The sequence below is a fragment of the Crocuta crocuta genome, unplaced genomic scaffold (assembly GCF_008692635.1).
Source record: "Crocuta crocuta isolate KB4526 unplaced genomic scaffold, BGI_CrCroc_1.0 scaffold382, whole genome shotgun sequence".
Classification (NCBI taxonomy): domain Eukaryota; kingdom Metazoa; phylum Chordata; class Mammalia; order Carnivora; family Hyaenidae; genus Crocuta; species Crocuta crocuta.
In genome coordinates, this window is record NW_027531873.1 from 1406043 (window position 1) to 1550221 (window position 144179).

Below are 144179 nucleotides of genomic sequence, written 5' to 3' on the forward strand. Positions count from 1 at the left end.
CTGGTGTTAAGCATACATGAGGGAAGTGGAAGTACTTAATGCCTTCTGGAATTCTGTAGTGATGCGCAGGAGCTGGCTTGCACCAGCTTATTAGAATCAACCGTTAGTGGCACCTGGGTGGCTCAGATGCTTAAGTGTTCAGCTTCAGCTCAAGTCATGATCTCAAGGTTTGTGAGTTCAAGCCCCACGTCGGACTCTGTGCTGACAGCTCAGAGCCTGGAGCCTGCTTCTGATTCTGTGTCTCCCTCTCTCTACCCCTCCCCTGCTCACTCTCGCTTTCTCTTTCTCTCTCTCTCCAAAATAAATAAACGTTAAAAAAATTTTTTTAAAGAACCAATTGTTAAATTTGCAAGAATTTTGTAAACCAGTTGTCTAAACACACTCATTATTAGGGGCGCCTGTGTGGCTCAGTTGGTTAAACGTCTTACTTCAGCTCAGGTCATGATCTCGCGGTTCACGAGTTCGAGCCCTGCATCAGGCTCTGTGCTGACAGCTCAGAGTCTGGAGCCTGCTTCGGATTCTGTGTCTCCCTCTCTCTGCCCTTCCCCCCCCCCACATTTCTCTGCCCCCTCACACACGTGTGTGTCTATCTCTCCCAAGAATAAGTAAGTTAAACACACTCATTATTAAAAATTGAATTGCACATAGCTACAGTTAAACTGTATTAAAAACAAAAGTAATAAATACAAGCAGCCCTTACTTTACATGATTCCAATATGCATGAATTTCAGTTACCACACTTTAGTTAAATAACACCAGTCTGCCACCAACATGGTTCAGATTTTACTAACCACAGTATATTTGCTATGAGTGATTATATAGAGTTTGCACTTTGCTGTTGGCTCTCCAGTCCATAAATCAGCATGTAAATAATGGATGTGCTTCATGATCAGTGACCGGTCACATCATGTCTTTCAAAGACTGTTGGTGATTGATCACTGCTCATCTGTTCATCAGTTCATGCAGCCAACAAAGCATGTAGTTGTGTGATCTACTTGTCTTCTAGTGACAAACCCATGAGGCCTTTTACAAACATGGATAGTGAAAAGCGGGAACTGCCCAACAAAGATGTTAGTGCAGCAAAGAAATAAAAACTGATAGTGCTGGAAGTCAAGTTTGAATCAAAGGTGAAGGGACTCTTAGAAGAAATGGCTGGTTGTGGGAATACAGACAGGCTGCTATTTGAAAGACTGTACAGATAAAGCCAGAGGAAATTAATGAAGGCAAACTCATCGACATAAATGAGCAAAGTGTTCATGACAAAAACAATGAAGAGGTCCACAGAAGAAGGGATATTGGCGGGGCGCCTGGGTGGCTCAGTCGGTTAAGCGTCCGACTTCAGCNAATTCACATTAGAAGAATTCTCAGGGATATTTCTTCATGACACTCGGAGCACAAAGGATGAAATGTCAGAAGCTGGTCCAAAGTTAGAAAGGAGCATGACAATTCATCACAGTGTAGAAAAGATGCATTGTGGGGCGCCTGGGTGGCTCAGTCGGTTAAGCGTCCGACTTCCGCTCAGGTCATGATCTCACTGCTCGTGGGCTCCAGCCCTGCGTCGGGCTCTGTGCTGACAGCTAGCTCAGAGCCTGGAGCCTGTTTCGGATTCTGTGTCTCCCTCTCTCTCTGACTCTCCCCTGTTCACGCTGTCTCTCTCTCTCTCAGAAATAAATAAAAAACATTAAAAAGATAAAGATATACAATGAGAAGAATACAAGCACCATTAAGCCTTAATTCTCAATGTTTCTAATGTCTTAAATTAATGTGCCATATAAATATTAATCTATTTTTTTCATTTCCCCATATACATTTATAACCAATAGTACAAAAGTTTACTTTTATACTATTGAAGTAATTATTGAAGAAAAGATTGAAGGTCATGGAACAATTGTAGTTTTTTCCTATTGATTATTAAGATCAATTAGCAAGGTTTCAGCTTTCACAGTAATCTTTATGGTCCCACACTACTGTGAGGACTGCTTGTTTGCAAAGCTTACCACTTCCTATTTTAATACATTTTATTATTATCTGTGCTCCTAAAGTTGTTTCTGTCTATTGCATCTATATAGTGGAAATACTGCATAATGGTACACAGCTCTTCCCAACTTTATATTCAGTGACATCATGTAAGTAGCTTCAAACTGTCTATGGTGGGAGCATTCACACCATGGGAATTGGAAATACTACAAACCAGAGTTTGGTTTATTGCTTTATTGATTTTCTAGACTTCAGTGATGGAGAAAATGTTAATGCAAGTTAAAAGTGTATCATGTCTGCAGCTGTCCACTGTAAAGAGCACAAAAAATTGAAAAGAGGCATGTTTTCCAATATTTGAAAACTATCATTAAATTGAGCAAAGAATTCACTCATGTCATCGGCAGCAAGTTCCAAGGTCTGTCTTTGCTCTTTCACTTTGGTCTTAAGTGTAACAGAAAATAACAATCAACATTCAGCTCAGAACTACCTTTGTTCACCAATAACATAAGCAACTTCTTTGCTAATTGACATAGTAATCAAGTATTTATTCATAGCCTGATTTTGTCAAGTTGTGATTTAACTAGAACCATAGGTTAGCTATAGATATAAGAACTTGGCAAGAGTCAACGAATGCATTCTGTGAGACTTAATTAGCTATCACTCATAAAATATATTTTATTATCACTTGTGTGCTACATTCTTTATATTAATGTATTATATAAGAAACAAAATTAATGTATTCTTTATAACAAACTTACAAACTTATGTGGGTACATATGCACGCAACACTCATCTCCTGCCTCCTACCTCAGCTAGTTGTTGAACATTTACCAGTGCTGGGTTTAGAGAATGTGGTCAGGTGGAATTTCCACAATCCTTGGAGTCAACTGGGACCTTGCCTTTCAGCAATGTTTCTTTCTGTGTTACCTGGAGTAAATTATTAAGGCTCACTAAGTCTTTTCTCTCTTCCACAAAAAAAAAAATAATAATAATAATTTTGGCACAGGAAGGGGTTATTGTGAGGAAGATGCCATTTCCCTCCCCTACCAATGGTCAAATTCTCTTAAATTTGATCTCCTTTGCTGGAAATGAAAAGAGCCACACATTTTTGGACTGCATGGCAGGTCCAAATGGCAGCAAAGGAATGGATGGATGAATGAATGATTCCTTTGATTCCATGATAAACCAACTAGTTTGAGGAATTTAAGGATTCACTAAGGCTTGGAATCCTCTCTCACTTTTTCAAAATCTATCTACAAAAGTTAGAAACTTCTCATATTGTATTATCAATGTTCACAGGACATAGCCAACCCTGCCCCTATTTCTGCTTTGTTATTTTCATTATAGTTATGGGACCAAACTGGAGAGGAAAATTAGAGAACATTTTCTCCCCCTGCTGGCCATACCACAATATAGCAACATTGTAATGAATAGAATTACTCCATGCTTAAACAGAAAGGAAACTCAAGGAATATTCCAGCAGACTAGTTACACACAAACCTACCTGGCCTACAGACCATTTGTATTTAAAATTTTTAAACTTTTAATTAGTTGCCAGTATTTCATCGACATTCATCCATTTTCTCAAAAAAACAAAGTTGGTACACGTTGGGTCTGCCATCTTGCATGTATTTCCCACTCCCTCTGGACAGAGCTTGACTCACCACTGTGCCACAGTCCCCTCTCTGTCTAATTCACATACTTGGGTCATCCGCCCAACTCTTGCTGTTTTAGTTTACACCCTTGCAACTGGCACAGGAACGGGTTACACTTCACACTCCTGCCCTTTCAGTTTAAACTCATGCAATTTACCAGTGAATAAACTGACGCCCAAACTTGTTCAAATTCATACCACCTAATTAGTACCAAGGCAGATGATAAAATTCGAGCCTCCTAAATTCTATTCAACAAATATTTGTTGATTTCATTCATTTATTTCGCAAATGCTTTAGTGCTTACTATGGCCAGGCACATCGTAAGTACCAAAGATACAGAGTATACAAGATAAAAATGGTCTTTGGCATTCAGAGTTTTGTTACAGGGAATAGCAGACAAGAAATTATAAGAAATATGATGACAAAAGCCAAGTATAAGGGACTGTGGTGATGAGGCAGCATAATTCCTGCTTTTGCTTCACCTCCTGGTTCAAGTCAGTCAGCATGGTGAGCACAAGGCAAATATTACTAAGATTTACTAATAATGCCCTCAAACCCTAGGGTCCACACTTATTCCACATTCATTGGTGCAGGTGCTAACTATTGGGGAAACCCCTATAAACATGGCATTTATTAGATGAATTCTTCTTTCATGCATGCCCTCTAAAATTGTCACTCATTCTTCTCATTCATCCTGGCTCTGAATTACCATCTGCAATCACGGCACAAGGCCAGAAGGAAGTTGCGATCAGGAATAGTCACAAGACAGCTAAAGGAGGTGGGCATCTCTCTGCAGAAAGAAGAGTGTGAAAGCTAAACTACGAATAGAAACTAATCTTGGTCAGCAATACCCATGGTACCATATATGGACAGCACTCCAAAACAGAAAGGAATTACCTATGTGTAGGACATAAACATTATTCAGACTGGGTCATTTGAAACCCAGGCTTTTTCGAGAAATGGCCAATTCCAGATTCAAGGTAAGAAAAATATAAAGTGACCCTAAGATACCTTATTGGGCCAGAGAACAAAGAAACGTGGAGACTGGTGCAGTGATGTCAAAGGGATTCAGTAAATTAAAGCTTAATTTACTGAATTAAGCAAAATCCATGAATCCATAATGATGGGAGGGGGGCAGGGAGAGTGCAAACAAGCTCATGGAGAAAGCCAGAAAGCCTTTCTTTACAGAATGATGAATAAGACCAGATAATGAATGTGGAAGGAATGACAGAATTAAAAATCACCATTTGCAACCCTCAATACAATAACTGATTCAGACAACAAACATCAATGGATGCTAAAGCCACTCAGGAAAATGTTGCTATACTGCCACAGTACCACCCCACAGATGACAGTGGAGAGATGTGATACCAACCTCTTGATCCCAGTGTCATTACTGATAGTGGACAAACTGAAATTATGTGCTTCCTGACAAGATGCAATAGGACATATCTCCTATAATTCTTGCAAATGAACAAACATTGAAACTAATCAAGCCATTAGACCTAACTTGTACCTTACAGAAAATATAGAGAGAGGAACCAGTCAGCATGAAGAAACAGTCAGACAAATTTAGAATGTGGGACATTCTAGCCTAAATTCTTCAAAGATGTCATTTAAAACGGGTAAGGGACTGTTCTGAATTAAAAGTAGTCAAAGATACATGTCATAACCAAATGCAACGGGTGAATCTTGATTGGTTCCTGGAGTTGAAGGGAGAGGGGAATAGCTATAAGAGACATTCTTGAAATAAATGGGCAAATCTGAATATGGAATAGAATTAGATGCTATAGAGGTGCCTGGGTGGCTCAGTTGGTTAAGCATCTGACTTCAGCTCAGGTCATGATCTCACAGTTCGCAGGTCTGAGCCCCGCATTGGGCTCTGTGCTGACATCTCAGAGCCTGGAGCCTACTTTGGATCTGTGTCTTCTTCTCTCTCTGCCCCTCTCCTGCTCATGATCTGTCTCTCAAAAATAAATATTCAAAAAAGAATTTTAAAGAAATTAGATGCTCTAAAGTTGTTAATTTTGCTGGATGTTATAAAGCTTTGTGATTAGTTGAAAACCTGTTTCTCTGCATTTACCAAGTATAATAATGTATTAATTATTCTTATGATGGAAAAATATGAAACATAACATCTTATTTTTTCTATCTGAAATGACTACTTCTAATTAGAGAAATACATAGGTTCTCAATAGGATAAAATAAGGCCAATGAAAATAAAAAATCACAAAAATTAACATGAAATGAATTACAGACCTAACAAAACAATAAAACTTTGGGCAGAACAAAGAAGAAGAAAGGTCTTTGCAACTTTAGGATAGGTAAAAGTTTCCTAAGACACAAAAGCACAAACCGTGAAAGAATATACTGGTTAAGTGTCACTTTACCAACAGTCGAAAGCTTTGCTCTTTCAAACACCCTGTGAAGAAAATGAAAGGACAAGTCACAACATGGGAGAAAACATTTGTAATACAAAGGTCTTGATAAAGGACTGGTATCTATCATCTTTCATCTGAACTATTTCAACAGCCTCCTGTCTGGTCTTCCAGCTTCTGCTCTGTCCCTGCAGGTCTGCCTGCTGAAAATCCCTCCAGGGCATCCCGTAATGTATGGCATTAAATCTAGACTCCTTTGTTTGGCAAAGGCCTTCATGCCCACTCCTCTAGTTAGATCTTTTAGCTTCTGTTCCCAACCACATACTTATTCTCTAGCCCTGCAGGTCACTGTTTGTTTTGCCCATAGTAAAAGCTCATTTCTGATTTAGGGCCTTTGCACTTGCCGCTCCCTCCACCAGGTACTTACCCTTCCCCTTCGCAGCTGACTAGCATCCTCCCTTTCACAACCCAAATGTCATCTTCTCACTGAGGCGTTCCGACATTCCCCCTCCAGTCACAGTACACCCTGTTTTCTTTATCCCTCTTACCCTATCTGACCTTACTTTAAATCTTTCCCTCGCACAAAAAGGAAAGATTGGGAAGAGCTTAAAAGAACCTTCTGTCCACGGATATATGCCTAGTACAGTGCTTGAAACATGGTAGATGCTTCATAAATATTATTGAAGGACTCTGATCTGCTACATGTGAAGCACTGACTGAATGTTTTATTCATGTCGCTCAAAGATCTTTTCTCATCTCTTCAGAAAACAATTTTTACATCACTTGATCCATTTTAAATGGCTGAGTACTCCTTACTTCAGGTATCCCCCATTTTTTAAACGTTTACATTATGCCACTGCACTTTTAAGGCTAACCAAATGTGAAGAGGATTTCAATTTTCGGAGGCAAAAAGCAAAAACAGCGTTCAGCAGGGTTTGTTTTGCCGCAAACCATTATAGAGGGCAGGCAGCACACGCCCAGCAAGGAGTGGCCCCACAAAGCTCCTTCCTGCGGAACTACACTCAGCATCTCAGCATCAAGCAGCCAAAGCCTTGGACTAGGTCTGGAATCATTTGTGCTTTAGCTCCATTCATTTTGTATGTGTGTGTCCTAAGGTATCAGAAAAAACCTGAGAGGTTATTTTTTGGATCTGGGTAAGCTCAAATTTTTGCATAAAAATGAATGGCAATTGCTTCTTCACACCATTTTGGCTTATGAAAGGTTTCATAGGAATGCTCTACTTTCAGACAGTGGGGAAACTTGTGTTCTCAAGAAGCCCATTTACTCTACTTTCACATTAATTGCAAAATCTGTATCTCATCTATACACAGATCAGTGCTTTGGGCTAAGTGAAAATCTTCACATTACTCTGAACAACTCATACTCACAAGCATGACTAAAATGAAAGAAAAAATGTATGAGGACATAATGTAACTGGACCTCTCATATTCCTGCTATTGAGTGTAAATTAAATTTAACCACTTTGGAATATTGTTTGCAGTATCTAATAATGTGGAACATACATACACCCCATGACTCAGCTCCATACCCACATATATACCAATGAAAATGCAATCATGTGTTTTCCAAAAGACATGAACAAAAACATCAAATTGCTGTATATGCATACAAAAGCATATTATACAGCAATGAGAATACAGGAGCCACTGCTGCCCATAATATGGATGTATCTTTACAAATAAAATGTTGCACAGGGGCGCCTGGGTGGCTCAATTGGTTAAGTATCTGACTCTTTGGTTCGGCTCAGGTCATGATCTCACAGTTTGTGAGTTTGCATTGGGCTCCACACCATCAGCTTGGGATGCTCTTCCTCCCTCCCCTGCTTGCTTTCTCTCTCAAAATAAATAAACTTAAAAACAATTTTTATTAATGTCAAGACAAAAACAAACAAAAAAACCCAGACACCAAATCCATACATGTTCTACTTCAATTAAAGGTTTGTTGAAAGATTGAGAATATATATTCTCAGAGTGTTCTGGTAGAATGCTCCCCACAAACCTCTCCTACTGATGTTCTTCTGAAGTTTAATCCTTACAGTATAAGACAGTATTTGAGGACATAATGTAAAGTGGCCTACTACAACTATGTTCTTCTGAAGTCTCATGTTCTCCATCTTAGAAATATATGTGAATTCCCTGTTCTTCACCCACACATATTAAACAGAAATATTTACCTCAGAAAATATTCAAAGAAACACTATTCAAGGGAAATGGGTCACGGTTATTACTTGTCGGTGCAGTAATTCTGGCACACTGCCTCTGACATCAGTTTAAAAAGAGCTGACAGAAAATAGATTAGTTACGGTTAGACAGCCTGGTTCATGTATCAGCTTCATCACTCAGCAGTGGGGCTCTGGACAACTTACCTAGATATTTTGAACCTATTTCTTCATTTATATAATAGCGAAGATAATAATACCTATCTCACGGTGGTTCTGAGAATTGAAATGAGATGATGTAGGTTAGGTACTAAGCGCTACTAACCTTATCCTTACCTCCCCCTGTAAAGCAGTACTGGGGTGGAAAAAAAAAAAGTCAACAAGCTGTTTGCTGCAATATATATATTTTAATTCAAAGTGAATCGACAGTAATACACCATAAATTCTTATTTTGACACTCACCAAAATAGTCACCTGGAAAACCCGCTTTTTGTGACAAAGTACAGAAGGCTTGGTCACATTTAAATCACTGAGAACTAGAGAGAAATACTAGCGCAAACCGTAATAGACATTACATCCATAAAAATTTTCCCAGTCCTTATTGTAATATTGCACAGTGCAATTGCTACATGGCAAACTAGTGTAGCATAGAAGTAAAAGCCAAAACAAAACCAAAGAAAGAAAGCCACAAGTCTAAAATTGTTAAACAGTTAACAGTTCAAACTTCGTAATTAAATCTGTATCATTGGATTCATTAAAACAAATCTTCCTACACCTTGCAGTGTATGATTTAACTTTTACTTAAGAAAAACCAAGATTAAAATTAGTAGTAGAGATTAAAGTGAAAAGGCTTTGCTACTACAGTAAAATATTTAAACACCCTGAAGGAAAAGAAAACTAAATTATCAGGGTATTTGGTAAAAAAATAATAATAATTAGCAAATTAAAATAGTATGCAAATATGCAACTTGGAAGTCATGCAGTGTTTTATTTAAGAAAGCAGTAAAACCAAAGAAAACTGGTAAAATGGTTTTAAAGAGGGCATAAATCCAAATTCTTTTGTCGGTTTGTTGAATTTAGACATTGGCAGGATTTTGAAATTTTTAATCTTAAACACTTTTAAAAACCCATGATTAGAATCAGTTAAGAACTGGGGGGTATGCCGTTACCAAACCTTACTATTACATTATGAAAATATTTACTGTTTATTTAACAAGACCATCGGAGTCTTGGAACTGAAAATACAGAAAATCCGACGCTTCAGAGTAGTAAACGTGGCCCTGAATGAAACTAAAACTGCGCCAGTTTTGTACCTATGGTACAAACATAAATTGATCCTTTGCACTCGGGGTTTCTGAAACATACGCTGCCAGCACGGATTCTTTTCCAAGAAGTGAGCAGATACCAGTGACCTGCCGGACCGTATAAATAAAATTAGTAAGCTGTGGAGGGCAGCAAGTTTACTTAAATAGTGACTCCATAAATTTGCCATCTGTAAATAATCTTTTAAATTAATCTTAGGCTACTCCTTTTTTTATGCGTAATATATGTANTATGAGTAATATATATATGTATATATATTTCTATTTATATAAAATGCATAGAATTGATTACTAAAAACACTGAAACTTGTGGGGAAAATTAAGTCCTTCATTTTCAGTGTGACTAAAAATGTACTGCTGGTTTTTATTTTATGATCTAATACTGTAATTACTAAAATCAATTTTAGGCACATTTACTTCATTGATGATTATTAAATAAAACACTGCTTGTGTTAATGGAGTAAAGAAAAGTTTATCCATTATTAGCTTATTGTCAATGCTGTATTAGAGCTGTACTAGTGGTATGCAATTCATTCATCAAAGAAATGCTGTAAATCCAAAACATTTGGAGAGTTTTACACTCAAATGCTTTGTACTGTTTATTCCAGTAAATGCTGTAAGATTATATTCCAGATTTTTAAGGAAAAAAAGTTAAGTCAAGCCTGCAAGATACAGCTTTCTCAAGTGTCTACAATGCCAGTATGAAAATAAAAAATTAAGTTACATTGATACATCCAAGTTTTTATATGCAGTGATGAGCACAAACATTAATAGAGATAAAATACTGATGCAAATAACACACCCCAAAATAACATATGCAATTATTTTCCATCATTTACAATACAGTAGTTACAATGACACTCCAAACAGAAAAGCAAAGTAAAAAATCAAAACCCCAACTTCTATTTCATGTAATTAGACTTATACAGAAATTAGAAGACTAAGTAACAACTAGTTAATCACCTAATTTCACAGCTATCTGAAGTGGCAATCGTTATATAGCAGCTTATCTATGATACATTCAAGATAAATGATACAATTTATTACTTGCCCATAAGCTAAAACACAGCCTGTTTAATACCTTTCCTTAAATTCCACCTCTATACTACAATATACTTGAGGTCTATGCAAAAAAGTAGCTACCTTTTATATAGAAAATGGATGATTAAGTCTTTGGTGCTGTAAAAGCAACTTCATTTTAACATAACCACCACCACCACCAAAAAAGAAGGAAAAAAAAAAAGAAAATAATAAGGGAAAAACCCAAGACACACTTCCTAGGGGGGGAAAAAAGCATGTAATTTCTGTCCCTGACGGAATGTATTAAATAAGCAAACACCACCAACAAGCAAAACAAGTACTACAATGTAAAAAAAAAAAAAAAAAAAAAAANAAAGATTGCACACAAAGAACTCACATCTTTTCAAGCTTCAATAGTAAATATTCTGCTACTATGTATTAAATACTGCATGGTTTGCCCAAGCTAAGATGAAACCACATCATGAATCAATAAGCATTTTGCATTTTCTTTCATTATCTACTCAAAGTCATGCCTACTGCACCTCTAAACATTTCATTAAATCCAATTATACAGCAAACACTTCCAAAATAAACTTAGATTGTATTGCAGTTTCACTTAACAGTATATAAAATGCTGTGTTGTGACAGATATCAACTATCCATTAGATACTGAATCAATTTTTCTTAAGCACTACTAACTGCTTGCTTTTCTTGAAGCTAGATCATTCTGAAAAATCAGACAGCAGAATTCAGCTATAGCAAACATGCTGCCCTCTTGGTAAGGAAAAAACAGCTACGACCTGAAATCATACCACACAAAACCAAAAATGAACATTACTCTATCAAAAGGAAACTAAAGAGTAGATCTGAATTTAAGTGCTGCAGTCCTCAACATTTATATATAGGTAATAACATCAACAACCTCAAATATTTAAGGCACTATGTGTGGGAACGGTTTACAATGCAGCTGAGATTATTAGAACAACATTTAAGAGCAAAGTCTAGGCAACATTTTGCCCATGCAAAGACACATGCAAATGTAAAGAACAATAGCTCAATTTCTTAGGTAAGTGACCCAACATTTATACACTAAGACACAGATAATACAATTCACTTGTATGCTGTAATTCTGACATATGTGCATCTGTTGCTCTAAGTCTGTACACAGAATGGCTTCCCAAATGTGGATGTGTCTTGCACTAGTTAGAAGGCAATTTTATAAAAAATAGCAGGAGCAAAACTGGACTTCTGCTCCCATAAGTCACCTGTCTAGAGTTACTACATAAGAAGATAACATGACCAAAGACAAGTTATACCAAATGTGCAAAACACATTAAAAGTGAGTTTTTTTTAAAGCTCAAAGTTGTTTAAATTGCACCCAAGTCTACATGATTCAAAAATAATTTTCTTGTGCCATGGCTAATATTTATTAAATACCATGTTTTTATTTTTAATCAAATGTTTATATCATTGAGCTTCCTCAATATACTCTTTTGGAGTTTTCACATATATGGATACTGGCTGAGTTTTGTTGGACTCAATGGAAATCCAGTATATGCAGGTGATGCTGCAATGTAAGAATGTGGTGGGAAGATTGGTTTGTACTGAGTCTGATGAATGGTTGGGGATGGTAACAGACGGGGATTTATGCCCACTGGGACTTGGTGAACTATGCCACTGGGATGAGAGATATTGTAAGTTGGATGCTGTAACATAGGTCTTGAGGTACATGGAGAGGCTAAAAGGTGGGCCACCGGTGCAGCACTACTGAGGGTTGCTGATGATGGGTATGGAAGTAGAGTAGGCTGTCCTCCAAGATGCGCACTTCCAGCCAGATGGGCATGCACGGCTGTGTGATTGGGACTTCCATGAGAAAGAGTGAATGGATTACTGGTAACGCTAGTAGGGATATAAGCTTGCTGCCTTCGATGTCCAAAGTTTCCATTCCACTCCTGATGCCCAGATCCAAAGTGCTGAACCTATTCAAAAACACAACAAAAAAATACTGAACATGTATTTTTTAAGTTAAAAAGGAAGGAATAAAGGGAAATTACAATATACTCTGTAGCTGATAATCCAGAGGATCCTGCAGATCTCCACTTCTACTAAGCATAGGGAAAAGTAAAATATCAATTTTATATATATTAATATTAAACGCTTTAATATTTGTTACTGCATATTATGATAACATTACAGTGCTATTATTACCAGTGCAAGCAGCGTCACTATCCCCCCGCATCGCTACTAAGAGCTACCATCTGTGGAGCACTTATTTTATGTAAAGCTAACATCTTGCATACATGACAGTATTTCATTCCAAAACAACCCTACAATATAGCTATTGTGCCCATTAACTCTGTGGTCCAGATTTGTTGAAGAGACCTGGCCAAGGTAATATATGTAGTATTTGGCAAAGCCAGGATTTGAATGCAGGTCTGACTCCAATACCTGTAATGTTATCTTTTCTTTCCCAAAGTGAAACATGACTGCCAAGCACAGTACTGAACAGATGGAAAGGCATCACTATTCCTCAACGACTAACACAACAAATGCAGCCATCAATCCATTAGTGTGCATTCTGAGTTAAAAGGTCTAAGACAACAAATACACTAAAAAATTATTTAAGAGAACCTAAAAGCCTAATCTTTCTGAAAATTCAGGTTCTATGGATAATCTGGTTCATTACCCTATTACTAGGCCTTAGTCACTTGGGATAATGAAAAGGGATACATTTTTCAAGACTGAGAAAGAAAGAATTTTTCTTCTCTCCAAATGAAAAACTGCTGAATTTGAATCCTAAAGACTCTTACAAATTCATAAACATACCTGACTGAAATTCAAATGTTGTTGCTGGAATGCGGATGTCAGTTTCTGCTGGCGATTACCCATTGTGGAAGGCTGGTTCAATCTTCCAGGAGCCGATCGTCCCTTTACTAATGGCTGGCATGTAGAATCTGGCAACGAGCAAAATATTAGACAGTTGATGCTTTTTTCTGCTCATATAAAAATGAGAAAGGTCTTTAGATATTTTACACAGTAGTGATTTTTAAGGTCTGACAACCTTAGAGAAGAGAGAAGTCATCTCAGGATTTCTAGTATTGAATGATATCAGGAAAGATTTCCTTCCTACAAGGATCAAGTTGGAAATTCAGAGATAATTTTTGGCAATGTCGTTCTCTGATGTTCCCAAATTAAGACTTTTTAAAGGGATAATCGGAGAAATAGGGAAGACTCAGTTTACCTGTGTTTGCCATATGCTCATCAGCATTTAATCCATTCTCTAGTCCCACTGGAGGCACCACAACAGTACAAACAGCTGGTTTGGTTTCTGTGCTGGCAGAGGTTACCAGTTCTGGGTTTTGATGAGCATCCTCCACAAAGCTCCTCTCTGCAAATGGACTGTCATGTCCCGAAGAGTCTGATGTTGGAGAGCCATCCACAGTATCACAACCACTTTCCTGTTCTTCATCTGACATACTACAAGAAAGTCTTTTTATGAATAATATGTTTTCAACATTAAATCTTAAGTTAAATACTATCCAGGCTCCAGGAAATTGATGGAATCTTATTATTTCATATCTAATTATACTTTCTTCCTTGTCCAATACCAATTTTTTAAGATTGTCTAGACCCTCATATTAATTCTCTCCTCAGACTGTTAACCCTAATTCTATCCATTTTAGGTACATCATTTTGGCACTTTCTCTCCTTTCCCTTCCCAATTGATTCTTAGTAGTAGTTCAAAAAATTCCACTTTATAAACTCCAGAAAATCTCATCAAAACACTACAAAAGAAGCAATATTCTGGATAATTTAAACGAAATGTAAAAAACATATAATAATATAATCATGTGACCTGGATAGTTCAGAGTAAATTCTGTTAGGATTCATACCTGTAGTGGTAATCTGGGTCCTTTTAACTAACCAGTATCTGAGAGATCTTCTCCACCTCTCCAAAAGCCTAGCCAGAATCCCATATTTCTCTTCCTGGCCCTGCTGGGCCATGACAATCTCTCTCCCTTTGGAATTACTACAGTATTTATGGTCTATTTTAATCATTCATTTCATATGTAGCAATTTGAAGCATCTTTTTTATACATGCATTTTTAGTTATATATCTTATTTGTACATTGACACATACAATTTTTATATGGATGTATTTACAGATATATATGTATGTATCAACTGCCAAATCATATTATAAGCAATCCATAAGAAGATGTGTTCAAATTACTTTACATCTTCTAAAGTATTCACTATCATACTTCCTGACCAAGGAAAAAAGAGAAAACAGGTGTAAAAAATTAAGACCTAAAGAGTTTTCAGAGTTTATTTCCACTAAAAAAAGAATTTCTGCAAGTTGAAATCAAATGTATTTCACTGAGATTTTTATGGTTTCTCTCTTAATGTGTTAGTGTACCATGCTGGCTAGGAGAAGCTCACCACTTTAGTGGCAATGCATGTCCCTGGCCAAAAAGAGTAGGAAAGCAAATATGGGTAAAGCCACACAGATCAATCACCAATGAGCACCCCCCCCCCAAAAAAAATCATAATGGATACTCTACTAACAGTGGGTTATTACTTTATTATGCAAAAAATTCCTTTTTCATTTTGCTAAAATGTTTATTCTGCTATATGTTCTTACTCTGAATTTAAGTAATAACTGTTACCTATGGAGCTGAAGTTGAGGACATGGCTTTTTGCTCTTTCAAAAACAAATGATTCTTTAAAAATCATTTATTAGAACTTCAATTTTTCATTTAGATGTGTTCTACAACAATAAAGAAAATTATCACTTAAAACCCAAGTGATCTGGTTAAAAAATTATGTCCAAGAGAGAAGCCACTGTGGTAAATCAATAGGCACGTTATTAACATAAACAACAAAAGAAATCACAGGCGTTTTGGTAGACCCAATATCTATGGTATATGCCCCCCCGGAATTCCTTTACCTGTTCGGTCTCTTGCACGGGGATGGGCTGGACTGCCCCGAGGAGCTGGTGCTCAGAGTACTATCAGGGCTACTTAGTGAACACATCCGATCGATATTCAAAGTGCTCTGGCAAGCTTCACAATCTACACTATCTTTACATCTAGTGAAGAGGGACAGAAAACACATGGGTCAAAAGTGAGAAGTAGCCAAAATTTACATGAATTAAGGATATAAATCAGTCAAGTGTGACCTACGTCAACAAAAATCTAAAGCCATAAATACGAGAGAAATGCTATAATAATCCTGTTAGTTACTATTAAGGGATGTACACTCCCAAGGACACTGACAGAGAGGGGTGAGGTCCCAGAATGTTTTTTTCTTCCATCACACCAGAGGGCGCCATCGCTATGTAAGGTTGCAGCATAANGAATCTAAAGCCATAAATACGAGAGAAATGCTGTAATAATCCTGTTAGTTACTATTAAGGATGTACACTCCCAAGGACACTGACAGAGAGGGGTGAGGTCCCAGAATGTTTTTTTCTTCCATCACACCAGAGGGCGCCATCGCAATGTAAGGTTGCAGCATAAACACAAGAAACTGATTTTGGCACTTACTCTCTGAGTGAGTGTCTCTGCGATGTCTCCTCCTCGTCAGTGTCACTGCTAATAGTAATCACACTCACTGCAGGGCTTGGAGAGTCAGCAATGATGATGGTCTGCCGCTGCCTGTCTGAAACCGATGAATCAGAGTCTTGCCTGACGGATGTATCACAACAATCTCTTGCCTCTCCTTCTGAGTTATGATTGTCCTGTGTTTCTATACAACGTACTTCCTCAACGTCTTTCCCACTTACTATCTTTGGAGAAATAAATGTTGAATGTGGGACATTCGTATTCTGCAGTGAATTACTCCTGCAATCAAAGGAATAATGTGTCATTTCTAGAATCAAAATACGTACATGCCATTTTTCTAGGATATCTTGTTAAAACAAACAACGTTCAAGATCATGTATATAACATACTAACATATAGACTGTTTTGTAAATATAAAGTATTATCTCTAGAAATATCAGCATAGATTGCATTTACATATGTTAAAATGGTCATTTTTTGGTAAATGTGATATCTGAGTGTCTAAAATTGTCTAAAATTATATGCAGGTAATAAATCAAAAGGGCAATAAAGACAATCTTACCAACTGAAAGCATTTATTTCCTCTCTTCCTGGCTCCCATTCCATTAGTTTTACCAAAATACCTCTGAGAAATTGAGAAGGGAGCTGGCTTAGTGTTTGTAACAAAGCTATCAAAGAGGTCATTTTGAATAAAACAGAGTGACCCTTTAGTGTACATGCAAAATTTATTTTAAAGCTTAATTTTCAAAATGCAGAGGAAAGTTAAATATCAGTACCAACCTGTTCTGGCACAGTTTATTTTTCTTTGCAGTGGCAGGCTGAGGCCAGACAACATGTGCAATGCCCACACTAATTGGCTGCGGGGCCGATAAAGTTATCTGATTGGTTAGAAGAGGCTGTGGCATCACTGAGTTATAATGATTACTGTGTGAAATCATTTTCCTAGGGAGAAAGTTTAGAAAACTTGAATCCCTTCTATACCATTATCTATTTTACAAACTTCACAAGAAAAGTATTTTTGTTTTTAACTTACCCCCAGTCTCCAAGCCGCTGTGAGCCAGCCACACCCTCAGAAGTTAATGCAGTAGTAGCCGCAGCCATGGGTGTTACCTGCTGCCAGGCAGGTACCAGCATCTGCTGTGTTCTGCCAGACCACGTCTGCTGTGTTGGAAAGCAAGTTACAAGTAATTCATCATTACTACATCTTAAAATCAAAAATATATTAAGGCAACAATTATTAATAATATGTAAAAGCCAGTAACTACAAAAGATCAAATTCCCGTCCGGATCATCTTTACTGTTTCTCAACAGCACAGGCTGACATACTGCAAGTGGATCACTGCCCTTATTTGTGCATAATGAGGACAGCACATATGCAAAAATAATAAATTATTACCGACCTGAGAAAGAACTCCTGGTCGGATCTGTAGTGGCTGTACAGCTGGGGCCTGAGTTACAAGTGGAACTGTATTATCTACTCTTATTGAGTAACTAGTGGGTTTACCATGTGTTGCAGGAATACCTGTGAAACGGAAGGAAAAAAAAAAAACATTTCTCAAATCAAAAACGGTATCCCTTTAGTTAACTTACAAAACTCTTTTAAATTCAAAGAACTGCTAAAATTCTGATTAGCGTTATAAAATCATCCCTTACATAAAATATTCATAACACTAACAAAACCATCTATTGGGAAAGTGATAACAAAACCATCTACATTGTGGTACATCATTCCAAAAATTGATATAAAGCTACTCCTTCTACTGCTTTAAAATGCATACAACCAAGTTGAATCATTTTTTTCTTGAAACTTCCTATTCCTTTTAAAGTTTGCTATTATAGCTTTATTTCCTTTTCAAATAGTTCTGCCGCTATGACAAAGGACATGAATCTAACTCAACATCTTGAACCTCTAGCAGGTAAACGTTCATCTTTTCATACAAACTTAGCTCTGCCGAGTATTCTCTTCTTTAAAACCTGTAAAGGATCTCTTTTAGCACCAAAGGGGGAATGTATCACAACCTCACACTGCAAAGGCCATGATGGTTTACACGATTCAAGAAAATTCAGGGATGACACACTCATTCCAACGTCCAAAGGAAAAGCAAAAATAGCCTTTCATGCCTAATATGATGATACAGCTAAGCTTTTACCAATACAGCTTCATCAACTAGTAGCTGCTGGAACTCCAGGACAAACATGTTCGTTCCACTTTGCTTACCCACTAGGAAAATTAGAAAGCAAGATCACCAGCCACGTTAATCCTGTTATGTTAATGTTTGTGTCATATATTGCAAAAGGACCATGCAGATAAATACTGTCTTATATTAAACTTTTAGACAGTGAAGTATTTTATCCCCAACTGAGAGCTTTGACTAAAAAGGTTTTAGGGACATCCCCCAAGCTCAAAAAGCGCAGTTATGATGACGAATTCAGTACTTCACAATTTCCAGCCTCTTGCAGCCATTACTTTCAGTACAGGCTGGCAGAAAAAGCAGCCGTCTTGAAGGTGTAAGAGAAAAATACTACAACTGTTTTCTTTTACTACTGAAAAATAACCTCATAATTTTATTGCACAAATGCACTGTATGTGTTAATCCTGTTAATTCTGTTGTGCTTAATTTTTCTTCAAAGGGGCTTTTACCCTCCTCCCACGGTGTTCTAGACCCTGAGCTCCACTGAAAAAACTAGGTAGGGATTAAGTTTAACAAAGATCTACAGGGTTTTGTTTTTTTTTTTTAAACTGACCTTCTTAGCCCTTCCAAAAAGCATGTCTTGATTGGCAAATGCTCCAAGAAATGGAATCTAAGTGCACCCAGGCAGTGTAGATGTGTGGCAGCGATAGACAGTCTCATCAGAGAAAAGAGCAGAATTCACTTTGACAAGGGGTAAAGGACAGAGCGAATTCTCATATCCCAACAAAAATCATGTTGCCCTTAAATTCTCCTCATAATTAATTAATGCCTTATGATGAAAGAATTCTATTATCTTCTCTCCTCACGAAGTCTGATTCATTTTTTATCAAATTCAACAGTGATTAAGATGCCAATTTTCTACACAGTTCTTAGGTTAGCTAAAACTTTATCTTTGAGTAGATTTCCTTTCATAGCTGCACAGCAAAGCACAAAAGCTTAAAAGATTGTGCTAATACAGCAAGAGAATTCTGCTGGAATGCATTTGATTCTAAAATAACAGTTCTAGCTTTTCAGATTGCCAAATAATGTTAAATGCTTGTTTAATATATACTAAAATTTGTTAAATAAAAGCTTGGCTAAGTCTTTGTTAACTTGAAAAATGTAATAATAATATTTTGGATATAGTACTTATATATCTCTAACCTACATATATATCTATAACATGGAGAATATATGACAAACCTAGACACTACAGTCCCAAGGTACACAATGTAAAATGAAGTGGAACAGACATAAAATGTATTTAAAAATACAAACTACAATGGTGCCAGAACTCCTACCCAACAGCTGCCCAAAAACCATTTAAAACGTTCTCCAAAATGGATTGGTGGCACATTATGAGGGAAAGTGGTAAGAAGACCAGTACTGGGATTTTCTACAGAGATACTCAAGTGGATTGGATGGGAAGCTTTCATTTCTAAGTAGACAATACTCTAAGACAAAAAACAATGAAACAACGTATTTATAGAGCCTGCTTGTCCTGCTACAAATGCACCCATTACATAAGCTAACAAGTATTTTGCTCTCTTACTGGTAATTCTAATTCAAAAATATTGTTCTTGACATTTAAAGGGTTTATGAGTCTGAGGGTATCTCCTTTTCTTTTTATCCTTATTATGAACCATTCATACAGCTGTTAGCATATGTACAGAAAGGTCACTAGTCTTTCATCAACCATAGGGCACATTCAAAATAAAAGATTTATCAGACCTCACTGATTGTTTTAAAAATGACACTCAACTGTGTTTAGAAATGTGTCTCAAAAGCCTCTCAAATGTTTGCTACAAACAGAAGGTAGGCTCTGAAAAAAAAAAGCTATTCTAAATCTTGATGAAGTATGACTTTGGTACATGGGGGACGATTGTTAGAACTTAAAAACTTATTTGTTAGTACAGAGTAAAAACTCATCCAGCTGAAAATGCATTTATGGAGATACCACTTACATGATAACTGATTAAAAAACAAAGCGTCAATCTTCCATGCTCGAGTACTTAGAAGGAAAATGTCTACCCACCACTTACTATCAAACGGTATGTGTATGCTGACATAGACTGACGGCAAATATGGCAAAACGTTAACACTTGTTGAATCTAGGGTAAAAGGCATTGTATTATTCTTGGAATTTTTCTATAGGTTTGAAACTTTAATTAACAATTGAGGAAAAACAAAAGAAATAAACACAACAGCATCTTTAAGAACACTGACATCACGACGATATGGGTATTTTACTATCCTTAGCCATGGGTTGGGTCACTGTCACAGATATTTACAGACCATGTTGGTCCACAATTTCACCTTAAAAAAATCAACCATCTAAGTAGTTGTTTTTTATCTTTAGTGCTACAAATCTTTCTCTCAATGAAACCTTATATGAAAACCCAATACACATAAAAGATGACAATAAAGTTCCCCTGGAAGAACAAAAATGGCTAATGAATTGAGATGTTTTCACATCTCTTATTACCAGTCAGTCAAGTCAACAAACATATCTCAGAGCTTTATTAGGCACTGTAGGAGATATTACAACTTCAGAAATATGTTCAAGTCTTTGAATCAAATAAAAAATTCAAATAACCTTCAGAATCCAGAAATATTAGAGCTAGAAGTGACCAAGATAGTATCTGCTCAGTCTGTTTCCTTTGACTAAGGCTGCAAACAGGTTAAACAGACTCATCTAGAATGACAGCAAACAGAACAGGCCTCTAGCCCAGGTGCCCTGACTGAGTACCAACTGCTTTCACAGACACTGTACAGTACTCCCACCATGATTCAGAAGAGTCATTTAGGCCCTCATTTGTAATTAACCTCTTCCTTTAAGACAGAACTAGATGTTAAAGCCTAGCAAGGACAACGTGCTAGCAAAGGACCTAGAAAGTCCTATTTTATTCTGGTTACTCCAGCTGTAACGTTTGCTGCTATTGCCCTCTAAGAACCGCAAATTCCCAGTGTGAGAATTTATGGCCTCTTCAAAGGTAATCTGCCACTCATCTCACCTGAGGTTTCATTCTGCTTTTTATCTGAATATGGGGCATAATGTAATTGAGTAAAACCAATCTCTCTTTAAAACAAACAAACAAACAAGCAGAAACCTATGGTATGGATAGCAAACAAGACTATAACATTTTGGGACAGAATTCTTTTGAACAAAACTTAAAGAACTGAGTTCTCAGTTACTTTAATGTCTAGTAATGACAGACAGATAAAAGGTACTTACCTAAATATCTGGAGCTGTGATAACCAGTAAAGGGCAACAGAGAGCTTTCCAAGCCCATTAATTTCTCCTAAGGTATTTTATCGTGCTAGACTCTACAGGAAATATAATTATCAGATGACCCATTCTTTCAGCGATGATTACAATGGAGCTCCAGTCAAGAGAGCAGTGGTGGAAAGGCTAAAGTGGTCTAAAGGCTACTGACCAGCTTAAATTAAATTCAAATGTAGCAACGTGGCAAAAACGATGCAATATATTTAATTAACAGATACCTAAATTCGTGAAAAATAACATATGCCTAAATTCAAAGTGTAATATAAATCAGAGTACCTTGAATAGCTGGAGGACAGATAATCAGCGTCTGCTGAAAAGCATCACCACAACCGAAATGAGCAGTTCCGGCCTGCAGAGCAACTCCATGGTGCACAACGGAGTGAGCGGACGTGGTTAACGCCTGAAAGGTCAGCACAGGTGGCGTTGTACTGAGTAGTCTGCATGCACGCTTTACCAATACAATTCAAATGCACTTCTTAAAGCCATAACTCTATGATAAAAATGAGCCCAGAAACTGATTTTATCCAACTCAACTTTTCATGGAGTTGCTGCACAGGAAGGCGGGTAGGGGGCATGAAGGGGGTGAAAGGTGAAAGGAAATAAAAGAGTTTAGGTAGACAGGTTCTAATTGTTGCCCCGAAATACTAGAGACCTTACAGAATAACCATAGCGAGAGCCTCCCCAGCACTGTGACTTCTAACTGCTGATGTGAGACTTCTATATATACTTCAAAAGCAAAATGAGCAATCATTTAAAAAGGAGTACAAATTATTAAATATTATAAGTTCTTACCTGATTTCTTAATGTGCCAATTTTAGTAAAATTTGCTGTCAGGTTAGCAGTACTGCCTGAAGCAACTGGTCTTAAAAGTGAAGTTTTATTGTGATTATTTGTGTCACATGAATTTGGGTGGGACTTACAAATATCCATAATATGAAAACAGGACTTTACACTNTTAACATTTATAAATTATTTCTAAAAGAAAAAATTTATATGGCTTGCGCTTAATCTGCTTATTTCCGTGGCTCAGTCGGTTACGTGTCCAACTTCGGCTCAGGTCATGATCAGTTTGTGGGTTCAAGCCCCGCGTCGGGCTCTGTGCTGACAAATAGCTCAGAGCCTGGAGACTGTTTCAGATTCTGTCTCCCTCTCTCTCTGACCCTCCCCTGCTCATGCTGTCTCTCTCTTTTTCTATCTCACAGAAATAAATAAAACATTAAAAAAAAATTTTAATCTGCTTATTTCCAATACTATTTCTACCAGAAAAACCTACAAAAGATTGAACTTTAAAGCAAGTGAAAATATATCTTATATCTGCAATGTTTTCTAAGACGTCAAAGCAACAGTAAGCATTTTTTGACTAGCACACTAATTTTACGACCCCTGCCCTAATTTTTCTAAAATTTCTAGATCTCTACATCCCTAAACTACTGATAAAAAGTACGTAGTTATGTTATTTTCAACATACTTATATGTGGAAATCATTAGATATTTTTAACTGTTGGAGAGAGTAGATGGGCTTTCTAAAAATACCAATTTTAAGGGGAAACCACAATAATGGTTACTGGTTCATCCCTATAACTTCTTCATTTTTTTTAATGCTTGTTTATTTTTCAGAGAGAGTGCATGTGCCTGTGAGCAGGGGAGGAGCAAAGGGGTGGGACAGAGGCTCCCAAGCCGGCTCCCCACTAACAGCAGAGAGCTTGGTGAGGGGCTCAAATTGCAAGCTGTGAGATCATGACCTGAGCCTAAGTTGGACACTTAACTAACCAAGCCACCCAGACTCTCCCATTCAGTCATTTTAAAAAACAAAAAGTTGTTTTCAGTAGTCATTTACTTTACTCCCTGCAGTCTTATAAAGAAGAGGTGTGGGGTTCAAAGAATTCATAAGCTTTACCTAAGGTAACTCTAATAAGACCTTCTCAATTTGAGGATACGTATATTCTTCTCCACTAACCCATAAAAACCTCCCTTTCCTTCCACAACACAGAAGAGAAGGAGTGCACGAGGAAAGCAAACAATGTGAAAGGAAACTAAGGATGGGGTCTGCAGGACTCAAAAGTGGGAGGAAAACTGTTAATACTTCCTTTTATTACATATACCTGGCTATCAAGTTAAGAATGTCATGTAAAAAAACCACTCAGTCATTTGCAGTATGGTGTTTTGGAAAAAGAACACTGGAATGCAACTCAGATTCATATTCCAGGACTGTGCTGCCACTTACTAGTCTATATGAATTTGGCCAAGTTAGCTTAACCTCTTTTGACTCAGATTATTTACAATTAATAAATCTATTGAATCATTTCTCTAAAACACTAATTTTCTAAGACTTAGTATTATTTCTCCATATCATTTTAACAGACTTTAAAGTGGGGTGCCGAGACGGCTCAGTCGGTTAGGCGTCTGACTCTTGATTTTGGCTCAGGTCATGATCTCATAGTTTGTGGGATCAAGCTCCACCATGGACTCCATGCTAACAGCACAGAGCCTACTTGAGAGTCTCTCTTTCCCTCTCTCTTTGTCCACCCCCCCCCCCCCGCCTACACCNAATAAATCAAAGAATAAGGGGGAAAAAAGATAAGTGTACTCTTAAAAAATAAAAAATAATGAAAGATTTTAAAGTAACATACTGGTTGCTATGAGGGAAATCTAGAAGATGTTTCATATTAACAAAAGAATGGTTCAAAGTCTCAACTGGAGTAATTCTTAAATCTGCATCAATCAGCAACATTTTCTTCAACAGACTAACAAATTCTCTTCTATCAGCTTTCTCAGCCAAAAGATCACTTCCTTCCAAATCCATCACTGTGTTCACCTACAATATCAAAATTTCAAGTCATCAAATACAAATAAGCCATGGAAGGTAATATATGTTAAATTTGCACAGTTGTAAAAAAATACCACAACAAAAGAAGGAACAGAGAACTACAACTGTTTTTCAAACAAGAATAATTGAGCTTAATAAATTCATAAAATGTTTCAAAGCACCAAATAGTATTCAAAGGAAAAAAATGTTTTTAAGAAATACCCATTTCTAAAAAATACAAAGACAAAAAATTTGTAGAGCTAGGACTTTCCCTTTTAAAGAAATTAATAAAGAACAGGATGGTATTAATAATATTTGATAAAGACAAATGTAATTTAAGTTCCTATAAGGCTGAAACCTTAGAATCAGTTTTGTTGAAAAGTTTAAAATTAGCAGCACTCTATAATTATTGGAAGATGATTAACATGTGGTGGTATATCCTTGGCATTCAGGTCCTTCATCGTAAGCACAGAAGACTAACAAATGTGACTGTGGTACTCACATGCACTATATCATCCAGACTGTTGAATATGTACTTTCTGGCTTCTTTAGACTTCATTCCTGTCTCTGCCTCATGCTCTTCTAGTGTCTTATTGGATATATAAAAAAGTGAAATAATATATTATTATCCACCATTTGGAAATTATTTCTTTATTTCTGGCACATTTAGTCTAAAACACCGAATATTCTAAGGCAAGGAGTTTTAAAGAGTAACTATCAAAAATGTACTTTTTAAAAGTACCAAAAAAAAAAAAAAATGAGAAGAGCTTGGTTCAGGTCAAAATATATATATATATATATACACACACATACATACACACACATATATACACATACACACACACACATACACACACATATATAAAGGTAACTGGTTATAAACTTAATCACTGAGGATTTACTAATCCCCCAAAAAGCCTAGGAATAAATTAGGTACTTGGGTTATGGAGTAAATGTTGAAATTCAGTCCCTGTGCTATAAAGCTTAATAACAGGAAACTGAGGGGCGCCTGGGTGGCTTAGTCGGTTAAGCATCCGACTTTCGCTTAGGTCATGATCTCGCGGTTCGTGGGTTCGAGCCCCGCGTCGGGCTCTGTGCTGACTGCCAGCTCAGAGCCTGGAGCCTGTTTCAGTCTGTGACTCCCTCTCTCTCTGACCCTCCCCTGCTCACGCTGTCTCTCTCTCTCTCCTAGAAATAAATAAAACATTAAAAAAAAATTAAAAAAAAAAAAAAAATAACAGGAAACTGAGTAAAGAAGATGAAACACACAACACAAAAGTAATTACATACACAAAATTTTAAAATCCATTTAGAGGAGTTAATAATTATGTTGCCAGGTTAGAAAATGAGCTAAGTTATTCATGGAAGGCTTCCGCCCCACCCACCCACCAAAAAGGGTGAGTTGGTCAAAAAAAAAAATTCAAATGGAGGCAGAAATGCAATAAAATACAAATAGGAATGTAGGGTATTACCCACATGAAGCACTTTAGAAAAATTTTTTTCCGAGGTGCCTGGGTGGCTCAGTCAGTTAAGCATTCGACTTCGGCTCAGGCCATGATTTCACGGTTCGTGGGTTCAAGCTCCGCATCAGGCTCTGTGCTGACAGCTAGCTAAGAGCCTGGAGCCTGTGCTTCAGATTCTATGCCTCCCTCTCTCTCTGACCCTCCCCTGCTCACGCTGTCTCTCTCTCTCTCTTTCAGAAATAAATAAAATATTAAAAAATTTGTTTTAATTTTTTTTTCCAAATTGTTTTTTAATGAATTACCTTTAATCTCCAACCAGAATGAGAAATATCTGTTTCTCGGCAAAAAAATCTTGTGGATTTTGTGCCCACATTTAACAGCTGCTCTCCTGGTAAACCTTGAGTCTGAGAAATATATCGAATCTGAAAAATAATTTATAAAACAGAAGAGTTTTTCTTTCATGTAACAGATATTAATTGAACATGTATCCTGTATCAGACATTAAACTAGATATTAGGTCAAGAATTAAATGACATAGTCTATTCCCTCAAGAAATTCAGTCTAGTGGGGAACATACAATTAAAGAATTATAATACAGGGTTGTAAGTACCACAGTAAATACGTGCTTCTGGAAAGACAAAGAAGCGACACCTAAAATAACTGAAGTCACATAAAGTTCCAAAAGAGGTGATGCCTGAGTCTTAGAGGACAAATAAGAGTTCTTTAGGAAACCTATGATTTTTGCTAAGGTTATAACATGAATAAATATGGACAATTAGGAGTAAGTACCCACACACTCAGATACTGGAAGTGCAGAGGTTTACTATGTGGAAAATGGCAAGGGGTGAAAGTGAACTAGCAGGCTGAGGGCTTTATCAGTAGGATACAAAGTTTTATCTGTCCTCTTTCCCTCTATAAGCCCCAGTTTTATCTCTAAATCTGTATTTAAATATTTATCTCTAGCTCTGGAGCTGTAGATCCAACTGCTTATGGAAACTCTCTACCTGGCTGGACTTTAAGCACCTCAAAATGAACATATCCTCAAACTGATTTTCCCCCTAAATCTGTTAATCTTCGTGTATTTCCCAGCAACACCAATACCAACCACTCAAATCAGAAATCTGAAATTTATACCAGGCACATCTCTTCTTCATCACTCTCCCACATAACTGTCCCTTCTCTCCATTATTTTAGGCCTTCAATTCTGAGTTATACAATTTCATAATCTTCCTAAGTAGTTTATCTGCTTCCTTAATGATGCCATCCATTCACCCCCCAACTCAGTATTCACACTGCTAACAGCCATTTTGGTAAAATACAAATCTGACTGTTACCCCTTGTATAAAATTACTTTACTGCCTACAAGATCAATCCCAAACTTCCAATCATGGCATTCAGGCTTTGAGCTTGATCTCTTCCCTGCTCTTTAACATGGTCCTATAAAAAAGCAGCCCATCTAGCACCACACTAAACTTTGCATGGGCTTGTTTTGTTTCTCCTTCCTAAACTGCTCTCTAATTCCTACTTATCAATGTCCCTATAGCCCTCCTCACCCAACTTCACCAAATCTCATGACAAACTTTACCATTCCTTCTTCAAGACCCAGTTCAAGAACTTATCCTCTGTAAAGCTATACATAAACTTCTCAAACAGAAGTACTCCCTTTCCTCTGTGTTCCCATCAACCTAAAACATAACCCTTTTAATACATTTATAATACTATAATACAACTATTTTTTCACATGTCTGTTTTCCCTACCAGACTGTTGAGTCTCCGGACAACAGAGATGTTTATCCATATCTGTATCCTCAATTTACCTGGAATGACAACTAAAATATCCACTTTACAAGTGTGGTGCTTTCTCCTCACCCCATATCCCTTGAGTATCTGAGTTCCTTGTTATATGGAAACAGAAAGTGAAAAGTACTAAGAGTCCAGTACCTAGATGTTACATCAAAGTCTCAGAACTATATGTCAGATGCTAAAGATATACCGATTAATAAAACATGGTGCTAATCTTCAAAAGCATATAATTCAGTAGAACAGAGAAATTTTTAAGCACGTAATCTGCAATTAAGCTAGGAAGTGCCATTATGAAGAAGAAAATAAAGTGTTAAAAGAACACAGAGAATAGGGCAATTAAGATGGCACTGAAAAAAAAAACAAAAACAAAAAAATGGCAAGTGATCTTGTGAGTTTATTTTTGGTCATAATGCCTGCTCTGTCTTCTGAAGAAAAAAAAAGCAAAAAACAAAAAACTGTTCCATCCGTAACTACTAATATATGAAAAGACTCAGACTTTGCCTCCTCTGTCCCCAGTAAATGAAGGGTGAAAACCTGACTCAGAAGCAATTCATTCAGAAATTCATGCTGTGAACTCAACTAGAAATAAGCTAATAAGCAAACTAGACTTATAATGTTAGGAATGTGAACTAAGAAATATCAATCACTGTTGAGGGATGAGCTGAATGGAGCTGGAGTTTGATGGCCATGTTAATCTAACCAAAATTAAGTATGAGCAGAAATTCAGAGTAGCAAATTAAAATCAGAATAGATAAAAGTACTTGAAGAGCACCTAGTTCACACTTATCAAGCCCCAGAGTGAAGGTCTAATGATGGCTATTAATCCCATTAAATGTCACGTTGAATCCAAAAACACCTCCAACTCCAGACTTCACAAAGTCCAGACATATTATAGCCCCACTCTTGGATTTTTGTGATAGTCTACACACAAATAAAGAGTCAGCTACTTGAGGTCTCTATGCAAACCACATAGTTGGATAAAACAGAATTATTTTTTTTAATTTTTTTTAATGTTTTATTTATTTCTTTGAGATAGACAGCATGAGCAGGGGAGGGTCAGAGAGAGAGGGAAATACAGAATCTGAAAGAGGCTCCAGGCTCTGAGCTGGCAGTCAGCACAGAGCCTAACGCGGGGCTCGAACCCACGAACTGTGAGATCATGACCTCAGCCGAAGTCGGACGCCCAACCGACTGAGCCACCCAGGTGCCCCATAAAATAGAATTCCTCAAAGATTCCTACTCCCCCTCAACACTCAGGAGTTGAAATAGAGAACTTTATTTTTCTTACATAGGATATGACTTGAAATTACCTAGTAAGATAATTTGAATATAAATTCAGACTTTTAGCTGTTCTGGATGAGATTCTATCTAAACAACAAACATTTTCTAAGAAAGCCAACATTTACCAAGCTAGTAATGTCCACCCATCCCTAAAATTTATTTCATTCCCTGGAATGTTTTTGATATTTCCCTGGTAAGTATAGGTTAAAACCAATATACAGAATAGTAATAAGACAGTATACCTACAATTAATACAGGAGGGGATTCAAGCACTAATTCACAGGGCAGCCTTCTCTAAGCACACACACCAAAAACAGTGTACAAATAGAAATGAAATGCAGAGATGAGAAAATATGACATGTGAGGCATTCTCAACATGGTCAATGCCCAGCTGTAGAATTTAAAATTCAAAGAGGAAATTGCCTTGGAAAAGCTTTAAGAAATAGATGATAAAGATGATTAAAGAGGTAGAACACAAACCCCATGATGCAGAATTAAAACACCTATGAATTTTTTCTTGGAGTGACCCAAATATGGCTTTTAAGTATATAATAATTATAGGTCTACTGTTAATTCTTTTTCGCCTCTTTTGGGGGAAAAATTGTTATTGCATTAGAAGATTAATAAGGTTAGACAGAAGATAAGACAGAAGAGTTAAGAGATAACTTTTATCTCATAAAAGTCTTTATTTTTGTAAATGCTCCATGTGCACTTGAAAAGTATGTATTCTGCAGTTTTGTGTGTAGTTTTGGATGTAGTACTCTGTGCCTGTGTCATTAAATCAACTTAGTTAATCATGGGCTCAAATCCTCTATATACTATTTTTTTTTTCTATTTTTGCTCTATCAATTACTAAAAGAAATGTGCTAAAAATGTCTAATTATGACTGTGGGTTTATCTATTTCCTTTTTTAGTTCTGTCAATTTTAGGTTAAAGTTATTACTAGATGTATAAAATATAAAACATGAAAATCTANAAAACATGGTGCTAATCTTCAAAAGCATATAATTCAGTAGAACAGAGAAATTTTTAAGCACGTAATCTGCAATTAAGCTAGGAAGTGCCATTATGAAGAAGAAAATAAAGTGTTAAAAGAACACAGAGAATAGGGCAATTAAGATGGCACTGAAAAAAAAAACAAAAACAAAAAAATGGCAAGTGATCTTGTGAGTTTATTTTTGGTCATAATGCCTGCTCTGTCTTCTGAAGAAAAAAAAAGCAAAAAACAAAAAACTGTTCCATCCGTAACTACTAATATATGAAAAGACTCAGACTTTGCCTCCTCTGTCCCCAGTAAATGAAGGGTGAAAACCTGACTCAGAAGCAATTCATTCAGAAATTCATGCTGTGAACTCAACTAGAAATAAGCTAATAAGCAAACTAGACTTATAATGTTAGGAATGTGAACTAAGAAATATCAATCACTGTTGAGGGATGAGCTGAATGGAGCTGGAGTTTGATGGCCATGTTAATCTAACCAAAATTAAGTATGAGCAGAAATTCAGAGTAGCAAATTAAAATCAGAATAGATAAAAGTACTTGAAGAGCACCTAGTTCACACTTATCAAGCCCCAGAGTGAAGGTCTAATGATGGCTATTAATCCCATTAAATGTCACGTTGAATCCAAAAACACCTCCAACTCCAGACTTCACAAAGTCCAGACATATTATAGCCCCACTCTTGGATTTTTGTGATAGTCTACACACAAATAAAGAGTCAGCTACTTGAGGTCTCTATGCAAACCACATAGTTGGATAAAACAGAATTATTTTTTTTAATTTTTTTTAATGTTTTATTTATTTCTTTGAGATAGACAGCATGAGCAGGGGAGGGTCAGAGAGAGAGGGAAATACAGAATCTGAAAGAGGCTCCAGGCTCTGAGCTGGCAGTCAGCACAGAGCCTAACGCGGGGCTCGAACCCACGAACTGTGAGATCATGACCTCAGCCGAAGTCGGACGCCCAACCGACTGAGCCACCCAGGTGCCCCATAAAATAGAATTCCTCAAAGATTCCTACTCCCCCTCAACACTCAGGAGTTGAAATAGAGAACTTTATTTTTCTTACATAGGATATGACTTGAAATTACCTAGTAAGATAATTTGAATATAAATTCAGACTTTTAGCTGTTCTGGATGAGATTCTATCTAAACAACAAACATTTTCTAAGAAAGCCAACATTTACCAAGCTAGTAATGTCCACCCATCCCTAAAATTTATTTCATTCCCTGGAATGTTTTTGATATTTCCCTGGTAAGTATAGGTTAAAACCAATATACAGAATAGTAATAAGACAGTATACCTACAATTAATACAGGAGGGGATTCAAGCACTAATTCACAGGGCAGCCTTCTCTAAGCACACACACCAAAAACAGTGTACAAATAGAAATGAAATGCAGAGATGAGAAAATATGACATGTGAGGCATTCTCAACATGGTCAATGCCCAGCTGTAGAATTTAAAATTCAAAGAGGAAATTGCCTTGGAAAAGCTTTAAGAAATAGATGATAAAGATGATTAAAGAGGTAGAACACAAACCCCATGATGCAGAATTAAAACACCTATGAATTTTTTCTTGGAGTGACCCAAATATGGCTTTTAAGTATATAATAATTATAGGTCTACTGTTAATTCTTTTTCGCCTCTTTTGGGGGAAAAATTGTTATTGCATTAGAAGATTAATAAGGTTAGACAGAAGATAAGACAGAAGAGTTAAGAGATAACTTTTATCTCATAAAAGTCTTTATTTTTGTAAATGCTCCATGTGCACTTGAAAAGTATGTATTCTGCAGTTTTGTGTGTAGTTTTGGATGTAGTACTCTGTGCCTGTGTCATTAAATCAACTTAGTTAATCATGGGCTCAAATCCTCTATATACTATTTTTTTTTTCTATTTTTGCTCTATCAATTACTAAAAGAAATGTGCTAAAAATGTCTAATTATGACTGTGGGTTTATCTATTTCCTTTTTTAGTTCTGTCAATTTTAGGTTAAAGTTATTACTAGATGTATAAAATATAAAACATGAAAATCTATGCTCATGTTGAATTGAATTTTCCAAACTCACTGGCCAAACTGCCTTTTCTTATAAATAATACTGATGGTTTTGTAATGCAAGAACACTTCTGATATTAAAAGCAATCCTATTATTAAAAGAAAAACACTAAAAAAAGAGTATCTTGTACAACATACATTCTGAGAGATAAACATTTATACAAAATGTTATCAAAGAACAAAATGATAAACTAAGCTCCTGGCTCCATCACTAAAACTCAGTCTGGAGACAGAATGTCAGTGGGGGTTGATGGGTTTGAGAAACTAACATAAAGACCATGAAAACCCTCTTCAAGTGATAGCAGAGAGACAACTGAGAAGGTGAAAGTGGAGTCTAGAAGAGGGATGATGGTGCCAGAGACTGAGCACAGACTGGAGCAGGGTTTGGCTGGGTCCTTTAACTCTCCCCCATACGGTCCTGAAGGTATCATTATCCATAAGGTAGTATACTGGTGGTCCACTGCTAGCAGTAAAGACTGTGGATTCTGATCGTCTGTCAGGCAAGTTATTTAACTTCCCCACACCTTGGTTTCTTCATCTATAAAACAGAGGCAATAGCAGAATGTACCTCACAGGGTGAGCATTAAATGAATTAATGAAAACTGTTAGAACAGTTTCTGGCACATACAAGAACTCAATAAATATTAATTAGTAACATTACTATTATCCATTACACTGCCACTGTAAGCAAAAAAATAAGTTAAAAAATGAAACATCAACAACACCCCAATTATGTTCCCAAGTTTATCAGGGCAGCAGATGACTAGAACAGGGAACAGATAACAGACAAAGGCATCACATTCTAATTGATGATTATAATCTAGGAAGCTGGAGAAAACCTACAAAATTCAACCACATTAATAAACAGACTAAAGTAAAATACAACCCCAAAAATATTTTTGTGAACATTTTAACAGATGCATAAAAGCACCTGAGGGGCACCTGGGTGGCTCAGTCAGTTGAATGTCTGACTCTGAATTTCGGCTCAAGCCATGATCCCAGGGTCATAGGATCAAGCCCCGTGTTGGGCTCCACGCTGAGTGTTGAGCTTGCTTAAGATTCTCTTTCTTCCTCTACCCCTGTCCTCTGCTTGCATTCTGAATAAATGAATGAATAAATAAATGAAAAATAAAGTAAGACAGGTATATGAAAGTCCAAACCAATTTAGGATAAAAGAAAAAAAAATTTTTTTAAATTGGGACTAGAGGCAGCTCTATTTGACATCTGACCTTTATCAAAATCTATACAGCATAAATCATATTTGGAAATGCATGTAAAGTCTAAGACTGAAACCAAACAAGAATGCTTATATCATCACTCCTATTCACTTGCATTCATATGTTTTGGAAAATAACTTTAAAAACACCAAATTGATTAATATGCAACTATTGATACTATATGCTAATTGGTTTTTAAATTATTATACTGTTTTGGAATTAAAGTAATATACATTCTGAAAATATTATTAATCTGAATCAGATTAACATCTATTCTTCAGTTTTAAGAGATATCTATTATGAAATTTAGAAAAACCGAGGTTTGATCAGAGCTTTGTTTTAAATTACCACTGTGACTTTTGACAAGTCATTTCATTTTTCTGGACCTCAGTTATCTTCTTTATAAAAGAGGAAAGAGTTGGGGCGCCTGGGTGGCTTAGTCGGTTAAGCGTCCGACTTTCACTTAGGTCATGATCTCGCGGTTCGTGGGTTCGAGCCCCGCGTCGGGCTCTGTGCTGACTGCCAGCTCAGAGCCTGGAGCCTGTTTCAGTCTGTGACTCCCTCTCTCTCTGACCCTCCCCTGCTCACGCTGTCTCGCTCTCTCTCCTAGAAATAAATAAAAAAAAAACATTAAAAAAAAAAAAAAGAGGAAAGAGTAAAAGTAGAAAATCTGTAGGGTCCTTCTCAGTACTAACATCAGGTGTCCCAAGACTAGAACTGTACAAGTACCAATACAAAGTACAGCAGAAAATGGATTTGAAGTTGCCACTAGATGGTATTCTGCTCCAGAATAACATAAATGTTGTAACCCACAAAACCGGAAGTATATTTCTAGCATTTGATTGGTACCTTCGGTCCTTCAGCAGCTAACAGATTACTGGATTTTGCAACCAGATCACCAACTCTTTCAAAACTAGCCACAAGCTAGCATCTACATCAAAGTTAGTGGCTGGGTAAAAAGATAAAGGAAGCCAGGATGTATGTATGGAAATGGTTATAGAAACTACCTTCTAAGAGGAATGCTGAACACAGAGGGGGAAAAGCAGAGAATATAAGAAGCCTACCCTAAAAGAGGAGGTAGTAAGTCAATGGAAGAAGAGATTAAAGTTAATGATAACATCGGATCTCATTATTACTATTAAATGACTTGTAGAAGCACCTCAGCAAGAGTTAAGTCACCATATTCACAACCTCTCAGATCCTTTTTTTTTTTTTTTACAAATAGTTTATTGTCAAATTAGTTTCCACATAACACCCAGTGCTCATCCCCACAAGAGCCCTCTTCCATGCCCATCCCTCTCCCCCCCCACATCCATCAGTCCTCAGTTTTTGTCAGCATTCAAGAGTCTCTCATGGTTTGCCTCTCTCCCTTTCCCCCATCATTTGCCCCCTTCTTCTCCCCCTTGTTCCTCCGTCAAGTTCCTCCTAACCCTCCTATACATGCAAACATATGGTATTTGTCCTTCTCTGCGTGACTTAGTTCGCTCAGCATAACACCCTCAAGGTCCATCCATGTTGCTACGCATGGCCAGATTTCATTGTTTCTCATTGCCATGTAGTATTCCATGGTATAGATAAACCACATCTTCTTGATCCATTCATCTGTTGATGGACACTTAGGCTCTTTCCATGTTTTAGCTATTGTGGAGAGTGCTGCTATGAACATTGGGGTACATGTGCTCCTATGCCTCAGCATTTCTGTATCCCTTGGGTAAATTCCTAGCAGTGCTATTGCTGGGTCATAGGGGAGTTCTATTGTTAGTTTCCTTAGGAACCTCCACACTGTTTTCCAGAGGGGCTGTACCAGTTTACATTCCCACCAACAGTGTAGGAACTCAGATCCTTTTTGATATAGAAAGCTAAGCCCTAAAAGTCAGAAATAAGATACCTTTCCTTGTTACAATTAGATTACGTGTGCATTAAAATGTTCTATTATTTCATTAAAAGTTAAACACTATATCCTTTAAATAAAAAATACATTGGGGCGCCTGGGTGGCTCAGGCAGTTAAGCGTCCGACTTCAGCTCANAAAAAAATAAATTTATAAAAATAAAAAAAAATAAAAATTATATTTATCCCCTATAAACCAATTAAAGACAAATTTGATGTAATCATTTTGTTAGTTTTGACTAATGTTTTCCACTAATATATGAGTTGAGTATATATCTATCTAATAAGGGGGAGCTACAAAACTTTCAAAAAATACTGATTAGGATTATAATTATTCCAAAAATAACCTTGGTATTAAAAACAAATACAAAAAATAAAATAGCAAACAATATGATCTAATAATAGCTTAGAGAGGTTAATGCACATAACTGAAACTATTATGAAAAGTATTTCATCAAGTAATTTGCTGAATTCTACTGAGAATCATTTAAATAATGTTAAACCAGATTTTCAGCACCATTCAAAAACAGCTTAAAATACTAAAACGGGCTTAAGTAACTGAAGTTCTTAAACCCAATAATGGTTGCTGATTTAAGACCAATTGTTATGCCTTTTATTCCTTGGAAGTGGCTGACATTTCATCCACCATTGAAGTTTGTCACCCAAGCATAATTCTATTATTTAAATGTATACAGTCCAGCCCTTTATAGGTCTGTAGCATAAAAATGATACAAAAAATTCTCTCACGTGTTTTTGTAGAACTGGTTTTGGGACCTGTGGATTCTAACTTTATGAAAGCTTACTTGAATTGTTATAAAAGAGTTTTTAAAAACAAAATACAGTTTTGAGATCTTGAATTTAAATTCCCTAATAAGGTCTCAGATTTTGTTAAATTTTGTTATTTTTTAAAGATTTTGACAGGTATTATATACCTGGGAAATGCATTCGTATAAGTCTATCATTTTTCTTTACATTCTACCAATTCTACCTAGATGGTCATGACAACTTTGTTACCTGATCATACTCCAAGGCTCCTGGGTAGAGTGGCCATCCAAGGAATAATTCTGCAATCACACATCCCAATGACCACATGTCTATGGCTTCACAAAATGGCAACCCCAATATAATCTCTGGAGCTCTGAAATGGAAAAGAAAAGAAAAAGAGTGATTTCCCTCTAAAATTATCTTCATTCATCTGACATTCTAAGAAAAGATAATAAAATGACAGAGAAATCACCTTCTATTTATAGTAACTCTTCACTTTTCAGAACTCTTTGAAGCCTAGCCATTAAGCTTAAAAGGATACAATGAGTACAACCATTGCTAGGATAAAATCTCTATACTTAACCTCATAGAGAATTTTATTAACATATTAAAAGGAGGAAAAAAGCATAGATCTTGTCTTTGCAACTGTAACAGATTAGAAATAATATACTAGAAAGAGAACTGGAAAACTATGAAATACATGCACTGTGACATCAACAGAATTGAAAACCAGACACTGAAAGATAAGAGCAAAATAACCCCAAAGGCTAAAAGTGGATCTAGACCTAGATATTACTTGGGAACACAATAATAAATATTCACAAAACCATGACCATTAGTCATCCAAGTGAGACAAGACCAAGTGCAATTTTAAGAGGCAGAAAATAAAGGACATCAAAACAGGTAGAAAGCATTTTAGCAGTTGACCAAACTATGATTACTTGGAAAATGTATTCCATGAAAGATATCATGCCCAGAATAAATTATGTGCTACTTCACATGACTTGCCATGATAAAATTAACGTTCTGAGAGGCTTCACATACAGTTATGTAATTCCCAAGTAAGTCATAGTTATCCTAAACAGTCTCAAACTTAGAGAGAAGTTGTAAGAACAATATAATGAGTCGGATTTTTCCTGAACCCCTTGAGAGTAATTTGCCAAATAACTCTATACTTTGTATTTCCTACAAACAAGGATATTTTCCCACAGAACCACAATACAATCATCAAAATCAGGAAATGCACACTGATACATCTCTACTATCTAAGCCCCATACTCCCAAGTTTGGCCAATCATACTAATAATGAATGTCCTTCATGGCAAAAGGATCCAATACAGACCCATGCATTGCATTTAGTTGTAGTATCTCTATTTTAGAATAGTTCAGGTCTTTTTTTGGTTTCTATGAACTTGGCATAAGACATTATAGGCCAGGTATTTATAGAATGTCTCTCAGGTTTGCCTGATGTCTCCTCATAATTAGATCCAGGTTATAAATCTTTAAGAGGAGTATTACAGAAGTGATGTTTTTTTCTCATTATGTGCTGTCTGGTAGCAATACAATTTTGATTTATTCCAGTACTAATAATGTTCGCTTTGTTCCACCTTTTTTCTTTGTAATTAAGTATTTTGCAGGATTTCAGTTTGAGACTGTGTTTATAATCCTTTCCTTATCAAAATTGCAATTTATTCACTTATTTGCCTATGGGAGTCTAAATTTTAATGGAACCCTATTTTATTCAGTGGATTATAATCCATTACAGTAACTGTCTATTTTGATACTCTCATTTTCCCAGACTTCACCAGTCAGAACTCTGTTAATGAAATATGGGTCCTCATTAGTACCAGGATGGCACTGTTCTTAGGTCCTCTCAGCATACATTATATGCAGTTAGGCAAAATAAGGTTTCTGCTAATTTCTTTAACTGAGACTGATTGTCATTATCTCCTAAGGCAATGGTTCTCTATCTTGGCTGCACATTACAGTCACTTGGTCCTGGCCACACTCCATATCAATTAAATCAGAAACTCAAGGAGGGGAGGGGAGAAGAGTGGGGGAGACTTAGGAATCAGTATTTTTTTAAAGCTCCCAGGTGCTTCCAATACAGTGCCAAAATTGAGAACCAAATTATCAAGTAGATAAACCAATGGGAAGACTGTTCCATCTTCTCCCTACAGCTCTGCTGATCAGAATAAATTCAAGGAATAATATGCAACCTGCCTTCTCCATTGATTTAGAATCTGTCCAATGACTCTCCTGCTCCCGGACACCTCTGCTGTAATTAATACTTAAGGTTCAACAGATTCTTAATCCACAAGCATTTATTAAAATCCGAGGCAAAAAGGTCTTTAGAACATAGTTATAAAATACTTTCATTCTTTTGACAAAATGCTTAGTCAATCAGGGTTTGTACAGATGTATACATGTGACTTATATTCAGATATAACCAAATGCTAAATTGTTTAGAAAGAAGGGAAAAAACAAGTTACACTAAGTTATCAATCTTACATATTCACAGTACTGTACAAAATAAGACAGAGAAGATCTTACCCTTTTTTGTTCATTATGATATACACAAAACCTAGCAGAGAATATGCACTCAGTAAACATTTCTCAAATAAATCATTCCTATACAGGTTGGGTCACACAAAGGAAAGGATCAGACTGAAATGTGAGTTTGAACTGAGAGCCTTGAGGAATAGAAGCCTAGGCAGAAAGAAAGAGAAATGGCCGGAAGAGTTAATAAAGAGTATGTACTAACCCATACTAAAAAAGATTAAAAGCAAAAATATAGTTTCAAAAGTATAGAATAAAAAGGGATTCACTAGTGATGCTTAATCATGTACTAATTTGAATTCTGAAGAATTATTAAGACTAATAGAGCTATAGCCATGTAAGACTTTTATAATTATTTTGAAATACTTACTACGAAAAAGTAATGGGATTTGAAATTGGCTATTGGATAGGGGCGCCTGGGTGGCTCAGTTGGTTAAGTGAAATTGGCTATTGGAAACTTCAACATCGCTTTTGGCAATGAAAGAAAAGTTAACAGAATGATAGTGCTTAGGATATATAACTTAAAAGAGACTGAAATTATTTGATACCTGGTTAACAATAAGAAAGGAATTTCTGTCAATTAGACAAAGAGCAATGAATTCCTTCTGCTGTGTGCTACCATTTAACGAATGAACCAAATTTGTGATTGATGGTGACAAGAAATGTGGAGGTATCTTTTCAAAATCTTGACCAGGAACTGCATAAAGCCACTTTAAGGATAAAACTTGAGATACAAAAGTTATACTCATGGAAGCAAACTCAAATTTCTCATTTTAAAATATGAAAGAGGGGCACCTGGGTGGCTCAGTAGGTTGAGCATCTGACTCTTGGTTTCAGCTCAGGTCATGATCCCAGGGTCATGGGATAGAGCCCATGTTGGGCTCTGCACTGGCCATGCAGTCTGCTTGGGTCTCTCCCTCACCCTCTCTCCCCCTCCTTCTCCCTCTGCCTCTCTAAAAAAATAAAGACTTTTAACTGCAAGTTTTATACAAATTGTGTATTTACAGTCTTGTGAAAGCAGATTGGATGTACAAGAAATTTCTTGGGGGAAGGGAGAGAGAGGAGGCAGGAGTAGGTGAAGAGCCCCGGACCTTGAGCAGTCCTGACACCTGTGAAAGGAGAGAGGAAAGAGAAGTGTTGATGGAGAGAACCTACCATTGCAGCGCTGTTAAGAGAAAGTCTTGGCTGGGACAATGCGGAGTCCCTAAGCAAAAAATTACCTGCGAGAAAAGCTCCCTACCAAGCAAGAAGAGTCCAGCTCTAGTACCCCTACTATGTTTGGTCACTGGCTAGGAACAACCCAGACAAATATCTGAAAACACAACAGCTGGAGACTTTCAGTCAACTGTGCTCCCCATAGGAGGTTCTCTTAACATGGAATCTGAGTGACACAATTCCATGGCTGCCAGAATTATCTTCCCAAAAACTTTTGTTATTTTATTTTCTAATACATATATATCATAAAGAAAACACAACCAATTTCCTCACCAAGTCCCATTCAAATATGCCCAAATTCCCTCCAGTCTACCCTAGCATGCCATAAAATATTATCACTTTCTATGTGGATCAATGTAAAAGGCTCGGAAGTAATCCCTTAAAAGCCTTTACAATCTAGATGAAATTGCAGAGTTCCATCACCCAGTCTTATAATACATTAAACTTTAAAAAATAAATTATGCAGGGTGCCAGGGTGGCTCAGTCAGTTAAGTATCCGACTTCAGCTTAGGTCACGATCTCGCAGTTAGTAAGTTCAAGCCCCATGTCAGGCTCTGCGTTGACAGCTTGAAGCCTGGAGCATATTTTGGATTCTGTGTCTCCCTCTCTCTCTCTCTGCCCCTCCCTCTCCTCTAAAATAAATAAATATTTAAAAAATTTTTAAATTAAATTATGCATGAAAGAACCATATATCCATCTGTCAGTAATGAATAAAGCTTAGTTTTCTGGTTATTTCTTAATTGGCTCTCAAATTCTTCCTCTAGGCTAACTATACTTTTGTATAAAAATAATTATAACAGGGATTCTAATTTGTGGACCACTCTTAAACTTTCTATTCTCCTCCTGCAGGAAATTCTTCCACTCCTTTTTTCATTACCCTAACTCCCTTCTAAGCAGCTATAGTGTGGCAGTGCTAAGAATACAACAGGGAATAGACATCATTTGTACTTTTGGAGACCAGGCAAGGCATATATATTAAACATGTCTACTGAATGGAGAGTATAACTAAACCTCTTGTTTACTACTCTATAAATAATAATTCACAATTAGAAATGCTGAACCCACAAACTAAAAAAATTAGGTCATATGGTAACAAAGGCAAAATATACCTAAAATGCCATGTTACCTTCTTATTATTTTTTTTTGTCATGTGTTTTAATCCAATTTATCAACATTCATTAAGAATAAATTTCTTCTGGGGCGCCTGGGTGGCTTAGTCAGTTAAGCGTCCGACTTTCGATTAGGTCATGATCTCACGGTTCGTGNATCTCCCTCTTTCTCTGTCCCTCCCCTGCTCATGCTCACTTGCTCGCTCTCTCTCTCTCTCTCTCTCTCCTAAAAATAACATTATAAAAATTTTTAAGAAAATAATAAATTCTTTCTACTTTTCTAAAAGCTTGAAACACTAATATAAAATGTAGGGTGAAGTGGAGAAGTTGAAACCAGAAAAAAATTTTAACTATGTAAACTGAACTCTGGGGACTACTGCCAGAGTAGAAGAGAATGTTGGCAGCAGATGCTTCGAATAAGAACATAGTGAAATACTGTCATTCAGAAAAGAAGATGACTATTAATGGAACATTTTATTTGCTTTACTTCATCTTTATTTACTTTTGTAAGTTGAAAATTCAATTACTGGCAGAAGAAACCAGCCCTCTTAGAAAAAGGGGTATCTGAGTATACCCAGCTCTAGGAACAATTACATTCTTATAACAGAGACAGATACCTTGGGTCCTCACTGCAAACACCATTAAACTATGAACTCATATGATGATTTCATGGCCATCCAGAAAATGTTTATCATACTCCTAACATATAGAGAGTACGTTTTCTTTTCTACATTATAAAGAATGGTTAGGCAAGTTAAATATCTAGTCTGCCTAAGAGCTTCACTTCTCATTAAAATTAATAAATTAGCGGGGCGCCTGGGTGGCTTAGTCGGTTGGGCGTCCGACTTTCTCTTAGGTCATGATCTCACGGTTCGTGGGTTCGAGCCCCGCGTCGGGCTCTGTGCTGACTGCCAGCTCAGAGNGTCAAGTCCAGAACACTAATCAAATAATTTCTGAAATAACAAGCTAAGGGCCAGAAGCTGATGGTAACATCACTCAATGAGACTGAAAGGTACAGTCATCCAGGCTCCTCTTAATGATACTTCTACACAAGTATTTACCTACATGCTAGATAAAAAGATACTAGAGAAATGAAGCACAAACTTAGAAAAGGTAAATAAATGGTAAACTCAATAAGCATGAAAATACTAAAATGAGAACAGCCTTTTCCTGAGGTAGAAGATGCAGTAGGCATTTTTTAAGGTAACAGTTTTATTAAGATATGGTATGATTCAATGGTTTTTTATATATCCACTGAATTGTGTAAACATCACCACAATCAACTTTAGAACATTTTCATCATCCCAAAAAGAAATCCTATATCCATTATCATTTACTCCTTATTCCCCCCCAAACTTCTCCATCCCAAGGCCACCACATATCTTCAGGTCTGCCTATTTTGGACATTTCATACAAATGGAATCATCTTACATAATCTTTTGTGACTCGCTTCTTTTACTTGCATGATTTCAAGGTCGTAGCATGTGTCAGTACTTCACTTACCTTTACTGCTGAAGAGTATTCCATTGCATGGATATACCAGATTTACTTATCTACTCATCAAGTGCTGGACATTTTAATTTTTTCCACCTTTTTTGGATATTATGAAAAATAAGTTGTTAGCCAAGAGAGGCCGTATCAGCTCCCAATGCTGGAGAGCAAGAATACTACAGTGCTGAAGACGGTCAGAGCATAAAGACTATGCACCAAAGACAAGTGCTGCCTCAGAAGAACTAGCCAGTACAGGAAGAAAATGCCTTTGATGGAATAGAAATCCAAAAGGGAAAAAAGTGTTGAAGGAACTACTGATTTTTCTACTTTATTAGACGCAGCAGTCTTCATGATTAACTTAATCTTGTGCTACCCTTTTGCCAAACCTCCAGGGCACTAAAAGAACCTCTTGCCCATATACTGGCAATCCATTTTAAAAGAACATGTATCATGGTGCAATTCCCTTCAGTAAGTTTCATAAGAACTTTATGCAATGGTGGTACTAAAAAATTGAGAATCTATGCACAAAAGCTCTAAGAAGACAAATTTTGGAGCCTGGTAAAGAACCACGGACTTCAAACAATGAAAACCATCTAAAGAGAACTATATTTTAAACACTCAAGAGTAGGCACTTAGCTTTCCCTCCAATAGCAAGTAATTTACCCGAGCCTACATATTTTCATTTTTTTAAAAAACTTTCTTAATGTTTTTAGTTTATTTTTGAGAGTCAGAGATAGACCGTGCGAGCAGGGGAGGGTCAGAGAGAGATGCAGAATCCGAAGACAGGCTCCCGGCTCTGAGCTAACTGTCAGCACAGAGCCTGACGCAGGGCTCAAACCCACAAACTATGAGATCATGACCTGAGCCGAAGTCTGACGCTTAACCAACTGAGCCACCCAGGTGCCCCCATATTTTCATTTTTAAAGATGCGGTTCTACCGACCCTATATTCTCTGAAGATTATCTAAAGGACTAATCTTATGCTTTTATCTATAAAAGCATAAGCATGTGTGTAAAATGTAAAACAGTATATACATTCCCATAAGTTATACATACTCCCACTGTCCAAATTCACACCTCCTCTCTTCTCAAGCCACCACCTCCTCCCCATCCTCATTCTGGACTGTTGTCCTTGCATTCTACTTTACTGAAAGAAAAAAAAAATAGACAGAACTTGAAAGAAAGTTCCACCTTCTCATCACCACATCAACTAGCCCACTTGCATCTGTCAGTGCTTCTATCTAAGGCATCCAGACTCACTTACTGAAGTGTATCACTCCACCAATTTCCCACTCTCTTCACCCATCCGTCTCCTCATCTCTTTTTCTCTTTCTCTCTCTCTCCCCAGAACCATCCTCTTTATATACTCTCCATCAGTCATCACCCTTTTTAACTTTCCCCTTTATACAAGTCCTTTTTAAAAGCACTGTTTAGAGAAGCTGCCTCCAATTCTGCCCCTGTATTGAACTTACTCTCATCAGGCTTTCATCACCCCACCATTCCACCAAAATAGCTCTTGTCAAGGTCACCATCAGCCACTGCATGGCCATATCCTCAACTTACTGGACTTGCTGATTATGCTCTCCTGCTTTAAACACTGTCTGCATTTGGTTTTCTAGAATACCACTCTTTGTTCTCCCCCTTACCTCACTAGGACTTCCTTCTCAGATTCCTCTCTAGTTCCATCTCATGTCCACAATCTTTAAATTCTGGAGTATCAAAGGCTGAGTCCTCGGATGTCCATCTTCTCTATCAACATCCACTCCCCTTAGGTGATGTCATCTAATCACAGAGTTTTAAATACCACCTCTACTTTTAACACTCTCAAATCTCTCCAACCCAGACCTCTCTTCTCTCTACCTCGACGTATGTATCCAACCCACTTCACATCTCTTCTCAAGTGTCTATTAGAGATCTCAAACTAAACATGTTCAAAAAGAACTCCTAATTCCTCCCAAACCTCTCCTTCCCCAACTTTCCCCATCTCAGGAAATGACAACTCTATCCTACTTTCTCAGGTTCATAATCTGGAAGAATCAAATTTGACCTTTCTCCTTCTCTTACTTTCCACATCTATCGTCAGATCCCAGACTCCATCTTCAAAACAGATACAGAATTTGACCGTTTTGCTCCACCTTTACTACCACCACCCTAATCTAAGCCATAATCATCTCTCATCTGGATTATTGCAATAGCTTCTTAATTGTTCTTCTTACTTCTGCCCCTGTCTTCTACCACCTATTCTCAACTTAGCAGCTCCATTTAAAACATAAGTCAGACCACATCATTCTTCTCTTCAAAACTCCCCAGGAGCTTCCCATCTCGGAGTAAAGTCAATGCCTTACAATGGCCATACGAAGTCATACATATGATTCAGCCCTTGGCTACATCTAATATTTCCCATCACTATACCACTTGCTTACTCTGATCCACACTGGCCTCCTTACCTTTTCTAATCAGAGTTCCTGAATGAAAATCTTTACACTTATCTAGGACAAAGGTTCCAGGCAGGGGGAATAGTAGAACGTAATCTCTTTAACTTTGTTTTGTGATTCTGCTCAAAGATCACTTATTATAAAGCCCTTCCCTGGGGCGCCTGGGTGGCTCAGTCAGCTAAGTGTCTGACTTCAGCTCAGGTCATGATCTCATGGTTCGTGGGTTTGAGCCCCACGCTGGGCTCTGTGCTGACAGCTAGCTCAGAGCCTGGAGCCTTTTGATTCTGTTGTATCTTCCTCTCTCTCTCTGATCCTCCCCTGCTCATGCTGTCTCTATCTCTCTCTCAATAATAAATAAAACATTAAAAAAAATTTTTTAAGCCCTTCCCTGACCACTTTAAATATAGAAGGGTAAGCCCCTGCCAACACATAAACTTACCTTTCCTCCTTTATACTGCTTTATAGTTCTCTATAGCACTTCCAACCAACTAATAAATATATTTGTGTATTATCTATTTTTCCCTTCCCCACTAATATATAAATTCCATGAGTACAGGAACTTTTTTTTTTTTAAAGTAATCTCTATACCCAACGTGGGGCTCAAACTCATGACCCTGAGATCAAGAGTCACATGCTCTACCATCTCAGCTAGCCAAGCAACCCATGGGCAGGAACTTTAATTTTCTCAATGCTATTCCCAGCATTGAGAAAACTGTGTGGCACATAGTAGGCACTCAGTCATTATTTGTTCAATGAACTGACAATCAAAGTGAGCTTTGTTAGCATACATTCGCTAAATCAAAAATACTAAGAATATTTTTGTTAAATCAAATACATAAACCAAACGGGTATCAACCAAGAGACTTTGACATGCCAGCCACTCTGCATCTGGACAGCTAAACTGTTTTTGACTACATAAAAAACAAAAACTACAACAAAACACCATTTACTGAGCTTTAACAATGGGTCAAGCATCATGGAAATAACTCTTAATGCATTACCTCATTTAAAGAAGTATTCTAAAAACACAGATTTCTCCACTGTTCTGCTCCAAGATAAAAAATGCTGGTAAACAAAATGTTCCACGTAAAACAGAAGAAGTCCTCAGTTGAGTACAGCCAGCCCACAGAATCATGAGAAATAATATATCATTGTTTTTGAAGCAACTAAGTTTGCAGTTGCTACACAGCAACAGATAACGGATACAATACCCCAAGTTAACCAGAAAGTGATAGTCTTTGAATCAGGCATTTAATTCTTTACAACCTCAAATTATTAAATCTTATGACTGAAAGAAACACAAGAAAGAAGACCTGGAAATTAACACCAAGGTCATTTTAGCAATGCATTTTAGCAATGCTCCAGTTTTATTTTCCACAGAATAGGGAAATACTAACTGATATGTTCTCTAACAATTCCATAACATGAGAAAACATCTGTAATGTGCCTTTTTTGATTCAATGGTCCTTAATTTCCTAAGATAATTTTTTTTAAAAGTAAGCTCTATACCCAATGTGGGGCTCAAACTCACAACCCCAAGATTAAGAGTCACATGCTCCACTGGCTGACTCAGCCAGGCGCCCCAGAACAATTTTTTAATTTATTTATTTGAGAGAGATAGCATGAGCTGGGGAAGAGGCAGAGAGAGGGAGAGAGAGAGAATCCCAAGCAGGCTCTGCAACACCAGTGCAGAGCCGGACAGGGGGCCCGGACCCATGAACCATGAGATCATGACCTAAGCTGAAGTCAGGACTCTTTACTTACTGAGCGATCAGGTATCCCTAGGACAATTTTTTTAAAAAAAGATTTTCCTGCCATTTTTTAAACCAACTGTTCATTATGTATAAATCCTTTAGGAAATATATAATAATAGCAATAACATCAGTTACATAATGCTATCAACCAGGCAATGCTCTAAGTGCTTTTTAAGTATCAACCAATTTGATAGCTACACTAATCCTTTTAATAGGTAAAGAAACAGATACAAGGGTAAGTATCTTGCCTAAGGGTCATCTGGGATTCAAAGCCAGGTTTTATGACTTCAAAATCCACACTTTTAACTCCTATACTTTAAAATAAATAATTCCTAGGACTACTGAAACTATCACGCTTTTGTCTTACTGAAGTTCTCCCACTCGGATGCTATACTTATCATTAAAAGTGTTCTTCTTTTCTCTTTATAAACATTATCATCTTTGATTTTAAGACTAACAAGAAAATGTGAAACATAAACACACTTATGTAAAAGAACTTAGTTGACATTTTACTCCTTTCTCTGATCTTTAAGCATTTACTCATCATATCCATAAATAATCTTTCACATTAAATACATAGTCATCTGCTAGATACATCTTAGTTAAAATAAGGCTCTTATTTTGGCAGATACCCTGTTCCCAAAGATGACGGTAATATCCTTTTACAGAAACAATAAGGAAATGAGCTCAACAGTGGATCTGACCATCTATACTTATAAGTACCAATTTAACATCACACTCTCAATAAATTCTTACATGTCAAACCCCTGTACCTAGCAAAAGACAACAAAGACCTAAAGTGTTTATAAAATGCAGGCACCAGGAAACGTGCATTTGTACAAGGACAGCCAACCTAGGAAAGGATACACACTCAAGTTTTATCAGTAATTAACTCTACCGAATCAACCTGGCAAAGAGGAAGGGAAAAGTATACATTTCCACAATATTTGTTTCTACAACAAGCATCCTATAATATACCAAAAAATAATGTTAAAAAAATTGTCAGTCACCTGACCTTATAGAAATTTCATGTTTTCTTCTAATATTATCACCATCAAATTAGGCCACATAATCAGTGTTAAGTGAATTTTATTTCCTTTTGCTATAAGGAATAGTCTTCCAGTGAGCTTCGGAAGTTATGGAATACACTGCCTCTGAAGAGAAAGGACACTGAAGGTGCATCGTAGCGCCTCTCTCACTACAAAAAGACCGTGAAGGAGACTCTTCTAAGCACAACAGGGAACTAACACTGGAGGACCTCTAAGAATCCTGCCAAATCAAAAATGCTACTAAAATTTACGAGGAGATCAAAGACTATTTCTACAGGGCGCCTGGGTGGCTTAGTCGGTTAAGCGTCCGACTTTCACTTAGGTCATGATCTTGCGGTTCGTGGGTTCGAGCCCCGCATCGGGCTCTGTGCTGACTGCCAGCTCAGAGCCTGAAGCCTGCTTCAGATTCTGCATCTTCTTCTCTCTCTCTGACCCTCCCTGCTCACGCTGTCTCTCTCTCTCTCTCTCCTAGAAATAAATTTAAAAAAAAAAAGAATATTTCTACAATGGGAACTTTAACAGAAAGATGACTGTTAAAATGTACAAGTGAGTTAATTTCCAGTTTGATCTCACCCATTTCAATACTCTACAATATGGAGACTTAAAAAAAAAAGTTTATTTTGAGAGATAGCACACATGCACACAGGTATGGCAGAGTGTGGCAGAAAGAGAAAGAGGGAAACAAAGAGAATCCCAAGCGTTCTCAGCAGAGTTCAACACAGGGCTCGATCTCACAATTGTGAGATCATGACCTGAGCTGATATTGAGAGCCAGACACTTAGCCAACTGAGCCACCCAGGTGCCCCGGTATGGAGCTTTTTAAAAATAACCAACACAATCTCAACATTCTGAGAAAGGCAAATAAGTTTCAAAAGAGACAATCAACCACTTTTATAAATATTTTTCTAAGTTACAAATGTTTTTAATATGGTAAGAAATGTGTTACCAGAGGCAATAATATCCCTACAGAATACTGGATATTCACAAAGACCGTCTGTATGACTATAATTGCAGCTATTCAATAACATGTTGAAATGCAATCAAAGTGCACACACTCTTAGAATAGACACTCATTCAAATGTAGCTTAAGTCGTAGGCTAAAAATATCACAATTAAAAATATCCTTATTGCGAGACCACTTAATCTTTTAAGTATTCAGGACAATGATCCAGATCAAAGCACCAAGTACAAAGAACAGCAATAATGATAAATTAATTCCAAAACCTATAAAACGTTAAACCTGTGAGGTAGAAAAGAGGAGTTGGCAAAGATTTAATATTCAGCACCACCATGCCAAATGTATGGCTTAGAGCCCAAAGTCCAAAAAGATGGATATATCAATAATCTGAACATCTATGATCAACAGCAAATATTTTGTAGAGATAGGGTCAGAAACACATTTCACTTATAGACAGCACTACTACTTTCATGTTTTATCTACCAAGAACAGTTGCAAGATCACCAAAAATTCTCTTATGAAAGAGAAGACTGAGAAAAATTGTTAGTAACATATCAAGAGAGAGAAGCAAATGGGCTGAATTGGTAAAGGAATATAAAAGTATCTGTAAATAATAAGGGAAAAACTGAGTTGAATGTGTCTGTTCTTTATAAGTTTGATTATATACTACTGAATGTAAAAAAAAAATCAATGTGTAACTAACATATATACAAATTATATTATTAATATCTTACATTTCTATTGCATTTGTATTTTACAACCTGCTCAAATATTTTATTCTATGAGGTAATAAGATGAATGTTGTTATCCCCATTCTACAAGTGATTAGGAGAAAAGAACCAAACAATCCAGAATTTCCTAAATTTAACTATGAGATCTATTCACAATTATAATGTATCAACAGTAGCTCATAATCTATAAGTTGCATTTAAACTAAATAAGACAACAAAAAACATTTAATTGCAATAAATGATTCAATTTTATAACTTTATAATATACTGAAAATAACAAAAAAAAATGTTTATGAACTCTGAATAAGAGTCAAATTCTGACCTAAATGTTTTACACTCATTATCTCATTAAATTCTATCAAAATCCTCTGGGGGAAGGCACTATACTATCCCATTCTAGAGATAAAGAAACTGAAGCACAGAAGCAACTTTTCAAGGTCTCTGTGGATGGCAGAGCTTGTAAACTCTGCAGTCTGAGCTGACAGTCTAAGCTCAACACCACATAGATAAATCATCTTTATTTTATGAACTATTACAAATGAATTATTTAATCACAGGACCACATACCTATGCATAAAAAGCAGGTAGAAGATTAGGCACTGATTCATCAAGTAATTTTACATAATCTGGTGGTGCTCTGGAGAAAACCATTNGCGGAGCTCAAACCCACTAACCGTGAGATCATGACCTGAGCCAAAGTTGGACACTAAACCACCTGAGCCACCCAGGCGCTCCATGTAGCATATCAATTCTTATAGGCCAATGATCTTAATAGGGAAATAAAGTAGCTCCCCCTTACCCAGGGGGGTTATGTTCTAAGATCCTCAGTGGATGCCTGAAACTACGGATAGTACCAAAACCACACACACACACACACACACAGTTTTTCCTATACATACATAGCTATGATAAAGTTATTATAAACTGGACAGAGTAAGAGATTAACAACAATAACTAATAATAAAATAGGATAATTGTAACAATATACTGTAATAAAAGTCATGTCAATGTAGTCTCTCTCTCTAAATATTTTACTATACTAGACAAACCCTTCTTGTGATAATGTGAGATGATAAAATGCCTATGTGATAAGATAAAGTGAGGTGAATGAGGCAGGCATTGTGATGTATTGATCCTCTGACAGAAGTCAGGAGTATCTATTCCTTCTGGACCAAAGAAACTGTGAAAAGCAAAATCCTGGACAAAGGGCGGACTACTGAATATTACTATTTTCTCACACTTTTTTTCCTTGGATGTTGACATACTGTTAGACCCACAGAAACGCTGCAAAATAATACAAAGAATTCTTCAACCAGATTCCCCAAATGTTAATATTTTACCACAGTTGTATCATCCTTTCTTTTACATACACACACAAATATAATTTTTCTGAATCATCTGAGAGTTAAGTTCCAGATACTTTTACCCTTTACCCCCTAAATATTTGATTCAGTGTGTACTTCATAAAAACAAGGACAATCTCTTACACTGCCACAGTGTATTTGTCAAAATCAGAAAATTAATATTAATACAATACTATTATTCAGATTTTGCCAACTATCCCAAGAATGCCTTCCTTTATGTCAAACAAAATGTTTAAAATTAAATAAACCCCAGACCCATGTCTCTTTAGGTTTCATTTATCTGAAATAGCTCCTCAATATTTTTGTGGTTTTCATGATACTGTCATTTTTGAAGAATACAGACCAGTTATTTTCTAGAATGTCCCTCAACTTGTGTTTATTTCATGTTTCCTCACAAGGTTTAGGTTATCTATTTTCATCAGGAATACCACGAGTGATGCCATCTTACACTTACTCTTTAAAAGCATATATGCGAGGGGAGAATATATTATAAAACATATTACTACCATCAGTTTTTTCTAGGAATATGTATTGATATGTCTCAGAATAGATTGTTATGTGCTGGAATAATCAAATAACTATAAACTTTGGAGTAAGAGAACAGAATTCAAATCCCAGCTTTGGTAGTTAACTTACAAAACTCTAGGCCTTAGGCATGTTATAAACGTTATTGCCACCTCAACTTATTCATTTGCAAATGAGGGATATAGTTGCCTTTCTAGATTATTGTAATAATAAAATCATATACTTGGCACATAATACCCCTTCCCCCAAAAAGCATCTGAAATTGACTGCCTGAGTGATTTCCCCAAGGTCACAGGGTCAATGAACAGTGGTGCCAAAACAGACCTTGGATTTAACCAATAAATCTCATAAGAAACAAAATGGCCTTCTACAAGCAGTACTGTTAATATTTATGCAAGAGTCTTATCTTCTCTATTAAGAAGAATATAAGGTCCTTAATTATCAGGAGCTGCCTCTCACTCAGTTTTATACTTTATAAAGCCCCTAGCAGAGTATTTTATAAACAGAAGTCACTTCTTAAAGATGTATGCAATGCATACAAAATATTCAATTAGACACAATGCTCCCCCAAATACATCTCATTTCAATACACATTTTAAACTAGATTCTCAGATATTTGATAACCTACAAAATGGCCAACTACATTAAGCAACTTCTGTACCTAGAACAACAGAATTTAAGGGAATGTGAAAATATGAAACACCCACAAATACATATTTTCCTCTACATACTTTCCTACCAGAACCATATATCCCAACAAATAACTGTTCCAAAGAACGGCCAGAACCCAGTAAGAAGTTTTCAAATATACTGAATTATATTCCACCTAGTAAGAGAAAACAGAGGGTACTAGTTAGCTACTATCAGATTAATATCCCCAGCAAGACCAACTACAAAAACTGGATAAAACACACACATAAAATAACTGTACAGTGGCTTTTGGGTAACAGTGATGTCTCACTTTAGGTTCATCAACTGTAACATATTTAGGGTGTCTAGGTGGCTCAGTTAAGCTTTTGACTCCTGATTTCAGCTCAGGTCATAATCTTATGGTTTGTGTGATCGAGCACTATGGAGGCTGCCTGCTTGGGCATTCTCTCTCTTTCTCTGCCCCTCCTCAGCTTTCACTTGCACGTGCTCTCTAAATAAACAAACTTTAAAAAGAAATTTAGGGGTGCCTGGGTGGCTCACTCGATTGGGCGGCCGACTTTGGCTCAGATCATGATTTCACACTTCGTGGGTTCGAGCCCCGTGTCGGGCTCTATGCTGACAGCTAGCTCAGAGCTTGGAGCCTGTTTCAGATTCTGTGTCTTCCTCTCTCTCTGACCCTCCCCTTCTCAGGCTGTCTCTCTCTCTCTCTCTCAGAAATAAATAAAACGTTAAAAATTTTTTAAAAATAAAAAATAAAAAGAAATTTTACAAAACTGTAACAAATGTGGCTGAAGGGGCAGGGGCGTCACAATGGGAGAGGTTGTATTAAGGGGTATGGGAACTCTGTATTTTCTGCTCAATTCTGCTGTGAACCTAAACCAGCTCTAAGAAATAAAGTCTATTGTTTTAAAAAAAAATTGTGTGAAGTCATCAGAGAGCAAACAAGACAGCTAGGAATTGAGGGAACAAAAATCCCAGAGCAAAGACAAAACTTATTATTAAAGTTAGCCTTACATTTCCTTGAGGTAGTTACCAACTGACAGTAAGACATAGAGGCTGAACAGAAAAGAGTGGCCTAAATTTAGCCTACAGCTATTCTACTAAACTGGGCAAACAAAAACTAGAATTCAAAACCAGCCAAGGAAGAGGGGCCGTGTTGGATACTCCAGCCTTTTCAAATGAAACCATAAAAGGCTATATCCTAGGAACAAGGACAAACTGAAATAGACAAGCCTCACTTGGAATAACATGAGCTACCTACTCTACCTGGCTTCCAGAATTAAAAAGAACTATCTCTGGAGGAAGATCTTATCATCCAGAATTACTAACATAGCACTGCCCAACAGAACTTTCCACAATGACAGGACCATCGTCTATCTGTACTAGCCACATGTAGCTATTGAGCACTTGAGGTGTGGCTAATGTGACTGAGGAAAAGAATTTTTAAATTTAATTTTAATTAATTTAAATGTCAGCCTAAATAACCATGAGTGATTAGACCTTCCATATTGAAAAGCACACCTCAAGAATTTTTCATACCCAAGATTGAATACTAAAGAAACAAGCAAGGAAACAAAAAGTCACCAGCCAAACAGGAAATAAAATCAAATGTAAAAAAAGAAAAGGAGGGGAAAAAAATCAATAGAAGCCTCACAGTTATATAGCCAGTGAAATTATATTTTTTTATTTTTTTTGAACATTTATTCATTTTTGAGAGACAAAGAGAGACAGAATGCAAGCAGGGGTGGGGGAGACAGAGAAGGAGACACAGAACTCGAAGCAGGCTCCAGGCTCTGAGCTGTCCCACAGAGCCTGACAGGGCTTGGACTCAAGAGTCATGAGATCATGACCTGAACTGAAGTCAGACACTTAACCGACTGAGCCACCCAGGTGCCCCTTAGAGCCAGTGAAATTATTACAGGGACTTTAAAATAACAATAAAATTGTTCAAGAAAATTTCACCAAAAAACTGGAATTTACTTCTTAAAATAACAAATTCTTGATTTCTAAATCAATTCCCCCACTAAAAAGAACGAAGTCTCCCAAGAGAAATGACTGATTCTAGGACAAAGGTGGGGAAAGTATAAGATGGGCCTAGAAATCTTCTGGTGCCAGGAAAATCACTCAGCAACAAAAGAAATGATCTACTGATACAAAATATCAACAAATCACAAAATCATTATGTTGAAATAAACCTTAGGTAAAGGAGTACATGCTGTATCATTCCATTTTTATTAAGCTCTAGAACAGAAAAAACTAATCTGTAGTGAAAAAACTCAGATCAGTAGTTCTGTATGGAAGGGGCAAGAGTGAGAGACCAAGACCAAATGGGAAGGGACATGAGGGAATTGTCTGGGTTGATGGTAGTATTCTATTACCTTGATAGGAGTTTGGGTTACACAGGTACATGCATTTGTCAAAACTCACTAACTGGTAGTATACTTAAAATCTGTGCAGTTTCCTGTATATAAATCTTACTGCAAAAAAAAGAACCATAGGGGTACCTAGGTGGTTCAGTCAGTTAAGCATCCAGCTCTTGATTTCAGCTCAGGTCATGATCTCACAGTTCATGGGATTAAGCCCCATATCGGGCTCTGTGCTGACCACCTGGACCCTGCTTGGGATTCTCTCTCTGACCCTCCCCACTCGTGCTCACTCTCTCTCTCAAAATAAATAAACTTAAAAAAAAAAAGGAACCATAAATACCAAGCTATTTTATGATTGACATGCTTAAGTGTTAAGTTGTACAATATACTAATGTCTACAACTTACTTTGAATTACCTTATAAAATAAAAATGAAATAATAAATGAGTAGAAAAATACCTATGATAAAGACAATGTATCAAAATGTTAATTGTAGAATCCAGGTAGTGAGGTATATGCATGTTCACTATACAATCCTTTCAAGCTATTTGTAAGATTGAAAAGTTTCCCATTAAAATATTAAGGGCAGGATTTCAACAGAGGCCGAGCAGAATTTAACACACACACACACACACACACACACACACACGAGTCAACTGCTTAAACCAAAGAAAAAACCTTAAATGCAGCCACATAGGGGGGAAAAAAAAGGATACATCATTCTCAAAAGAGCCAATTTTCTATGGAAATAACAGAAGCCAAAATGTAGAAGAATTAACATCTTTAAAGTGCTTTAAGAAAATAATTCCCAAACATACCTGGGAAAAATATACTTCAAAAATTAAAATATTTGTTGCATAACTCACATATTCTTAAAATTCATCTAGAAATGCAAAGGACAGAAACGGGCCTTTGAAGAACAAGGAGGAGGCCTATCAGCTATGGTAATGACACTGTGGTGCTGGTGTGAGAACAGACAAAATAAGGACAGGACAGAATACAGAGTCCAAAAACAGACCCACACATATAAACCCACACCTGGTTTATGACAAAGTTGTCACTACTATGCAATCAAATAATAAATGGTGCTCCATTTAAGCGATATTCATGTGGGAGAAAATGTACCTTAATCACCACCTCATACCATACACAAAAATCAATTCCAGATGGATGGCAGATCTAACTAAATGTGAAGGTAAACCAATAAAATTTTTAAAAGAAAACATAGAAGGGGCACCTGAGTTACTCAGTCGGTTAAGCGTCCAACTCTGGCTCAGGTCATTATCTTGTGGTTCCCAAGTTCAAGTTCGAGCCCCATATGGGCTCTGTGCTGACAGCTCTGGGGTCTGGAGCCTGCTTCAAACTCTGTGTCTCCCTCTCTCTCTGCCTTTCCCCCACTCATGCTATCTCTCCCTCTCTCTCAAAAATAAACACTAAAAAAATTTTTTTAAAGAAAGAAAACACATGAAAACAAATTCCTTAGTGACCCTAGAGTAGATGAAGATTTCTTAAATAGGACAAAAATAGTATTAATCTAAAGGAGAATTTTGAAAAATAAAATAATACAGAGAAGTTTGGGGCACCAACCCCCATGCAGTCAAAATAACTTTTGATTTCCTAAGAACTTAACAACTAATAGTCTGCTGCTCACCAAAAGCCTTAATGATAATATGGCTCATAAATACATATTTTGTATTATATATATATATATATACATATGTATATATATATACACACACATACATACATACACACACACACACACACACACACACACATTCTCCTAATAAAATAAGCTAGAGAAAAATAAAATGTTATTAAGAAAATCATAAGGAAGATGGGGTGCCTGGCTGGCTCAGTTGGTAGAGCATGCAACTCTTGATCTCAAGACCGTAAATTCAAGCCCCACATTGGCTATAGAGATTATTTAAAAATAAAATATTTTTAAAAAATCATAAGTAAGAGAAAATATATTTACAGTACTGTACCGTGTTCATAAAAAAAAAAAATCCACATACGTGGACCCATACACTTCAAACCCCTAGTTGTTCAAGGGCCAACCATATATTAAAATAAGATCGTATGTTAAATTAACTCATGTATTCACCTAAGTCGGCTCTAAGAAAGTGAAAAAGATAGCCACAGAATGGAAGATATTTCTCCAAAAGATTTCATACTGAGAATATATACTTTAAAAACCATGAATGAGGGGTGCCTGGGTGGATCAGCTGGGTAAGCCTACAACTCTTAATTTCAGCTCAGATCATGATCTCACAGTTCGTAGGATCCAGTCCCACTTTGGGCTCTACATGGAACCTGCTTGGGATTCTCTCTCTTGCTCTCTCCCTTCTCCTCCCCCACTCTCTCTCTCAAAATAAATAAACATTTTGAGATGAGACAGTCAAGCAAATAGAAAATCAAGCAAAAGAAACTTCACAAAAATAGAACATCCAAATAGTCAATAATCTTGGCTTGGGTAGTGGTTATAAGGGTTAGTTCACATTGCGATTACAAAACTGTAAGTGTAAAATTTATACACTTTATACCATCTTCTACTTTAATAAGTAGACAGATTAGCCATTATTAGCACAAATATAATTACTTCATGTAAGCGTTCAAGGATTCTGCTCTGAAGAGTAACAGCAGGACATATATTCAATGCAGGCCTCCATGGAACAACAGCCGTACCATCTTGTTACCATTGCATAAGTTTCCTTTAAACCACACACTCTTTTATTTTTAATGGCTTCTACCTATAGGGTGTATACAATCTCCCAAGACTATATAAAGTGCTTTACGTGCATTGTGGAGTTTACCCTTCACAAGAAGCTTTGAGGTAGCTATTAGCATCATTATTTTATTACAGATGAGTAAACTGAGGCTCAGAAAAGTTAGACAATTTGCTCTAGTTGACATATTAAGCTGCAGAACTGGAATTATGAACCTGTGAATAAATACAGTAGCATAATTTGTTACTTGGCATTATTTACCACCAACAGACATTAAGTATACTGTTGTTTTAAAATTTCTATACTTTTTGGAAAATACTTTATATTCAGTGCCTGATATGAACCACAGAAAAGTCTAAGGTTTTCTTGTAAGACCTGAAAAGGAACACCATCATATCAAAACACTATAGTACATAAAGGCTTGTTACTAATTCAATGACATTCTCCTGGAGAAGTCACATGTTAATGAGAAACAATTCAGAGCAAACAAAACCTTTACAAAATTCACACACATACTTCTTTCATGTTACATAGTTCCTCGTCATATTACTCAAAAATTCTCTGAACGAGTTTTTTCCTTCTAAGTACTTCTGAAAGTATCTTGTTTTTAAAAGGTTTTCCTGTTTTCACGTGACTTTTACCAACTGATTGGATTGATTTCACTGCTTGCCAAATTCTACCATTACGTTTTACCATTTACAAAGAAGCTATATCCATAAAGTTTTTTTTAATTTTAATTTTAGAGAGAGTGAGCGAGCAGGAAAGAGGGGGAAGGAACCTCAAACAAGCTCCACACTCACTGCAGAACCCAACATGTGGGTTGATCCCACGAGCCTGGGATCATGACCCGCGCCCAAATTAAGAGTTGGTCACTCAACTGACTAAACCACCTAAGTGCCCCAAAGAATAGTTTTATTATTACTTTGCTATTACTAAAAATCAAATATATCCATATTAATACATGTAAAAATTAAGAGTTACTTATAAATGCTGATATACCAATTCTCATTTAGGTATACTGGATTTTAGTTGCCTCTTCAGTAAGTTAAACTAAATGTCTATGTAAATGTTTCCAGCTCTAAAATTATTTGCTCCCATATCACAATATCTTTAATATAACTATTTTATCTTTAGAGCTGGTGATGATTAATTTAGCTCTGAGGAAGGAAAAAGGGAAAACATACATATTTACAATGCCAGGGAGCATTCTGCTACAATGCGAAACAGTTCCATACCACAGAAACGAGGTGTACAGAGGCTCCTGATACAAGAAAAGAGATAAAGGGCTTGCGTTATCAAGGTGTGTACTACAAAATCTACTGAAAAGTTATCAAATGCTTCCTAAGCATACATTTTTAAAGTATTTGAATCATTGTTTTGATTACTGTCAGCTTTTTCCAGTTGTACAGGACTATTTCAAGGCCAAAGGCAAACCATAATCTTAATACCACTGCAATTAGTTTTCCAAGAGGTTATTAGTTTGTGACATTTGCTCACCAGTACACACTTACGTTAGGAACTAGGTGATAAGAAAGAGCTAAGTAGTAAAAAAGCAAAATAAAAAAATCTTCAGGTACACATGTCTGTGTGCAGTTTTGTCATCTCTTAAATCAATCCATAACACAGGTCCAACAACAGAATAAACTGCAAAGGCAGAGACTATAGGCTAAAAAATTACTTTCTAATCTAGCACAGAAGTCAAGTCCAGACCAGAACAAGGCATGTGAAGTGTGGAAATTTTACATGTGAGGACACTTCAAAAGTAAAATCAATAGGATTTGGTCACACAATAACTAGATACTGAGCAGGGAACCAAAAGCAAACCAAAAAACTCAGTTTCCAACACTGAGTAACAGGGAAAATGGCTCTTATCTGGTGTTGGTAATATGAGAAGATTTTGGGAGAAAGAGGAGTCTCTGAACATGAGTTAGTAACATCCAGAGTCTGACCAAGGAAACAACTAAAAACAGAAATCAGGTGTTCAAAGGGGGGTCAGGTACCTACCTGACCTGAAAGGCAGGTATTTACCTTCTACCTTCAAGAAGGTATCTAACAGCTTACCGTATTAGACAAACTGAAGTCATGGAAGAGAGTAAGATCTCCAGGAAGGGGATATATTGAATGAAAAAAAGGTGCAGGACTGAACCCAGGAGGATGTATTCATTTAAAAGGTGAGAAAAAGAACAAGAAAGTGTGTCAGAGAAGGGAAAGAAGAATCTGAGGGTATAGTGTTTAGGAACCAACAAAGAAAGTTTCAGTAAAATGAAGCACTAACAACACTGAATGACAGAGGTTCAGCCAGATGTGGACTTAAAAAAAAAAAAACACTTCAAATTTGGTTATTAACAAACAAGTTACCAGTGTCCTTCAAGAGAGAAGTTTCAGGAATATGAGGAAAAGTCCCTGGAGAAGGAGCATGGTAAAGTAGAAAGGCAGAACTGAGTTCAAATCACGGCTCTGCCACTTCTTAGCTATAACATATCTGAATCTCATATCCCCTCTTTGTAAAATTTAAGTATTACCACTTTTCATGGTTGCTGTAGGGATAAGGGGTAGTTAAGAAAAGTTTCTAGCACAGTGGCTGGTACTAAAGAGCCAATAAATGTTATTATTATATGAAACCTGTTTATTTTTTATATTTCATTGTCTACATAAAAGAGTATCTGTCATAATATTATGACAGAAAAACTTTTTTTCTTATAGTGCAGGTGATAAAAAATTAAAACTTGATTTTGGTTTTGCCTATTTAAACCAACAATTTGAAAGACCAGAAATATCCTTGTAATGACTAGAATTTTTTTTAAAAAGGGCATTTTTCACACACTAATGGTGAGATTATAAACTAAAGTAGTATGTTTCTGGAAGAAAATTTGGCAGCACCCATCAGCAAAATGTAACATGCCCTTTGACCCATCAAATCTTCTAGAAATGTTGTGGAAATGTACCTACCAAGCACATACAAGAAAGTTTCCTGTGGCATTATCAGAAAACAAAAATGACATCATAAAGGACTGCTTAAAGGATAAAATATATTATAAAAACTGTAATACAGAAACACAGCATTAAGGAGGGAAATTTTGTTCCTGCTTTGGTTCACAGCCTTCTCGATTACTGAATTCTTTCTGATAGTAAGGATCTATTACTTTTATAATTTAAAAAAATTAAATCAAAAAATTTTTAATTTAGTACACTGGCTTTTAGATCAATATCCAAATTTTTTTATAATTCAGTGTTTTCCCACAAAAGAAATGTTTGTTCTTTTTAATGTCACAGTTTAGCATAATTAGATCTCTCTCCTAAGTAATACAATCTCACCACACCAGCTGATCCCTAAATTATTCACTGGCTACCAAACTTGCACTCTTCTGTGACAGCAGGTACTCTGTTAATAATATCCACGGTGATGAATTCCATTCATGGGAAAATGCTGAAGACTCAGAAACAAACAAGCAGATACATTCTGAGGTGTGTAAGGTTGGCACTGATACCATTATATTATATTATATTATATTGGAGTACATTCATGAGACAATATGTTCCTTTAACACAAAGCTATACAGCGCAAGTGGGGAAAAAAGATGTAACCTCTGGAATTAAAGACTTTTCAATATTTAAAAAAATCACAAAAATATAACTACCACATGATCCAGCTGTCCCCACTTCTGGGTCCATAGAAAAAAGAACTGAAAGTAGTCTTGAAGAGATATTTGCACACTCGTGTTGACAGACCTTTTCATGATAGCCAAGAGATGGAAGCAACCCAAATGTCCAGTGATAAAAGAATGAACAAAATGTGGAATATACATATAATGGAATTTTTCAGCCTTAGACAGGAAGGAAATCCTGACACATTTGTTCCAGTGTTCCAGCGTCACAGTGTTCCAGGATGAACACTGAGAACATTATGCTAAGTGAAATATACTAGTCACAAAAAGGCAACTACTATATAATTCTCCTTCTAGGAGATAATTAAAGTAGGCAGTCAAATTCATATGGTGGTGACCAAGGGCTGGAGGGAGGGAGGAAAAGGGAGGTGTTTAATGAGCACAGATTTTCAAAATGTACACGATGAAGAAGTTCTAGAGATCTGTTTTACAACAATGTGAACATACTTAGTACTAATGAAATACCTGTTTAAAAATGTTTAAGATGAAAAAAATGCTTAAGATGATAAATATTATGTGTTTTTTCACAATAAAAAATTTAAAAATTTCCATTTTAAAAGTAATTTTGGCCACCAAATTGTTAGGTCAAGATGATAGTACATTTTACTGATTGTACAGTTTACAAATTAGTTCAATTTGTTTTTTTAATATAGGGAGTCATACAGACAAATATTTTCAGAGTAAAATATGTAAAGGAAGGGATTAGCTAAGTATAAAAATGCTTTATTATAGAGCAATTTTTAGAAAGACAATATTCCTTTCTAAATATTAACAAAATAATATTAATACATCTAAAATTATAATTTAATGAGATACTTTCAAAACAAAATGTTAAAGGATTTTTTTTTAATTCTTATAATCAGGATTTCCATTTTTCACTTATCAGAAATAAAAGATTGCCTAAAACTATGTAAAAACCAAAAGAGTTAATTAAAATTTGGAAAGCCTTTTAGCTAGATACCTTGATCTGAAAGTATTTGAGTGACTTAAATCATTCAATCATGAAACTAAAGGAAGTCAATCATGGCTGCAAGTAGATAGTATTAACACCAAAAAGGCTTCATGAAAGCTTAATACATACAAGATCAAATTTTAATTCTACTTAAATATTTTGAATCTTACACTTTGAGGTTTATATACCAAAAAATTTCTTTTGATAAAAGCACACTCTAAAAAACTACCAGCATACTCCTTGGATTTTCAGATTTATAAACATTAAGAACTATAATAACAATTTTTGGCATTTAGTGTTTTGGTTTTTTTGTTTATTTGTTTTGTCAACACTCATCACAATAAGTATACTCTTATTAATCTCCCTCACTTATTCCACCTATCTCCCCACCCACCCTTTGGTATCTAGTTTTAAAGGATTTAAGACCTAACTGTATTTATTTACTTTTACTACAGAAAACATCAAACACAGCTGATGTGTAAACCACCATCTACCAATAACCCAGCTCCAAAACTTACCAATGCATCAACAAAAAGACTATCTAAGATTAATTAATGGTTATCCACTAGGTGGTAGTAAGCAAACCCCAGATATATAATTTCATTTATAAATACTTCAACATATAACTCTAAGGGATACTTAAAAATAATAACCATAATGCTATTATCCCACTTTAAAAAAATCAATAATTCCTTATATCATCTGACATCCAAATTTTCTCTATTACCTTGTAACTGTCTCTTCACAGTTAATCTGTTCAATTAGTATCTAAGTGAGTTCACACATGAAGATTCTATTTAACAGTTTCATAGAATAATCTACAGAAACTTACACTGGGGTGGGGGGAAGACAAGTATACAGTTAAACAAAAGCAAACTGCAAAACAGAAAGTAATCTGTGAGCCTATTTTTATAAAAATGTTTATCTTAATACATGATAACAAAAAGTAGTCATTTTAGTAGTCACACTAGCCATGATATGGGGGAATTATAAAACAAATCAGCATGAAATAATTCAACCATTTTTTTTTTTTTGAGAGAGAGAGAGCACGAGCACAAGCAGGGGAGAGAGAGAGAATCTGGATCTCCACACTTAGCACAGAGCCTGATGTGGGGCTCAATCCCACAACCCCGGGATCATGACCTAGGTCAAAAGCAAGAGTTGGAACACTTAACTGAGCCACCAAGGCACCCCTGAAATCATCCAACTTTAAAGAAAAAATGTGATTTAGCTTAAAAAATTTTCAAAGGCTGTATTTCACTTCCTCTGATTCAGGTAGTCACGTCTAAAATACTTCTAATGGAGAGTTTTCTAGGTTCCACTGCTTTTCTTACTTGTTTTTTGTTTGTTTTTAATGAAGAGGTTTAACATATAGTGTTAAATATACGTGTATATATAGATATCCATAGGAGTCAGGTGCATGTCTAAATTCACACACAAACTCAGTCAACAAATATCATCAACCATAACAAAGCATTTTTCCCCAGATAGGTAGGGGAAGTACCCTACTAAAAGGCAAAATAGCCACACTAATACCAAAAGGCATCTTAAATCTATCCATTTCTTTGCACTGCCACCACATCCTCTCTATAGATTACCTTCATGCCTCTTTCCTAATGGTTTTCCTACTCTACTCTCATTCTGGTCCTCTTCTTCCTCCAAATAGCAGTTAAAGTAATTACAACATAAACCATAGTGGCTACCCTCCTTCCTCAAATCACCCCCACTTTATCCACTCTACTACACCTAAGTCTCACTGGCAAGCTTTCAGATTCTTTATCAAACTCTTAACAACTCCAAGAGTTTCGCACAGGCTCTTTCTTTGCCCACGGCTCTCAATTCCACTCACTTTAGTTGCAGGTCTCTCTTCAGGCCTCAGTTTAATACATCATGTCCTTAGAAATTTTTCCTTGTCCATCCAATCTAAAATCCTTACAACTAATTAGCTGTTTGAAACAAAAACAAAAACATTAGATCCATACCTCAACAAATTACAAGAATAAACTCAATAGATTAGAGAACTAAATATTTAAAACGTAATTCAGTAAAGACTAGAAGAAAATAGGGTAAATGCCTCTTTTGGGTTTTTTTTTTTAAATGTTTGTTTATTTTTGAGAGAGAAAGAGAGACAGCATGAGTGGGGGAAGGGCAGAAAGAGAGGGAGACACAGAATCCAAAGCAGGCTCCAGGCTCTGAGCTGTCAGCACACAGCCTTACGCAGGGCTCAAACCCACAAACTATGAGATCATGACCTGAGCTGAAGTCGATGCTTAACCAACTGAGCCACCTGGTAAATGCCTCCTTGAACTCAGCATGGGAAAAGGCTAACTCTGACTTAAAATCCAGAGGCAATTAAAGAGAAGATTGATGAAATAGACCACACACAAAAATTTTTTTTTACCAGGCAAACAAAGAAACATCAAAAAGTCAAAATGAGGGGCGCCTGGGTGGCTTAGTTGGTTAAGCGTCCGACTTTCGCTTGGGTCATGATCTNAAGAGATTTTTTAAAACTGATGGACAAAGGACCATGGTCAACTCTTAATACAAAAATGGACAAAAGACATTAACAGAAAATCCACACTCACACACACAATTTTAAAATGACCCTTAAACACTCATTATGACTCCCTCATAATGAGGCATGAAAATTAAAACTACATAGATATACCATTAGATTGGAAAAATTGTTAAATAACATTCTACTGGCAATGCTGTAGAGAAACAGGCACTATCATATATTGCTGATGGGAATGCAAACTGGTACAGTTCTTACTGACAGAAATTTGGCAATATTTAACAAAACTATATATGCATTTACCTTTTGACTAAATAATTCTACTTCTGAAAATTTACCTTGAACAATACAAAATTATATATGCACAAAGCTTTTCTTTCTAATTGTAATTGGGAAATACCATGTCAATAACTAGGAAAGTGGCTGAATAAACTATGGTAATCCACATAATGAAGTACTATTCAGCAATAAAACAGAATGAGAAAGATCTCTACGAAATAACATGAAGTGATTTCCAGGAAACACTGTTAAGGGAAAACCGTCAAGTGCAAACAGGTAGCTATAGTATGTTACCTTTCCTGTAAGAAAGGAAACTGAAAAATCATAGACAATTATCTGTTCATGTAACCCTCTGCCAAACACAAACACACACACACACACACACACACACACACACACGAAGAATAAACTGAAAACTTATGATAATGGTTACCAAAAAGGGTTAGGTAGGAATGAGGTAGGAATGAGGTGGGAAGGACACTGAAGAGGGAGTGACACTTCTGATGGCTTTAGCATGATTCTGTGTTTTAGAACCTTAATTAATGTTTCACATAGTCAAATAAACAAAAAAAGACATGGGTGGATCCAAAATGAAATATAAAGAAATGAACTTAAATATGTTTCAAATAAACAATATATTAATCACACACTGACGGTGGAGGTTTGAAGAAGAACATAAGTAACTTAAAACACACTATTTTGACTACATGCTCCAAGTCTGTGACTAAAGAATAAAAGAACTATAAATAAATAAGTGTTGTACTCGGGTTAGTAAATTAGCAATGGTACAGGTAGCAATACCAAAACTATGTTAAATGTATTCAAGAACTGAAACAATATGTAACATATTGTGGATAATGAGATCCAAGTTTCTTGATTATCATAAAAAGTATTATAAATAAAGCAAAAAGGATAGAATGAACTCTGGAGGTATTAGAACTGGACATATCAATATGAATTTATGGTTTTAATATATAAACAGATAGATACAGAATTACACTAACACAGACACACATTTTCTAGCTTCGCCACTCAAAGGGTCTAAAAGCAAGAACACTAATGAGCACACCTGGCACTAGCATACAGATTTTGTTTTCTAAACACTATTCTCCAATAAAAGGAACCACAGCTCCTTAGAGAAATGGCCAATAGCAAGGTTGGGGAAGGAAAGATACAAAGTCAGTCTGGAACATCTTGTGGTACCAGAAAGTAAGCACTCAAAGAAGAATGGGTCCATGGCAAAGAGACACAGAAGCAGGCTTAGTGGCTCCTGCTGGACAGTTTAGGACAATTATCCACTAAAAAAAATAACAGTAAGTAACAGATTATAACCCTTTGAATATGAATCCATGCAGGAACAAATTTAAAAACTTAAGTAAATCTCTTCCTTATAAAAGAATTCCTTACAGAGGAAGGACAGAATCAGAAAATCAACTAAGGCCAAATTCACCAGGATATAGATGCTAAAACTGGTCTGTGAAAATTAGATGAGAAAACAGTCCAGTTTCAAAGTATTTCTCCCCAAGATACTTATTAATTACAAAGAAAAAAAAAACCTTATAGTAGAAAAATCTGGCAGTCACCACCTCAACCAAGTAATCATAGTTAACCAGTAATGGGGAAAACTGACATCATCAATATGTGAGGACACAATATCACTTCTGCAAAGTTAGTCTAAAAATGCATAAATTGAAAACATCAGACAAACCAAAATTAAGAAATAAGTTGTTCTACAAAACAACTATCTAGTACTATTCAAAAGTGTCAGGGTTATGAAAGGCAAAGAAAGAACCAAGGAACAAATCCAGATGAGAGGACATTAAAGGGACATACATGGCAAATGATGCAATGTGTGATCTTGTATTGAATTTGGGCAGGAAAAAGGTCATTAGTGAGGAAATTTGTAAAATCTGAATAAAATATAAAAATAAGCCATAATAGGATTAAACTGATTTTAATTTCCTCAAATCAAATAGTATTTTGAGTGGTTCCAACAGTTCACCAAATCAGTAATACTGAATTGATGTTAACTGATGACGATTTTAATCATTGTACTGGGGTCATGCAAGAGAATGTCCTTATGTTTAGGAAACACACATGGAAATATTTAGAGGTTAAGGGGCCTCAGGTCTGAAACTTACTCTCAAACACTGCAAGAAAAAAACATGTGTGTACACAGAGCAAGAATGAGTGATAAAACTATAGTGGTAAAATTTTTAAATTTGAAACACTTAGAGGATCCAGGTGAAAGGTATACAGGAATACGGTGTACTATTTTTGCAACTTTTTTATATTTCTAAAATTATTTCAAAGGAAAAAGTTTAAAAAGAAAAACAAAAAAGTAACTCCATCCTGTTATTCTCTCTCCCTGTTCCTTTCCATTGGAAAGTACTACATTACCTTTTTGGTTCTCTACCCATTAGATTATAAGCACCATAATGGTATGTCAACATTTCTGTTCCTAAATGAATAACCAAAACCCAGCACAACACTTTATATGCACTAAATATCTTGGATTAAAGACTTAATCGTGTACCATTTTACAGTTTTCTACTCATGTATCTTTCTGCTGATAATTTTAAGAGGGCTCCATCAAATGATGGGCATAAAATATAGGGTATCTATACATAGAATATTATGTAACAACAAAAAGAAATGAATTACTAACAACATGCTACTGCATGGATGAACCTTGAAAACATTATGCTAAGTGGGAAAAAAACGTCAAAAATGACCACATATTACATAAATACATTCTTAAGAAATGCTCAGAATGTGAAAATCTATGGAGATAAAAACTCGATTTCGGGCACCTGGGTGGCTCAGTCGGTTAAGCATCCAACTCTTTTTTTTTTTTTTTTAAATGTTTTATTTATTTCTGAGAGAGAGAGGTAGCGTGAGCACGGAAGGGTCAGAGAGAGAGGGAGACACAGAATCTGAAGCAGGCTCCAGGCTCTAAGCTGGCTGTCAGCACAGAGCCCGACACGGGGCTCAAACCCACGAACTGTGAGATCATGACCTGAGACAAAATCGGCCGCTTAACCAACTGAGTCACCCAGACACCCCTCAACTCTTGATTTCAACTCAGATTATGAACTCTCAGTTTGTGAGATCTAGTCCTGCATAGGAAATCTGTGCTGACAGCGCGGAGCAGGGCCCTCTTGGGATTCTCACTCTCCCTCTCTGCCCCTCCCCTGCACAAGCCCACTCTTTCTCTGTATCCCAAAATAAATGTTTAAAAAAGTAGATCTTTCATTGCCTAGGGCTTAAAGAATAAGGTGATCAGGGAAAGAAGGCTAGAAGGTATGGGAAAGGGGGTTCTGCTGGGGGTAAAGACAATATTCTAAAACTGATCGTGGGGATGATGCACAAGCATGAATATACTAAAAACCACTGAACTGTACACTTCAAATGGGTCAAGTCCATGGTACAAGAATTATATCTCAATAAAGTTGTTTAAAGAAAAAAACCTTTAAGAGTCCTACCAAAATTTCTGGGGTGCCTGGATGGCTCAGACAGTTAAGTGCCCAACTCTTGATTACAGCTCAGGCCATAATCCCATGATTTGTGGGATCAAGCTCCATGTTGGGCTCTGCACTGACAGCGTTGAGCCTGCTTGAGATTCTCTCTCCTCTCTCTGCCCCTCCCCTTCTTATACTCTCTCTCTCAAATAAACATTTAAAAAAAAAAAAAAAGAGCCTTACCAAAATTTTTATTTGGAGAAAGAGAAAGAGAGAGGGAGAGAGAGAAATCTATGTCTATGGCCACCCTGTATGGCAGTGAAAACTACATTATAGTCTTTTGGAAATTTTGATTAAAACTTCTGTTAAAATGAAACCCCACTGACAACCTTTTATTTGGATTTCCAAGTATAAATAACTATTTCATGACACAGAGAAGAAATTGACAGGAATTTTAGCCCAATACTGAGTTTTTTAGGTAAGGGTGGTTTAGTGAAAGAGAACACTGTAACACTAGTCAACCTAACTCCTTCTCTACTCTCAAGGCTCATTCAGGGGTCATTTCTCCCTGGAAGTCTCTTTGAATGCTCAAATTAGGTTAAGTGCTCTCTGGGCTCCCACAGCTCCCTGCACACCCCTGTGCCCGAGGACTTCTTGAGACAAACTATTTTTCTCCTCCATCAAATGATGAAATCATGTATTCCTAGCACAGTGCTGGCACACAAAAAGGACTCAACAAAAATGGAGTTAAACTTGGGAGTGTGAATTTGGACCTGTTTGATGTCTATGAGCCTCAGTTTTTACCTATTCAAATAGGAATTCTACCAGTTGTCTTACCTAACTCATCGGGATGAGACATGAGAAACAAACTAGGAAATATACATAAAAGCACTAGAAAAACATGTAATATACATACACAGTCTTCTATTATTGTAAGAGTACTCTACATAACGTATTAGCTATTACTGTATGGGTCACTCTATGTACCTTAATTTTGTTACAGGAACTTAATCTTTGATACTTCTGGGTCTAAAAAGGCATAACGGGATGGGAATACCCTAAACAAAACCTGATAAGCATAAATTAATTGCTTATGATTTATTACATACCATCCTGTCAACTATTACAGGCAAAATAGAAAGCAGTTTGTACCACAACAACAATGAATGCTAAATTACTCAGTAAACTAACAAAGAACACAACTGCTTTTCAGGTTACTTTACAGTACACTTTCTGGTCTGCATGTTCTGAAATGACTCAAACCACAAGCTAGAATTCTATATTTAAAAGAAAAAGATATTCATGACCCGAATGCTGCCACCACACCTCAGAAACACAGCACCTTCTGCTGCTAAAACCTTTTATGTGTTCAAGAGCCCTGCGTGTTCTTGACAGAAACCATACTCACGCAGCTGAATTTAGAACATGCTGACCTTGAGCAAATCAATGCCCTTAGCATGTACTTCTGGCTTATATCACTGCAAGAGGTAGACAGCCTCACCATCTATAGTAGTCAACAATTTCTGGCCACTGCCCCCTGGCTATTTTAAGATATCCCTACTACATTTCTGTGTTGCCCAGTTCAAAGAAACAGAATAACACACAAACCTATGTTTAAACACGAATCGTTTACCTTGGAACTTGGGGTATGTGTGTTCATACTGTGATTAGTTCAAAAATATTTAATTTGGTAAGTTTCCATTTCCTGCTTTCATTTTTTGAACACAACATATTTTTAACAAAGAGTTAAAAATCAAGTATAAGACACTTTTGTTTATGGTCTACTCAAATTTATAAGTAACCTTAGTCAAAAACTAAGCCAGAATTGGTGAACAAATATTGAAAAAGATTAATGGTTACCTATTATTTTTGTGCAAAATTACACTAAATATTAAAATAGTACATGATTAAGAACTATGTGACACTTTCACCAGCCTACCTTAATACTAACTCTTCTAACTCTTCAATCTAATTAACATAAAGTCTTTTTAAAAGATTTTTATCCGAGCAACATCAATCAAAACTCTACTAGCAGAGTCCTTGTTTATGAATTAGAACCTCATTTTTTTTTACCCTAAACAAAGAACCTGTAATTTAGCAATTGTATATATATACCTTCTAAACTTTAGGTAAATTATCTACTTGAAATTTATATATAAAAACAAATTAGAAACTTACTAATAGAACTTAGCAATTATTCATAGCTTTTTTTTTCCTCATTGCCAACAGAGGCTAATATTTGTGCAAAGGCCCAACGCTAGAAATCAACATCATAAAATATTTAGGATTTCAGATTGCTTTTTAAAGGATTTCCTTTACTCCCTTGAAACATTTAATAAATGTTTAATAAATGTTCTGAAGTATAAAAAATAAAGTTTTTTTCTCTCATCCAAAAGATTTCAATAAAGAAAGGAGTATAGGTATCACACAGAGCTAAATCTGATATGCAGTATAATGCAGGACCCAAATAAAATGAAGTCATTTACTAACAAGTGAACTAAATATAGAGCCCAAGCAGCTGGAGCCTAAGGTTTATATAATATGCTAGCTGACAACTAAAAGCTCTTAAGACAGAACCCATAGAGTACAAAGGGAGCGGGAAAAAAAACCCACTATTCTTCTTAGGCTGCTAAATAAGACTTTAAAATAATTTTCCAGCAAAAAAAATGAACTAAAAGCTACTCCTGTATTCCACTGTATTAAAAAAAAAAATCTGTCAGAAGTACAGAGGATCAAATAAATGTAATTATATATTAAATAGAACCTAATACTCTAATACAACTATAATATCTTTTAAACCATGTAAAAGGTTTTAAGAATAGTATCTAGCACTCTAATACTAAAAATCTTATAACTAGGAATATACTGAATAATTATTAGGCTATATTCCTAATTTCTAATATACATTTAATAAATTATCACTAAGTGACACATATGGACTCCTTCTAATAACCTTGTAATGGCATATCTGGAGTTCGTTTTTTGTAGCTAATTAATTTCTCCTATATACTGCCCTAGGTACTAACGTACGTATTTGCAAGACACTAAGCAGAATGAAAGATATAGCACAAAGGTAGATACTATACCAGAAAAAAACAATCCTTAAACATAAGGATTATGTTCTAACAATTTTCAACAACAAACTGCATGTATCTGTCTATTCACTAACTTGCAAATGGCCAATATTGAGAGCTCCTGTATTTGCCCACTGTTTGGGGGCTCTAGAGTATACCAAGACCACAAATTCATTCTAGCTGAGATGAAAACAGTATCTCAAAATTATAAAACTATGAATCTAAAACCATTTTACATACTCAAGAAGATATTTTGAATCCTGGTAATTATTAGCCCTTAAGACTACATCATGACACTATGGCACTTTATCAAATATTTACATGGAAATTATCTTCTTCTTTAAATTCCACCCATAGCACCAACACCAAAAAAAAAAAAAAAAAAAAAAATTACCCATAACATATAGATGGAAGTATAATCAAACCTGTTATGGAAAAGTCACCTGAACATTCTAGGCAGCCATGGAAATATGTCTGAATCTTAAAAATCACCAATCAGAAAAACTTTTTGAATTCTTATCTATAACTTTTCTACGTAATCAGTCACATCTAATTATCTTTAATAAATTAGTTCTCTTAGGTGCCAAAATACTCAAAGAAATATACAAAAATTACTACGAACCCTTTCCCAACATTTGAAGGCTTCTGTTTGATCATCATTAATAAACTGTCATTCCTATTAACAATAAAAATAACCAAATGTCTTTGTCATGGAACTGCAGGAGAGATTTCTACTCTGTTTAGGTAGATTTTATGCCTAAATTTAAAAAATCTTTTTAATACCTCAAACCTAAACTGATCTTGTCTGGATTTATTTATTTACCTGAGCCATCTTTTTCACCATGTATACACACAAAATTATTTCATTTAGCCAAAATTCAACATTTATTAAACAGTGGAAAAATAGTTGTCACCTACCTGTAGTACCGAGATTGTAGATATGTTGAACAAACAGTCTTTGAAACATGACTGGCCGACCCGAAGTCTATCACCTTAACCCTGTACGGCTGCCGAACAGGATCCACCAACATAATATTTTCTGGTTTGAGGTCAGCATGAATTAAACCAAGACTTTTCAATTTTTTCAGTGCAGTAGCCACTTGTTGAAGAATGGGCCGAATTACTTTTAGTGGCAGGGGGCTGAACTTATTTTGTTTCAAAAAGTCATACAAGTTTTGTTCCAGCATCTCAAAGACTAAACAAGTATGGTTACGGTGCTGAAAGCATTCATAAGCTCGTACAAAGTTATATTCATCAGCATTCTCAGTACTGAGCCTTGCTAATATGCTCACTTCTATTTGACCTTGACGTGCATAAGAAGGGTGATTCTTCAAAATTTTGATTGCTACAATTTCATTTGTCCCTCTTTTCCAGCATTTGACTACCTGGCCAAAAGTGCCTCGACCAAGAAAATCAAGGACTTCATAAGTATTTTTCATGGAGCATAAGACTTCATGCTGTACTAACTGATAGTCACCTTCTCCAGTGGTACAATTCTGTTTTGTTCCTGTGGTAGTTGTCACAACTGTCACTGGATTTCCCATGTTGGTTTGCAACATTGCAGGAAGTATGGACAATTCATCAACAATCTGCATTGCGCTGCTATGATTATCCAACTCCTCACTCTTGCGCTTCAATCCACATCGCTGGGGGCCTTCTAGGAAATTTAACCTGTGTCGCCACGCCCCAATCTGAGGTGCCTCCACTTGAGCTTGCTGTGCCTGAGCTGCTATGACCTTTGTAGCACCCGCAGTGTTTTTTAAAACAACAGCACTTGTCTGCAACGAAAAGTTGTGTCCTCGAGGTCTGTTAAATGGTATCTTTGTCTGAAAAACACTACCCTTCGTGGGAGGATGAGAATTTCCAACGTTTTTACCATTCACATAGGTCCGTGGATAGTTTCTTTCCTGGAATACACAACTGCTTGGCTCTACTTTGAGTTTCTTCACACTACAAAAGGCACTTGACTGAGTTTGATAAACATATGGTGGGTAGACCAAGACTTGTGAGGCCATACCTGGGTAGGGGGAAAGGAAGAAAAAGGACATTATTAACTACAAAAAAAATTTTTGTTTTTAATTTAAAATCTCATAAAGAAAACTCTCAAGGGTCAAGCCCATAATTTATAAAAATAATTAAACTCCATTAGGATTTTTTTTCCTTAGAGAAGATAAACATTTCAGTATCTCCATCTTAGTTAATTAGTGCTTCAGCTATTTTGAGTATTGCATATAAGCCTGGGAATAAAGAATTGAGTGCATTCAGTTAACCAAAAAATATTTACCAAGCAGCTGTAACAGCCAAGATATACCCTAGGAACTATGCCAACCATTTTTCACCCAAAAAGGAAAAAATACAGATCCCTTAACTATACACATTTGCAAATGTAAAGCATTCTGTCACCAAGTTATAATTTATGAACCAATGACAAGGAAAGAAAACACACACTGCATAAATATAGTCACATTCCTTATATCTAAAGTTCAAAGTCTTTTTCCACATCCACCCTTGTACACTTAAGCGGACTTCTTTACATTCAGGTCAAAATGATGCAACACCTTCCTGCTGAAGATTTTCTTGAAACACACACTTGCCACTCACCCTCTAGGCCACAGCTGGGCATTCAGTGCTCTAATAAAAGCTTCTATGTTCTTCTAATTATCACTCATGACATGAATTACACTCTAATTGTAAATGTATCCATCAGTCTTTCACACTAGATCTGAAAATAAGGTGCCTAGGATATAGAGTTGGTGTTCAATAAATATGAGTTGGTCAATTTAATTTTAAAATATTTCCATTCCCCACAATTTAAAAATCTGTATTGTATTAACTGGGCAGTCTCATACTGTTTTAACAAATCAAACATCAATTCCTTAATTCAAAAACAGATTGCCATCCCAATATGTAATATACATAATATTTAAAATAATAAGAGTCACCACCTATCAAGGGAATTACTATGCAAAGGTTTAATAAATGCTTTATTTACAATATTTTATTTAATCATATTAATATCTTCCCAGTTTGCTGTTAAGAAAACTAAAAATCAAGAGGAATTAGGTAACTGGGCAAGGTCACATAGCCAGGGTGTAGTAAAAGAACAGGAAAATACACTGCTGTTCACACAAAAGGCATAAATTTATGCCTGTTTCAACTTCCTAAACATTTTGTAAGATTTTATTTCCATCAGGCTCTTTGCTGTCACCATGGAACCCGCTTAGGACCCTCTGTCCCCCTCTCTCTCTCTGCTCCTCCCCAACTCACTCTCTCTGCCTCTCTTAAAATAAATACACTTTAAAAAAAGAATTATATATGTATATATCACATATACATTGAATAGCTGCATTCAGATAAACTGTGGGTTTCTTTGCCTTAGAGGAGAGTAACAAGAATTATGGAGGCAAATGATAAAAGATTTACTTTTCACTGTATATCCTTTTTACCACGTTCGTTTTTACTATGTATGTGTATTGCCTGTTCAAAATAAATTTTTGAATCATCTGAGAAACCTATTAAAATGTATACATTCTGGGGCACCTGGTATTTCAGTTGGTTGAGCATCCGACTTCGGCCACATCAGGCTCTGTGCTGACAGTTCAGAGCCTGAACCTGCTTCCAATTCTGTGTCTGCCTCTCTCTCTCTCTCTCTCTCTCTCTCTCTCCCTCTCCTGCTCATGCTCTGTCTCTCTCTCTCCTTCAAAAATAGATAAACATTTTAAAAAATTTATAAAATATATACATCTCATATTTAGAGATAAAATATATTTGGATTTGCTTTAAAATAATAATGAAGAGAAAATAGATGAGGATATGAGTAAAATGAAATTACCCATAAATTGTTCATTATAGGATCTTGATGGTCAGTAAAAAGAAGTTCTACTTTTGAATGTTTACATTTTTCCTTAATAAAGAGTTAAGTGAAAATATGTTAAATTCTACCCAGAAAGATTCTGATTCAGTAGATCCATAGTGAGGTCCAGGCATCTGCATGTTTACAAACAAGCTCCCAAGGCCATTTAGATTCACACTAACATCGGAGAAAAAATGACCTAGTTTGTACAAAAACCTTAGCAAATTTAAGCCCTACCAATCCCAGGCCCTCAAGTCTGAAAAGATAAGGATGAAGTCCTAGGGAATAGAATGCATACCACTCTTGGCCAATCCATGCCATTTAAAAAAAAAATTAACATTTATTCATTTTTGAGAGACAGAGAAAGACAGAGCATGAGCAGGGGAAGGGCAGAGAGAGAGGGAGACATAGAATCCAAAGCAGGCTCCAGGCTCTGAGCTGTCAGCACAGAGCCCAAGGCAGGGTTTGAACTCACAAGGCATGAGACCATGACCTGAACTGGTGTCAGATGCTTAACCAACTGAGCCACCAATCCATGCCATTTTAAAGCAAGGTGTTATATGGACAACAGCTGAGATCCAGGTAACTGACATACAGATATTTAAGAAACAACTACAATTTCTGAACTCTGCTGTTCCTACCTTTTCTTTCCCAATATGCCAAGCTATAAGGAAAACAAGCCAAGAGCCCCAACCAAAGTCAACTAAAGGAAGCTCAGAAAATTACCCTTCACCAACCACTGTGCTATGTAGGGCCAATCTCAAAGGGGACTTTAGAAAATAAACACAGATAGGAATGTCACATAATATACATAGCACATAAGAAGAGGTGGGGGTGGTGCTGGAGATAGCTCTTATAAAGGACCACAAGCAAAGAACTCTAAATTACTAATTAAGTTGGCCACTGTGACTCACTGCCATATCCAGGTACTAAGTCTTTCCTTCTCCCAATCCTCCATCAGATAAAACTCATGATCTGATAAGAGTATCTTATACTTGGAGTTTATGGATTTTATATAGTACAGTAAGGAGAGCACAGGGGCTGCTTAAGTCCATGGAGTCTAAAACACTGATTCAGTACAATACTATTATTACCTATTATTTTTCATTGCAATTCAAACTACACTATAACTCTGTAGCTTTATAATTTATGACTGTGTCATTTGTTCTTATCAACTGACTAAGAAATGAAGTTTTGAAACACTACCCTTTTGTGAGCTGGGGCTGCCTATAATATATCACTCAGAGGATGGTGAAGGCTCCTGTGAGAGCAACCATTAAGCTTCCATTCCTCAAGCTTAATAATCTCAGGTACTTTAATAGGGCCTTATTTTTCCAATCTTCTAAAAGACTTTAAGACCCATCTGAATTCTATCCAAATTTTTCACATCCTTTTACAATTACCAAAACAGCAATGTAACCAACACTGACACCCGCAAACCTGGGTCTATCTGACCACCACTAACTAGGTTTTCTTCTTTGTTCCCTTTTCAGGCTTTCTGAAAAAGGGAGGAAGCAAAAATAGAAATACTTTACTATCTTACATTCAAGTTATCCAGCCAATATGAAAATTCTGAATAATTCTGCCAAACTTATACAAAGCCCATAGGTAACTGGGTTCTTCTTTAAAATGTACATGACAGCACAAATAGATTTGAGTAAAGGCAATGGGTGCTTTGCATTCTCCTTACTCAACTTTCTCTTACTTGTTCAAATCTCAATTTTTAAATTTATTTCTTTTTAAAAAATATGATAAAATATGCAAAACATAGAATTTATCATTTTTAAGTGTACAGTTCAGTAGCATTAAATATATTCACACTGTTGTACAAACAAGCACCATAATCCATCTCCAAAACTTTTCTCCTCTTCTGAAACTGAAACTCTGTCCACTGCCCCCTCCCCCAGCCCCTGACAACCACCATTCTGTGCTCTGTATGAATTTAACTACTCTAGGTACCCATATATATGAAATTATACAGTATTTGCTCTTTTATGACTGACGTATTTCATTTAATGTATGTATACAAGGTTCATCCATGTAGCAATATGCGTCAGAATTCCCTTCCTTTTTAAGACTAAGTAATATTCCATTATATGTGTATGTCATATTTTGTTTATTCATTCATCCATCAAAAGATATTGGGGGTGGGGGGTGCCTGCCTACCTCAGCCAATGGAGCATGTGGCACTTGATCTTGGGACTGTGAGTTCAAGTGTAGAGATTACTTAAAAATAAAATCTTACAAAAAAAGATATTTGGGCTGCTTCCACCTTTTGACTGTCGTGAAGAACACTGCTATGAACATGAATGCACAAATTTCTCTTCGAGACCCTACTTTCAAATCTTTTGTGTATATACCCACAAGTGGAATTACTGGATTATACAATAATTCTATTTTTAATGTGAGGAATCACTATATTTTCCAGAGCAGCTGTACCATTTAAATTCCAACCAGGAGTGCACAAAGGCTCCAATTTCTCTACATCTTGAACACTTTTTTTTCTTCTTCTTTGTAATAGCCATTTTAATGGGTGTGAAGTGGTTGTGGTTCTCAAATCTCCATTTTTAAATCTAATTCATCAGTACTGGCTATACTAACATCTAGAGCTTGATGTCATCAACAGCTATAACAAATAAGTTTTCTATTTTGTCATTTGAGTTCTTGACAACTATTAAACAGTTCACTTAAGACTAAACTCTATAGAAACCCACATTATTGGGGCGCCTGGGTGGCTTAGTCGGTAAAGCGTCCGACTTTCGCTTGGGTCATGATCTCACGGTTTGTGGGTTCGAGCCCCGCGTCGGGCTCTGTGCTGACTGCCAGTTCAGAGCCTGGAGCCTGTTTCAGTCTGTAACTCCCTCTCTCTCTGACCCTCCCCTGCTCACGCTGTCTCTTTCTCTCTCTCTCATAAAAATAAATAAAACATTAAAAAAAAAAAAAAAAGAAAGAAACCCACATTATTAGCTGGGCATTCCCAAATGACTACTGAATAATCCCCAGCTCCTTCAGACCATCAACAGAAAGTACAGAAATTATTACATTACTAAATGCATCAAGATTTAACTTAAAACATAAATATGAAAATGATCAGTATTTCTTAAGATCGACAAGAATAAATGAAAATAACAAATAAAATGAAAGTCTTTTAAGAATTTTTTGTACATAAAGAGAAGCTCAGGGCACTAAAAAATTATCTCCTAATAAACAGGGATAGGAGACCAAAGCATTAAATTTGTACCCACTATTCCACAATCAAAAAAGAAAAAACTACAACAACTAACAAAAAGGTCACCTCAATGCAAGTTACCTTTGGGAATATTTTCACTGAACTGGAAGTAAGCAAAATAGCTACACAAGATCAAAGTAAACCTTTGATTCTGTTAACATACAAACCCTGCTTTCAGAGTTCTTTTCAGAACATACCTATGAATTATTTCCAGGATATATATTAAAATAAGGTAGATACAAGTGCAGTTCACTCTCAAAAGTGAACTTATTACCAAACTCTTTAAAAGGAGACAGATGGAATAGGAAATGAAAAATACAGTTAAGATTGTTTTATCAGTAAAGTGTACCAAAGCACCTTTAATCTAATGGGATCAAAGCTAATAGAGCTACAGAATTATCCTATGTGCAAACAGTAATGATATGTTCTACACTGTTGGAGTAGTACTAAGTTTACTAAGAGAATGATGTCTTTAGTCAAATTACCAAACATACATTACAGATTATAATTGTCTTCCAGCATACTAGGATCAGCACCATAGGCAAAAAGACTGAAAAGCACTATGTAAAAATGATTGAGCTAGCTAAAAAACAAAGGAAACACCACCACCATCACCACCCACCCACCGCACACAAGCAGTCCCTACTACACCAAATCCCCATCCTATTCTGGTCTTTAGACATCTCTTCTAGCCCTCTTTCTCTCCTTAATCTCAATTAAACCCCATGATCTGACCTGCACATGAAACACGGCACTTCACATTCTGTCCTCAAAATATTATCGATCTCTTCCTGTGACCTGCCACCTCTTTCTGATTATCTATCTTCCACCACACAAACTCCCAATATCCTTTGCTAAATTGTAGCACTTTTCCTTCTAGTACAATGGATTCAAAATTAACACTTCTCTTATGTAACACAAAAGGTATTTTTAAAGATGCTTAGCAGTAAATGAATCCAAGATTCTAAATCTGAGTACAGTAGCTCTCAATCTTTTTCCTGACACACTTCAGGTATGATGAAGTTAGAAGAAGTGAAACTCTTTAGAGGAGGTAGTATTCAAAAGCAAAACTTTTTCAGAGAAGTAAAAGCACTTTAGGGAAGGTGGTCTTTACCAAAACATTTTTATGTGCAAATCAGTAAGTAAGCCATTCCAAGAAAGGAGCTTTGTGCATCAATATGACTTTCAACCCTGCAGAATGCCTTTCTGAAAATAACAGGGCCAACCTAATTCACCCAGCTAGTGGGCCAAAGAGAAATTATGCTGTTCATAAACAACTTTTGCATTCCTCACAAATTCTAGAACAGAGTTAAATGAATAAAACCTAAAGCTGTGTTAGATCCACACATCTTTTCAAATTTACTTTTTTCTAAGATACTGCAAACATCAGTTGCATTACAACTCAGTTTTGCACAAATGTCTGTGCCTTGATTTCACGAAGTCTGACAAAGAGATCAAAGGAGACAGAATGAAGTCTTCAAGTAACAATATTGTCCATAATCTAGTTTCATGTAAATGATAGATTACTCCAGCTTGGTTTACCCATAAAGATTTTGATTTCATGAATATACCTAGAAAATAGGTATGTCTAGAAAATATGCTTCAACTGAAAACTTGTCAACATTTCATAGAGGACATTTTTCTTAAGAGCTTTAAAACTGAAAGATAAGGTATTAAATACAGAAAAGAATACTAAAAACAAATATTATACTATTTTAATGAAACAGTGATTGATTAAAGAGCCACGAATTAAACAATTTGTCACTGCAATGGTATTTTGAACACTTTATTTTGAAACCTCTCATAAGCACAATATTTTTATTATATTAATATTAATGTCATGTGTACTTACAAAAAAAATCATATAACAGCCCACAAAATACTTATGATGATACCGTGAATGGAAACCTTTAGATAAAAGCTGTACTATTTGAGCTGTAGTGTTAAATTCCTGCTAATTGGCCTAATTTCAACTTATTTTTCAAATGATAAGTGAGTAGTAATCTATGGAAGTTGTACAGAATTCATTTTTAAACATCTTATAACTACATCCACTGTGAAGATTATCAAATAATGTTTTAATATTATTTTAATTCTATCTTTACCATACTAGTATCTCAACAATTAGCCTATTCTCAGTTGCAAGTATGAAGTGTAAAGATTCAATTACTTAAAGCAAAAGAAGAAAAGTTTAGTTTCCTTCATTAGTACCTAAACTTTAATTTATGATAATAAAATACAAGTGACTCTATCAGGGTTTTTTTAGGACAACTTCAAAGAAGCAGATCATTATTTTGTGGAAGAAAAAGAAAAAAACTGCTAATTTAATCCAATGGAAAACTCTTCTATAAATTATTTTCACTTGTAAATTCAAATTTTGGGAATTTTTTTTAAAAAAATCAAGTTAATTTACCTGAATTTAATCACTCTCGCCTTTTTATTTATTTATTTTTTAAGATTTGTATCTTTAAGTAATCTCTCCACCCAAAGTAGGGCTTGAACTCACAACCCCAAGATCAGGAGTCACCTGCTCCACTGACTGAGCAAGCCAGGCACCCCACACTCCGGTCTTTTTTCTTTAATATGTACAAACTTCAAAGGTAAAACAGTTTATAAACTCCTTTATATTTTGTATGGGCTGAACAGGTAACCATATATTTCATTTTGGAATGGCTACCCTCTTCATCCTACCCCATCCAAAAAGAAAGAGGATATCCACTGCTTTATTATTTTTAAATAAAGTCTCCATTTAGTTATTTCCCAAATTTCTATCATATAATGACCACCTGTGAACTTATTATGAGAAGTTTACATTGCTGTATTTGTCCCTCATTACATTTAAACAGTTTCACATCACATGCTCTAATTATTCTCCAACTGAAGTGCTAGAAGTTTCTTCAAGAGGATAAATATAAAGGGGTGAAAACCTTCACCAATTACAGATATTTCTACCTTTCCATTCCAAAGAACATTAAAGACGGGGAGAGAACCCTGCATCAACAAATGTCTCACAACACAAAATACACCATGGTCAGCCTAAATAGAGGTTTATATCTTTATACCTTTCAGTTTAAAATTAATGTTGTTTTTAACAAATCGCAAACCTCTGAAAGTTTTCTTTAAACAAAGAAAGAGAAAGCACAACGTGCAATAGATGAGAAAAGCTGACTTTATTAAAATTTAAAATCTGTATGTATTTATCAAATGATACCAGAAACAAAGAGCCATAGAAACAGAGAAGATACTGGCAACACATATAACTAAGAAATGACCTGAAGAAATCCTACTGTGTTTGGAAGCGAGGCAAGATGGTGGAGAAGTAGGGAGCTCCACGCATTTCGCTTGTACCCATCTCTCAAACAGAGAAGGCCTGAAGCCACAGGACACTGAGCCACAGGAATTTGGGAAGAGAAAGAGACAGAGTACATTAGGAAGGCAGCCTCATAAGCTACCTCAAGAAACAAGCCAAAATACACACGGTGGAGAGTCCCAAATACCACTATGAGTAGGGAAATAAAATAACCAAAGTTTCAACAAGAGAGACCAAGAGACAGCATTCAAAGAACACTTCCTGAACGAACAGTCCTTGGACAGTCAAAGAGCCTTTTTTAATACAGCAGTACTCACAGGTGCAGAGTGCATAACAAGCTTTTAAAACTAACAAGAGACAGAAAGTTAGCCAAAATGACAAAACGAAAGAACTCTCCTCTAAAGAAATTCCAGGAAGAAATGACAGCTAAAGGACTGCTCAAAACAGATATAAGCAACATAACTGAACAAGAATTTAGAACAATAGTCATAAAATTAATCGCTGGGCTTGAAAAAGGCATGAAAGACATCAGAGAAACTACTGCTACAAAGACGATGGAGCTTAAAAATAGTTGTGATGAATTTAAAAATGCTATAAATGAGATGCATAATAAAATGGAGGTGTCCAGTGCATGGACTGAAGAGGCAGAGAGGAGAATAGGTGAATTAGAAGACACAATTATACAAAAAGAGGAAGCCAAGAAAAAGAGATAAACTGATCCAGGAACCGAGAGCTGAGCGATACAATCAAACAGAACAGTACCAGTATCACAGGAATTCCAGAAGAGGAAGAGAGAGGGAAAGGAGCTGAAGGAGTCCTTGAACAAATTATAGCAGAGAACTTCCCCAATCTGGGGAAGGAAATAGACACTGAAATCCAAGAGGCATAGAGAACTCTCCTCAGAGGTAACTTGAATAGATCTTCTGCACGACGTATCATAGTGAAACTGGCAAAATATAAGGATAAGGAGAGAATTCTGAAAGCAGCTAGGAATAAAAGGGCCCTAACATACAAAGGGAAACCTATCAGAGTGGTGACAGACCTATCCACTGAAACTTGACAGGCCAGAGAGGAATGGCAGGAAATCTTCAATGTGATGAACAGAAAAAATATGCTGCCAAGAATCCTCTATCCAGCAAGCCTATCATTCAGAATAGAAGGAGAGATAAAAGTCCTCCCAAATAAACAAAAACTGAAGGAATCTGTCACCACTAAACCAGCCCTACAAGAAATCCTGAGGGGGACTCTATGAGGGAAATGTTGCAAGGAACAAAGATACCAGAGACACCACCACAAGCATGAATCCCACAAAGAACACAATGACTCTAAACCCATATTTTTCAATCACACTGAATGTAAATGGACTAAATGTTACAATCAAAAGAAATTATATTGTGTTTGGCAAAATTCAGTAGAAAAATGGGTAAAAAATATATACATGCAATTCACAGATAAGGAAATGTATGCCAAAACTTATTTAAAAAAATTGTCAGCCTCACTTTAGGGAGAAAGCTGAAAATGGACATAGTCCATAATCTAGCAATTCTACAAAGTATACATCCTGCCTACAGAAACTCATATAAGTACCCCAAAAACCCACAGGTAAAATAATGTTCACTGCTCTTCTGTATATTTATAGCAAATTTTTGAAAAAACCTGATAGAAAAGAATAAAGTGTGGCTTTTTCATACAATGCACACAATACAAAAGTATAGCCTATACCACAATCACCATATATTCATGTACCACAAAAAAAAGGGAGAAATACCAATTATAAGGGTGTGACATCACTGATTTTAAGATGTATTGATTTCAGAGATGTTAAAATGTGGGAGAAATTGTGTATGTTAGAATTAATGATATGCAAAAATGAATTCACTGAAAACATATATGAACATGGATAAATCTCAAAGCAACAACATGGAACAAAAACAAGGTGCAGAAGTACATTATCATATATGAAAAAGCTAGTAACAGACAAACCTATACTGTATTCAGATATATTAATTTCGTGGGGCACCAGGGTGGCTTAGTCAGTTGAGTGTCCAATTTCAGCTAAGGTCATGATCTCCCAGCTTGTGAGTTTGAGCCCCGCATCGAGCTTGCTGCTGTCAGCACAGAGCCTGGTTTGGATCTTCTGTCTCCCTCTCTCTCTGCCCCTTCCCCGCTTGCACTCTCTCTCAAAAATAAATAAATCTTTAGATATATTAATTACGTGGTCAAAGTATAAAAACACACATGGAAATGATAAACATGCCAGGAAGAAAGGAAAAAGGAGAGACTTCAACTATGTGACTTTTATTTTGCACCCAGGATGACAACTTCAGAGGAGTTGGTTACATTACCACCTATACTTTCACAGCCTAAATTTAATGTATTGTTCAATGAAGAGGGGAAAAAAATCTACCAGAGAATAGAATAACCTCTTCAACTGACTGTATTCTTTTCAACTGATTTTTTTTAAATATAAGTATATATACACATATATATAACCATTTTAGACATTTTATTAGCATATTCAAAAGCCATATCCTATTTCAGTCCTTTTTTTTCCCAATTTTTCTCTCAATTCAAATCAAGTAAAGCCATTTAGGAGCAGGAAGACATAGCTCTCCATAAGCTAAATTATGAAGTATCACGGGAAGAAGTCTCCTATGTAGAAAAGACTACTCCATGGGATACAAATCAATAGCATATACCAAGTCAGAGACTAATGAAATTATGACATATTAACTATATTTGGCTAGAGAAAACGACCACAAATTATGGTTGGCCAAATCCAACCCAGCCTATTTTTGTACGGTCCACAAAGTAAGAATGGTTTTTACATTTTTAAAAGTTTATTAAAAAAAAAAAAGTATGCAACAGAGACCATATGTGGCTTGCAAAACTAAACTATTTACCATCTAGCCCTTTAAGAAAGTCTGCTAACCTCCACACTAGAACATAACTTGCCAGGGGAGAGGGCTGCTAGAGAAAATAATGATTCTTGAAAAGAAAGACAACTGTAAAAAGAAAGCAAATATCACAAAGAACCGTGTGTTCCTTGCTAAGGAGATATAGGGGATGGGATGCCTCTGAAGGGTTTTAAATAGAAAGCCAACATAATCATATTTGTATTTTAGAAAGATCACTCAGGCAAAGTTCTAAAGGATAAAGTGGACAGAAACAAATAATAACGGAAACAACAGTTGAAAGACTACTTAATAGTCCAGATAACAGCTGACCACAGCCCGAACAAAGACAGTACCAAAGGAATGAAACTGAGTACGGATTACCAATAGGTAGCCAGGAGTAAGAAACCCAAAGCTCTGTGAGGAGTGAGGAGAAACACAACCATGTTTCTGGCTTGAAAACCTGATAGCCGGGGTGCCTCGGTGGCTCAGATGGTTAAGCATCCCACTCTTGATTTTGGCTGTCATGATCTCACGGTTTCATGAGTTCAAGGCCCATGTCAGGCTCTGTACGGGCAGTACAGAGCCTGCTTGGAATTCCCTCTTTCCCTCTCTCTACTCCTTCCTTACTCGCACTGTCTCTCTCAAATAAATAAACTTAAAAAAAAAAAACCTGATAGCCAAGTGATAACAGAAAACTAAAATAAAAAACAGGAAAACTGAGGAAAAGTTGGATTTTAGACATGACCTTGAGGTGCCCTGTAATGTAGCACAATTCCCCTTAACGCAGATTCTTAAAGAAAGGCCTACAAGTAGGTAGTTGACTTGGTAAGTTCCCACCCAAGGAGACAAGAATGAAGAACATGGGGAATGAGTGAGAAAAGAGGGGAAACTAATTCAGAAAATTCACCATTTGGCAACAATCATAATAACTGACTGAAACAAGAACCATCTAAAGATGCAAAACTAGTGGGAGAAGGTTTTAAAGATAACAGAGTATTACTGTTGGGAGACAATTCACCGTAGGTCTCAGGTTTCTAACCTGGTCTTGCAAGCAACGTCACTGACTGCCAATGTTCCAGAGTATGTTCTCAAAGCATATTGCTATATCCCTGAACATCCCTGAAAGGTAGAGATAGTATAGTGTCTTCCTCTAGGGCAAAGGGCAGGTTGTTTAATGTCCAGTATAATAAAGATAATGACTCTCTCTTGGTCAAATGTCAGGCAGGCTTCCTGCACCTTTTGAAAGATTCAAGTTTCCTAAGCCTAGGGTTCCTCTCCTGTAACACAATTGCTTTTGTGCAGGAGTTACCTGGCTGGCCCTGTTCACATCACTCTGCTGGGAATACAGTTGAGGAAGTGGGGCAAATACCGACACAGTGACTCCTGCTACTGCTATGAGTAAGGTCCTTTATCTCTGACCCAACTCCTACCTTCTGCCAGCTTCCATGGCTAATTTGTTAGCCTGCAAGACCCGTCACAGCTCTCAACAATTATTTTCAAAATACATTCTAATAAGACACATACTAATCAAAGGAAAGAAATAAGCAGGTGCCACCTTAATTAAGTGATCAGTGTTAAAATCAGTAGTAATGGGACCTAACAACATCATGTGCCTCCTGATATGAATGTACTAAGAGGAATATTTTACTACGATATCTGTAAATACAAAAAAAAAAAACAACAAACCCAAACTGAAGGCCTTTCTACAAAATAACTGGCAATATTCTACAAAATGTCAAAGTCAGAAAATAACAAAAAGACTGAAACTTTTCAGATTACAGAAAGAAACATAAAAACTGAATAGTTAGGCTGCGTGGATGTCTCAGTCATTTAAGCATCCGTGATCTGTGATCTCACAGTTCGTGAGTTCAAGCCCCATGTCAGGCTCTGTGCTAAGAGCTCAGAGCCTGGAGTCTGCTTCAGATTCTGTGTCTCCCTCTCTCTCTGCCCCTCCCCTATGTATATGTGAGTGCATGCGCGCTCTCTCGCTCTCAAAAAAATAAACATAAAAAAACTGAAGAGTCTCTGCTTTTAGGAAAAACATTAGGGACAAAAATATACATATATTAGGGGTAAAGGGACATCATGACTGCAACTCAGAGTTCAGGAAAAAAATACAGATATATATACAGAGAAAAGGTAAATAAAAATGGAATAAAATATTAGTATCTTTAGAATCTAGGTGAAAGATACATAAGAATTCTTTCTACCATTGTAACTGTTCTGTAGGTCTGAATTTTCTCAAGTGGTAAGTTAAACAGAAGAAAAAAAATATGAATGACAGACATAAAATAATGTTTTTCTTGCACAAGGCTGCTCTTCAGGGTTTACTCATTTGGGAATGTACTGCTGAGTATTTTAGACATGACCCAGATCACCTAAAATCTAGAATCAGATACACAATAAGTCCCTGGGATCATCTGCCAACATCTAAAAAAAAATAAAAATAAAAAGTATTCATAAGCAATGAGAAGAAATCTTTTCATTTAAATGTATTACTTAATTCACAGTAGTTTTTGGAGCTCTTGGTCATTATGTAATTTCTTCAATGGAGGCTAAAAGTAGAATTTCACTATGTGCTCCAATAAATTTGACAAAAAGGCCTTCTTATTCTTGAAAAGACACAGAATCCTAGTACTGGTCTATACAAGGTTCTACGATAGGAATTAGAAAATAGAACCACATTAACCAGCAATAGTCAGACAATAAAAAGTAGTTTCTAGTCACACGGTTTCATTTCTCAATTACTGTTTAAAGAGTGTATTTATAAAGACAAAATAACATGTCTAATTAGAAAAAAAATAGATAAATACACCAGAAATTAAGTGCTCAATGTGAATAGTAAATGAGTTTAATTCTCTTCACTGCCATTTAAATATCAGTATTTTAAATACCTGTTTCATTAACAGGTTATTTTACCAGTATTCTGCCCAGGAAATTACTTACACTAAAACATTTCACATAAAAAACATGTTTGCATAAATGAGCTTCCCCTCATATAAAGCTTCACAAAATAAACCTGCTATCTGAGGTGCCTACAAAACATTTATTTGAAAACACTAAAGTCTTGGGTATTTTCCAGCAGTATTGTGAACAAAGCATCTAGAGAATGTGTTGACTATAACACAAATCAGCATGTTAAATAACAAGCTTCATCTGACTTAGCAAAACATTCCAACTTTTGGAACAGAAAATGACCTGTCGGACATTTCAAAGCTGCTGGAAATCACCCTGCAATACACCTCCCAATCTTTACTTTAGAAAAGCTGGAAAAGAGTTAATTAAAAGAGTACTTAAGGGCTATGCTTACTAAAGCATATAATTCTCTAGATTTTTTTTAAGCTATCTAAAATCAAACCCTGGGGGTGCTTGGCTGGTTCAGTCAGGGTAGCAGGGGACACTTGATCTCGGGGTCGTGAGTTCAAGCCCCACAATGGGTGTAAAACTTACTTTTAAAAAATGTTACCATTAAATTTTAAGAAATAAAATAAAAACCCAGAAATTAAATACTGATAGAAAAACTGACTGAAGATAAATAGTTCACCTGAAGTACTCCCTTTCTTGAGGAAAACTTAAAGACTAACAATGCAAATCTAGTTTATAAAACTTTAGTACAAAGAAAATTTTATTTATTTTACTTTTTTTAATGTTTATTTTATTTTATTTTATTTTTTTAAAGACAGACGGTGTGAGCAGGGAAGAGGCAGAAAGAGAGGGAGAGAATCAGAAGCAGTCTCCGCACTTTCAGCGCACACCCTGATGCAGGGCTCAAACCTACAAACCATGAGATCCTTACCTGAGCCAAAGTCAGACATTCAACCAACTGAGTCACCCAAGTACCCCGAAAATTTTTATTTCAATTGGTCATTCAATATCTATCAATACCGGCATGATGGACTGCTACAAAAAGTAAACAGTTCTGTAACTTTGGGTTATGAACAACTCACTCAATAGAAAACCAAATGAATTATTTTTTTTAATGTTTATTCATTTTTGAGAGACAGATATAACATAAGCCAGGGAGGGGCAGAGAAAGAGGGAGACACAGAATCCCAAGCAAGCTCAAGGCTCCCAGCTGTCAGCACAGAGCCTGAAGCAAGGCTTGAACCCATGAACCATGAGACCATGACCTAAGCTGAAGTCGGATGCTTAACTGACTGAACCACCCAGGCACCCTCTTTCTATTTTACAGGAAATCTGTCCCAAAAGAACCACCACAAAATTTATTTTGTATATTAAAAAAAAAAAAAACAATGTAACTAACTTCTAGGCAAAGAGGAGTATGAAATATTAAAGACTAAAAAAACAAAAGTCCAATGATCCTTACCAGAATACCTTCTAACCTAATGTATCACTGAAACAACTCAAATGAACAGAGGAAGTTGAATCTTAGATTAATAATTTGATCAAATGTACACTGCTGCCAAAGCATTATAAAGGAAAGCTTCTGCTGATAAAATTCTTCTAAGAATGATGATTCAAAGTTTTAAATGAACATTTATAGAATCAAAGGACCTGTTCTACAAAACTTTTCAAAATTACGGGCTATCCTAAATAAACAACTTTGACGTTTATTTCGTACTCATAACTGAAAGAGTTCTATCACAATCCCTCCTCAGTAATGTATAACAAGAATTAAAAATCTAAACAACAATGAAGTGAGAATGGTAGCTGCTCCCCCCACCCACACAAATTACAGTTTTGCATTTGTAAAAGCTGAAAAGACAAATATTTACAGCAGCATAAGCTTGATTATAGTACTTTTAGTTTTGAAAAATATTTATGAACATTTTAGGGCCTGAAAAAATAAACTGGAACAAAAAAGTCAGCTACTTGTTCTTTCCAAATTCCTTTAAGATCCTATGGCCCTTAGATGACCTATACTCCTAAATTCAAAGTTGTTCGGTTTTTTCCTACAATTATGTTCTCTTCGTACTCGTGTTTTAGTTGCCAGATATGCCACTTTACATAAATGTCCTTTCTTAGAAATTTTGTGAAGTATCTTCAAAAACCGTTGTAATTTGGAGACACTATTTTTTAAGTTTCAAATTTTAATTGTCATATAGATCTTGTGAACTGGGGTCTCTCACAATGGCTTCAGGAAATCCTGTGCTTCAGGAAACTCTCTATGGTATCTAATCAGAAACAATAGCAGGAACAGAAATGAAAATATGTTAAGAAAAATAAAGCCCTCTTCATTCTCATGACAAATGTTGAGGAAGGGGACAAGGCAGAGATTTCTAACAAGCCTCCCTAAGAACCTCAGAAATGAAACTAAAGAACAATGTAAATTCATAAAGGCCTAAGGAGGAAATAAAACATGGAGCTTCTCAAAAGAGTACTCTCAAAGAAAGGACACTAAATTCTTAGAAATTGCTTATGTTTGGCTCTAACTCTAATCATTAACTTTTTTAAATAACACACTGTTGGGGCACGTGGCTGGCTCAGTTGTTAAAGCATGCGACTCTTGATCTCAGGGTTGTAAATTCAACCTACATTGAGCATAGAGATTACTAAAAAAAAAACTGACCAGGGGAGGAGGGGATCGCCAGGGGCCGGTGCCTGGGTAGCTCAGTTGGCTACGCATCCAACTCCAGCTCGGGTCATGATCTCATGGTTCCTGGGTTCAAGCCCCACATCGGCTCTACTGATAGTGCAGAGCCTGCTTAGGATCCTCTCTCTCCCTCTCTCTCTCTTCCTCCAACTCCCTGCTCACACACGTGCATACTCAAAAAAAATTTAATTAAAAAAATTGAAAATTGAGGTGTCGCGGTGGCTCAGTTGGTTAAGCATCCAACTTTGGCTCAGGCCATGATCTTGTGGTTCATGAGTTTGAGCCCCACATGGGGCTCTGTGCTGACAGCTCAGAGCCTAGAGCGTGCTTCAGATTCTGTGTCTCCCTCTCTCTCTGCCTCTCTCTCTCTCTTTCTCTCAAAAATAAATAAAAACATTACCAAAAACTTTTAATTAAAAATAAATGAAATAAAATGACACATTATCAGATTGCTTTTAATAAGCTTTGCACTAAAACTGTAGATTTATATGGAATTTGCAAGGGTGACATGAAATATTTGTCTACTACATGCCCCACAGAAACACTGAAAAAAACTTTCTACATTAGTGTGAAAAACCACACTGCCATGCATGATACCCTAAAGTTATATGTATCAGATTACAATTGTTAAGAAAAATACACTCAGATCTAACTTGAAGAGACTTTTTAAATGCCATCAACATATTAAAAAGATAAAAACGTGATTACAAAACTTTAATTCCATTTGAAGATGCCTAAGTAAGTGATAGCTAACACATTTTAAGTTCAAAATTAAGGCCAGCTATTGATATCATGGGATAAAATAAAGACAAATTTGTTAAATCGTTTGACTGAAAATGGCCACACAACAGTTAACAGTTTACAATAAGAAATTTATTTTCAGATAATAACTAAAAATCTCTTACTGGCCAAAAGTGACTCTGTGTCATTTTTCAGGCTTTTGCATGAGAAGCTAGATAGAATCTCAGACATAAAAGTAATTGATTACATATCAATTATACATGATGAATCTGCCAAAACAGTTACTTTATAATAATGTTAAAACTTTAGGGGCGCCAAGAGTGGCTCAGTCAGTTAATCAACCGACTTGATTTGGCTCAGGTCATGATCTCAGGGTCATGAGATGGATCCCATGTTAGGCTCCATGCTTCTGCGCTGACAGCACTGAGTTTGCTTAGGATTCTCTCTCTCCCTTTCTCTCTCTGCCCCTCCTCAGCCCATGTACGCACACACCTGTGTGCGTGCTCTCTCTCAAAATAAATAAACATTAAAAAAGATAAATGTTATTTGTTCATAGAGACCTTGCAAGTTGAAAGGGGAAAATGACTACTACACCATTACCATTACCTGGAATAAGACTGCTAGAATATGGGTAGACTAGAGTAATACATGAAATTTAACATATTTTGCCATAAAATCATGAAAAGATACATATTATTCACTCCTGGAAGAGGTGAAATTTCTGTATGAAAATCATTTTTTAATTATTCAATTACTACAAATTACAAAATATTCAGTAAAAAGAACCTAGTTCTTTCTAGTCATCCCAGAGTATGTTTTATTATAGGTTTCCAATCACAGTACATGTGTAACTTGATATGCCAATTTGTTCTCTCTAGGATACCTTAGATATGTTCTATCTAGGACATTTTGAATAGCAGCACAATATTCTACCATGTGTGCATACTATAATTTCTTGAATTGCTTTTATTTTCAATTTGTTCGCTATATTATATAAAGTTGTGATGAATATTTTCATATAAATAGCTTTTTTACATTCCTAATTTTCTTAGTATGGATTTCCAAAAAGGAAATCTGATAAATACTACTAAATTTTGCTTTATAATGTGCAGATTTTGCTGGGATTTTTTAAATGTATCCACCAGAAACAAATATTTTAAAATTTAAAGTTTCAAACATAAACCGCAATAGAAATGAGTGAAGATAACAAAGAGGAAATAAAGAAAAAGAAACAAATTTTGAAATAAGATAATTCAATCTGAGCTAGCTGTGGGGGAAAATACGGAGCTCACTAGTTCAAAAGATGAGCTGAAAGCACAGAATTAAGTAGGGTACACTATGGATCCAATCATCTGGAGGAATACATAGATTGTGAATAAAAGAAACTAGTGGAGAGCTTAGCAGAAGTAATGTCACTAGAGTGACATGGACAGAACTATACTGCCAAGTGCTAAGACGTGAATACAATTTCAAATAGAGGGTAAAGTACACTTTTATGAAGTTTGGAAGAAATCAAAAGGGAAGACAGGCCCACAGATCTGAGAAGGCACAATTGAAAGATGGCTTGCTTTATGGGGCACCTGGGTGGTTCAGTCAGTTAAGCATCTCACTTTAGCTCAGGTCATGATCTTGCAGTTCAGGAGTTCGAGCCCTTCATCAGGCTCTCTGCTGTCAGTGCAGAACCCGCTTCTGATCCTCTGTCCTCCCACTCCCTATGCCACTTCCTACCCATTCTCTCTCTTTCAAAAGAAATAAGTAAACTTAAAAAAAAAAAGTGCAAAATAAAAGATTGCTGCTTTATATCTCAGATATCTGAGGGATGCCTGGGTGGCTCAGTCGGTTGAGCATCCAACTCTTGATTTCAGCTCAGGCCTTGATCTCAGTTTGTGAGATTAAGTACCCACGTCAGGCTCTGCATTGACAGCTCAGAGACTGCTTAGGATTCTCTCTCTCTCTCTCTCTCTCTCTTTGCCTCTCCCCCATCCACCTTCTCCCTCTCTTTCTCTCTCTCTCCTCCCCCCTTCAGCCTTTAAAAATGTTCAGATATTTGAGATAAACATAAAAAGATCTCAAATATCTGAACATTTTTAAAGGCTGAAGGGCCCCCCAAAAGGGGGGGGGCTTGAAGTTACTGGAAAGGCTCAAGATGCTGAAAAAAACATTTCAGGATGAAATCCACAATAGAGAACAGACAGTAAACTTGGATGATCTGGAGGTTTGTGGGTTGGAGCCCCATGTCAGGCTCTGTGCTGACAGCTTGGAGCCTGGAACCCGCTTCAGATTCTGTGTATCCCTCTCTCTCTGCCCCTCCCCCATTCTCTCTCTCTCTCTCAAAAATAACTTTTCTTTTAATTTAAAAAAAAAGGGAGGGGTAGAGTAGGGTTTTGAGAAGTAAAATGTGTGTATGCCACATTCACAAGTGCTTAGGCAGGAACCTGTGAAGCTGTCCAGTAAACACCCTATACTTTGATTAAAGGATACAGGTAAACAGCACATATCTGTATTTGATTACTTTTATAATAATTATGTATTTGATTTGCCAACATCTATTATGCAGTTTAGGGAATATAAAAATCTTTAAGACATGGTCTCTGACCCAAAGGAACAGTTCAGATACTATTTCATATTTTGAAACATAAAAATTTCCCAAAATGTCACGTATTAGGTTACCTCCTAAATTATAAATTGAGCATTTCATTTTCTTCCAGGAACAATTTCAAGCTAGATATACCCTCAGATGCGAAATACTTAAGAGAGATTTTACAAGTAACAGAGTAGCCACTAGAAATACTTTCAGAAATGCCACACTGGGCTTAAAGCAACTCACAAGGCAAACATTCCAACTATTTTCTACTCAAAAGTATCGGCAAACCAATTATCTTACAGTCCGTAACATCCTGAGTTTCTGCACAGAATTCAATTTTAAATTCACAGGTATAAAGTATCAAAATGTCACAAAATTGTCAGTCAAACTTCATTAAGACTATATATATCACATACAATTATAACAGGACAATGTAATATAATACTTGTCCTTTTTGCATGACTTGGCTTCAAGGACCCCAAGTTAAATACACTTTTGATTTACATAAATTAAGCACACAAGTAATACCCCTTCTGTATAGTGGTTTCAAATAAGCTACAGCATACAATTTCAATATTCAATACCTTAAAATGGAATTCTATCTATACCCTGGTTTTCACCTTCTATTTTCTTTCCAATTGGCATAGGAATGAGGTTTGGAGAGCTCTGCATTCAAATTTGGAAGATAATAATACAGTTAGCAAAGGCAGACCTATTAGAATTTTTTCAAGCAATGCAAGAACCGTATATGTCCAAAAGGAAAAACCATGAGAATAAGAGAACTGGATTATTGGGGCGCCTGGGTGGCTTAGTCGGTTAAGCGTCCAACTTTCGCTTGGGTCATGATCTCGCGGTTTGTGGGTTCGAGCCCCACGTCGGGCTCTGTGCTGACTGCCAGCTCAGAGCCTGGAGCCTATTTCAGAGTCTGTGTCTCCCTCTCTCTCTGACCCTCCCCTGCTCACGCTGTCTCTCTCTCTCCTAGAAATAAATAAAAATATTTAAAAAAATAAAGAGAGAACTGGATTATTAACCACATCTAAGAAATAGGAACTTCCACTTGATTTAAATTAATGTACCACCTGTTTCTATAAAACCATGAAACTATTAAACTTGTTAGACTTGATGGAAAGCTTATAACAAAAATTAAATTCATAGAATCTTTTTCATATTTTTAAAGGATTTTTTTGGCTTTTATTACATAAACAGTCTTAAAAAAACCTGAACATGCTATATGTGTATCATTATATTTTGCAGGCAGTGTTTTCCAGCTCACACACACATGCACAAATATAAAAGAAAATGTATAGTACAAGGCTAATTTCACTTATTACTTGCTCAAAGCAGGCACCATGTCTTTCTGTCTTCATTCACAGCACAATATCCTGCACTTTGTAGACACTCAAATATGTACCAGATAAAATAGTTTTCATTCACATATTTTATCATTGTTTTATCTAACATAATAAAATTTCATTTATTTGTGATGTCTGTGATCCAGCTACAAAAAAATATTTTAAGCATAATAACCAGAATAAAAGCCTAATATTTTTGAAACCAATACTATTCTTATCTAACTTAAAACACAAAACTATAATTAATATACTGCAGAGATACTTATATTGTCTCCACTGAAACTGATTACAAATTGGCCCAAAACATGGTTTTGAGAATGTAGTGAAGTATAATATCATAGCTATAAACTATATAGCACGTTAACAATTTTCATTATGATTTTCATTTCACCCTACTTAATCTCAATATAAGTCATCACAAATTACATATTTAAAGCCCTCCAAAGTATTAATTTAAATCATACCTTAGAAGAAATGTCTCTAGAAAGTCAGGCTCAATTTTCAATATGTTATCACTCTATCTAACTTATTAACTATTTAAGAATGTACATTATATATCTAAAGTCGTATAGTTTACCAAACCTACAAAAGTCTTGTTGTATTATTAAACAGCACACAGTCAAAATATATGCAAATGATATCTTTAGGCCCTTTAATAAATAACTGCTTTACAGGGTATGAAACATTTTCTAAGCAACTTTTTTCTGCAAATGTTTCTAAGTTTACTATTTCATATTTTTAAAATGTTAAGAGATTGCATTTAATTTATGAATACACAGCAAGGCAGAGGGAAGCTAAAGAACTGGACATTAACATAAACATTTTTAATAAGTCATATGCTTATTTTAATTTCTAAAACGGAATACAGGTCTTCAATTTACAATGGGATCACATCCCGATAAACCTATCATAAGTTGAAAATACCAAGTAGAAAATGCATTTACTCCACCTAACCTACCAAACATCATAGCTTAGCCTAGCCCATCTTAAATACGCTCAAACATATTAGCTTACAGTTGGGCAAAATCATCTAACACGAAGTCTATTTTATAATAAAGTGTTGAATATCTCAAGTAATGTACTGAATAGTGAAAGTGAAAAACAGAATTTTTTGTGGGGGTACAGAATGGTTTTACGTATATCACTGTTGACCCTTATGATCGTGAGGCTGTCTGGGAGCTGAGGCTGCCTCTGCCCATCGTAGGAAGAGTATGACTCCACAATGCTAGCTTGGGAAAAGCTCAAAATTCAAAATTCCAAGTACCAAATGGGTATAGCTTTTACACCATGGAAAGGCAAGAAATCGTAAGTCAAACCATGGTAAATAACAACTGGCTAGTCATATGCAGCCAAGTTTTATAGTTTCTATCAAATTTTAAAGGCAACGTTTTCGGTAAGCCATATGCAATCAAATATAATTTATAATGACTACACAATTCTAAAGGGGGCAGAGGATGACTCATTCTGTTCATCTAATTATTGCCATATCTATCAAATCTAAACAATTTTTTTCCAATGAAAAGAGATGCTCCAGGGGCGCCTGGGTGGCTCAGTCGGTTAGGCCTCCGACTTCAGCTCAGGTCATGATCTCACAGTCCATGAGTTGGAGCCCTGCACTGGCTCTGTGCTGACAGCATGGAGCCTGGAGCCCACTTCCAGTTCTGTGTCTCACCCTCTCTCTGCTCCTCCCCTGTTCACGCTCTCTCTCTCAAAAATAAATAAACATTTTAAAAAAATGTTTTTTAAAGACGCTCCAGCATTAACAGTTATGTAAAATTTAAAAAAAATAATTACCTGACCCCCTCTGGCAATCCTTTATTTTCAATGTGACCAAGAACTGGCTGGCCTTTCACAATTCTGAACCTTACCTACAGTATAGCTGAAACGTACAAACTACTATATTTCACTTTTTTATTTTTCTCTAAATCTCCATTTCTTTTAGCTATGATCTTTTTAAGGGGAAAAAAAGAGAATGCAACAAAAACAATGAAAAGTACATCTGGAAATCTAATCTTTGAAAGAAGAGATGTTAATCTCAGAAGTAAAAATGGACAGAGTCACAGACTGCAGAGAAATCAGGTTTTAATTCAGCTTGAAAAACCTCCCTGCATTTATTATATGCACCTTGGTTTTATTTACGTATCTCTTTAAAATAGTTTTATTTTCAAGTATCTCTAAAAACTAAAAAAAAATTATTCCTACAAATTACATTCATTTTAATAGCAATTAATATGTTCTATGCTCTTCATACTTCTGATTTCAAATTAGGCATATAACGTAAGATTTTTGTAACTACACAAAGTCTGTCTTCCTTAAATTCTACAAAAGCAAAGTCTCTTGGACTGAAAAAACAAGACACAAAAAGGAAGGGAGGCAAGGGCAGGGGACGGTCAAGGATGATAAACAGGTATTATTTCATAAATCCACTTTTAACAGGTGCCACTGTGTATTCCTAATCTTTCCCCCAAACTACCACATATTTCACTGATTTCATAACTATGTGAACTCTGGCTCAGCAACTTGAACATTTAAGTCAAAACAGATTTCTAAGTTTCACAAATTCAATTAAATGAACTTCTTCCTCCAACTAGGGCCCAGCTTCCCCTAACTTACCTGCCCACCACCTTCCCTCCCATTGAGTCATCCCCAGCAAGAAAAAATTCTTAGAAAACTGAAGATATTGGGGCGCCTGGGTGGTTCAGCTGGTTGGGCATCCAACTTCGGCTCAGGTCACGGTCTCACGGTTCGTGGGTTCAAGCCCCGTGAAGGGTTCTGTGATGACAGCTCAGAGCTTGGAACCTGCTTCAGATTCTGTGTCTCCCTCTCTCTCTTGACCTTCCTCTGCTCATTCTCTCTCGGTCTCTCAGAAATAAATAAAACATTAAAAAATTTTTATGGCAAAAAATAAAATTGAAGATATTGTTTGGGTCAAAGTGACAAAATACATTGTAGGTAAGACATAGTGTCCTTGGCTTGCTTCAGTTCAAAGATTTTCTGTTGGAAAAAAGATAGCTCTCTAAAGTACAGAGTTGGCATTCACTACAAAATACAAAAGATAAATCAGTTTACTGACTTAACTATCGTCAAACCACAAATACCACCCTAAAAATACAGTATTTCCAATACTCGTGGGTTTTTTTTTTTTATTTCCACACAAATCTAAGTCCTAAGAACCTCCAGGTGCCCAGCATAACAGTGTATGCCTCAGAATCCAGGCAATATATTGCCTTTTGTGTAGGGACATATGGCCCAAGTATCAACAGAGGAGAGCAGCCTGATCTGCCAAATAGGTCAAGGTCTGATATGACAAACATTTAGGTAAAATGTGTAACATATACCTTCCAAATATCTACTCTAGCTTCGTCCTAACAGTGATTAAGATCCAAAAGAACAACTGTGACAAAGCTACAGAAGCAGCTTACTAATATTGTTTCTCCCTAAATCACTTTGTCTTCTTTCTTCCCCAAATCACTCTTAATTCAACCAAAAGAACGAGGCTGTATTTCCTTAGGTCAGCAGGTACTCTGGCTACCCTGAAAATCGACACTGATTCAAAACTTCAACCCAAATATGTATCACTATTCAACTTCTGTTAAGTGCTCAAAGATACTAGTCAAGTTATTTTTTAAGCGGCTGGATCCTAAACTAGAAAGGACATTGAAAAGAATTCCTTTAGACTTATATTTGTATCATATAGAAAGGATTACTGTAACAATGCTTTCAGCAAGTTGTGGGGGGATGGGGACATCTTTAAAAAGTAATAAAATATACTGATAGATTCCTCCATGTTAACAAAATTCTAGTAGTTTGTGTCACAAGTAACTTCCAGGTTAAACATACCACACTGGAAGTCTCAACTTCAGACGTTAGAAAATTAGGACAGTGGCAAACCCAGAAATTTTATATGAACGTTTCTTTTGGCAGCAACAATATAATCATATAGCAAGTTATTTTCTGTCCTCCAGCAGTTGAGAGACAAGAATAACTCTGGAAAGATACTTTAAATACCGAAAACTTCAAAGTTCCTTAGAACACACTTAAATCTAAATATTGCCATGATATCTTTATCTCTAAACTCAAGCATAAATGGAACGCAATGGAAACTACATTATTCATGCCTTTTAATTAACTACCAACGACACAATTCTAACGTACCATATGACCACCTTCAGTGAAATGCTGCAGAGAACAACACAGAAAACTGACTTCGAAAGTAACCAAAATAAGTCATTCTAACACTCAAATGGAAAATAACATGCAACCCAGTATTCCATTCAATGGATATGAAACAGGTTTAGGAAACAGTTTTTCAGCATTCTGAAAATACCTTCAGTGTTCATTTGCCAAATATTTAAAACAAAACGCTCAATCAAAAAGCTCAATTGACAGCTGTTGCTATTTTAAATTGCAAGGGTAAAAAACGGCTTTCAAAATTTTGCAATAAACAAATTCTTATGTGCCCTGCCATACTAGCTACAACAGCCTACCTCTGTAATTTGCACCTTATTTTATGGTACTCCATGACAGGACATCCAAAAAATTAAAATAGTATGATCTGAAGCTTCTTTTCAAGCATGTTTACAAGAAGAATTATCTCATAAAAACCATCCACTTTTATGTGACTTTAAAACTCCATGCCCAGAAGCCAATGACTGGTTTAGAAGCAAGATAATGACTGGTTCAATGGAAAAGGTATTATGACAATAAACTAAGACTGGCTCACCATGTTATGATCTGCTTGCCTAATATGTGTTTAGCTACTGTAGTCAGCAATGTCCAAATATAAATTTGAAACATTTAATGACTGGTTCTGTTCTAGATTTCAAGCTCATCTTACCTCTTTAAAACAAAGCTTTAATCTAAGCTCTCCACAAAATTTTAAGAAAATATATTCCCTAGAGCAGGAAAAAAAATTCAGGTACAAATTAAATTGTTATTTAATTTTACGATAAGTACAAAAAAATTTATTTCACGATAAAATGTCCAAAGTCTCAAATATTTCAGCACACCTCTACCTTAACACAAATTAAAAACAAGTAGTTTCAAAAAGAAAAGAAAAATAAACCTCAAACAGGTTGAGCATTATATTTTGTAAATAAGAGTTGTCTATGCTTTATGAATGGGCCCATAAACATAACCAAGAAAATCTTATCTAACAAAGGACTTTATTTGGTTGGTTACATTTCAATTACTGTTAAGTGGCATGTAACCAATAAAACTATAAAAACTATTTTTTAAAGCTCGGTCTTATTTTGTTTACTTAAATACTAAGTTTAATCATGACCTATCAAAACCTTATCATGGCTCACTGTATAAAATTAGCACTGCACTTGCAAACATAAGCAGAATCTAGACTTATCAAACATATGGTGAGGCTTGCCCAGCTCCTGAAAACTTAAATGAGAATATAGGATTCAAATGTTTTAGCTGGGTAACAAAGCATCGATCCTGCTCAAAAGTTTTCATCAAAAATTTTATCAAAAGGGGTACCTCTTAAAATTTTAAGACACCAAGAAATTAAAACTGAAATAAACTGAAATGGTGTGAACATAAATTAATTCCACGCCACGCCACATAAGTAATTCCAAGCAAATACCTAAGATANACCGATCTCCAAACTACTAGAAGGTACACAAAAGCACAAACCCAGACTGGTTTACCAGCTAACTTTCCCGGCCCAGTACCAGGGAGCCATCTAACAAAGTCGACAATAGAACCAACCCTGAGCTTTCCCTGTAAACTGGACCGATAATCTGGAAAACTTCACTGTTGCTAATAGAAGCTCCTTATAATTAGAAGCAGCGACTGACAGGTGGAAAAATAAATTCTAACAGGGCAGCAAGAGGTTGTGAAAACACAGTTCAAGGACTGAACATGTTATGACTCCTCTGTAACAGGTCCAAGGTAATTTATGCACACACCCTTTCGCGCAATCCCTCGGGCCGAGATAAGATTGGGAAACAGGCTTCGCGGGGAGCCACATACCATTTTAAAACAGCCGTCTCTCTTCCGACAGGAAAACAGACATTCCCATCCGAAGTCTTTCCGCGAGTTCTCCGCGAAGGGAAGCGGGCGGCCGCCGCCACCGTAACGAGAGAAGCCGGCAACAGCCCAGCCGCGCGGCCGCCACGCCTTCCTCGGGCCGCGGCAGGGGACGCGGAGCGGCGGGTCACATTTCTCCTCCCCAACAATCACACGCACTCACGTCTCCAGAGTTGACACCCTCCTAACCGGCCGCTCGGCGACGCTGGCGACTGGGCCACAAAGCCAGGGACGCGGCCATCGGCTGGGGCGCTCAAGTTGCGTGCGTGCGCGCGCGTGTTTGTGTTTGTTCCCCTTAATGAAAGACAAGAGGTCTCCGTAGTTACGGCCTAGGGTTGCGGTGGGGAGAGAGGCCCCCTGGGGGACTAAACAAAACTTCGGTTGCTGGGAAGAGCCGTTGCGCAACCCTGGCAGAGGAAAGGCCGGGGCCGCCCAGCCCGGCCCCAGCGCCGCTTCCCGGAGGCTGCNCCAGCCCGCCCGCCGAAGCAGCATTCGTCAGCGCCCCCTCTGCAGCTCTGAACCTCACGCTAGGCCCACTTTGACAAAAATACACATTTAAAAAAAGATCCTTACCCCCTCCACCCACCCAAAGAAAGGATTAAAATGAGGAAGCAGGATTGTACAGGCCTTTCGAGATGCCGTGATCGCAATTTCCCCTTCTACCCCTTTAGGATCTGTCTCTTGGCTGCTTGTTTGGTTGGGTTTTTTTGTTTTTTGCTTTTTTTAAGGGTTCCAAAAATAAGGAAAGGGGAAATGCTTGGTCAAGTGAACAGTCCCAATCTAAAATAGGTCCTTTCCTCTCCCCCATCCCTAAGAGTCGAGAGAAGTGTAAAATCTGATTAAAGTAAAGGCCTTCCTGCAAATGTTCCAAAAGCATCTCTAAGGCCCCAGACACCGTCATTGCGAAGCATACCCACCTCTGCTGTTGATAACTCTCCAAGTTAGTTCCACTCCTAGAGACTAGTTACCTCTCTCCTGGAAACTAGGAAATCAACAGAATGGCCCACTTCAAACAACGTAATCATAGAACATTCGAATTTTAGAGATGAAAGAAACTTAGAGATCCTCGGGCCAAACTCTTAAGCTAGGACAGGGCTTCAAAGAAGCTGAAGTGACCTGCCCAAGGTTATACAGCAAAGCCTCTGCACACCGCCTCTCCCCTTCTTTTCCCGAAGAAACAACCAACCTAGTGCCTACCTATCATTCAGAGTTAATTTTTTAATACTTCTTTCCTTTTGTTCTTAATTTTTAATTTTTTGGAAACTGAACACCATTCTCCAAGGAAGCATCCTTTGTTTCTTTCATAATCTTCACTAGGAGATTTGACTCTACCATATATGTATTTTTACCCATTTTCTATTGCAGTAACTGGGGCAGGGCAAAGGAAGTGGCAAACTGCTGCATATGTAATACTACACATTTATTCCCTGCTGCTTTTCAAACTGGGAGAGGAGTATTTTTGGGGATTCCTTTTGAAAAGAGAAAGGGATAGTATGCCCTGAAGCAATTGGAAGTATTTTTCAATGAGGGCTGTTTTCTTCAAGTTAGGGAGGATAACTAGTGAGAAGTCTTCCCAAAGAGAAAAACAAAACAATGACTGTCTCTCAGAGAGATAGCAGCATATTAGCCATTCCTTTTTTACTTAGTATTTAGTTACTTTTGACTTTTTAAAAAAGCAATAGTCAAAAGAACCAAAAAAGGAAAAAAACACTGCTCACAGGAGAAAGTTACAATAATAAAATCTCAGTGAAAGAAGAGAACTATTCCACTAGAACTTCAAATTTCCAGAATTTTTGTGAAACATTTCTCTGGATCATTCTAATACGAGGTTTCAATCCTCCCTATTCGTGGCATTGCTACATTTATGGACAAGCTGAAAAGGAGGAGGTTCCCCCTCCCCCTTTCTATCACTGACATTGGTATTCACTACACTGCAAGTTCCAGGAGAGGGTTCTGTCTTTTTTCTTTCTTTTTAACAATCGCATTGCCAGTGCTTACAGTGCCTGATTTATAGTTGTCTTTAGTAAATGATGCTAAATAAGTCAATGAACACTGTTCATTCAAGTCCTCCTCCACTTTATACCTATTGTGTCCTAACTTAATCTCTTTACTTGCAATCTCTTCCCTCTCCAATCCATTCTGAACACCAACATCAAGATAATTTTTCAAAGTCCTGATTTAGCCACTTTATCAAGTTTGTAAGAAAAAAATGGAAAATTTCCAGTGTTCTTTTTAAAAATGCAGAGTCCTAGGGCGCCTGGGTGGTTCAGTGGTAAGCATCTGACTTTGGCTTAGGTCACGATCTCATAGTTTGTGGGTTCGAGCTCCATGTTGGGCTCTGCAATGGGGAGCCTTCTTGGAATTCTCTCTCTTCCTCTCTGCCCCTGTCTAGCTTATGCTCTCTCTCAAAATAAATATACTTTTTAAAAAAATGCAAACAACTAAATTGTATGTGAAAAAGTTAATTATGTGTAAAAAGATGATACCAAAACATTCAATAATCTCTGCATTCAAAAATACTACCTGAATACTACGTACCAGGCACTGTGCTGTCCTCTGAGGATATAATGAAAAGGGAGACACCCTGTGAGTTTATACTCTCTCCAGAAAGTTGGCTATTATGCAAATAACCAATTTAATATTAATAAGCATTATAAAAAAGACTACAGCCTGCAATGAGAGGATAGACCCTAATCAAATTTTTTATGTTTATTTTTGAGAGAGAGAGAGAGAGAGAGAATGAGCATGAGCAGGGGAGGAGCAGGGGGAGACACAGAATCAGAAACAAGCTCCAGGCTCTGAGCCATCAGCGTAGAGCTCATCTTGGGGCTCAATGATGAGATCATGACCTAAGCCAAAGTCAGACATTTAATCCACTGAACCACCTAGGTGCCTCATGCCTCTAGTCCCTAATCAATAAGAGGGTGGGGAAGGCATAAAAACAAAACAAAATAAAAACCTCATTCATTTCTCACTCTCCAGGAACCCAACTAAACACTCAATTCCTAAGGAAGAATCTCCTGACCTCTCTAAGCCAAATCCTCATACATCTTTCATGTGTAGCATTTTTCTCAGTTGCCATTTTATGTTTATTTTCTGTTTGTTTGATTGCTGTCTACCTCTTCCACCAATCCAAAGACTCTGCAAAAGTAGAAGGCCCATCTTTCTGTACACCATTGTTTCCCCAGCTCCAACACAGTGGTGCATGGCAGATGGTCCACAGGACCAGCCAGATTCAGCGCTGAAAACAGGAAAAGGTGGGGTACCTTGTTCAAAATCATGAAGGATTTCAACATGGTAACAGCAGAGCACTGAACCCATCATGGGGACCCCTGAAGCACTGGACTGTATGCAGGCTGAATGAGTGAATGAAAGCTGAGATCTGACAGATGTGGTGAAAGTAGCCCAGAGCACCCTTGAGTCCAGAGAAGAAACATACGCAAAAGCCATGTAGAAAAAAAACAATTGAGAGTGGAAATTTTGAGAAACTGTTTTTAGTCAGAATAAGAGGATAAATCCAAGCTGATGAGGGTAGAGGAAGAAACAAACCTTATCCTACCTGCAAAGGAATAAGAATAAAAGGAAAAAATAGAATATAAATAAAAAATCAGAGTAAAAAGAATAAGAGGACCTTATTCTAGCTGCAAAGGAAGCTATTGAAGGATTTAAGGACGGTCACAACATGATTTAAAAAAAAAAAAAGCTATTGGCTTCGGGTGTGGGACCCATCTATTTTTCTTCTCTACACTTTTCTTTATTTTTAAAATTTCCCTTCTAATAACTTCAAGTGTCACTCAGAGTAAAAGCTAAAAACCCAACAACAGACCTAAACTGGTCTCTAAGACTCTACATAGAACAAGGAACACGTCTTCTACTTTTTGTGTCCTTACTGTACATTCTTCCTCAAAGACTCCAGTCATTCTTCCTCCTCAGGTCCTTATTCAAACATTACCTTCTCAGTGAAGACTTTCTCAGTGATAAACACCTATACATACACAAACTCCCAGGGTTTGTTTGTTTGTTTGTTTGTTTGTTTAAGCTTTTTAATTTATTTTTTAGTAATCTCTACACCCAATGTGAGGCTTAAACTCAGGACCCTGAGATCAAGAGTCATGTGCTCTTCTGACTGAGCCAGCCACATGCCAACTCCCTGTTTTTATTTTTACCCTTAGGACTTACCGCCATTTAAGGTACTATGGTGAAGATTTTTCTTTCCCCTTCCCACCACCGCTTCCCCAAAGGTAAGCTCCCTGGCAGCAGAATTTTTGGTCTATTTTGTTGGCTGCTCTATACCTAGAGGGTAGATCACTGGTATACAAAGGAACTCAATAAATACCTTGAACAACCTGGAGGTTAGGGGTGCTGACCCCACAATCCATGCAGTCAAAAATATGCATATGACTTTTGACTTCCCCAAAACTAATTACTAGTAGCTTACTGCTGACCAGAAGACTTGTTGATCCCATACTCAATTAACACATATTTTGTATGTTATATGCATTATGTAGTATGTTCCTACAATAAAGTAAGCTAGAGAAAAGAAAATGTTATTAAGAAAGTCAGAGGCATGCTTGGGGTGACTGGGTGGCTCAGTTAAGTGTCTGACTTTAGCTCAGGTCATGATCTCACGGTTGGTGGGTTCAAGCCCATGGGGTTCTGTGCTGACAGCTCAGAACCTGGACCCTGCATCAGATTCTGCTTCTCCCCCTCTCTCTCTGATCCTCCCCCACTCACAGCCTGTCTCTTTCTCTCTCTCAAAAATAAATAACATTTTAAAAATTTTAATAAAGAAAGAAAGAAAATCACAGGGTGCTTGACTGGCTCAGCTGGTAGAGCATACAACTCTTGACCTCAGAGTCATGAATTCGAACCCCACATTGAGTACAGAGATTACTTTAAAATAAGTAAATAGAAAATGTTTAAAAATTTTTAATAAATAAATAGAAAATCCAAAAAAGAGAAATATATTTACAGTACTGTACTGTATTTACTGAAAAAAATCTACATATAAGTAGACCTGTGCAGTTCAAATCCATGTTGTTCAAGGATCAACTCTTATTTGTAAAATAAAAGAATGAATTTTCTGTGTAAGCAGAAACTCATACTGCAATCACAATTGCTTGAGGTCACCCAGACATGAAATCTAAGGTCTCTCTCTCCCTTAGGTCTTTCCCCAAACCCTAAACCCAACAATTACTCCCTCCAAAGGCCAGTCCTCCTTGCACTTACCTCGTGTTCATCACTGCCCTTCTCAGTACCATATCTAGGTGTCAATATAGAGAAATGGCCCTTCCACAGCCTTAGCGGAGGATGGGGATACTTCTCCAAAGAAAAATCTTGGAATTCGACACAAAGCCTGGGTCGTCCACATGCACTTTACTTCCTCAGGAAGTTAGGGCTTTTTCGCATTGTTTTGTTTTTTTCTCCAGACGGTAGGTATCCTTTCCTACCACTGGGGATTTGGGAGAGTGTGGGGTTGACCAAGTCAACCAAAAAGAGCTCCCTAACTACAGATCTGAGGCGGGAGGTTCAGCAGGGGGCGTCTGCTGTTTCCTCCCCTCCCAAAGGTCAAGGCCTCCTTATGCAAATAATTTACCTCCTGCTGGAGATCAGTTTTGTATACCTGGGCCTCAGGGAGGGGCAGCTGGAAAAAAAGTTAGAGTGTCTCCCTCCTACCCATATTTGCATAGCTGATGGCTCCCACAAGTAACTCTTTGCAGCCCAAAGATCTGTTTTCTCTTCCTTGAAAAAAAAAGAAGAAAGAAAGAAAAAGAGAAGGAAGAAAGAAACTATTTCCACTGAATTCAAACAGATAAAAATAATCTCATCATAATTTGGAAGTTCACAAATCTTATCTGAATCTGAGAGTTCAGAGTTACAATCAGCAGAAAGTAAAAATGTCACATAGTGAAATTCATCCTTGAGAATTATTCAAATTGCCCATAAAGTGCATATACATTGTTTTGTGTAGATTACCTCGTACAAATAATATGTACATCTAAATGGTCTGCAACTTGTAATTAGTCATAAAATCGATTTTTCACATGTTCCACCTCTTAGAGCACTTAAAAAATTTTATGAAGATTATAACTTGTTGGCTTTTACAGTTTCAGTCAGTCAAGCGTCAACTTCAGCTCAGGTCATGATATCACAGTTTGTGGTTTTGTGCCCCACGTCAGGCTCTCTGCTGACAGCACAGAGCCTGCTTGGGATTCTCTCTCTCCCTCTGCCCCTTCCCCACTTGTATTCTTTCTGACAGCACAGAGCCTGCTTTGTATTCTTTCCCTCAAAAATAAAAACATAAACAGTAAAAAAAAAAAAGAATCTACTAATCACTCCCTTTAGTTAAGTTTTTCTAAAGCCTTCAGTTGAATCTTTAATTTCTTGCTCCGATATCATGAAAACACTAACACATCCGCTCATCTGCAACCCAAATGATGCCTCCGTGGTTGGAGAATCCTTATCATTCTTGACACATTATCTCCCTAGGTTTTGCCCAAATGTAAAGGTCTCTTTTAGGACTGATTGAATCCATTGTCCACAGGCACCAGCTCATGGAGTGAAAAGCCCTGCCCATACCACACTGTTTACCTTGTTCTCTCTCTACAGAGCATATGGACTTTCATTCTTGGAAGTTAAATGTACTTATAATGCAATATAATAGACTAGTATAGGTTTTATATTAGAAAGAAATGTTTAAACCAAGGAAATGCAAAATGGGCAAATAAAATAAATCATACACCTTGTTTTTTTCTTCTCTTTTTCTTAACTTTTTTTAAAAATTGAAGTATAGTTGATATACAGTATTATATTCGTGTCAGGTGTAACACATAATGATTCAACATTTATAGACATTTCTAAGTGATAAATCTAGCTACCATCTGTCACCATGTAAAGTTGTTACTCCATTATTAACTATATTCCCTGAGCTACACATTGTATCCTGGTGTCTTACTCCATCCATCTTGTTTTGATCTTTACATTTCCCTACTCACAAACATTCAGACTATTTTAACTACTAAAAATGTCCATATTTCTTAGTTTGGCTATTGAGTCACATTATACTTGAACTCTATAAAACCTTTATAGCCATTTTCCTATAGGCTCAATGACCCCACAAAAGTTTGCTTATCTCTCTTCCCAATAATACCTTTTATTTCTCCATGCTCATGACATTTCTGTCATGAATATTGCCCTCTGTCATTGAAATCCCACCTGTTCTTGAAAGTCAAGTCAAATGCTCACTCCTTTAAAAAGCTTTGAGTGAACATACCATTCCCAAGTGATATTCTTGTACCACACAAATACTTTGAAGGTCCTACCATATGCCAGGCACTGTTATGAAAGTTTTTGTTTAAGATCTCAAGGATGGGGTGCCTGGGTGGCTCAGTTGGTTAAGCGTCCGACTTCAGCTCAGGTCATGATCTCACAGTTCGTGGGTTTGAGCTCCGCATCGGGCTCTGTGCTGACAGCTAGCTCAGGACCTGGAGCCTATTTCAGATTCTGTGTCTTTGTCTCTCTCTGACCCTCCCCTGCTCACACTGTCTGTCTCTCTCTCTCTCAGAAATAAATAAAACATTAAAAAAATAAAAAATAAAAAAGAACTCAAGGATAACTATTACTATTCTCATTTTATAGATGAGGGAATGGAAGCACAGAGATTAAGAAACTTGTCCAAGGTTACACAGTAAATAATGGAGCTGGATTTGTGCCTAAGCTGTGTGACCTTAAGCATCTACCCCAAATCAAAGGTTTTCACTAAAAGCATCCCTAAAAATATTTTTATAAAACATGTAGTCATAAAGCAGATTATAATTCTCCTTGAGGGGAGTTTAAATTACAGAATGTTTTCCTGGGGCACCTGGGTAGCTTAGTTGGTTAAGCGTCAGAGTCTTGGTTTCTGCTCAGGTCATGATCTCATGGTTTGTGAGATTGAGCCCTGAGTCGGGCTCCATGGTGACATCTCAGAGCCTGCTTAGGATTCTCTTTCTCCCTCTCTCTACCCCTCACCCACTTGCATGCATGCACAGTCTCTCTTCTCTCTCTCAAAATACATAAATATTTAAAAAAGAAAAGAAAAAGATGTGTTCCTATGGCTCCAGGCTGTCTCAGTTGGTAGACCATGTGACTCTTGATCTTGAGTTCTTGAGTTCAAGCCCCAGGTTATGCATGGAGCCTACTGAAAAAAAAAAAAAAAAAAAATTGTATTCCTGACAGTTCTTAGCATAAAATCATGGATGATATAACAAACATTTAGGCTTTAAAAGGAAAGTAGAAATTTACAATAATCTAAAATAGTACATGGAGAAAAGTCATCCAAGCTCGTCAGATCCCACCCTCTCCTTTTACAGATAAGGGAACAGAGATTCCGGTAAGTGAGAACAAAGACTCAGGCAGGTCTCATTCCTTACCCATGACCATACACACCCAGTCCTCCTGCCTCAGTCATCCCACCTGATTCATCAGAATAACTATCCCAAAATTGGAACTCACTGATTTGTCCCCAAATTCCTTCCTTCCTTCCTGTATACCTGAACTAGGGAAACAGCCAGTCGCTCCATGTTCAACATTGACTGCCTGACTCCAGGTAGTAAATTGCCCTTCCCTATTTTCTGAGGTCATGTGCCATAATGGAATATATGAGAAAGTATGCAAGGATCATCCAGAAAAAAACTGTGCCCACCTAACAAAAGTGGAGTGTTGGGCCAGGCATTGTAAGAACTATGGCAAGTTATAACTACCACAAACAAAAAAATCCTGCCTGCTAATACAGTTACCCTGGGTTAGTGAAATTTCAGGCATTTAAGGAACAATTGTCTGAGTGGAGGTCTGTCCTCACATCACCACAACCTACTCTGCAGCTGTGTCAAACCTGCTCTTCTGGGGACAGGACATAGGGAGCTGCTCCTAGACTTGNTAAGACTTTTAGAACGACAGTGAGTGGGTCTACATAAAGTTGTGAGGTTTGGATTGGTAGTCTCCTTTCTCTTCTCTGGGGCTTTTTCCTATCTGCTTTTGATGCCCTTTATATTACATTCCCTCTACGTACCTGGTTTTCTTCCTTCTCCAATCAAAGACACTCTCTTCCAACTACTTCAGATTATTCCCTGGAAGCCCAAAGTGCCCCCGCATGAGACTCCTATCCCTACCTCACATCCAGATACCCTTAACACCAAAATTACTTCTTTCTTTGATCAAAATATGATTCCTCAAGTAAATTCAAGTTTCATATTAAGAAAAGTGCAGCAGTTCCCTCATCCACCATCTTGCTTTCCATGGTTTCTGTTACCCAGTCAACTGGATCTGGAAGCAGATGGTCTTCCTTCTGAGGTACTGTCAGAAGGTCAGGGGTAACCTAATGCTACGTCACGCTTACATCATGCTTACATCACTCATCTCAAGTCATCTCTCCAAGTAGGTATTTTTACCATCTCACATCATCACAGGAAGAAGGGTGAGTACAGTACACTAAAATATTTTGAGAGAAAGACTACATTCATATAACTTTTATTACAGTGTATTGTTATAACTTTTTTATTTTATCATTAGTTATTATCATTAATCTTTTTACTGTGCTTCATTTATAAATTAAACTTTATCAAGGGGTGTGTTTGTATAGGAAAAAACATAATGTGTATAGAGTTCAGTACTATCTGCCATTTCAGACATCCACTGGGAGTCTTGGAATGCATCCTGGTGGATAAGAGAGAACTATTGTATGCTATTTAAAACATACTTTAAAATTTTTATGTTTAAAAATAGCCAAAGCAGCCAATAGCCCAAACAAAGCCTTTGCTGGGACTGGAAAAGGCACTTTTCATGTTTTGCTTCCATCTGTCAGAAAATTGTCCTAATGTATCAATTTTGCTAAGGCAACACACTTTCCTGCCATATGTCCGAAAAGTGTCATAATAAAAACACAAATCGTGATGTCTGCAGTGTGAATCATACCCTCCCATCCCCCACGCATCATAGCAGCCCTGCTGATACAAGCTTCCTCTTTTGTCCTTTGACCCTGCCCGGAAGTGGTGGGAGGAGACTGGACAAAGAGGAATCAGGAGACTGAGTCTTCAGTCAATGTGTGATGTTGAGCACATTTCATACCTTCCTTGGTCTTTTTCCTTATCTTTGAATTCCATTAACATCTATCTTGCAAAGAAGCTGAGGATTAAATGAGACCACTTATGCCAACCTGATGTATATAGGCTCAATGTAAAGGTTAGCTGAATTGAAATGTTTAAGAATGCCTGATTAGTAAAAGTTCAGGCTAATTGGAGAAGGTATTCAGGGTCACCCCTTTGAGGGGCCCATGTCTCCTTTGAGATCAGCTTCAGAAGTCAGAGAGAGAAGGGGAAGGTTTGAGCTACAAAATGAAACATTTGGGGGTGCCTGGGTGGCTCAGTCAGTTGAGCGTCCAACTTCAGCTCAGGTCATGATCTCGAGGTTTGTGGATTCAACCCCTGCGTTGGGCTCTGTGCTGACAGCTAGCTCAGAGCCTGGAGCCTGCTTCAGATTCTGTCTCTCCCTCTCTCTCTATCCCTTCCCTGCTTGCACTGTCTCTCTCAAAAAATAAATAAAACATTAAAAAAGATTTTAAAAAAACCCAAAAGGTAACATTTGACTTTCCTCATGATTTCCTTCTCTACTTTTCTTCCTTCTCTTCCCCTTAAAGTAAGAATCAGTCAGTCTCAAGCTTAAGCCTCTCTTCTTACCTTTATTACATTCAACTTTATGTCTGGACCACCTTTTTAGCTTTTGTCACACTCTGAAAGGGGCAATTTGTCTTGAGAGAAGAGAATTAATCATCTTGCCATAAATTCCAGTCTATCCTGTGGCTATGCCCCAGCCATAAAATTTAGAGTCCCAACTGTCTGGAGTTCTCTCGGTTAATAACCAATTATCTACTGAAATTTCTGCTCAGACTAAGTTCACATTTCCCCTATCTCCAACTGATCCCCAAAATGCCTGATTTTCCTTCAATAAATAGAAGTATAGTTATCTGTGTCACCTACTTATTACTCATATGTCTAAATTACTATGGAGCACAATAATTATGTATGTTATTTGATATACATGAGATTAATGCTGTGGTGCATCTTGTTTCTTAAAACACTGAACCTTGTTCAAGCATTGTCAGTCTTCATAGTTCATTTTTTGGAGAGCACAGAAACCTTCTCTATTATTATTTGAAATAATAGAGGAAACATGATTTACTAAATTGCTATTGGGATTAATGCAGCAATACGTTTTTCTTTTCTAGTAGGGGAAAAGTATATTTGCAGAAAAAAATGCAAAGGAAAAAAAGAATGAGGGGCTATCATTAAAGAGCCTATTAGATTATGGAAGAAGCAATCATATAGGAAAACAAAAATAAAAATGACATATTTTCCTGTGTACAGAATAATTAGTTCACATTACAGTAAAACAAAATGAAATGTATAGGGGTGCCTGGATGGCTTAGTCAGATAAGTGTAGGACTTTGGCTCAGGTCATATATCACGGTTTGTGGGTTCAAGCCCAGCATTGGCCTCTTGACAGCTCAGAGCCTGAAGGCTGCTTCAGATTGTGTGTCTCCCTCTGTCTCTGTCCCTCCCTACTCATGCTCTGTCTTTCTCTCTCTCTCTCTCAAAAGTAAATAAACATTAAAAAATAAAAATTAAAAAAAGATCATTTTTGATCTGCAATCAGACTACAGAATTTCATTTAAAATGAGGAAGACCATTTATTCTCTGCATGACAAGCAGTAGAGTATTTAAAAACTGTGTGAAAGTAAATTTAATTTGTTTACATACAGCTTTTTAAATTTTATTCTTTTAATGTTTATTTATTTATTTTTGGGAGAGAGAGATTTGAAGCAGGGAAGGGAGAGAGAGAGAGAGAGAGAGAGAGAGAATCTGAAGCAGGCTCCAGGCTCTGAGATGTCAGCACAGAGCCCCATACAGTGCTCAAACCCATAACATGTGAGATCATGACCCGTGCTGAAGTTGGACACTTAGCCGGCTGAGCCACCCAGGTGCCCCTGCTTATTTTATTTAAAATATAAATTATACAATGAACTAAAGTATTGGTATATTAATGTAGTTAAAATATAACGGATATAATAGTATTTCTTCTATACACCATCTAGATTCAGAAAAAACAATTCTGTTGCTTGACAATTATAGATTAAGTTCTGAGGCTGAAGATATACTTATTTAAATATTTGAAAACACAAAATAAATTTGTTTTATAAAAACTGCAAAAGGATAAACTCATGACTGTCATTGTATTTGTAAATTTTTTTATTTACTGCCCAGAAACATATAAAATAAAAATTTTAAGCCCCACAGTTTTACTTTTATCTTAACTATGTACTTCTATCACTGAAGAAAAGAGATAGATCATGGACTACTCCGGAATCACTGACAGAAATTTAAAATCTATGGTACATATTTATGAGTATATTACCTTGTATAGTTGTGGTATTATCTTAAATCTATTTAGAGATTCCTGTAATACCTTATTAAGGGGTTTGATGAATTGAGATCATAAATTAGAGAACACACAGGCATTTGAAATATTCCTAGTCTGAGCTATCGTATCAGATCATCTTTCACCTATACTGCTGTTTTTTTAATGTCTCTGTGCCTCTATATCCTTGTCTATAAAATGCAGACAATAAAATGATACATACCTCATAAGGTTGTTCTGAGGATTAAGTGAGTTAATAGCCATCAAGAGCTTTGACTGGTTCCTGGCACAGAAAATGAATTAATAAATGTTGGCTACCATCCTCCTCCTCCTCCTCAGTCTCATTGTTTCTGTTCTGCCCTCCATAAACCTTTTTCCGCATAGTAGCCAGCATGATTGTTTAAAGATATAACCCAACTTACACATGCCTGTGATTGTTTTTAAAATATGTCCACAAATTCTGTAATAGTCATCTCATTAAGAAATGGACCTTAGTTCCCCTCCCTTTGAGTGTGGGCTGCTTGGGGACTTGGTGTTAGCAAATACAATGATGCAGAAATGAGAGTGTATAACTTCAGACACTAGGTCATAATAATGGACTGTGGCTTTCACCTTGATCAATTGTGCCCTCTCTTTCTCTCTCTCTCTCTCTCACTCTCTCGTCACTTTCTAACTGGCTATGTTGAGAGCAGTCCCATGGAGAAACCAAGAAACTGAGGCCTCTGGCCAACAACCACATGAAGGAGCTTAGAAGCAGACCCTCCAGCCTAAGTCATCTTTTAGATGACTACAGCCTAGGCCAACACTGACATAGCCCCTTAAGACCCTGAGCCACAACCACCCAGCTTAGCCCCTCCTGATCCATAGAAACTGTGAGATAAATGCTTATTGTTTTAAGTCACTCAGTTTTGAATAGTATGTTCCACAGAATAGATAACTGATACTATCACTCACTCTATGCCAGACAATGTTCCAGACACCGGGGATACAATGATATATAGAGCAGACAGAATCCATGCCCTTATGTGGCATTTACATTTTAGTAGAGCTGACAGGATTTAAACAAGAAAGTTACGTAGCAGCAAATGCTCCAAAGAAAAATTAGCAAGAGAAAGATATAGAGAGTGCCCACGAATTTGAACGCAGACATCATGGTGGGGGTGGGGGTGAAGCATTTTTAGATAAGATGTACGAGGATAGAGCTTCAAGCAGAGACCTAAGTGGTATGAATGAGGGAGCCTCATCATTATGTGAAGGAATAGCAGTTTGTTGTTGTTTTTCTAGGCTGATCACATAAATGTTAAGATCCCAAAGCAGAAAAGAGCTTGACATATTTCAGGAAGAGTCAGAAGTCCAGTGTGGCTAGGGAGGAGGGACCAGGGAAAGAGTAGTATGAGAAGGCAGATGAGTAACCAGGGAGACCATGACACTTTCCCTGCGGAACCCTCCCAAAGCCAACCATTGAAATGTAAATGATACTCATGACTCTTCTCCTGGACCACCAGCAATACCTGACTTCCTCCCATCAATTACTGCATCCTAGTCACATCAGCCTCTGGCTAGCATTTATCTTCCCCTAAAAAAAATCTCGTTCATTTGTTTACATGCTTGTTTATTTTGTCTCTCCCTATTAGAGTGTAAGCCCCACTGAAGCAGTAGACGCTCATAAAACTTTGTTGAATGGATGAAAGAAGTGTTTCCTTGAAGACATTGGCAACAAAATTGCAGCTTGATGTACTCTTATCACAACTCTCACAGGGGATCTGGGTAAATAACTGTGGGTACAGCCATATAATGGAGTACATTGCAGGATTAAAAAATACAAAATCTAAAAATAAAAAAGCATAAAACCTATTTCTAAAAAAATTCCAGGATAGTTAACATACAGTGTTACATTAGTTTCAGGAACACAATATAGTAATTCAAGAATTCTATATGTTATTCAGTGTGCATCATGATAAGTATATTCTTTTTTTTTTAATAGTTTTATTTATTTCTAGGAGAGACAGAGAGAGACAGAGTGAGCAGGGGACGGTCAGAGATAGAGGGAGATACAGACTCCGAAATAGGCTCCAGGCTCTGAGCTGGCAGTCAGCACAGAGCCCGACGCGGGGCTCGAACCCACAAACCGCGAGATCATGACCTAAGCGAAAGTCGGACGCTTAACCGACTAAGCCACCCAGGCGCCCCCATGATAAGTATATTCTTAATCCCCTTTACCTTTTTCACCCCAAATCTATTTTTATTTAGACAAAGATATCTAAGATACATTGTTTAAACATTTAAGTTACATGATTTATTTCTGTAAATAAAAATATATTAATGTTTATATATGCTCAAATACACGTATATGCTTAATTATAATATACGTACACCCCCACACACCTACTTGTTAATAGTGGCTATTACTGAGAAGTGGGATTATAGTTCACTTTAACTTTGTTTTGTTTGGATACATAAAAATAAACATCTTTTACTCACATAATCAGTAAAATATATAATCAGAAATAAAAAGAACCTTATGGTAAATCTTTGAATAAAGTTAATGATTATCCACTGACAAAATTTCTCCATTTAAAAAATGTTTGTAAGCAAAGAAGTGAATTGTACCAGGAACAATTCTAGATGCTTCTATACATTCCCTTAACTAAAACCAACAACAATAAAAAGCTGATTAACCATTTATCACAGATATCATAAGAGAAATTTCCACACAGAATAGAATTTTGAACTAGATCTATATAATTATTTTTAGTACAGTTATATAAGTGAGGATAGGCAACTATTAGTATCTAAAAGGCTGTACTAATGTCTAGCTCTTCTTAAAACATTTTAGAAGGGGCTCCCGGGTGGCTCAGTAGGTTAAGCATCCAACTTCAGCTCAGGTCATGATCTCATGGTCTATGAGTTCAACACGCTTAACCGACTGAGCCACCCAGGCACCCCAAGGTTAATGTTCTTTAAAGAGCTCACCCAAACTGGCATCATAGGAAGATGGCACCATTTAATGTGCTATTCCTTTCTTGTCAAAATGAAAAGTATTCTCTAAAGTAAAGGAAATTCATTGGTGAACACTGAGTGTAGAGGGTTTAAAAAATTTTTTTTAATCCTGAGTCACAGAATCAAAAATAAACGAACTTTAAAAAAACTAAAAATAAAAGGAAATGAACTCCTCAGATGTTATTTAGTTTGATACAACAAAAGTAGTCTTCAAGATTTTGCAGATAACAACTGCTGAATGCCAACAAAAGTATCTACAGTTCAATAAGGCTTAACTTCTTATCAAATGTTACAGAATAGTTCTATTTCCTCCTGAAATACAAGGTTGTATTATAGCTGTGCATCTGTCTCTAGGAATTATGTTACAAAAAGCCCAACTTTGCTTAGGTTTCACTTTCTTGATAGGTCTTCAAGTTCATACTGTAACAGGCTGTTAAGACTGGCATTCAGAAAAAAGACAAAGTAACAAGTAGAAAAGAAGTTTGCTGGTATGATGGACAAATATTAAAAGAATTATTTCATAGGATCATTACTATAAAAAGCTTAATATGTCCTTACAGATAATAATTTACTCTACTGTAAGGTAAAATATCCTATTAAATAAGGAAACTTTGATGGATAATCCTCACCTGAGATCTCCATAATCCCTCTTTCCCTTGTGTTATGTACATTCCTAAGAAATTGAAAACTTAATATAGAAAGATTGTGACCCACATTTAACATGAAATTTTAAAAACTAAGGACTTATACATCAAAGCTAACTTCCTTTATATGAATATATAGCTCTACAAATCATTAGGAGGAAGACTAATTTGATATAAAAAAAAACAAAGGAATATATCATATAGATACACTGTGAAATGCTGTATATGTAAATATATTCTTTGCACCATTGTTTATAGTAGTGAAAGATTAGGAACAACCTAAATGTTCACCAATAGGAACCCAGTTAGGTAATTTGTGGCATATCCATACAATGGAATACTTTACAGCTATTAAAATTAAAATGAAGCAGGGGTGCTCAGTCAGTTAAGCTTCTGACTCTAGGTTTTAGCTCAGGTCATGATCTCACGGTTCCTGAGATAGAGCCCCATGTCCGGCTCTGTGATGACAGAGGACTGCCCCGCATTCTCTCCCCCCCACCCCTCCCCTGCTCACACTCCTCTATGTCCCTCAAAAATAAATAAATAAACTGAAAAATAAACAAAAGTAAAAATGAAGCAGATTTCTATGTGCTAATATGGAACAACCACTAAGCTATATTGTGCTAAAAGCAAGGCCTAGAACGCAGTGGAAAACATGCTCCCATTTGTGTGGCAGATAAAGAGTTACGGATAAATGCATATATGCAAATACACAGAACATCTCTGAAAGAATAAGCAAGAAACTAATAACTGTGCTCTCTCCAGGAAATGACCTGGGTAGGGGCACCTGGGTGGCTTAGTCGGTTGAGCGGCCGACTTTCGCTTAGGTCATGATCCCGCGGTTCGTGGGTTCGAGCCCCGCGTCGGGCTCTGTGCTGACTGCCAGCTCAGAGCCTGGAGCCTGTTTCAGTCTGTGACTCCCTCTCTCTGACCCTCCCCTGCTCACGCTGTCTCTCTCTCTCTCTCCTAGAAATAAATAAAACATTTAAAAAAAAAAAAAAAAAGGAAATGACCTGGGTAAGTAGAGACTAAGGGAAGAAGGGGAACTTACTTTTCACTATATATTCTTTTCCATCTTTTGAAGAAATTGCTAAGAAGTATATGCCTTTGATTTCCCAAAGGTTTGGTGGTATTGATCTGAGGATTGTGGGACTGCCAGCCACAATTCTCACTCACATGAGAGTTCCAATTCCACTGAGTTACAAAGATGGGGTGTGGCAGCAGCTGATGGCTTGGCGATAACCAGTAAAGTCTTCAAGAAACCAGTCAGTTTACATTTCACATTTGTGGAATTTTATTTTTCAGTATCTTTTATTTCCTTAAAGAAGCTCCTACCTTCTATCATATTCCAAGAAATGAATTCTTTTTATCTGTGGTGTAAAAGAGGGGTTCTCCAAATTTTAAAATTGCAAAATCCACTTTAAGTCAACATTGTATGCAGAATAAGTTTAATCTTGACATATATCTATTTTATAAGTTCTTCTTATTTATATTTACATTTACCAAGTCAATCAAAAAGAACAATGAAGCCATTTTGATGAATGTGAAAAATAGAAATCAGAAGTTAGGTAAAATCATTTGTCTTATATCAACCTCTGCCTCCAATTCACTTTTATACTTTGTCTTGGTTGTATACTATCATTAACACTCTTCATCACACAAATATATAGTATTACGAGGAGTAATAGTTATTTTTTATTTTAAACGTTGTGCCTTAGAATTTTGAGTTGCTCTCTAATTAAACTCATTCAGAAATGCAAAGATTTGTGATAAGATATTTGTTTCAGAATTTATCACTCAGGGCACCTGGGTGGCTCAGTGGGTTAAGAGTCTAACTCTTGATCTCAGCTCAGGTCATGATCTCATGGTTTGTGAGTTCAAGCCCCCTGTTGGGCTTTGTGCTGACAGCACAGAGCCTGCTTGGGATTCTGTCTCTGCATCTCCCCTGCTACTCTCTCTCTTACTCTCTCTCTCAAAATAAATACCTTTTAAAAAATTGCATCACTAAGAACACCTAACGATTGCCCAACAATAATCATGGAATCTATCTATAGTAAAGTATTATTATGAGATGACAAATCATACTCTGCATTACCAATTAATTTGTATCCAAAGCAAAAGCAAACCCAAAATCGACTTCAGAAAGGGTAAAGCAAGACATCTGAATCTAAGGGTAGTGTATTGGCTTATAAGCCACACATCTTTTCACAGAGAAAAATAGCAAATTTATCAAAATAATATTAGTGTCTTACAAATCAAGGCAAAAAAATTTGACTCCGCTGGAATTCTATTTTCTTCATCATAAACATGATGGAGATATGCATGATATAATGCATATTGTCATCACTGATGGAGTTGTACTGCTCAGAACCCCATGGAGAGAGAACTTGCTGAAGAGTGGGATCAGCTTGTAGTCTTCAGCTGCAGTATAGTTAGGATTTGTTGCAGGATCCAAGCCAAGGGCACTCTCCCTAGGCAGCTCTAAGCCAATGAGTGAGCAGTGTTTGGGGCCTATGGTCTGGCCATTTCTGCCAACAGAGAACTCTGCTATTGGCATTCTGCATTGCAGCTCTCTTTAGGAAGGGCCGAGACTCTCAAAGCCACAATATAGCCCAAAGCTCTTCCTGTTCAATTCTCAGTTCCGCCCTTGCTCCTCCCACAGGTGCCAGACTTTCATCACAGACTGACTTCTGCTCTCTCCCCTTTATCTTTCACAGGCCTTCCTTATCTCTAATAAGTCTCTTGCTCTTCTAATTCCATCTTGATGTCTGATTCCCAGAGGACATGAAATGACATGTGTATATTAAAAACATATTCACCATCTTTACAATACATGTTGATTCACCGATAGAAGACATGTACTCATCATTCATCTCTTTTTTATTTTCTTGTTTGGCCCTTATATATGCATTATAAAATGCAACTTATACAGCTGTGGTGATACATTTGTTCTCCTTTCAGCTTAATTTATTAAACATGCTACCTTTAAGCATTTGCAGTTTGAAAAATCATTTCCCAAATAGCCCATTCCAATCTTAGCTTTACTCTGTAGTTGTTTTCTTGGCAAAGGATACCAAAAACGCTATACCATTTTTCATCATAAAAGTGATAAAGCCAAGACATCCAATTAGCAAAAAGCTTCTTCCCATTTGAGACAACAGCCCAATTTGTTGAAACAAGTGCTTTCTATAAATTCAAAACATTCATTACTGTTTTTTTAAATGGTGAGGAAATTTGCAAAGATAGCTTTTATTTGTTGCTTATGAAACCCATGCGCTAAAACTGTCAAATATTGAAGATTCAACTCAAAAGCAAAATGTGAAGACCAGCAGTAATTAAACCAATTTAGTAAACATGTATCAGGACTGCTTACCATGCCTCCATTTAGGATAGACATTTCCAGCTCTTACCGGAAACTGCAAATTTTCAGACATTGAAGCGTCTCCATGAGATTTATCCGCCTGCCATGTTTATTATAACCAAAGGAAATAACTCCCAAAAAATATCCTTGTAGAGCTTTAAAAACCCAAGAAAGGGAAAGTGACACCATCCCTTCAGCTTTACCCTACCAAAAACTCAGAGATAAGTTTTATTTGAGTTTGTTTTCCTGACTGTTGAAAATAGGCTGATTGCAACAGAGGTGTCAGATTGCTTCTCTTTATGTCAAGTTCAAATTTGGGAAGTCATTCTGCCATCAGAACATGTTGTGCAAATTAACAATAGATTTCTAAGCCACAAATACATTTGAACAGATCTAAATTTTGCCGAGGTTGTTCTCTTTTCTATCTCATTATACGTGTGTTGTAAGAGATTGTTACTCCCATGATGCACTGAAGGTGAAATGCCTCATCAGAGTCGACATTTGGAAGAGAATTTCTTAAGAACAACATAGTATTCTTGGTTTTCAATGTTCTGAATACTCCAAGCAATAGACAGTCTTTTCAGTAAAATACTGAAGGGAGGCAGGGAGGCAATTAAAGTTTCCCTAGTACAATAATTTTATTGAAGTAAGTAACTATTGTGTAGCAAGCCCCTAAAAAAATGGGACCAGGGGTTTTGATGAGCTTAAAGAGTGAAACATGGAGCACTGCTTGCAGAGGCCTGGAGGCAGAAGAGTGAGTAGTACCCACAGTGGTAGAAAGGTTGAGTAATGGGATGGTTCTGGAACCTGTATGAACTCACTGGGGACCTTAAATACAGCAAAATGTGTTTTTAAAAAGTTAAGCTTTTTGATAGAAGAGTGGCAATATGGGAGCACCTTGGTAGCTCAGTTGGTTAAGTGTCTAACTTCAGCTCAGATCATGATTTCATGGTTTGTGAGTTCGAGCCCTGCGTCTGGCTTTGTGCTGACAGCTTGGAGCCTGGAGCCTGCTTCCGATTCTCTGTCTCCTTCCCTCTCTGCCCCTCCCCTGTTCACACTCTGTCTCATTCTCAAAAATAAATAAACATTAAAAGATTAAAAAAAAAAAAGAAGTGTGGCAATATGCTTTCCCTGTTTCTCAACTTGCATAAGCCTAATCCTAGGAATCACATTTGGGGACACATGTTATTTTCCCACTTTGTAGGCAATTTGGTGATTAAGAAGTCATCAAGTGGTACCCCAGAGGCACCTGGAAGAATTAATGCACTTCCTTGATTATTTAAGTCCTTGGGAAAATCTGATTTAGTTTCCTAATGTAAACACAGAGAAGGGATGCCTGGTTGGCTCAGTCAGTGGAGTATGTGACTCTTGATCTCACAGTTGAGTTTGAGCCCCATGATTACTTAAAAAAATTTTTTAAATCTTAAAATACACATACACACACACATACACAAAAGACTGAAGTTAGCCTAAGTGGTTGTACAGGATCTTTTTCAGCTTTGGGTTCCTACATCTCTTTTTTAAATTACAGTATATGATGAAGGTTCATAGTATGTTACTACCTACTGAACACTAAACGTAACTCTCTAACAATATCTTCATGGACTGTGAACACCTGTAATCCCAATGTGAAGCCTGGTACTAGTGGATCAATTACACTTTCTTAGAGTGTATAACAGATACAAGCAGCTAGTAAATTAGTTTGTTCTTTAGATCTGAATGAACTGTAATTAAGTACTTACTATTTAATTGGATTGTCTCTAATTAGATTATTAATGTTATCACTTATATAGAAATTGAGCATTTTAAACAAATATAAATATTTCATAAAAACAAAATAATCAAAATGGTTATGTATGAATGATTACCAAGAAATCTTCAAATACAAAAATGTTTGATCAAAGTTGCTTCTATTTTACAAAAAGTTCTAAGTTCTTATTATTTCTTATTCTTCAAAGCTCAGTACAAATTCTACTCCCCCATAAAATCCCCTCCAAAGACTTCAGTGACAAAAATTTCCTCCTACTGTGAATTCATTCTGGACATAGAGATGTTAGCTCTTAGCTTAGCACTTACTTATCCTAATGCAAGTTGGTTTGTTTAAGATTTCAAACTCTTAGAAATCTGAGTCCTTTTTTTTTTTTTATTTCTAGGAGAGAGAGAGAGAGACAGCGTGAGCAGGGGAGGGTCAGAGAGAGAGGGAGTCACAGACTGAAACAGGCTCCAGGCTCTGAGCTGGCAGTGAGCACAGAGCCCGACGCGGGGCTCGAACCCACAAACCGCGAGATCATGACCCAAGCGAAATCGGACGCTTAACCGACTAAGCCACCCAGGTGCCCCTGCGTCCATTTTTTCTTGCATTGTAGTAAAAGTTTACCACAATGATAAGCGTATTTTTATAGGATTAATTTGTGTCAGAGATGCTGTGCTAAGCATTTTATAATAGGATCCTCACAATCCCTTCATAAGAATAGATCTAACTATCACTTTTCTAGAAATACGGAAACTGAGGAGGCTGAATTCACAAGTGAATGAGCAGTGAGGCAAGGCCCTCAAGGCGGTCAGAAGGCAAAGCCCAGTCTCAACCAACATGCTATGGAAATATAAACACTGGTGGCTTAGAAACAAAATATAATAATAACAAATGGTGTTTTGGTCTGTTCTGAAGAAAATGATGTCTAACTCAAACTTTTAAAGAATCAGAGCTTTGAATAATAAATATAAATAAAAGTCTCTAAATTAGTGCATGACTATGACATAGGATTTTACTAGAAAGAATGTAGAAAACTATGCTTTAAAGTCTTTTGAAAACTTGTATTTACTAATATTAGTAGAAGCTAAAGTCAAATCATAGACTCTGCAGAGTATTTTTTTTTTTTTTTGCGTGAGAAAGCACTACTAACTGAAAGAGAAGTACTCTTACATTCAAATGCTGTAAAACCAAGTGCCTACACTGATCTTTGTTTCCAGGATGTTAGTAAAACTTAAATGGGGTAAAATTGCAATTCCATGTACGTAGTTGTACTGTGGTTACTGGTAGAAAGGGTAAAATAGCATGACCCAGTATTGCATATTTCCAGAAGTTTGTTTCTGCAACACATTTTGGTCATGGTCTATTTTTACACCAGCCTCAGGGAATCAAGACAGGGAAATAAGTCTCTAAGGACACATATCAGAGTAAGTTTTTCTAAAGTCAACAAGTACTTTTGTGAGCCAAACGCTGTACTAGGTACTTTGGGCATTGCAAAAGAAGCCTAAAACCTAATTTTGTGTTAAAAAAAACAACAACTCTGAAACTTAATGGTTCTTAAAACCCAAGTTCCTTTTGTCCTCAGGTGCCTCCCATGTTGTAGAATTTCCCTAAACATATATATTTGTTTCTGGGTTTATTAATGTTGAATGTTATGTTGCAGTCACTGCAGTCCAGTGAAAAACCAGGGCCAGAAGTGAGGTCCTGAGATGGTTTCTAGTACTATATTCTAACTAGTTGGTGAGTCATCTAAAATTCACATATATGCAGCATGTGACTTTAAAACACTTCTGAGGGGCACCTGGGTGGCTCAGTGGGTTAAGCGGCTGTCTTCAGCTCAGGACATGATCTCCCCGCTTGTGAGTCTGAGCGCCATGTGGGGCTCAGAGCCTGGAGCCTGCTTCAGATTCTGTGTCTCTGACTCTCTCTGCCCCTCCCCTACTTGTGCTCTGTCTCTGTCACAAAAATAAAAATTTGAAAAATCTTTTTATTTAATTAATTTTTAAAATTTACATCCAAGTTAGTTATCATATAGAGCAACAATGATTTCAGGAGTAGATTCCTTAATGCCCCTTACCCCCCTCCCCCAAATTTTTTAATTAAAAAATAAAACAAATAAAACACTTGTGAGAACAAATTTCTCTACATATGTTATCTAAAAACTTTAACTGGCCCTGCCTACACACTTATCTTTGAGTTCTCAACACTTCTTCAAAAAAAAAAAAAACAGAACAAATGGTAATTGCACAACTTGTGATTTGATAGAAAACACTGCAGTACGGCTTACAAATTCCCTCTTCCTCTTCTCGTCATTTTCTTCTTCAAGTAAAACACAAGGCAACTTAAATTCTAGTCTAGCGTTAATGTAAAGTTCAGTGTAGAACTCCTCCCTCAAATAGTTATTAAATTCTTGTGAATCCATCAGAAGTTATGAAAAGAGTTCAGGCTTTTATTTAAACTTAGTATATAAACCCCTCCCAACACCGTACTCATTCATTTTTGTTTCTTTGTTAATTATGTACTGATTGCTTTACACCTCTGGTCATATGAACGTAATACAAGCAAGTTCTGTTGAATCAAGTACTAAAAATTTCCCAAACATCTATGAAGGACTGGTTAGAGAAAGTAAAACAAAACAAAAACCAAAACAAAAAACCAAAGTGTAGCTGCCAAAGCTAAGCTACGCTTAGCTACGATAACGCTGTCTCTTTCAAAACAGTCTCTATACATAGAAGCAATATTGCAATATAGTTGATCTTTGAGCAATGCAGGGGTTACACTCCCCCATGCAGTCAAAAATCTACATACAACTTTGAATCCCCCCAAACTTGACTACTAATAGCCCACTGTTGACCAAAATCCTTACCAATAACATGAATAGTAGATTAACACATACTTTTGTTTGTTATATGTATTATATACTGTTTTCTCACAATAAAGTAAGCTAGAGAAAAGAAAAGGCTATTAAGAAAACTATAAAAAGGAGAAAATAGAAGGGTGGCCTGAGTAGCTCAGGTCTGTTAAGTATCCAACTTGGACTCAGGTCACAATCTCATGGTCTGTGAGTTCCAGCCCTGAGTCAGACTCTGTGCTGACAGCTCAGAACCTGGAACCTGCTTTGGATTCTGTGTCTCCCTTTCTCTATGCCCCTCCCCCGCTCATGCTCTGTTTCTCTCTGTTTCTCTCTCTCTCAAAAAATAAACATTAAAAAAATTTTAAGGAGAAAATAGATTTACAGTACCATACTGTGTTTATTGAAAAAAATCCATGTTTAAGAGGACCCAGACAGTTCAAACCCAAGGTGTTCGAGGGTCCAATGTATCTAGTTTTACAGTGGGTGCTAATATATAAAATTATCTTTAAAAATCTTTTAAAACCATCAGTCAGGTTGCCTCAGAGTACCAGAAGTATTGTTTATGACTCGTAGCTCTTCAAAGTTCAGTCATTTCAAGTGAGGTCCTTTTCCTTTAGAAGTACAGCTTGGCTTTTTATTGTTGTTGAAAGTTTCAAATACAGGAAATTATAACATCTTATAACAAGAAAGAGTAACATCTTACGGTCCCTCTTCACTCATATTTCCCTCCCAAAATTGACCACAGTTAATAGCTTAATGTGTATCTTTACGTTCTTTCTCTACTTACAAATATAGATAAATATAAAATTTTACTTGCTTTTTTTCTCCACACAGATTATTTTATTTTTAAACAATTTGAAACTTGAACTTGAAAGTACAGTACAAAGAATTTCATCCCGGAATCATTAGAGTAAGATGCTAACATAATGCCCCATCGTTGGCCCCCTAATACTTAGGTGTGTATTTCTTACAGACAAGGATATTCTACATACCACAATACAGCTATCAACATGAGGAAATTACATGAATACATTACTACCATCTAATCCTTAGACACCTTCAAGTGTATCAGTTGTCCTTTTCATTCTTTTTATTGTCAAAGGATCCATTCTACAGTGTTTTCATACAGTTGTTGTGTTACTTTAGTCTCCTTTAGCCTGAAACAGTCCCTTACTCTTTCTTGGATTTTCATAATTGTGACACTTTTGAAAACTACAGGACAGTTATTTTTTAAGTCTATTTATTTATTTTGAGAGAGAGAGAGAGAGTGAGCACATGCAGAGGGACAGCAGAGAGAGGGAGCCTCTGTTACCACAGAGCCTGACATGGGGCTTGATCCCACGAACCATGAGATCATTACCTGAGCCCAAATCAAGAGTTGGACGCCTAACTAACTGAGCCACCCAGGCACCCCCAGGACAGTCATTTTCTAGAATGTCCCTCGTTCTCTGTTTTTCTGATGTTTCCTCGAATAGGTTCAGATTATGCATCTTTGGCAGGAATATGTCTGAAGTAATGCCGTATTCCTATGAGGTGGCACACAGTTTTCTCATTATTGATAATATTTGCTTTGGTCATTGACAAAAAGCAGTGGCCACTAGATTTCTCCACTGTGAAGTTTCTCTTTCTTTCCTTTGTAATAATCACTTCGCAGGAGTTTTTTGAAACCATGTAAATTTCCCATTTCTTATTAAATTATCAATTTATTTATTTATTTATAATACAAACTCATGGTTCCCATTTTATTCAAGGGCTTCTAACCTGTCGCTATTATTATTTTGTACAAATGTTTAACTTTTCCCATTTGGCCTGTGGGATTCCATTCATGCTGGCCTCTGTATCTTTTCAACATGACCCCATTCTTTGAACACTTCCTTGCATTGTAATATAATATAGTCCAGGCTCATCTTTTATTTCTGTTGCCCAACCATTCAATCAGCCATTTCTGCAAGGAGTTCTCTGGTTCTTTCAGCAGAGAGGTATTTAAAACCCATATCTGAGCACTAGGTGTGCTCATTACTTGTGGGTCCTCTCAGCAAAACTGAAGGAGGGAATATACAGATCTCTCTCTCTCTCTCTCTCTCTCTCTATCTATATATCTACAAACTTAGAGCTACATACATTTACATCTATATGCATTTAGATATTTATACTTATTGAAATCCATGAATTCATACTGCCAATTCTAGAAATTTCATCTTAAGTTTTCTCCCTTTCCATATTTGTAATTTCCTTTCTGACACTGAGAAATCTGGCTCACATTATCCTTAATATAGTTACTTATCTGATAAAGTTTCCCTTTGCATAGCTAATTTTCCATCACTGTTGCTAGTCCTTTCCCTGTGTCGATACCCTCCATACCCTATTTTACCTCCAAAACCCCGTTCTGAGCCACTCTCATGCCTGGATGTCCTCTTCACTTGGCTTAATCTCTGACACCTGGACAGATGTTCTGTTCCTCTTATGTTATCGTTTTCTATTTGCTGCATTTGTTTTTTTCTTTTTCTGCTTTCTATGGTTCTAATGGAACGTTTTATATGATTTCATTTTATCTTCTGTCATCGTCTATCAATTTAATCTTCAAAAAAAAAATGTTAGTGGTTGCCCTAAAGTTTACAATGTACATTTTTAACTAACGTAAGTACACTTCCAAATCACACTACTTGGTTTCACATGTAGTACAGATGTCTTATAGCAGAATATTCCCAAATCTTCCTTCTTGTCTCTTGTGGTATTTCTGTCATTCATGTCCATGTGCTCTAACCACTCAATACATGGTTACTATCATTGTATTAAACAAGTAGTTATCTTTTAAAATCAATTGAGACTAAGAAAAATAAACGTTTTATTTTACCATCATTTATTCCTTCTCCAATGCTCTTCTCTTCTTTATGAAAATCTAAATTTTTGATCTACATAATTTTTCTTTTGCCTGAAAATTTTCTTTTAACATTTCTTGTAGGTTAGTTCTTTTGCAGTAAATTCCCTGCATTTTTGTTTGTGGAAATCTTCATGTCTCCATCACTTTTCAAGTATAATTTCACTGGAAACTATCACTATATTATTCACTCTATTCACTAGGTTGGTGGAGTTTTTTCCCCAACATATAAATATTTCATTCTACTCTAATCTTGCTTACATGGTTTTTGGTGAATTTTATTTCTACAATGTTATTGGTAAGGTGATTTTTTTGCCCTCTGGGTTCTTCAAGATATTTTCGTTGTCTTTGGTTTTCTGCAGTTTGAATATAAAATGCCCAGGCATAATTGTTGCCCCTCCTGTTTAGTTCTGATGCCCCACACCAGGGCTTCTCTCCATGTAGACACTTTGCTTGGGCTCTGACACCTTGGTCAAGGTCACTCCTTTCTTTTTTTTTTTTTTAATTTTTTAATGTTTTATTTATTTCTAGGAGAGAGAGAAGGAGAGAGACAGCGTGAGCAGGGGAGGGTCAGAGAGAGAGGAGTCACAGACTGAAACAGGCTCCAGGCTCTGAGCTGGCTGTCAGCACAGAGCCCGATGCGGGGCTTGAACCCACAAACCGCGAGATCATGACCTAAGCGAAAGTCGGACGCTTAACCGACTAAGCCACCCAGGCGCCCCGGTCAAGTTCACTCCTAAATGTAGAAGTCCTCCTCACCCATTCGGGCCATGCTTCCCTGCATGGACAATCACCTCCGCCCACTTGGACTCCAACATCCCCTTTCAAGCCACTTCTCTGTACCTTTCTTGGGCTCTGATGCCCCAAACCAGGCCACCCCCATAAGTGGATGCTCTCCTTGCCTAGTTGGGGCATCAGGGCTTCCTTTGTGGAGATGCATTCTTCACCACACTTGGGTTTTCACACTCCCTACTAGGTCCACTTCCTTACGTCTGCCTTCCTCCCCTTCTGGAAGGGACATCACAGAAGTGATGCTGTTTTTTTCCTGCCTCATCTTGTCCAGTGGCACCTGATTTCAATTTGTGTCAATTGATGCTCACTTAATAGTTGATTAAAGTGGTGTCTGCCAGGCTTCTCCACTATAAACTTTTCTCCAAATAATCAGTAAATATTTTGTGGATGCTATGTAAATGTCCTATTCCTCATCAAACTTTTAGTTTAATCAATGATTTATATCAGTGTAGACTTATGGTTTTGTATTTTATTCGAAAGTCTGTGATCTGTTACTTTCATTATTTATACTGATGCTCAAATTCCTCCAAATTTGGTCAACGGGGGCCTCTTCAAGCTGTTTTCTGCATCTTCTGACACGTCCCTAGCTTTCTTTGGCTATTTCCCTACTTCCTGAAACAATAAGGTATCCTAAGATCATCTTGTCTTTTTCCTGTGTCAGACCTAGAAACCCCCATTCTTTTAAACAGTCCTGATTCTTCTTATTTTTCTAGGATTTATTCTTTTAAAAATTATGTATTTATTTTGAGAGACAGAGAGTGTGTGTGTACCCATGCATGAGTGAGGGAGGGACAGAAAGAGAGGGAAAGAGAGAATTCCAAGCAGGCTCCACACCAACAGCACAGGAACCCAATGTGGGGCTTCATCTCATGAACCATGAGGTCATGACCTGAGCTGAAATCACGAGTCAGATGCTTGAGCAACCCAGGCGCCCCTAGACAGTTCTGATTCTTTCTAATAGAGCATGATATTTAAAAATCAGAATCTTGTCACTGGGCATGCTCGTTGGTATTGGGGTGTCACGGCTTAAGTTCTTTCAGTGGAGAGAGCTGGGAAACAGGCATGCATCTATGTATATATGTACACACATACATACATACTTCTGTCTCTCATGTATCTAATAATTTCTACACATACATTTTTTATTGAGATGTAATACATATAACATGAAATTCACCATTTTGAAGTATACCGTTCAGTGGCTTTTAGTATATTCATATGTTGTGTAACCATTACTGCTATCTAATTCAATTCTAGAAGATATGTGTATATAATAGAATTATTCAATATAATATATATGACATGTAACTGAATATAATTCATTGCGATATATATAGTATACTAGTAACCATGAGTTCCACTTGATACTTCCTACTATAATCCAGTAGCACAGGAATAATTCTAGTTTTCTTCCTTTCTATATTCTGTGCCCCTTATTTCCAATAGCAACAAACTATTCTCCCATTCTCCTCCATATAATTATTTTATGAACCCCTCTACATGTAGCCAATCCCCCATCTCTGCCACTCCACCTTCCCCATCCAGATGTCCTTTTACCCTACTCAGGCTTTGGCTCCTCAATAAGGCCACACCCCAAGCAGACACCTTCTTTACCCTATTCAGGCTCCAGCACTTACTTTTTTCAGAGCCTCCTTTGGTCACTATAGCTGCCCCCTACTCAACCAGGCATAGATGATACCTTGCTCAGCCTGACCCAATAGCTTCAGGACCAAATTGTTCAGGGAAGGACGAAAAGGGAAAATAAGAGAAGGGAAGAGGAATAACAATGACTGGAGATTTAACCACTGAGTTTTGGGGCCTGAATAAAGTGATATACTAGCTTTTGCTGCTCCCGCCCTTATGGTGTTACCTTGAAGGCATAACCAACCCAGTCTGAACCAGCTTGCCTGGTTTTTACTTCAGTATCCCCCACCTGCTTCTCTTCACCCTTGAAGAGGGAGGGCATTAGCTATTCAGCTAATCACCAAGACCAGTTAATTCTGCCTCTTAAATGTCTTTGAATAGCTAACCTAAACCAGGGCAGTGGGGGTGGGGCCAGATTAAATCACTGATTATCCCCTGGTGCATTAAAAGAGCTGGAGTCAGACATAAAACTAGAACATTCGTATACAAGAGTAAGGATATTAAAGGGGAAATGTGAGTCCTTAATTATAAAATGATTTTTAAAGTCATTTCTTAGTATAAGGAACAAAAAGATTATATCAGATCATTCCCCATACCAAGTCCTAACTCAGGCTACAATTTAAGTGTAACGTAGAAATCCAGTATACTAGAAAAATGAGCTGAGGCTGTGTGGCCTACCTGAAACATACATGGGTAGATTTTCATTAAAATGCAATTAGGAAATCTGTTTTATAAATGTCTCTAGTTTCATGTGTTTGATTTTAGGTTTTTCTTTTTTTCTCATGAAAAAACTCCAACCCTTGCCATTGTAAATTGGTACAACCCTTTCATAATTTGGCATTATATATTGAGAATTATAAAAATGTTCATACCCTTTGACCCAGTAATTCTGCTCTTGGCAATATATCCTAGGAGGAAAAAAATTGCAAATGCATGAGAATTCAGCTCTAGTTATAAGACTGCTAGATTGACAAATGGTCTAATAAACAACAATAGCAAAAGGCACAAGTAAATATAGATTATTTTGCAAGCACTAAAGACTGTGGATATGGAAACTATGTAGCAACTTGAAAAATAACTTGTGGGATAATATTACTGGAAGTAACCAGGATATATATGTACATACATACTATGATTCAACTATTTTTTTTTAATTTTTTAAAAATTTTTTATAGTTTATTTTTATTTTTGAGACAGAGAGAGACAGAGCATGAGCGGGGGAGGGGCAGAGAGAGAGGGGCACACAGAATCTGAAACAGGCTCCAGGCTCTGAGCTGCCAGCATAGAACCGATGCGGGGCTCAAACCCACCAACTGCGAGATCATGACCTGAGCCGAAGTTGGACGCTCAACCGACTGAGCCACCCAGGCGCCCCTGATTCAACTATTTTAAATTGTTTTCAAAATGAGACAAAAGAGAAACACATAGAAAAATAAAACAGTATAGTTAGTAAGATTATGAGACTTTTCTTTTTAAATTTTGCTCTAATGTTGGACTATATGGTTTGTGCTATAAATAGAAATCCAGATGGAGCAGTGGAAAGCTCAACTTTATTTTAGCTGAATTAAAGGGATAAGATGGCTAAATTGGGAGTCAGAGTGCCTTAAGATGTGAGTGATGAAAATTATCATCATCATTGTAGTTAACATTATTGAGCACTTACCACTTTATAGGCATTGAATTAAAGACTTTGACATACAGTGATCTGAGTGCCTGGGTGATTTAGCTGGTTGAACATCCAACTCTTGATTAACTCATAATTCAAGGTCAGGTCATGATCTCATGGTTCATGGAATCGAGCCCTGTGTAGGGCTCTGTGCTCTCTGTGCTGACAGCATGGAGCCTGCTTGGGATTCTCTCTCTCTCTCTCTCTCTCTCTCTCTCTCTCTCCCCCCCCCTCTCTCTGCCCCTGACCCCCTCTCAAAATAAATAAATAAGCACTTTCAAAAATGAAAACAATAAAAATATAAGATCATATAGCAAAAAACCTAGTTGACATCTCTTCCTGAATGTCTTATAAGCATTGCAAACTCAACATATCCAAAATAAAAATTTCTGACATTCTTTCCCAAACCTGCTCTACCCACAGTCTGCCTGTCTCACTCAGTTGATGGCAACTTCAAACCCTGAGTCATATATCTAGTCTATCATTACACTCTGCCAATTCTACCTTCAAAATATGTCCATATTTTTGCCATTTCTTACTTCCTCCACTGCTAGCATACTAGTTCAAAACCCCTTGTGATGCCGAGATGCCTATAGCAGCTACCTAACTGACTTGCCTACTTCCACCCTTACCCTTCCTCCATTCTCAACACATGAAAAACAATAAGGGGGGGTGTCTTTTAAAAATCCATCAGAGAATGTCTCACTTCTATTCAAAACCCTCCATGTCTCCCCATTATACTCAGAGTAAGGTCCTAACAATGACCAACAAGGTTCTATATCCTCTGTGCTCTCCTCCTCATTTCCATGACCCTATCTCTTTCTGTTCTCTCTTTCAATCACTTCACCCAGCCACCATTAACATCCTTGATTTTCATATAAATACTGGTCATTCTCTTGTCTTAGTACTTTCACCTTGGGACCTAGCTCTTCCTCTGTTCACCCTTACTCTTCCACTGTACACCCACATGGCTCATTTTTTCACTTCCTTCAAGTCTTTTCTCACATGTCACCTTCTCAGTAAGACTACACCAGACCATCCTGCAGCCTGCCCTCATCATCCCAATATACCAGGTCTCCCTTACTCTATTTTTTTCTAGAGCAATCATCTTCTAACATCCTACATACTTTGAATCTGTTGTATAGTATTATTTGTGTCCCTATGTTAAAATGTAAGCTCCATGAGGGCCAAGATTTTTTTCAGTGCCTATAGATGAAGAAACTTAATCATATTGTTGCCATTTGTCAGAGCTGAGAATATTCCAGAAGGCATAATCGAGGACTACTGTGCTATACTATGACACCTACTCCAGTTCAGCCCCCTGAGAGAAAAGGTAAAGCTAGAGTAGATACAATAAGCATGAGTTACAGACATTAAAACTTCTTGCCTTCTAGAGCCCCCATGATTTAGTTTCCATGCTGTCTCCTCCTGAAGTTCTTTTTGAATCTAGTTGATTATAAAAAACACAAAAAAATTGAAATGGAGCATGACAAAGTAAGAGTATAAATAGCACTAAGTCATTGGAACGTTTGTCTTTTCCAGAACAAAATGCAGTACGATGCCTTCATTGGAACATTAGTCTTTTCTTGACTAGAAGGCAAGCTTTCACTTCAGTCAAATCTGAAGACATTAGAATATCAACAGCCATTCATTAAGACCACCAATCCTATCCCCGCCCCTTATAAAAGCTGCAGGTACCAGATATCGCTCTCTCCATCTCCTCTCTAGGTAGGGAGAGCATAGCCAAGTATCCAATCCTGGTTATGGGACTAGCTGGGAAGTCTATCGAGGGATCTCTTAAAAAGATTTATTCTCCTTTTAAAATGGGGCCCATGGGGGTGCCTAGGTGGCTCAGTCAGTTAAGCATCCAACTCTTGATTTTTGGCTCAGGTCATGATCTCAAGGTTAGTGGGATCAAGCCCCCAGTGGGGCTCTGTACTAACAGCATGGAGCCTGCTTGTGATTCTCTCTCTCTCTCTCTCTCTCTCTCTCTCTCTCCCTCTCTGCCCCTCCCCTGCTCCTATGTGCATGTGCTCTCTCTCTCTCAAAATAAATAAACATTTAAAACACAAAATTAAAATAAAATCAGAGTTCTGATTCCAAAACCAGACAAAGACTCCACTAAGAAGGAGAAGTATAGACCAATTTCCCTGATGAACATGGATGCAAAAATCCCCAACAAGATATTGGCCAACCGGATCCAACAATACATTAAAAAAATTATTCACCACAACCAAGTGGGATTTATATCTGGGATGCAGGGCTGATTCAATATCTGCAAATCAGTGTGATTCATCACATCAGTAAAGGAAAGGACAAGAACCACATGATCCTCTCAATAAGTGCAGAGAAAGTACTTGGGAAGATATGCTGCTCTAGTTTTCATCCCTATAATAGAGAAGTGAATGTATAGCTCTGATAGTCTGAGGGTGAGGTGGAGAAGGGAAGGGGAAAGGGAAAAGATGGAGAGCATAAAGAATATCCAGGAGCTAAGAATATTTCTATGTTGCAAACTTCATCCCAAATAGTCATGAATATTTTGTATTCTATTACACATGAGGCTAGTATGAGGTCTCTTCAAGGAGCTGCTGAATAATGGCTCCCTTTTTAAGTTCCCATACAAACAGTTGGAACAAAGGCTCTCTTGGAGGGGAAAAAGACACAGAGTATACTAGCATGATTGGAATATGCAAGGGAAGGACACTATTCACTGGGGTTGACAAAGGCCTTCCCGGCCAGCCTCAGCCACCCACATCAGACTCCCTGGGAGAGTGGGCCGGAATAAAGACTCAATCAAATAAAATGGTTGTTCCCCCCTTAAAACTCTTCAGCAAACTGGAAGTAGAGTCCACCCTGCTTTATGACCTAGTAACAGAGCGTGGGGAAGGGGTGGACACTTCTGCCACCCCAGCCAGGCTACCCTAGGGAAAGCCAGAGGCTATGGAAATGAGGCAGAAAAGGTGGCAGGGGAAGATGCCTTCAGGGAGGGGTTGAGGAAAGGCAAATACCACCAGCAAGGCGGCTCAGTAGAGTTCCTGGAACCAGAATTTAGGGGATTTCCAGGGGATGGAGGTACAAGTAGGGGCTGAAGTTCAAGTATATCCAATGCATTCCCAGTCGGGAAATGTAGTGAACAGGGAGCGGTAAGACCAAGAGTTGGAACTGTTTACACCTCCCACTCGGTGGCTGCGTGACCAGGGACAAGTGGCTTAAACTCTATGAGCTTGTTTCCTCATTTGTCAAACAGTGATAGATGTTGTAAAATAATCATTATATGGCAGAAAAAATTTCTGGGAGGTTTTGAGTGCCACTGTTTGATATAATAAAACCAAAATTAGGGGGCGCCTGGGTGGTTCAGTCAGTTAAGCTTGAACTCTTGATTTCAGCTAAGGTCATGATCTCACGGTTGTGAGACAGCCCCACGTTGGGCTCTGCACTGAGCATGGAGCCTGCTTGGGATTCTCTCTCTTTCTCTGCCCCTCCCCCACTTGTGCTCACTCTCTCTCGAAATAAATATATTAAAATTTTTTTTTGAATGTTTATTTATATTTAAGAGAGAGACAGTGTGCAAATGCGGGAGGAGCAGAGAGAGAGGGAGACACAGAATCCAAAGCAGGGTCCAGGCTCTGAGCCCAATGCAGGACTTGAGCTCACGAGTTGTGAGATCATGACTTGAGCCAAAGTCAGACGCTCAACTGACTGAGCCACACAAGCGGCCCTAAATAAATATTTTTCAACTAACTAACTAACTAAATAAATAAAACCATACATAGTAATAACATTTTCTTTAAAGCTGTGGTTCTCAAAGCAGGTGAAACTTCATCAGGGGCATTTCGGCTTCTGAGGGAGAATCTTCAGATGTCATAATGATTAGAAGCACTGCTGGGATTTAATCGACAGTTGTCACTCCAAAGAATTAGTCTGGGTCCCTCACAATTTTGATGTCTCTCCAGATGTATCAGTGAAAAAACTGTTCATAATTACCTGAGCCTACAACCTACCTTCATTTTTTCATGTAAATACTGCCTCCCCCATTCCAATGCACAGTGAATTTTCTAGAAATACACCTTGTATTTCCTTGTAAAGGAAAGCTGTATGTTGGTTCATTTGGAATTTTGCAGAGAATTTTTCATCATTTCGGAAAAAAAACCCACTGATAGTCACAGTTCTCTCAATATTCAAGTCATCAGTTCAACACAACACTAGAAATTTGCATTTATAGCTATTACTACATGCAAGATTCTAGGCAGAGGTGCAAACATCCAACTGCCTCTGCAACCCATAATGTAGCCAAGCCTGAGTACTGATATATTAAAATACATCTTTTATTATAAAATGCATTTCCTTCATTTCACTTTTATATTAAAGTTAGCACCTTCATTGTTTATTATATGTGTGAATGATTTATTGTATTAATGCATTTTATTTCAGGATAATAAAGGAGATGTTATAGAAGTATTTATTTTTGTAAAAGAAGGATAACACTATTAGAACTACTGCCTTCAAAGAAAAACTGTTTCTTTCTGGTTACATGGTGATAATGATACTTGAGGCACAAATGAATGATCCTCCATTTTATGTAATCATGTATACAATTGCTGTGTATACATATTAAGTAACTATGAGACTCAAGGAAATCCCTATGTGGTATCAATACCAATGCAAATCACAGTACTCCTTCAGTTTGCTACTCAATGTTTTGAGCTTAAGTAATCAGATTAAATTGAACTTCTCAGGAATCAATTTCCCCACTCTGAATGAAAAACCGAAACAGAGGATAAAGTGAGGCAAAAAAGAGGGAAACTCCTTAGATCTCCAGAAGCCAGGCAGAAATAATGATGACAGTTAACATTGTTGAAGCTTATGTCCTAGGGTTTTATCTTCCATATTAAATATTATATCATTTAATCTTTACATCATCTCCATGAAATGGATACTATTGTTATTATTCCTATTTACATGCATAGAAACCAAAACTCAAAGAATGTGAGTAATACCCTCAATGACACACTGCTAAGAAGTGGCAGAGACTCAGGTCTGTCTGACACCATAGCCTAAGCTCTTAACAGCTACATCAGATGGAGAACACAACCTTAACTGGAGAATAGGAAAAACTTTACCCACACTAGAGAAATGGAGAGAGGATGAATGAAAAGAGCACTAACTTGGCATTCAGGAAATCCAAGACTCAGGCTCAGTTTTTGCCACGGACTTGACATAATGATTTAAGAGTGTGAGTTCTAGAAAGCAGAATGTCAGGGTTCAAAGCCCAGCTCTGTCATTTGCTGGGTAACATCAGAAAAGTTATTAACCATTTTGTACCTTAGTGTCCTCCTTTGCAGTATAGGGATTATAGGAAAAGAACTATAAAAAAGTAAGCATTCTGGGGCACCTGGGTGGCTCAGTCTGTTGAGGGTCTGACTGGCTCAGGTCACAATCTCACGGTTTGTGAGTTCAAGCCCTGTGTCGGGCTCTGTGTTGACAGCTTGAAGCCTGGAGCCTGCCTGCTTCAGATTCTGTGTCTGCCCCTCCCATGATCATGCTCACAATCATAAATGATAAATAAGTGTTAAATAAATGTTTTTTAAAAAAATTTTTAGGGGCGCCTGGGTGGCTTAGTCGGTTAAGCGTCCGACTTTCGCTCAGGTCATGATCTCGCGGTTCATGGGTTCAAGCCCCGCGTCGGGATCTGTGCTGACTGCCAGCTCAGAGCCTGGAGCCTGTTTCAGTCTGTGACTCTCTCTCTCTCTGACCCTCCCCTGCTCACACTGTCTCTCTCTCTCTCTCTCTCCTAGAAATAAATAAAACATTAAAAAAAATTTTTTTTTAAATTTTTTAAAGTAACCATTCAATGAGTATTACCTACAATATTACTTAGAGTTCACTAACTTGCTACAACAAGAGGGAGGCCCCCATATCATTTGTCGAGTAACTTGAAATCAGGTTCTCAAATGGAGTCCTGTCTTTTACTCTGGAGGGGTTGTTTCAGCATAACCAAGTGGCTAGGCTACTTGGACCTAGAACACTTTATATGGCCAGACCTTGAATCTTTGTAGGCTTTATTTCCCATACCCTAGAGGGCATGTGTCTTACCAAAACCCCCAATGTCCTTGCCACTTCTTCCTCTTCCAGTTGAATTAATATGATGTCATAAGTAAAATGGACTAATGTGATATTCTAATGACCGCTTCAGAATATACTGTGACAGTATGGGAAGGAGTTAACATAACCCTGGGGCAAGGCTAAAAATATATGCAAGCTTATTCTGATAAACTTGGAAAAGAAATTATTCTTCAGACCAATGGCTACCATATATCTGAAGTCATTTAATTTGCTTTAGCAAACATACTATATCCTGCACAGCAATTGTAGTTGAGACCACTATTTGTTTGCATTTGTGGTAGTCTGGTGTTCTCCAGAATATATCTGGTTTTTGATGAGACTAGACTGAAGAATTAAATGGATATATATTTAACATTGGATTGGAAGCACTAGCTAGTACATTAAGACAAAGAAACAAAATAAAAGTGATACAGATTGGGAAAAGAGAAATAAAACAGTCTTTGTTCACAGATGACATGATCATTTATATAGATTATCCCAAGGAATCAACTCAAAAAGTGCTGGAAGCAAGTACCATATCAAGTGCAAAGGACATGACGTTAACATACAAAAGTCAATTGCTTTCCTATATACAAGCAATGCACATGGGTATTTGCAATTCAAAAAACCAATATCATTAACAATAACATGAAAATTAAAATACTTACGTATAAATCTAACAAAATACATGTAGTACCTATACCAAAAACTACAAATATTTTGAAATATCTATATCAAAAAAACTATAAAACTTTAGGGGAAGAAATAAAAATGACCTAAAATGTGTGGAGAGATATCCTATGTTTGAGATTGGAAGATGTAATATTGTTAAGATTCAATTCTTCCTAACTTGATCCATAGATTCAAAATTATCCCAGTAGGGTCGCCTGGGTGGCTTAGTCGGTTAAGCGTCTGACTTTCGCTTAGGTCATGATCTCGCGGTTCGTGGGTTCGAGCCCTGCGTCGGGCTCTGTGCTGACTGTCAGCTCAGAGCCTGGAGCCTATTTCAGAGTCTGTATCTCCCTCTCTCTCTGACCCTCCCCTGCTCACGCTGTCTCTCTCTCTCTCTCCTAGAAATAAATAAAAATATTAAAAAAAAAAAATTATCCCAGTCAAAATCCCAATAAGCTATTTTGTAGATATTGACAAAGTGATTCTAAAGTTTATATGGAAAGGCAAAAGAAGGGCACCTGGCTGGCTCAGTTGGGAGAGTATGTGACTCTTGACCTTAAGGTTGTGAGTTCGAGCCCCATGTCAAACGTAGAAATTACTAAAAATTAAAAAAAAATTTAAAAATAGCAAAGAAAGGCAAAAGACCTAAAATAGCCAACACAATACTGAAGATGAAAAACAAAATTGGAGGACTCACATTATCTAATATCAAGATCTACTGTAAAGCTATAGTAGTCAAGACAGTATGATATTGATGCAAGAATAGACATTTAGATCAACAGAACAGAATACAGAGCAAACAAATAGGTTTACGCAAACATACACAATTGATCATTGGCAAAGGAGTAAAAGCAATTAGATAGAGAAAGAAAAGTCTTTTCAACAAGTTGTGTTACGACAATTACGTGTTCATATATTCAAAAAAATGAATGTAGGGGTGCTGGGTGTCTCAGTCAGTTAAAGGTCTAACTCTTGATTTCGGCTCAGGTCATGATCTCACAGTTATGAGATTGAGCCCTGCATCAGGCTCCATGCTGAGTGTAGAGTGTTTATTCTGCTGCTTTAGGATGAAAAGTTCTAAATATATCTGTTCAGTCCATCTGGTCCAGTGTGTCATTCAAAGTCATTGTTTCCTTGTTGATTTTCTGCTTAGATGATCTATCTGTCCATGTGGTAAGAGGGGTGTTAAAGTCTCCTACTATTACTGGGTGTTATAGGGAAACCAACTTGACAATATTAAAAAAGAAAGAAAGAAAGAAAAAAAGTCTCCTACTATTACTGGATTATTATCAATGAGTTTCTCTATGCTTGATATTAATTGATTTACATATTTGTGTGCTCTCAAGTTGGGAGAATAAATATTTACAATTATTAGATCTTCTTGTTCAGTAGACCCCTTTATTATGATATAATGCCCTTCTTCATCTCTTATTATAGTGTTTGCTTTAAAATCTAGTTTATCTGATATAAATATGGCTTCTCCAGTTTTATTTTGATGTCCATTATCATGATAGATGGTTCTCCTTCACTTTCAATCTGGAGGTGTTTTTAAATCTAAAATGAGTCTTTGGTAGGCAGCAGATAGAAGGGTCCTCTGTGTGTGTGTTTGTGTGTGTGTGTGTGTGTGTGTTTATCCATTTTGATTCCCTGTGTCTTTTGATTGGAGCACTTCGTCCATTTAAATTCAGATTGATTCATTATAAATATGAATTTAGTGCCTTTGTGTTATTTGTAAAGTCATTTCTGGAGGTTTTTCTTTGCTCCTTTCTAGTCTATGTTGCTTTTAGTCTTTCTTTCCCACTCAAAGAGTCCCCTTTAATATTTCTTGCAGAGCTGACTTAGTGATCACGAACTCCTTTAGTTTTTTGTTTGTCTGGGAAAGTCTTTATCTCTCCTATTCTGAATGACAGACTTGCCGGATAAAGTATTCTTGGCTGCATATTTTTTCTGCTGAATAGACATTTTTTCCAAAGAAGACATGCAGATAGCCAAAAGATACATGAAATGATGATCAACACGACTAATCACCAGGGAAATCCAAATCAAAACCACAATGTAATATTACCTTATATGTCAGAACAGCTAAAAATAAAAAACACAAGAAATAACAAGTGTGGGTGAGGATGTGAAGAAAAAGGAGCCCTCTTATACTGTTAGTGGATACAAGTTGTTGCAGCCACTGTGGAAAACAGTAGAGAGGCTCCTCAAAAAATAAAAAAATAAGGGTGTCTGGCTGACTTAATCAGAGGAGCATACAACTCTTGATCTCGGGGTTGTGAATCCAAGCCCCATGTGGAGTGTAGAGATTACTTAAATAAATAAAACTTTAAAAAATACGATAAGATCTGGTAATTCCACTACTGGGAGTTTATCCAAAGGAAATTAAGACACTAATTCAAAAAGAATATGCACCCCTATGTTTATTGCAGCATTATTTGTAATAGCAAAGATATGGAAGTGATGCATGCGGGCTGGTGCTGAGGACCCGGAGGAGTGTCCTGCAGGACCAGCCAAGAGGATTCTTGGCTTTGTGCAGGATAGAAATCAAATGCAAACTGAGAAGAAGTGAGAGCAGAGAAGATATAGAGAGAGGACATATACAAACAGAGCCTCAGAAGAGTTAGAAAGGAAAGAAGAATGAGTCTCCTCTTTTTTTTTCATGAGTCTCCTCTTTGCTTGGATTAGAGTCTGGGGTTTTCATTAAGGATTGTGGTCCAGTGCAAGTGTCTTCTCAGGCATCAAGGAACAATGACAAACAAGTGTTTGATTGTCTTCATAAGTCACTTATGCCCTGGAGCTAGGGATCTTGGTGAGTCAGTGGTCTTGGAAAATGTTCATGAAGACCCTGCCCGGTCACTGCTTAGATATTACCTACTGTGCTGGAAGACTCCAAAGAAATAATTAACTCCTTGACCTTTACAACTTGGATATACATTTTCTGTTCTACAAGGCATGTGTAGGTCCTAGCAAGAATAGAAGCGGAGAACAGAGAGGGGGAAAAAAGCAATTTTTCATGGGGTCCCTTTAGTTTTCCTGTCTCAGAAGCAATCCTGTCTCAGAATCTATCATCCATAGATAAATGGATAAATACGATATGGTATATACACATAATGGAATATTACTTAGTCATAAAAAAATAATAAAATCTTGCCATTTGCAACAACATGGATGGACCTAAAGAGTATAATGCTAAGTGATTAAGTTAATCAGAGAAAGACAAATACCTTATGACTTTACTCATATGTGGAATTTAAGAAATGAAACTAATGAACAAAAGAAAAAAGAGAAAAACAAAAAAAATCAGACTCTTAAATATAGAGAATAAACGAATGGTTGCCAGAGGGGAGGTTGGTGGGGAGATGAGTGAAACAGATAAAAAAAGATTGAGAGTACATTTATCTTGATGAGCATCGAGTAATGTGTAGAATTGTTAAATCTTTATATTGCACGCCTGAAACTAATATAACACTGTATATTAATTATACCTCCATTTTTAAAAAGGGAAAAATAAGTGGCCTTATAAGACCAACAATCTCTATCATTACCCCTAGAATGTAATATTTTTTTATTTACTATTTTGGCTGGTAGTTTTAGAGGTATGGCCTTCCTCGTTATGATAGCTCTTATATTTAGGCCAAGAATACCAAATTTATTTACATATCAGATTTTTGGGGGGAGTAGTCATGAGATCAACCCTTGGTGGGGAGATAGAGGAAGTAGAATTAGGCAGAGGAAAAGGTATAACTGTGATGTAATCACAATAACCCAAGGGAACCTTTGTAGTTGGAATGGCTTTTCTGAGTTATCTTAAATTGGGGTAAGGGGGCTTACACTTGCCTTGACTCCTGAATCCACTGGGTATAGGATGGCTGACCCAAGAACAATTCTGGGTAAGTTATGTCACCCAAATTCTTACCTACAAATTGCCAGGGCAATTTCTGGATACCGATTGAGCTAAGGCTGCTATATGCAAATACTCTTAACAGCTGAAAAAATAGGTGTTTCAGTCCTACAGAAGGGGAATCTGACAAGTAGGCACCAAAACACAGCTTAAATAAATTAGAAGGTTTTTTTTTCTCTTTCTTAACATCCCAAAAGTAGGTGAGTCCAGAAGAAAGTAGAGTGGTGGTTGCCAGGAGCTGGAGTAAGTAAAAAATGCGGAGGTGTTGTCTAATGGGTACAGAGCTTCAGTTTTGCAAGATTAAAAATGTTCTAGGGATAGGTGATGGTGCACAATACAAATATATTTAATGCCACTGCACTGTGCACTTAAAAGTAATTAAGATAGTAAATTTTATGTTGTGTATTTCACCATACACACACACACACACATGCATGCACGCACACACACACACACACACACACACAAAGAGCGGGAGTTGGGGGGAACATAGATGGCTTTCAGGGTAGTTCAGCTTCTCACAGAGACCCTGATTCCTTCCATCTATGACTCCTCTATCTTCTAAGTCGTTCTTCTCAAACTTTAATATAAATGTGAATCACCTGGCCATCTTGTTAAACTGCACACTCTGATTAAGTCCATCTGGAGATGAGCTTATTCTAACAAGCTCTGATGCTGATGCTACTAGCCCATGGACCACACTTAAAGTAGCAAGATGCTAGGGCATTGGTTTTATCTGAATGGTCTGAGTTGTGTTGCTGTCAAGTCTGATTTCCAACTCAACAGACAAAGAAAGCGAAGAAGTGAAGAACAAGCAAATTCCTTTTAAGCAAGTGGTTCAGAAGCTGCACAAGGCACCTCTGTTTCGATTCCACTGGTGACAGTTTAGCCATGGGGCCACACCAAGCTATAAATCTATCACAATTGAAGAGGGAGAAATAGATATTGGAGGATAATTAACAGTCTTCCATGGATCTTGTTCTAGGCATCAGCTTCTTCAGTTTTTAAATTGAAGTTTTTACGTCTAATTGTCTGGGATTCTGATACAAATGTCCTTAATGATATAAATCTGGATTCAATGTTTACTTTTTGTTGCTTTACTAAATGGGAGAAGAAAAAATTTTGTTTTGAGGCAAAGAAGATATAAAAATGTCATTTACGGGGCTCCTGGGCAGCTCAGTTGGTTGAGATCCTACTTCAGCTCAGGTCATGATCTTGCAGTTCATGAGTTCGAGCCCCATGTCGGACTCTGTGCTGACAGCTCAGAGCTTAGAGCCTGCTTCCTATTCTGTCTCCCTCTCTCCCTACTCCTTCCCCACTCACACTCGTTTCTCACTCAAAAATAAATAAGCATAAAATTTTTTTAATAAATAAAACTTTAAAATAAAATTAAAATGTCATTTACTACTTGCTTTCTTCTAATGGTAGTGCATTATTAGCTCAATAGGATTTCAGGTGGGAAGGTGAAAAATTGAAGAAAACAGAAAAGAGCTGAATTGCTTTGTGGGAGAAAGAGGAGAGATTTGGGAGCTCAGAGGGAAGATCTCAGGGGTTGGAAAGCTGATAGTAACCAGGTGCAGCCTGAAAAAAGGGCTACAAGGGAGAGAAGATGGCTGGTGTCTGGCGATGAACTTGGGGAGAGAACAGAGCTGGTTAATGGGGATTTTTATTAAATTTTATTGTGTGCTATATGATGTAATACTCCAATCCATCTTCTCTACAAAATTTTCCCTCTAGTGCCTTGTAGAATGATTTTCTTTTGAGATATAATGAAAAGTACTGAGTCCTGCCCTAAGGGTAACACAAGGCAGGAACAATGGCTGTCACTGGGTTATATAGTGCAGTAAATACTCTCATTTATCTTCAACACTGGCTTTAAAATAAAAAAGAAGAAAATAAAACACACACACACACACACATGCACAACAACAAACAGGCAGGATTCATTGCATTCCAGGAGGTTTCCTGGAGTATGTTTTTGCTGTGATGACATAATATGAGGGCCTCAGTTTCTTCACCCAACACCTGAGGAACAGTCAGATAATACTTTTTAAGCTTCCTTTCAATGTGACTCTTCCGTGACTCAAAATCAAATGTTAAACAGAATTTAAGTAACACTGAATCAACCATAATTTATCAGTTCGGTGTACCAAGAAGGCAGACGTAAGCAATGATGAATTGAGACAATATA

At 36.9% G+C, this 144179-nt stretch overlaps 1 protein-coding gene across 4 annotated transcripts; it reads right to left on the reverse strand.

Annotated features, from left to right (window-relative positions):
- Nucleotides 1–10905: 10905 nt before the first annotated feature.
- On the reverse strand, nucleotides 10906–72734 carry HIPK3 (homeodomain interacting protein kinase 3). 4 transcript variants are annotated; one of them, XM_077772899.1, is made up of 16 exons: nucleotides 71631–72734; nucleotides 36082–36205; nucleotides 26127–26246; nucleotides 24864–24950; nucleotides 24186–24370; nucleotides 22348–22507; nucleotides 21832–21955; nucleotides 17499–17620; nucleotides 17132–17256; nucleotides 16879–17040; nucleotides 16661–16723; nucleotides 16081–16377; nucleotides 15483–15623; nucleotides 13773–14008; nucleotides 13358–13485; nucleotides 10906–12510 (listed from the first exon to the last, which is right to left on the reverse strand). In XM_077772899.1, exons 1-16 carry the CDS (start codon nucleotides 72725–72727, stop codon nucleotides 12034–12036), a joined length of 3648 nt encoding a protein of 1215 aa, XP_077629025.1. In that variant the 5' UTR covers nucleotides 72728–72734; the 3' UTR covers nucleotides 10906–12033. The 4 variants fall into 4 exon arrangements, with proteins under 4 accessions (XP_077629025.1, XP_077629024.1, XP_077629027.1 ...); XM_077772898.1 differs by having other exon boundaries at nucleotides 17132–17259; XM_077772901.1 differs by lacking the exon at nucleotides 16661–16723.
- Nucleotides 72735–144179: the final 71445 nt, after the last annotated feature.

Excerpts from the sequence above, each read along its gene's own strand:
- HIPK3 (XM_077772898.1), bottom strand. The coding sequence starts at position 72,727 with ATGGCCTCACAAGTCTTGGTCTACCCACCATATGTTTATCAAACTCAG. Across the intron at positions 36,206-71,630 it reads CTACAATCTCGGTACTACAG|AGCTCCAGAGATTATATTGG; the intron begins GTAGGTGACAAC and ends TTTCCATTTCAG. Across the intron at positions 16,724-16,878 it reads AATAAACTGTGCCAGAACAG|AGGTATTTTGGTAAAACTAA; the intron begins GTTGGTACTGAT and ends TCAATTTCTCAG.